This window comes from Molossus molossus, unplaced genomic scaffold (genome assembly GCF_014108415.1).
Source record: "Molossus molossus isolate mMolMol1 unplaced genomic scaffold, mMolMol1.p scaffold_m16_p_13, whole genome shotgun sequence".
Lineage (NCBI taxonomy): Eukaryota > Metazoa > Chordata > Mammalia > Chiroptera > Molossidae > Molossus > Molossus molossus.
This window is the reverse complement of record NW_023425348.1, coordinates 88,073,075-88,196,273: the sequence shown is the minus strand read 5'-3', so window position 1 is coordinate 88,196,273 and position 123,199 is coordinate 88,073,075. Positions and strand designations below refer to the sequence as shown.

At 52.3% G+C, this 123,199-nt stretch overlaps 5 protein-coding genes and 1 pseudogene across 9 annotated transcripts; 4 read left to right on the top strand and 2 right to left on the bottom strand.

Moving 5' to 3' along the window:
* The first annotated feature begins 2,532 nt into the window (after window positions 1-2,532).
* LOC118628736 lies at window positions 2,533-3,078 on the top strand (annotated as a pseudogene).
* Window positions 3,079-14,783: 11,705 nt separating this feature from the next.
* LOC118628735 (40S ribosomal protein S27-like) lies at window positions 14,784-38,156 on the top strand. The gene is made up of 3 exons (XM_036259667.1): window positions 14,784-14,789; window positions 37,650-37,811; window positions 38,052-38,156. The coding sequence occupies exons 1-3, from the start codon at window positions 14,784-14,786 to the stop codon at window positions 38,154-38,156; spliced, it is 273 nt and encodes a 90-aa protein (XP_036115560.1).
* FADS1 (fatty acid desaturase 1) lies at window positions 30,257-73,456 on the top strand. 4 transcript variants are annotated; one of them, XM_036257758.1, is made up of 13 exons: window positions 31,175-31,407; window positions 44,678-44,766; window positions 62,031-62,141; window positions 62,689-62,886; window positions 63,574-63,675; window positions 63,762-63,890; window positions 67,490-67,550; window positions 68,912-68,988; window positions 69,918-70,015; window positions 70,213-70,309; window positions 70,568-70,647; window positions 70,752-70,877; window positions 71,224-73,456. In XM_036257758.1, exons 3-13 carry the CDS (start codon window positions 62,079-62,081, stop codon window positions 71,273-71,275), a joined length of 1,083 nt encoding a protein of 360 aa, XP_036113651.1. In that variant the 5' UTR covers window positions 31,175-31,407; window positions 44,678-44,766; window positions 62,031-62,078; the 3' UTR covers window positions 71,276-73,456. The 4 variants fall into 4 exon arrangements, with proteins under 4 accessions (XP_036113652.1, XP_036113651.1, XP_036113653.1 ...); XM_036257759.1 differs by lacking the exons at window positions 31,175-31,407; window positions 44,678-44,766 and adding an exon at window positions 30,257-30,275; XM_036257760.1 differs by lacking the exon at window positions 44,678-44,766 and having other exon boundaries at window positions 31,222-31,407.
* Window positions 73,457-75,055: 1,599 nt separating this feature from the next.
* On the bottom strand, window positions 75,056-79,930 carry FEN1 (flap structure-specific endonuclease 1). Its single transcript, XM_036258582.1, has 2 exons — window positions 79,876-79,930; window positions 75,056-77,272 (listed from the first exon to the last, which is right to left on the bottom strand). Exon 2 carries the CDS (start codon window positions 77,249-77,251, stop codon window positions 76,109-76,111), a length of 1,143 nt encoding a protein of 380 aa, XP_036114475.1. The 5' UTR covers window positions 77,252-77,272; window positions 79,876-79,930; the 3' UTR covers window positions 75,056-76,108.
* Window positions 79,931-80,241: 311 nt separating this feature from the next.
* Window positions 80,242-83,649, top strand: TMEM258 (transmembrane protein 258). The gene is made up of 4 exons (XM_036259169.1): window positions 80,242-80,328; window positions 82,138-82,247; window positions 82,797-82,933; window positions 83,545-83,649. The coding sequence occupies exons 1-3, from the start codon at window positions 80,326-80,328 to the stop codon at window positions 82,921-82,923; spliced, it is 240 nt and encodes a 79-aa protein (XP_036115062.1). The 5' UTR covers window positions 80,242-80,325; the 3' UTR covers window positions 82,924-82,933; window positions 83,545-83,649.
* Window positions 83,650-85,970: 2,321 nt separating this feature from the next.
* MYRF (myelin regulatory factor) lies at window positions 85,971-115,114 on the bottom strand. 2 transcript variants are annotated; one of them, XM_036260090.1, is made up of 27 exons: window positions 115,064-115,114; window positions 105,316-105,403; window positions 104,862-105,125; window positions 102,656-102,717; window positions 101,449-101,728; window positions 100,248-100,498; window positions 100,031-100,154; window positions 98,190-98,385; window positions 96,749-96,825; window positions 96,459-96,569; window positions 95,932-96,022; window positions 95,356-95,556; window positions 95,065-95,176; window positions 94,422-94,531; window positions 93,577-93,737; window positions 93,431-93,503; window positions 93,061-93,149; window positions 92,747-92,815; window positions 92,251-92,331; window positions 91,993-92,078; window positions 91,701-91,886; window positions 91,212-91,463; window positions 89,122-89,209; window positions 88,815-88,889; window positions 88,376-88,478; window positions 86,896-86,970; window positions 85,971-86,691 (listed from the first exon to the last, which is right to left on the bottom strand). In XM_036260090.1, the coding sequence occupies exons 1-27, from the start codon at window positions 115,080-115,082 to the stop codon at window positions 86,611-86,613; spliced, it is 3,405 nt and encodes a 1,134-aa protein (XP_036115983.1). In that variant the 5' UTR covers window positions 115,083-115,114; the 3' UTR covers window positions 85,971-86,610. The 2 variants fall into 2 exon arrangements, with proteins under 2 accessions (XP_036115983.1, XP_036115982.1); XM_036260089.1 differs by lacking the exon at window positions 92,251-92,331 and having other exon boundaries at window positions 91,993-92,081.
* Between the last annotated feature and the right edge of the window lie 8,085 nt (window positions 115,115-123,199).

Below are 123,199 nucleotides of genomic sequence, written 5' to 3'. Positions count from 1 at the left end.
CCCCAAAGTGGCCATGACATCTCCACCCTCCTGGCTTTTGTTGTCGTTGTTAATCCTCACCTAAGGATGCTTTCCCATCGATTTTTAGAGAGAGTGGAAAGGAGGGAGAGTGAGAAAGGGAGAGAAACATCTATGTGAGAGAGACACATCCACTGGTCGCCTCCCACATGGCCCCAACAGGGCCAGGGATTGAATCTGCAACCCAGGTAGGTGCCCTTGACCGGAAATCGAATCCAGGACCCTTTGGTCTACGGGCCAACGCTCTAACCAGCCAGGGCCCTGCTAGCTTTTAACTTTTTTTATTTTTATTTTGAGAGTATGTTTATTAAGCTGGGAACAGGGAGATAAAGAAGGGCTTAGGGCAGAAGAAGCAACAGCAGAGAGCCGAGGCGGGCTGCCTTGGTTAACTGAGAAATACAGTCACAGGAGCGAAGTGAGCCGAGGCGGGGCGGCCGCCGGCTCAGTGAAGAGTCAGAGGAAAGGGGTTTTGGGGACAGGTTCAGGGGGTTAGTCCAGGACAAACTGCTGCTGCCCACTGCTCCCCTGGTTGCAAGTCTCTTGGGGATCTTTAGAGTTTAGGAGACACACCCCTGCAGGGGAAGGAGAGGGGAAGGGAAAGGCATGGTGGGTTCCCTGGCTTTGATCCAAGCTCTTCTCCTGGCCAGAGAGTTCTTCCCACCTTGTCTACTCCTACTCGACCTCAGGATTCAGTTTGCGAGTTGCTTCCACCGTGGCAAAGTCAGACGTTGCCTGCTCTGCGCTCCCAAAGCACTTCATGCATATAGCACCCGAATCATTTACCCATCTGCCTCCATCATCAGACCCGTAGGCTTCTGTGGGAAGAGCCTGACCCAGAGTGAAGTCACTGGTGTGGGGCCCAGGCTGTGTGCTCGTTAAATATTTGTGAAAACCGCCCTGGCCAGTTTGGCTCAGCGGTTAGAGCGTCGGCCTGCGGTCCGGAGAGACCCGGGTTCGGTTCCCGCTAAGGGCACGTACTTCGGTTGCAGTTTGTCCCCGGCCCTGGTTGGTCGTGCGGGTGGCAGCCACTCGATGTGTCCCTTCACGTCGATGTTTCTCTCTCTCTCTCCCTCCCACTCTATCTGTACAAAAAATGGAAAAATATCCTCGGGTGAGGATAAAAAAAAAATTTAAAAAAAAAAAAATATTTGTGAAAACCCCAGGGAAAGCTCTGAGGAAGAGATGATCTGAGCGGGGGACTCACACCAGACCAACGGGGTGTCCTGCCTGTGGCCCTATTGCTCAACTGACCAGCCAGGTCCTCTCCAGAAGTAAGTGTGGGGCAGTAGGAAGCCACACTCCAGGGCTGGGAGACCTCCCAGGAGCCAGGCTTCAGTGGCCTTGTGGCTGTGTTAACCTGGGCTACAAGAGAGACCTTTGAGCTCCATCCACGTCCACCTGTTAGCTCGGCCAAACAGCCACATGTTATTTTTCTTCCTTTAATCCTGAGGTCAAAGACCTTCCATGTTGTGTGTGTGTAGGGTGGGGAGCATACAGCCTCCACACTGTGCTTCTCAAACTGTCGGTGAGAAAGGACCAGCTTTAAGAAAAAAAAAATCCAACCAATTGTAGATCAATACTTTTCTAAAATACAATGAAAATTAATCAGAAAAATGAAGCCCCCTCTCAAAAAAACACACAGTATCCGAGGCCAGAGTTTTTAGTACTGTATTAGAGTTAGTAGGCATAACATTTCTCCATCAAATTGCTATAAACACTCTCGCCCAGCCAGTATGGCTCAGAGGTTGAGCATTGACCTATGCACCAGGAGGTCCCTGGTTTGATTCCCAGTCAGGGCACATGCCCAGGTTGTAGGCCCAATCCCCAGTGGGGGGTATGCAGGAGGCGGCCAATCAATGTTCTGTTATCGATGTTTCTCTCTCTCTCCCTTCCTTTCTCTCTAAAATCAATAAAGAAAAAATATTAAAATTTAAAAAATCGTTGAGATGGTAAATTTTGGTATATGTATTTCACCACAATAAAAAAAACAAAACTGAAGCCCTGGCTGGTTTAGCTCAGCGGTTAGAGCATCGGCCTGCGGACCAGAGAGTCCCAGGTTTGGTTCCTGCTAAGGGCACATACCTTGGTTGCAGTTTGTCCCTGGTCCCAGTTGGGGTTGAGTGGGTGGCAGCCACTCAATGTGTCTTTCTCACATCAATGTTTCTCTCTCTCTCTTTCTCACTCTCTCTCTCTCTCTCTCGTTCTATCTGAAGATAAATGCAAAAAAAAAAAAAAACTGAAAAAGAAAAAAAAAAACTATGACAGATCAGGGGTTGGCAAACTTTTTCTGTAAAGGGCCAGATGGTACGTATTTCTAGCTTATCTGACCATACAGTCTCTGGTCGCAGCTATACAACTACTCAACTCCGCCAAGGTAGCACAAGAGCATTAATAGACAACAAATACACAAATGAGTATGGTGGGTTCCAATAAAACTTTACTTACAAGGCAAGTGGCCTTGTTCTCCGCCTCCCCTTGAGTCCGCTGGTACTACCAGCTCTCGTCACTCTCTGATCCACTCTCTCCTGGAGACCGAGCACCATGCCTTCAATTAAGTTGCAGAGTTCTGATGGAGAGATATTTGAAGTTGATGTTGAAATTGCCAAACAATCTGTGACTATAAAGACCATGTTAGAAGATTTGGGAATGGACGATGAAGGCGATGATGACCCAATTCCTCTACCAAATGTTAATGCAGCAATATTAAGAAAGGTCATTCAGTGGTGCACCCACAAGGATGACCCTCCTCCTCCTGAGGATGATGAGAACAAAGAAAAGTGAACATATGATATCCCTGTAAGGGACCAAGAATTCCTCAAAGTTGACCAAGGAACACTTTTTGAACTTATTCTGGCTGCAAACTATTTAGACATCAAAGGTTTGCTTGATGTTACATGCAAGACCGTTGCCAAAATGATCAAGGGGAAAACTCCTGAAGAGATTCGCAAGACCTTCAATATCAAAAATGACTTTACTGAAGAAGAGGAAGCCAAGGTTCGCAAAGAGAACCAGTGGTGTGAAGAGAAGCGAAAAGTTGTGCCTGACACTGGAACGCTGTAAGGATTGTTCCAAATACTAGTTGCACGTCTCTGTTTATAATTGTTAACATTAGACCAACAGTAGACAAATGCAGCAGCAAATCAAGTGTATTAGCAGAATCTGGTCTTCGTTGCATGTGTAGTTCGGGTACAGGTTCCAAACCTATGGCTGAGTTGCTTCCAGCATGATCAAAAGTTTCTTTTTTCTTTGCTCTGGATAAAACTGAATTGTGGGTTCTCTATAGAAAGCGGCATTTGGGGCTTTCCCTCTTTTTTGTAAAGCGATTTCTTCCTAGTTTATTGTTCAGTGAACTTTAGTGACCTTTTAAAAGTTGGCATTGTAAATAAAACAACCTGAAAAGTTTTCTGAAATAGAATTAACAGCATAGTATCTTTATTCATGAGTTGGAAACTGGAGAAAAGCTACTTGAGGTCAATGTTCCGAGTACAGCTTCCTGGAGTCAAGGTCAAGGAGCACCACTGGTGTTGATTAGCCCATACGTAGCAGGGCTTTCTTCATTGCATCTGAGGACTTGTTTTTGCATTTTTAATCTTTTCTATGTTGGGTAGAGACTCAGTTACTACTCAGTTTGTGGTTTGGGGGGAAATATAACTAGACAGTTAGCTTTTCCTTTAAAAAATGACAACTCTTGTGATATGTCATCCTTTTATAACCAGTGATCCCATATGAGTAAGACTATTTACGCTACTTGCATGTAAAACAGTTTTAACCTTTACCATTAAAACGTGTGGCAAGACCCAGAAAGCATCCATCATGAATGCAAGATACTTTCAATAAAAAGTAAGTTACATAGTAGGTAGTAAAAAACAATAATTAATTAATTAAATAAACTTTATTTACAAAAGCAAATGGAGGCCACAGTCGGTGTGGCTCAGCTGTTGAGCATCGACCCATGCACCAAGAGGTCGCCGGTTCGATTCCCCGTCAGGGCACATGCCCAGGTTGTGGGCCTGATCCCCAGTGGGGGGCGTGCAGGAGGCGGCCAATTGATGTTCTCTCTCATCAATGCTTCTATCTCTCTCTCCCTCCCCCTTCCTCTCTCTTTAAAATCAATAAAGAAAAACAAAAACAAAAACAAGTGGAGGATGGAATTTGACCCATGGGCTGTAGTTTAATTACTGTTGATCTAGGGGTCTGCAGCTGTATTTGACTTTCTGTTGAGTATTGATTGAGGCTCTGGGTCTGTGAAGTTGCATGTTAACTTATAGATTTTTGTCAGGCAGAGTGCAGATGATTTCTCTCAGGTAGAAAAGATAACTCCAAAGGTTAAGGTTTTGCCCTGGAGGGCAACACAGTTTTGTATCTGACTCAGTCTTATTCTAACAATTCCTATCAACACCCTGTTCTTCAAATTCTCCTGGGATCCACGTTGCCATCCTGTGGGTTCCCTCAAGGCATGTTCTTTCTTGGAAAACAAAATGAAACAAAAGCTATGAGAGATCAAAAAGGAGGCTGATTCATCCTGGCTGGTTTGGCTTAGTGGTTAGAGCACCCACAGACCAAAGTGTCACGGGACTGATTCCGGTCAGGAGCATGTACCTTGGTTGTGGTTCGGTCCCTGGCTCTGCTCAGGATCGTGCGGGAGGCAGCCAGTCGATGTGTCTCTTTTGCATCGGTGTTCTCAGATGAGGATTTTTTTTTTTTAAAGGAGAGTGATTCAAATTGTTGGGGAGATCAGGAAGGCTTCTTGGAGGTGGTAGCCCTTGAGAAGGGTCTGGAAGGTTGAGAATATTGGCCGGCATGGAGGACAGTGCAAGTCAGGAGGCGGCCAATTGATGCCTCTCTCTCTCTCTCCCTGTCCCTTCCTCTCTCTCTAAAATCAATAAAGAAAAAAAAAAGGTGGAGGATCGAATTTGACCCATGGTCAGGGGGAGGCTGATGGACAGGCTTGGGGTTGGAACAGGGAGTCGGTCTCTGACTGAGAGTCTCCTCCATGGACAATGGCTCAAGGATGTCCAACCCCATTTCCAAGGCCTCACCTGGTCTCCCGCCCGAGTCAGCCTCCACTGAATTCCAAACCACTGAATTCAGGGTTGATGCTGCTGTGGGAAGAGGGAGAACTCAGGGGGCACAGAACAGGAGTGGGGTTCCAGCACCGCTGATGGCTGCGTGATCCGGAATACACTTCCTAACCTCCGAATGTCTGCTTTTCCAACTACAGATACGAATACAGGTAGCAGTGACCGGGGACCTGGTGACTCGTTGACTCAGTGGCCCTGCGGGGCCTAGGCTGTGCTGCAGCCATCTGCCCTCTGTCTGGGCAGCGGGGTGGCAGTGAGGACCACGGGAAGGGCTTGTCCTGGCTAGACAGCCCTCAGCCGGGGGTGGGGGAGTAGAAGGGAAAGGTGGAACCTGGGACATGGGAAGGCTTCATGAAAGGGTGAAAATCTGAGCTGGGCCACATGGAAAAGCTCTGGGAGGAGGTTTGCTACTCTGGTCACTGCGGTCAACTCCACAGAGAGAACAGCATTCATATCTTACCCCGTGTATCTGCAACGGAGGACCTTTATCTTTTTTATTTAGTTAGTTAGTTTTTATCCTCACTCAAGGACACTGTTTGCATGCGTCTTCAGATAGAGCGGGAGGGAGAGAGAGAGAGAAACATCGATGTGAGAGAGACACATCGACTGGTTGCCACCCACGCCACCCTAACAGGGACCGGGGATGAACTGCAACGGAGGTACGTGCCCTTAGTGGGAACCAAACCCGGGGCTCTCTGGTCTGCGGGCTGACACTCTAACTGCTGAGCCAAACCGGCCAGGGCTGGATGACGTTTTTAAATGAACATGAATTACCTCCATATTTAGAAATGATAATAAGAGCACCTATTCACAAAACTCCTAGAGCCCACCCTTCTCGGTTGAGTGGGAGTAAAGGTGGGGGCGGAGGCGGGGGTGCTGTGGTGACCACATGACCGCCCAGCGCAGGCCAGAGCTGCCCACCCGGCCCTCTGGCGCCCGCGTCTTACTCTTGGGAGTTGGCTTTGTACTGGACCTGGCCTGGCGTTGCTGTTGCAAGCTCTTGGTTGCTGATGATTTTATTTGTTTTTCCTACTGAGATCTTCTCGGGGAAGGGCCAGCGCCTCTCAGGGTACAGGATTTGGTTAACGCAGGCTGCCAGAACGAAATACCACGGACTGGGGACTTCAACGGCAGAGATTTGTTTTCTCTCAGTGTGGACGCAGGGAGCCCAAGGTCAGGGTGCCGGCACGGTGGGCCGTCTTCCCGGCTTGCTCACAGGGCATCTTCTCACTGTGTGCCCACCTGCTGTCTCGTGGGTGCATGTGCTCAGACAGGGAGAGCGGGCGCTCCGGTGCCTCTTCTTACACGGGCACTTGTTCCGTCAGACCAGAGCCCATCCTCACGCCGTAATCACCACCGAAGGCCCTGTCCCAAATACCACAACATGGGGGTTAGTGTTTCAACATAAGAATTGAGGGGGAGGAGGACACAAACATTCACTTTATAATACATAATAATTCCCCCTGGGAATTATTCTGACATGATTTTGAATCCCCTTTTCAACTTGAACTCCCCCCCCCAACTTGATTTAATTTAATCAACAAATATTTATTGAGCACTTATTGTGTCCTGAGCTCCCGGGATACATCAGTGAACAAAAAAGACAAAGATCCCTGCCCTCCTGGGTTCTTTTTTTTTTTTAATCCTCACCCAAGGGCTTTTTTTTTTTTGCGTTTATCTTCAGATAGAGTAGGAGAGAGAGAGAGAAACATCAATGTGAGAGAGACACATCAACTGGTCGCCACCCACATGACCCCAACGGGGGCCGGGGAAAAACTGCAACCGAGGTACATGCCCTTAGCAGGAACCAAACCCTGGACTCTCTGGTCCGTGGGCTGATGCTCTCTCTATCCGCTGAGCCAAACTGGCCAGGGCCCTCGTGGGTTCTCTTAATGTTGGGGGGCTGCAGGGCTCAGCCCTTGGTTTTCTCCCTCTCTTGTGTTAATCTACTTTCATTCTCTTGATGACCTCATCCAGTCTCATGGTTCAGGGGGTGTTTTTATGACAGTTTTGCACCTCCAGCCCTAGGTATCTCTCCTTACTCCAGACTCATTTAAGTCGTTGTTAATCCTCACCCAAGGATATTTTTTCATTGATTTTTAGACAGAGTAGAAGGGAGAGAGAGAGAAACATCCATGTGAGAGAAGACACATCAATTGGCTGCCTCCTGCACAACCCCAATGGGTACTTGCAACCCAAGTACGTGCCCTTGACTGGGAATTGAACCTGGGACCCTTGGGTCCTTGGGCCGACACTCTATAACAGCTGAGCCAAACCCGCCAGGGCTGACTCCAGACTCACTGAATCGCCTGCCTGCTCAACATCTCCACTTGGTTGACGAATGTCTGCAGGGGGTGCTGTGGAGTGTAGCCTAGATTTCCCCTTCTCGTGTGAGGCTCTCATTCCTCCGGCTTGGCAGCTCACAGTAGACCTTCCCCAGGAGCTGCCCTCGGCCGAAGGGGGCTGCCTCGCCCACGGTTAGCCCTCCTGGGCGGCAGCCCGAATCCAGAGAGTGGTTGAGGAAGCAAGACTTGAATTGAAGGATGCTTCGATTCAGGCCAACGCTGAGGAGTCATCACAGCTGTACCTGGTATGCAGCCATTGGTATGGTGGGTGAGTTCTGTTCAAGCCCTACCTGGAAGGACCAGACGCCATTCACATTCACAAGCACGGACAACAGCGTACGTTCAGGTCTTGCCCCAAGGTATGTTAACTCTGTTTCCTCTGTCGTAAACGGAAAAGCTCTGGACCACCTGGACCTTCTGCAGAATGTCTCATGGACCCACTATAGCCATGAACAAAAGTAGAAAGTATATTGGAGGCCTTGACAAGACATATTTGTTTCAAAGGATGGGAGATACATCCTATGAAGAATCAAAGGCCCAGTGGAAAATGCATCTCCACATAACAACCTGCACAGGGATATTTGTAGCAGCTTTAGTCACAATTGTCAAAACTTGAAAGCATCCAGGATGTCCTTCAGTAGGTGAATGAAGAAACATCTAGACAATGGAATATTATTTAGCGATACAACAAAGAGCCATCAAGACGCAAAAAGGCATGGAGGAAGCTTAGATACATTTTACCAAGGGAAATACGCCAATCTGGAGAGGCTCCTACATGTGATTCCAGCTTTGTTACATTCTGGAAAGGGCAGACCTACAGAGACAGTATAAAAGTCAGTGGTTGCTAGAGCTTGGGGGGCGGGGGGAGAAGAGACGAATGGGCAGAGTATAGAGCATTTTTAGGGCAGTGAAAATACCTGTTTGCTGCTATGACAGTAGATGCGTGTCATTTACCTGTGTCCAAAGCCATAGAGTGCACGGGGCCAGGCGTGGACCTAATATAACCTAGGGATTTGGGGTGATGATGATGTGTCAATATAAGTGCATCAGTGGTAACACATTGTACCACTCTGGTGGGGGATGTTGATAATGGGGGAGGCTATGCGTGAGTGGGGGGCAGTAGTATGTGAAAAATCTCTGTACCTTTAGCTCAGTTTTGCTCTAAACCTAAATCTTCTCTAAAAAATAAAGTCTGTTAAAAAAAAAAGAGTCAAGCCCTGGCTGCTTTGGCTCAGCGGTTAGAGCATCGGTCAATGGACCAAGGAGTTGTGGGTTTGATTCTGGTCAAGGGCACGTTAACTTCGTTGCGGTTTGGCCCTGGTTGGGGTCGTGCGGGAGGCAGCCAGTTCGGGGAATTGAACCCGAGACTCTTCGGTCCACGGGCTGGTGTTCTAACTGCTGAGCCAAACCAGCCAGGGCTGAAACACCCTTTTCAAACTAAAGGACAAACTGCACCTCTCACGAGGAGAGAAGCCCAGTGCCTGGTAGGACTCAGGTCCCCGAAGCAGGGCCTGAGCTTGGGAATGCTACTCTGACCACCTCCTGTGTGACAGAAGGGTGGCGAGAAGCCCCGCTGCCCAGATCGGGCAGGGGAACTGGCAGGGCCCTCCGCTGCCACAATATTACAGGTGTCCAGGCTCTGAAGATGGTGAGTGTATGTCCAGTCCCTCAGCGGGAATTGCACCACGGAGCCTCAGAGCACTGAAACAAGGCTCTGCCATCTGCAGCCAAGAATCTGAAAGTCAGCTCCTGGCATGCTTGGGTTCCTGGTAGGGATGGAGGGACTGACCAGGGGACATCAAATGCCCATGTGGCTAGAACAGCCCATCACGGGCTGGCTGCTGTCAGAGCCATTGGGTCAGAAGGTCACATGGGCCCAAGAGCAATGGTTTGTAGGACAGGACACGAGGGCACAAGTAAGCGGCGTGATCCAATTATCCAGACTCTCATGTAACCCGGGACTGTCGCACAGGTATCTCTCATTAGTGTGCGTGTACAGCTCCGCGCTGGGTCCTTAGGAGCCGCTGATGGCCTCTTGGATGCTTTTAACACTGTTGTTCACCTTCTTTTTTTTAAGAAATTTTTTTTCTTTATTGATTTTAGAAAGGGAGAGGGAGAAAGACAGAAACATCGATGAGAGAGATCACTGACTGCCCTCCTCCTGCTTGCCCCCCACTGGGGATCAGGCCCACAACCTGGGCATGTGCCCTGACCGGGAATCGAACCGGCGACCTCTTGGTGCAACCACTGAGCCACACCGGCTGGGTTCACCTTCTCCTTTTAAAACACACTCTGTCCTGGCTGCCATGACCTTGTACTCACCTGGCTGTCCTCCTTCCGCCTGACTGCCTGCTCTCAGTCTCCTTGGCTCAGTGCCTTCCTGGGCCCAGCACCTCAGTGTGGCCCTTCCTCAGGGCTTTGCCCCAGGATTTCCCCTGGCTCCCAGCGTCTCCTCGGCTCCCTTCCCCCCCCAGGAGCCAGGCACCCGACCTAGGTCTCTAACCACAGTTCTCTCTCCAACTGCTGGCCGACCTTGCCTGGGTATCACACATTTCTCAGACCAGAATATCCAAACCTAACTCATCCTGTCCCTTCCCCCCTGCACCCCTCCCCCTTCGCTCTGCCAGTAGCAGCGCCGCTTGCCCAACACAAAATGTCACCACGGGCTTCTCTCCGCCTTCCTGGGTTCAATCAACACTGAGGCCCGACTATGCATGGCCTTCTACTCCCGGCCGGTACCCCCGCCTGCCCACCGCCATTCCCACACCGCAGCCAGAGCGGCCCTCACGGCAAATCCAGCCATGCCCCTTTGCTACTTAAAGCTCTTCCAGATTGCCCATTTCCCTTAGGAAAAAGTCTGGATCTCTGACCGGGTTTTCCTGACCAGGGCCTCTGGCATGACTCGCTTCTAGTTATCACTCCCCGTCTCGTCTGCGGCCCACTCCACTGTCCGGCAGACTGGGCAGGCTGCCCTTCTCCCACCCACATGCTGTCTTGCTTCCCAGAAGATGGATCTGATTATACAAACTTGCGGGGAAACTGCCAGAACAAAGGATTAGGCCAGCCCACCTCCGATGAACAAAAAAACCTCCTGCCCTGGCCGGTGTGGCTCAGCGGTTAGAGTGTCAGCCTGCGGTCCGGAGAGACCCGGGTTCGGTTCCCGCTGAGGGCGCGTACCTCGGTTGCAGTTTGTCCCTGGTCCTGTTGGTCGTGCGGGTGGTGATCACTCGATGTGTCCCTTTCGCATCGATGTTTCTCTCTCTCTCCCCCTCCCACTCTATCTGAACAAAATATCGAAAAATGTCCTCGGGTGAGGATTAAAAAAAAAAAAAAAGCCCCATGTTTTTCCAAAGAGAGAGACCTTCTCCCTGCAGAAGGTTTAGGGCCATTGCTTCACACAGGGGGGCACACCGAGGCCCGCGGTCATCGGGGCTCCTGGCTCCCCTCTCCTTCTGGAGCTGGTCTCCGGATTCGGGCCCAGGGCATGGGAAGGGGCTTCGGTGGCTGACTGCCTCCCGCTTGGCATTCGATCTGCAACGCAAAGAGCCCTGCCTTTTAGGAAGGCAACAAGCCATCCCCAGGCCTGGCTGACCTGTCAGAAATAGTAAGGTATTGAATTTTGACAAGATTTGGGGGAACTCTAACCCTGACCCTGGATCTGGCCAAGCCTGCCACTCTCCCTCCTCCTCCACCCGAGGACACCCACGCCTGTTCCCCTGAATTCCTCAGGTCCAGCAAACCCTGTCTTCTGCCGGGTTGCAGAACCGCTGCCCCCGGGGCTTCCCCTGAAGGCTTCTCCTGGCCCCAGAATCACATTCTTAGGACTCCACCGAGGTTACAAAAACACACTGCAGCTCGTCCCAGTTCCTGGAACCTCCCTTCCTGTCAGGACTTGCTGAAGCAGGTTGGGTTACGTCTGACCATGGGGGCTGGAAACAATGATGTTGATGGACAAAGGCCCACCTGAGCCTCTTACACTGGGAGGCCAGTACCTTTGAGGGCACACCAGGCCACAGGATCAACGTGGCCCATGCCCAGGGTTCCCACTTTCTCCCCTGCCATTGTGATATCCAGGGAGAGAGTCTAAGAGGCAGAGGACTCCAAAGCGGTCATGTTGCCTGCTAACCCTTAAGGGGCATTTCCACCTGCCCTTTTTGGGGCCCATGGATCCCACAGAACTGCCATTATGATCCAGAATCAAATAACAACCAGACTCAACTCCCAACGTGTCTCCATAAAGGCCTGAATGAGGTGATGATGACCCCCTGTACACATTCGTTCCTGAGTGCCGAGGGGCCAAGCACGGGGTTGGGTATTGGAAGTAGAGGCTGAGGTCCGAAAATATTTTTTCTTTTTTTTAAATTTATCTTTATGGTTGAGTGTATTACAGATGTTCCTCATTTTTCCCCCACTGAACCCCTCCTCCCCTCTCCCGCCCCCTCCTGCCTTCCCCACACTGTTGTCTGTGTCCATTGGTTATGCATATATGCATATACGTTCTTTGGTTTATTTCTTCCCACCCTCCAAGCCCCCTTCCCTTGGAGGTTTGTCAGTCTAGCAACCAATTTGGACTTCTTAATCCCTTCACCTTTTTCAACTGTTCCCCCAACCCTCCTCCCATCTGGCAACCAACAAAATGGTCTCTGTATCTCTGAGAATGTTTCTGTTCTGCTTGTTCATTTTGTTTGTAGATTCAATTGTCAATAGATATGTATTCATTGCCATTTTGTTTGTTTATAGTTTTTATCTTTATCTTCAAGAAGACCCTTCAACATTTCATATAATAATGGTTTGGTGGTGATGAACTCCTTTAGCTTTTCCTTGTCTGGGAAACTCTTTATATGGCCATCGATTCTAAATGCTTTGCAGGATTGAGTAATCTTGGTTGTAGGTTATTGTTGTTGTTTTTTATCCTCACCTGAGGACATTTTTTGATATGTTGTTCAGATAGAGTGGGAGGGAGAGAGAGAAAGAGAAGCATAGACGTGAAAGAGACACATCGAGTGGTCGCCACCCACACAACCCAACCAGGGCCGGGGACACACTGCAACCGAGGTACATGCCCTTAGCGGGAACCGAACCCGGGTCTCTCCAGACCGCAGGCCGATGCTCTAACCGCTGAGCCAAGCCGGCCAGGGCGGTTCTTGCTTTATATCACTCTGAATGTATCCTGCTACTCCCTTCTGGCCTGCAAAGTGTTGTTTGAGGGGCAGAGGTGAGACTTCATCACTTGTGCTCATCTCCCTCTCAAACTGTTCTGCTGTACAAACAATTCCCTGGCTTGATTTCTGCTCCCCAGCATGGAATGACTCTTCCTACTCAGTCCACGGTTGCCTGTTCAATATCTACTGGCAAATACCCTTCTTTTCCAGGAGCGCCCTTGGAGGGGGCCAGAGATACCATCTGTATTAGTCAGGGCTCTCCAGAGAAGCAGAACAGGAAGTGTGAGTGTGTGTGTACAGAAAGAGAAAGATTATTTTCAGGAACTGTCTCACATGATGATGGAGGCTGGCAACTCCGAGAATCTGCAGGGTGGGCAGGCTGGAGATCCACGGAAGAGCCAACACTGCGGTTCGAGGCTGCAGGCCGTGGGCTGGCAGAAGCCCCTCTTGCTCCGGGGAAGTCAGTCTTTGTCCTAGTAAGACCTCCAGCCGAAAGGAGGAAGCCCACTCACCTTATGGAGCGCAATCTGTTTTACTCCAAGTCCACTAATTTCACCGTTAATCTCATCCAAAAAACACCCTCACAAAACCATCCAGAATACTGCTGGACCAAGTATCTGGGCACACGGCACAGCCCCAGTGACACATAAATGAACCATCGCGTCATCTAAGAACCCCTCAGACACACCCTCTCTGTGAAGTCCTCCGTCATCCCTATGAGTACGAGAGACAGGTTGATCCCACACGGTTCTGTGCCCCTCCCCGAGGGCTGATGTACGGGCTTAATAAAGGTTTCCACTCTCTCTTTTTTTAAATATGTTTTTTATTGATTTCGGAAAGGAAGGAAGAAGGAGAAAGAGAGAGTGTGAGAGAAACATTGATTGGTTGCCTCCCACACGCACTCGGACCAGGGACCGAACCCACAGTCTGGGCATGTGCCCCAACCAGGAACTGAACCGGTGACTTTCCAGTGCATGGGATGATGCTCAACCAACTGAGCCATACCGGCCCGGGCTCCTCTCTTTCTTTTGCTTCTTCTCTCCCTGTTGTCTGTCTTCCCCTGCAAGAAGCCGTCCCAGGCCTGAGTGAATGACTGACTTGGGCTCTCTGTGCGAGAACGGTTTGTCCTTCTCTTCTCTGTGGTTGGTTTTCATCCTAGCTTGACATTTGACATTTTCTGAATGAAGGCAAGGCCATTTCCTCTTCCCACAAAACCTCTCTCCGAGTGCCTGGGTCAGGCTGGTTGGTTTGCACGTGTTGCTTTAGGGTAAATGGACGAGGAACTGGTCTCTGGGTTGTGGGAAACTTTAAATGGCAGAATGGAGAGGGCGCGCCTTTGGGGAGCCGACACACGCTTCAGCTGCGGTTCATTCTGTTTCTTTGGAGAATATCATTCCGTTTCTTTGGAGAATACGCTTTCTGGATTGTTGGCTAGGGCTACATGGCTGGCTCTCTCCCGGTACAGGCATGGGGATGAAGGGGTGTGAGCAGCTGTTCAACAGACAGACTTGCATTCGTCCCTGACGCAGCCTTCCCATCTGGCTCCCCTCCGTCCGGAGGCATCCTAGTCTCTGGGCTTCTGCTCGGCAGGTTGGCTGCTTATTCTTGGCTGTGGCCTCCTCCATTCCACTTCAACCGTCAAGACATTTTTATCTGCCTTCTATCTTCTGGAAATCCACTGACACCTCTCATCTCCTGATGGCACCCTGTTGTCCTCAGTATTTTCTATTTCTTTCATTTAAATGGAGTATCCGGGGGCGGGGAAGACACACACAAGAGAAGTCCAGAGTAACCTTCAGAGAAGCGCCCTCTCCTCGTTTTACGAGGTTTTGATCCACGAGAGGGGTGCTGCTTGTGTTATGGACACTTAGGCCCTGGCCTGAGTGAAGGTCGTGAGCGCATCTGATGGACAGAGCAATGGAGGTGTCTGTCTGGTGTCTTACATCCCATGAGGTGTCACTTCCATAGCTCATTGTCTCTGCGTGGAAATCTAAGGAAGGAGGTATTAAAAACCTCCATCCTAAAGATGAGGTTATTGGGGCTTAGAAAGGTAACTAGTGTGTGGAAATAGCCACTATTTTCACTTAGTCAATAAATACTTAGTAGGGGCCTTCTATGTTCTCAGTGCTGGGGGCACAGGCATAAACAAGACCAAGACCCTGTCCTCCTAGAGCTAGATGTCGGTAGGTGATAAACAAGCAACCAGAAAAATAGGTAGTGTGCCAGGTGCACCTGTGCTTACCGAAAAGAATAAAGCTGGAAGGGGAGGGGAAAGCCAGGAATTGATGTGGGGCACTCTTTAAAACCGGCTGGGAAGACTTTCCAGAAAATGTGACCTTTGGACCCTAAGGAGGACAATACAAGCTTCCTCTTGGATAAGGGATAATAATAAAAAAAATGACTCTTGCCCTGGCCGGTTTGGCTCAGCAGTTAGAGTGTCACCTGCAGACCAGAGAGTCCCGGGTTTGGTTCCCGCTAAGGGCACATACCTCGGTTGCAGTTTGTTCCAGGTCCTGGTTGGGGTTGTGGGGGTGGCAAGCAGTCAATGTGTCTGTCTCATGTCAATGTTTCTCTTTCTTCCTCCCTCTCTCCCTCCTGCTCTATCTGAAGATAAATGCAAAAATGTCCTCGGGTGAGGATAAAAAAAAAAAAAGAGTCTTCTTTCAAGAAGGGAATGAGTTCTAATTAAATGGAGACTATGAAGGAAATCCTTCGGCCAAAAAGTACTTTGATTATTCGGAGACTGTGTGGGTACTTCGATGAGCAGTGATGTGTCTGACCTTAGAAGCTATACCAAGATCCCCGATAGCTGATAGTTCACCTCGGGCAAAAGTACCAAGTAAAACTAAAGCCAGTTCTGTTCTCTGCTGTATATTACAGATCCCTCCACTTGATCTTCCTTCCCTCTGACATAAAGAGACCACACGCCCTGGCTGGTCTGGCTCAGCGGTTAGAGCGTTGGCCCACGGACTGAAGGGTTTGATCCTGGCCAAGAGCACCCACCTCGGTTGCAGTTAGGTCCCTGGCCCTGGTCGGGGTCGTGTGGGAGGCAACCAATCGATGTGTCTCTCTCACGTCGATGTTTCCCTCTCTTCTAAAAATCAATAAAATTCTGTTAAAAAAGAGATAACTCTTTTGCCAAACTGACTGCAATCTGTCTTAAGATCTAAAACATAAACGTTTACGTTTTGATGGACATCAAGGTTGGGAAAACAGGTGATAAATATGTACAAACACCATAGAAATCATACCACCATTTATGTAAGAGAGAGCGGACAGTACCCCTCCCCCCCACGTACAGCCATGTTCACAAACGTGCGCTGTGACTGTGAAAACCAGGGCCAGCCCCTCCCACCCCCGCGCCCGTGCCCCTGGCAACGGGGCTTCACAGCTCTTCCCGTCAGGACGTGCCGCGTTTCTCCAGACCCCTCGAATCTTGGCTGGGCCATTTGCGTTGATTTCATCTGCTTTGGCCAAAGGTTCACCAGCAACTGTGATGAAGGCAGAAGCTTGGGAGGTGTCTGGGCATTGGAGTGCAGCCTCCACTCCTGGGAAGTGTTGTTCTCACCTGATCGAGGTGTGTGGCTGTCACAACACCTGACACAGAGCCAACTTCCAGATCGTTGATGACTCCCGAGGTCAAAGAGCCTGTCAACAGCCCGTCTGGTGACTAAGGCCATTCTAGATCATTCAGCCCACTGAACAAGCTCCGACAAAAACTGCCCAGCTGGCCCCGAGAATCTTGAACAAACACAAACCCCAGTTGTCTTAACCACGGATTTTCGGAGTGATCTGTCGAGCAGTAAAGGCCAATATAAACATGCAGAGAGCCCTGACAGGTTTGGCTCAGCGGTTAGAGCATTAGCCTGAGGTCCAGAGAGACCCGGGTTTGGTTCCCGCTAAGGGCGTGTGCCTCGATTGCAGTTTGTCCCCGGCCCTGGTTGGTTGTGTGGGTGGCGGCCACTCAATGTGTCCCTTTCACCTCAATGTTTCTCTCTCTCTCTCTCTCTCTCTCTCCCCCCCCCCACCCACTCTTTCTGAACAAAAAATGGAAAAATGTCCTCGGGTGAGGATTTAAAATAATAATAATAATAAACATGCAGAGAGTATGGCTGGACACACTTCTTTTTTTTATCCTCACCCAAGGACATTTTTCCATTTTTTGTTCAGATAGAGTGTGAGGGAGAGAGAGGAAGAGAGAGAGAGAAACATTGATGTGAAAGGGACATATCGAGTGGCCGCCACCCACACAACCAACCAGGGCCAGAGACAAACTGCAGCCGAAGTACGTGCAACCGAGGTTCCCTTAGCGGGGACCGAACCCAGGTCTCTCTGGACCGCAGGCCGACGCACTAACCGCTGAGCCAAACCGGTCAGGGCTGGACACAGTTCTTTGCTGGTTACGCTGCTTACCTGTGGGGTAGGGATGACCGGGTCAGTGGCATGGATGAAAGGAAGAATTTGCACTGTATTTCTTTTTGGACCTTTTGCAGTTTGAACCATGTGAATGCCCACCATAGGTTCTAAAACAGGAAATGCAATTGGAAAATGTTAAAATCAAGAGCATGACTGGCAGAGCAGAGCGCTTCAGTTCGTAAATGACACTTTTTCTTATTACTTCAAAAGCGGCTGAACCCAAAATAAACATAGCGGGTTGGGTGGTTGCTTTCCTTTCTCGAGTAGATCTGAGCTCTGTGTCCTCCAGCACAAGAGCAGCCCAGACGTACTGTCTGGTGCTTGAGACAGTAGCTCGGTCTCTTGTGCCCTCTGTGGTGGCTTTAATAGCAGTGCTTCTGCCAGTCTGAAGCTCTGACACCATGAAGAATTGCTCTGTCCACATGCGGGCAGGATCTTATCTGCAGTCCACTTTCTCTCCACTAGAACACAGGGCTGGCTCCTTCCTGGCGAAAAGAATGCCCGAGCTGGGATCTCAGCTATTCTGGTTAAATGCGGTAGAAACTTGCATTGGCCCAGGAAAAAGGAGGGATCCCAGGCCTCACTAAATTCCAGGAAAAGTGGAACAACCTAACCACGCGAAGGTGGGGACGAGGGGCCTCGAGAATGGATCTCAGGGGCTTGGCTGCCAGGCTCCTCCCTCCTCGCTTCTCTCTCTCTGCAGACCAGTTTGGGTGGACAGACTGCTGGAAATGACTGAGTCATATCTTAATCCTTGTGGCAGTGGCCCATAATGCCTCCTAATCTCTGGAGCTGTCAACTCAAACACAGGGGGAAGAACTCTGAAAGCACTCCCTCCTGGGATGAAGCTCCTAGGCCGCAGTGAATCAGCCATGACCTGGACATGATCTCAAATAATCCCCATGCTGGGGTCAGGAGAGGAGCCGTTTTTAGAAGAGGAGAATGTTAATTCCAGAAGAAAACAGAGTGGTGGGCGGAAAACAAGAATCTGACAGGCTGTGGTGTCACCACAACCTGGGCCCACGTCCTGGTATTGCCTACACACCTACTACAGTATGACTCTGGGCAGGTGGCTTACTCTTCCCAAGCTCAGTTTTGTCCTCTGTAATACCTATCCAAAGGGGCTGTTTTTAGTATTAGTAAAAATATGCCTAGTATATATGGTACAGGCTTCAGCGCGGTTATTCTTCACTGTTTTGCATAGGAACAGCACTAAGGAGATCTACCATGGGACTTTCTGCAACACAAAAACTACTTGAGCCTCAGGCAGTTCAGTGGGCTAGAGCCTTGTCCCAGTAGGCCAAAGCTGCAGGTTCGATCCCCGCTCAGGGCACATACAAGAATCAACCAATGAATGCATGGATAAGTGCAACAAAAATCAATGTTTTTCTCTCCCTACCTCTCTCTCTATAAAATCAATTTAAAAAAACTACTTGTGCCCAGGTGGTGTGGCTCAGTGGCAAGTAGAGCGCAGCAGCCGTACAGACTAAGGGTTTTTAAACTTAGGGCTGGGGTGGGTGGTTGCCCCGCCCAGGAGTCCCGGTCGTCCTTGATTGGTCGGGGCTGGGGTCTTTCCGAGTTGTTCTTCTGGTGGAGCGGCTGTTTAGGTTTGGGTGGGGGATTCAGGACACTGTTCTGCCTGGTTGGAGCGATAAGCTTTGGTTTCCCGGAATAAGGAACTTGGGGCAAGGTTAAACAATAAGAGGCTGGGGGTAGTAATAGGGAAGTTAAAGTTAACAGTTACTATTATTTTTTATTATTAGAAAAACAGATATTTATTTTGAAACTCAGAAAATACACAGAAGTGTTTTAAAACATTAAAAATATGCTATCCTGTCCATCCAGAAACAACCGACTTTCCTTGCACTGTGTACATTCTTGAAGATGTGCGTAAGTGTGCGTAAACACATACATAACCAAGCGGAACAGCCCCTGGCCTCATGGAGTGCCCCGCATAGAGAGGATACAACCACTACAGAACACTCACAAGACAGTGCGAAGGAGTTAAGGAGCTAAGGGCTACGTGTTAAGGAGAGCTACTGGTTCTAAAATGACCTGAGAGCTGGGAAGGTTGGGTGGAGAGGAGATGGCAATTTTGAGGGTCTGAAAGATGTTCAGTAGGTCCAGAGCACAAATACAGTCCCGGCGGGGCGGACTGGAAGGGGAAAATCTAGGCAAGAAGAGGGAGACACAGGTAGGGCTGGAGGGGCAGGCAAGCATAGCTCACAAAGGGCCTTGCAGGCCTGTCAAGGAGTGAGACTACTGCAAGGTCAGCGAGAAGCCGGGAGACCGAGTGCCTACAGGTGAAAGGGAGTTAGAGTGTGGCAATATTGGAGGCAGACAGTAACCCATTCGTTTCATTCATTCAACAAATATTGCTCTGGCGGGTTTGGCTCAGCGGTTAGAGCATCGGCCTGTGGGCCAGAGAGTCCTGGATTTGGCTCCCGCTAAGGGCACGTACCTCGGTTGCAATTTGTCCCTGGCCCCGGATGGGGTCGTGTGGGTGGCAACCACTCGATGTGTCTCTCTCACGTCAATGTTTCTCTCTCTCTCTCTTCCCCCCCCTCTCCCTCCCTCCCTATCTACAGATAAATACAAAAATGTCCTCAGGTGCCCTGGCCAGTTTGGCTCAGCGGTTAGAGCGTCGGCCTGCGGTCCGGAGAGACCCGGGTTCGGTTCCCGCTAAGGGCACGTACTTCGGTTGCAGTTTGTCCCCGGCCCTGGTTGGTCGTGCGGGTGGCAGCCACTCGATGTGTCCCTTCACGTCGATGTTTCTCTCTCTCTCCCTTCCTCTCTCTCCCTCCCACTCTATCTGTACAAAAAATGGAAAAATATCCTCGGGTGAGGATAAAAATAAATAAATAAATAAATAAATAAATAAACAAATAAATAAATAAATAAATACTTGTAAAAAAAAAAAAATGTCCTCAGGTGATGATAAAAAAAAAAAAAAAGTTACTGATCGACTACTCTATGCCAAGCACTGTTCTACGTATTGGTAGTACAGCTGTGTACAAGAAAGAAAAGGTACTGCTCTCATGGTTCCCCTATTTTAGTGGGGAACACAGGTAAACACATACCTTCAGAGAGTGACAAGTGCTATGAAGAAACAAAAATAGAGCACCAGAGTCGCAGGCAGAGGGCAGACAGGAACGGTACCACCGGGAGATAGGTTGTGTGGAAGATCTGAGAGCGGAGCACAAGTCTGGGGCTCGTCTCCCCTGGATGCGGATTCAGTCTGCTGGAGCTGCACATGGTTAACTGGCAGGGCCCAGGGAGTAGGCAGCTGTCCTCACAGGGAGGCACACGATTGTTAGTGTTGCCTTCCCACTTGGAGACGTAACCTGAGTTTAGAAAAGCAGTGATGTGGCAAGACCATGGTTTCCTCAGTTCTGGCAGCGCCCTTCTTGTGCAGAGGGATCAGGGAGCAAGGGAAAAGTTGAAACAGAGCCCAGCCGTGTGGCTCAGTGGTTGAGCGTCGACCCACGCACCAAGAGGTCACAGGTTCGATTCCCGGTCAGGGCACATGCCCAGGTTGTGGGCCCGATCCCCAGTGGGGGGCATGTAGGAGGTGGCCAATCGATATTCTCTCTTATCCAGGTTTCCATCGCTCCTTCTCCCTTCCTCTCTCTCGGAAATCAATAAAGAAAAAAGAAAAAAAAAATAGTTGAGACAGATACGCAGCTCTGCGGAGCAGCTATACCCTTCCTGCAAATCCTGTCACTGGTGGCATAAGTTAGGGACTGATAGGGGCAGTGCATCTGTGTGTGTGTGTGTGTGTGTGTGTGTGTGTGTGTGTTATTGTTTTGCCCATCACTAATCTAATCTGAACATTGCGGGAAGGCAAGAAAGGCCTCTTTGAGACAAGCACATGTATCTCAGCTGAGAACTGACCAGGGAGCCAGACGTATACAAATTGAGGGGGAAGTTTCCAAGCAGAGAGAACAACAAGAGGGCGGTGAATTTGGCATGTTTGGGGCACAAGAACAAAGTGTGGCTGGGGCACAGCGTGGCTAAGAGGGGACCAGCAGAAAATGGGGTCTGAGACGGAAGCAGCAGCCAGATCACTCAAGATTGCAAAGGTCTTGGAGTTTATATTTTAGGTATATTGCGAAACCACTGGAGGGTTTTAAGCAGGGGAGAGGAATAATCCTTTTTTTTTTTTTTTTTTAAAGATTACTTTGGTTTACATACAAAGATGGGTTATCAAAGGGCAAGAACAGAAACAGGGAGCCCAGCAAGGAGACTACTGTAGTAGTCCAGGCAAAAGAAGGGGTGTCACTAAGGGCAGAAGAGATGGAATGCAGAGAAGTAGCTAAATTCAGAAATCTTTTGGAGGTAGAATCAAGACCTACTAATGAACTGGATGTGCCATGGCCAAGTTGGTGTGGGGACAAAGAAATAAGATAAATCAAAGAAGACTCCCAGCCTTTGGCTTGAGCAACTGGGTAGGTAATGATACCATTACTAAGAGGGGGGAGTGGAATGAATGTAGGGATGAAAAATGTAAAAATTCCACTTTTAACATTAGGTTTGAAATCCCTATTACACAGTCACATGGAACTGTCAGTAGAGAGACTTTGTATATCTTTTCTTAAAATGTATCCCTACATAGTTCATATATTTGGTGCTGCTGTAAATGGTTGTTTTAAGAATTAGCCCTAGCTGGTTTGGCTCAGCAGTTAGAGCGTCGGCCTGCGGTCCAGAGAGACTTGGGTTCGGTTCCTGCTAAGGGCACGTACCTCGGTTGCAGTGTGTCCCCGACCCTGGTTGGTTGTGCGGGTGGCAGCCACTGGATGTGTCCCTTTCACATCGATGTTTCTCTCTCTCTCTCTTCCTCTCCCTCCCTCCCACTCTATCTGAATAAAAAAATGGAAAAATGTCCTCGGGTGAGGATTAAAAGAAAAATTAATTTTCCATCTTTTCATTGTTAGTACATAGAATGACAATGGACTTTAATGTATCAACCTTGTATCCTGTGACCTTGCTAATTTCACTTATTAGTTCCAGTTTGTTTGTTTTGTTTTGTTTTGTAGATTCCATCCAGTTTTCTACATCCATATCACATTGCCTGTGGATAATGTTTCACTTCTTTGTTTTCAATCTGTCTGTCTTTTATTCTTTTTCTGGCCTGTGGAATTGAAGTCCAGGACAATGTTGAATGGTAGTGAGAGCAGTCATTTTTGCCTTTTTCTCTGTCTTCAGGAGGAAAGGAGTCTTTCCCTATTAAATATGACATTAGCTGTAGGTTTCCCAAAGATGCTTTTATCAGATTAAAAAAGTCCCCTTTGTGTAAGATTGCTATATTACTTCTTCCTTCAAACTTCGATAGGATTAACAAGTGAACAATCTGGGCTTCCAGTTTTGTGGGAAGATTGTGACTTAGATTTAATAGATATGAAGATATTTATATTTTTTATTTCTTCCTATGTCCATTTTATGTAGCTGTGTTTTTGAAGAAATTTGTCCCTTTTATCTAAGTCACTGCTTTTACTGACAAAGTTAACAATAGTATTCCCTTATTATTTTTACTATCTTTTTTTAATCCTCACTGGAGGATATTTTTCCATGTATCATTAAATAGAGTGGGAGGAAGAGAGAGGGAGAGAAAGGGAGAGAGAAACATAGACGTGAGTGGGACACATCAACTGGTTGCACAACCCCAACCAGGGCCAGGGACGAATCACAACCAAGGTATATACCCTTGGCCAGAATTGAACCCGTCTATGGGCTGATGCTCTACTGCTGAGCCAAACCGGCCAGGGACCCTTATTATCTTTTAACTTTTTTTTTATCCTCACCCAAGGACATTTTTGCATTTATCTTCAGATAGAGCAGGAGGGAGAGAGGGAGGAAGAGAGAGAAACATCAATGTGGAAGAGACACATTGAGTGGTTACCACTCACATGACCCCAACAGGGGCCAGGGAAAAACTGCAATCGAGGTACGTGCCCTTAGCGGGAACCGAACCCGGGTCTTTTATTTTATTTTTTTATCCTCAACCGAGGACATTTTTCGATATTTTGTTCAGATAGAGTGAAAGGGACACATAGAGTGGTTGCCGCCCGCACTACCCAACCAGGGCGGGGGACAAACTGCAACCAAGGTATGTACCCTTAGCGGGAACCGAACCCGGGTCTCTCTGGTCCACAGGCCGATGCTCTAACCGCTGAACCAAACTGGCCAGGGCTATATTTCATTTATTTTAATACATTCTTTTCTAATATAAACAGTTAAAGCTATACATTTCTCTTTAAGCATGGCTTTAGCTGTATCTTACAAATGTTAGTATGTTGTGTTTTCATTTGTTTCTTCACTGATTTTAGAACGAGAGGAAGGGAGAGGGACAGATAGAAACATCAATGAGAAAGAACATCGACTGGCCACCTCCTGAATGCCCCACACTGGGGATCTGGCCCACAACCTGGGCATGTGCCCTGATCGGGACTCAAACTGGTGACCTCTTGGTGCATGGGTCGATACTCAATCACTGAGCCACACTGGCTGGGTCGTTGTGTTTTCATTATCATTTAGTTCAAAATATTTTCTAATATTTTGTGATTTCTTTGATCTGTGGATTATCCAGTAATATGTTAATTTCCAAATATTTAGGGATTTTTCTGGAGATTTTATTGGAATTGACTTTTATTTGAACACTGTTGTGGTCAGAGAATACACTCTGTGTGATTTCAATCCTTTATGTTTAGTGATATTTATTTATTTTTATGGCCCAGCATATAGTCTGTCTTGAAGAATGTTCAATGTACTCTTAAAAAGAATTTGTATTCAGTAGTTGTTGGATATAGTGTTCAATAAATGTTAATAGGTCCAGCTGGTTGATGGGATTGTTCAAATATTTGATATTTGATATATTAATTTTTTCTGTTCTATAAATTACTAACAGGAGGTTTAAAAACCTCCAACTATGATTATGGATTTGTCTATTTCCTTTTCTAATTCTGTCAAATTTTGCTTCACATATTTTAAAGCTCTGTTATTAGGAGCATATACATTGGATTTTTTGTCTTCTTGATAAGAAGCCCTCTGATAACACTCTTTATCTCAAAGTCTGTTTTACCTGATATTAATTAATACAGCTGCTCCAGCTTTCTTATTAGCACTTACATTGTATATATATTTTCCATTTTTTTACTTATCTGTGTCAATATATTGAAAGTGCAACTCTTGTAAATGACTGAGCCATGCTCTTTTATTCAGCTTGACAATGTGATATATATAGTACATTTACATTTAGTGTAATTATTGATACGGTTGATTGCAGTCTGTCGTTTTGCTATTTGTTCACTCTGTCTCTTGTATATTTTGTTCCTTTACCTCTCCTTTCTTGCTTTTTATTTTGAGCTTTAAAAAAAATTTTTATCTCCTTTTTTTTAAAAACAATTTTTTTTTCTTTATTGATTTTAGAGAGAGAGGAAGGGAGAGGAAGAGAGAGATGGAAACATCAATGAGAGAAAACATTGATTGGCACCTCCTGCATGCCCCCCACTGGGCATGTGCCCTGACTGGGAATCGAACTAGAAACCTCTTGGTGCCTGGGTTGACGCTCAGCCGCTGAGCCATACTGGCTGGGCTCCTCATCCAGTGTTTTAGATATACCTCTTTATTTCAATAGTTGCTCTAGGGAAAATAATATGTATCTACAATTCAAAACAGTCTACCATGACTTAATATTATACCACTTCACATATAACCTAAGAACCTTACATTATGTTGTAAGCTTCACAATATAGTGTTGTTATTTCTTCTTTAAACAGTTAATTATCTTTTAAAGAAATTTAATAAATGAGAAAATATATTTTTTATTTACATATGCGCCATTTCTGATGCTTTTTGTTCCTTTCTATAAATCCAAGTTTCCATCTTACATCATTTTCCTTTGATCCAAAGAACTTGCTTTAACATTTCTTTTCTTTTTTTTATCTTTATTGTTGAATGTATTACAGATGTTTCTCTTTTTTCCGCTATTGACCCCCTCCTTCCTGCTCCCGCCCCTCTCCTGCCTTTCTGCACACTGTTGTCTGTGTCCATTGGTTATGCATATAAGTTCTTTGGTTTATTTCTTCCCACCTCCCACCCCTTCTTCCCTTTGAGATTTGTCAGTCTAACAACCAATTTGGACTTCTTAATCCCTTCACCTTTTTCACCCATTCCCACAACCCCCCTCCTATCTGGCAACCAACAAAATGTCCTCTGTATCTGTGAGACGTTTCTGTTCTGCCTGTTCATTTGTGTGTAGATTCAGTTGTCGATAGATATGTCTTCATTGCCGGTAAATCTAGTCCTGCACTTCCTGGGGCGGCTCTTGCCAAATCATGATGGATGGCTTTTCAGAGATTGGGGTCCCCAGTTTGTTGTCAGGGTCTGGGGAGACCCCCAATACATGGTTTTTTGTTCATTCTGAAAATGACTCAGAGTTCCTACTGGAGCATGAGGTGCAGAATTACTGCTTCCTAATGGATGGCCATCTTTATGGTATTTAGATCTACATTCATTGGCCCAGTGAAATCCCTTCTAGCATTTTGGACATAGAGATGAAGGTTTTGGCTGTGGAGGCTGACCTACATTTGGCGTATTATTATTAACTTTATTTGGACATTCTTTACCTAAATGCCCTGGTTTTCCACAATTATAACACCCATTACCTGTTTTTCGTCTATTATTTGGATTGTGTATCTCTTTTAGAAATTGAGTGTAAGATTTTCCTTTTAAAGCTGCAGCTATCGCTACTCCTTGTATATAAGCTGGAGATGCTTCCACGCAAGTTCTAATAAAATCACTAATATTACCTGTCTTCCGTACAGGTCTTAACGTGCTGGGCAGGTAGGGTTAGCATTCTCAAAAGCCAATTGTTTCCAAATAATTCTGTCACCTCAGGGTTATTTATGGCTTTAGAAACATTTTCTTATAGTCTGGCTGGCCCTGCTTAATGTGACTTAAGAAAGTTGTTTTTGGCCCTGGCCAGTTTGGCTCAGCGGTTAGAGCGTCAGCCCACGGTCTGGAGAGACCTGGGTTCGGTTCCCGCTAAGGGCAAGTACCTTGGTTGTAGTTTGTCCCCGGCCCTGGTTGGTCCTGCGGGTGGCAGCCACTCGATGTGTCCCTTCACGTCGATGTTTCTCTCTCTCTCTCCCTTCCTCTCTCTCCCTCTCACTCTATCTGTACAAAAAAATGGAAAAATATCCTCGGGTGAGGATAAAAAAATAAATAAATAAAAATAAAAATAAAAAAATAAAAGCCACCCAGTTCGTGGTTTTTAAAAAAAAAAAAAAAAAAAAAGAAGCCCTGGCCGGTTTGGCTCAGCAGTTAGAGCATCGGCCTGCGGTCCTGAGAGACCCGGGTTCGGTTCCCGCTAAGGGCATGTACCTCGGTTGCAGTTGGTCCCCGGCCCTGGTCGGTCGTGTGGGTGGCAGCCACTTGATGTGTTCCTTTCACATCGATGTTTCTCTCGCTCTCTCTGTTCCTCTCTCTCCCTCCCACTCTACCTGAACCAAAAAATGGGAAAATGCCCTCGGGTGAGGATAAAAAAAGAAAGTTGTTTTTGTTTCAGATGAAGGTAGCTGCAGCCAGGCAGTAACTGTAAATTTTGATACTTCCTCTAGCACAATTCTCGGTAACTCAAATTTAGCCTGTGGTGTAAAAGATGCTTCACTTCCTACAAGCATAGAGAATGTAATTTTATCTCTAGGCCTCTTTAAAATTCCTCTCTGAGCTACTGCTTTAGCTCGTTCTTCATAATCTGCTTTCCATAGTAAATATTGTCCTGCAGGCAAACAAGACCTAGCAGTTTGCTGCCCATCAAAAGGCATCTTCCATTCACTAGCAATAGAATCAACCAGCTGTAAGGTATAAGGTGATGATGAACCAAAATCTTTCACCGCCATTTTTAATTCTTTTAAACGCTTAAAGGGGAGAGGTTCCCATGGCGGTGGTCCCTCATCTCTGGTGGACAATACTGGAAAACTCCCAAAGTCGTTCTCACCCATATTTCTAGCTTGCTGAACAGCTCCCAAAAAACCCACCTTTGTTGGAACTATTCTTGGTCTTCAGGGGCAGTAGGAGCAGAAGCCCCCACCGATGCGTTAAAGGGCTCAAGATCATCATTGTGGTGACACTGAGCCGCAGCATCGTCCAATTCCTGCTGATAATCTGGGGGTAAGGTTTCATCCCGGGGTCTAAATGTGTTCCTGATTTTATTGGAGAATTTTGCTCATTAATACTAGTATAATTTTTAACCTTTTTTATTTCTCAAAATAAAGGTATTGACTCTTCAGTAACCTGTTTTGCTAAGCAAACGGCCTCATGTGTGGGATCAAAGCTATCTTTTAAAGCATTCCATAAAGAAAAGGCATCAATAGGCACCTTTTCCGGTCCGTGAACAGAATAATCATTTTTTATTTCTTTTCCTAACCTTAACCAGGTATCTAAATTCAAAGTACCTTCCTCCAGAAACCACGGAGCACATTCTTGTACAAAATGAAAAAAATTCTCTAAGCTGTTTACTTGAAACATGAATACCTCTTTTATTTAACATATGTTTAGTTATATCAATAAATAATCCTCTTCCCTTAGATTCCGTATGTCCCATGATTACTCGCCCCTTTTCTACTTAGCCTTTTGCTAAGGGGTCTGCAGCACCCAAACGGCGAGAGCCTTATCCTTACTGAAAACATAGACACTTACCTTCAGGTCCCTGTTCGGGCGCCACTTGCTGCTGTCCGGCTGCAGCAGGGTCCGGGGGGCCCGAAGGTGGTCAGGCGTCGGCGCTGGGAGACAGATGACCACACGACCCAGAGGCAGTGTGACACTGTTCCGATTTACTGCAAGTTTCTATGTGCTTTTATATTTTCTTTTTTGGCATGAGTTTAACTTTGGAGGTTAAAGAAGCAGGGAGTTTCATTCCATAGTACCAGGATGTTAGTTTCATTTTTTATCAGAATTAATTTATACCTTTTTGTGTTTATAGATACAAAGAAGGGTGTAGAGTAACCTGTAAGGTGAGACAGAGTTTTCTGTAGGCCCTTTGTCTGAGATTAATAGTTGACCTTTATTTAAAATCTAGTTCTGGGTTTTTAGATCAGCTAGTTTTTGATTTACCTCCCTAACTCAGGACAGCATTTCCTATAAAACCTTGTGCATAAGCACCGAGGGGGCCTTGGCGTGCTCATCGCTCCGTGACGGCAAGCTCGGTAAGGAACACGGAGTCCGTCTTTGTTAACTATTCTCACTCCATCTCACCATGTGCTCCTGTAAAGGGCAAGGGAGGGTCAGGAAGCCTTTGCGTACTGCTAGCCCCTCGTGGTGGGTACCATAGTTTTCCTTTTATCCTATAAGCTATATAAGAAAACCCTTGAGCAGTGGGTAGGGGTCGATAAAATTTTCTCTTATTCTCTTAAAATACTCCTTCTATCTGGGGAGGAGGCACAGGGTATAAGGTGTCTCCATTAGTTCTACCTGTCACAATTCATCCATGAATTGTTTATTAGGGACTTTCAGGGGGAAATTTTTACCTAATTGAATTAGTAAATTATTAAGACAGTCTGGACATGCAGTGGTGACTGTTTCCGGGGAAGCTGGAGTTTCTTCAGAATTTAATTGAAGAGGCATGATTTCAGATACCTTGTTTGTTATTCCCAGGTTAGTCATATAGAATGACAATTCCCAATATTATAATTCCCATAATACCGATCAATCCCACCCCCATGCCACGTCCTCTTCCTAGAAGATGCATCCTTGAAGCTTCCTCCGCACATCCGGACTTTGTCAGACAATGTGGTTGGAAGAGGACGCGGCACTTCCCAGCCGAGGTGTCCTCCTGAATTTTATCCACCACGCGTGGGTGTGGGACCAGCTGGTCCGCCTCCGCCCTCCTACCGGTCTCATGTGGCTGCTGCTGTAATTCCGTAGTTGCAGGACTTCCATTCAGCTCGGTGTCAGGCGGTTCTGAATGATGGATGTTCTGTAGTTTGTCTGTAACTTTGATGTGGTTGTGGGAGGCCGCGATACCGCGTTTACCTACCCGCCATCCTGACCGGAAGTCTCTCTTTTTCTTAAGGATGATTTTATTTATTTATTTTAAAATTTAATCCTCACCTGAGGATATTTTTTCCATTTATCTCTAGATAGAGTGGAAAGGAGGAGGGGAGAGAAAGAGAGAGAGAAAGATCGATGTGAGAGAGACACATCGACTGGTTGCCTCCCTCATGACCCGACCAGGGCCGGGGACGAACTGCAACCAAGGTACGTGCCCTTGACCGGAATCAAACCCACAACTCTTTGGTCTGCGGGCCGATGCTCTAACCACTGAGCAACCAGCCAGTGTGCTTTAACATTTCTTGAAGTGCAGATCTACTGATAACATTCTCAGCCTTTTTGTCTAAAAACAGTTTAATTTTACTTTATTTTTAAAAATGGACTTTTTAAAAACAGTTTTAGGTTCACAGCAAAATTGAGTGAAAAGTACAGACAGTTCCAATGTACCCCTGGCATCCTTCCTCCCCTGCCCATAGGCCTTCATTTATCAAGAATATTTTCACTGGATATAGATTCCTAGGTTGCCAGTATTTTCCCCCCATTGTCTGCTAAAGCTTATTTTCAAGCTCTATTGGAAAAGTCTAGAGTAGCACATAGTCTAGGGCTGGAATAGCCCTTTTAACGCAGGGTCTTCCTGTGGTCTCAACGGAATGCTCAGAGTCTCTAGTGAGGTCTTTGGACTCTGGCCAATAGGAACCCTTGTGTGTCCCAGGGCTGTGTCTCCGGTAGCTGTTCTCTGCTGTGCTCTGCTTGGATTCCACCTCACTACATCAGAAGTGCCATTGGGCAGAAGGCCTGGGAGACAGTGGGGTTCACTTTGTGTTCTCCTTTCACTTGGGGATCACAGTCTTGCACCACCTATCGAACAATGTCCCAAACAGTAGCTCCATTCGTTGTATAGTTGTTTATAGTGGGAGGGCCATGCACTATACATTTTCAAATACCATATTTATGAAACTCATTCCCTACTTTAATAGATATTTTGGTTGTTCTAAATTATGTTAGAGCATAATGATTAACGGGCAGCTCTGGGTTATTAAATTCCTAGCTTTGCTACTTACAGACTGTGGATCCTTGGGGAAGTTATCAGCTAATTTCCTCCAGTTGTAAATGGGGATAAAACAATAACCACCACTTCATAGGGTTGCTCTGTGAAATATATGAGACACTATAAGTGAAATGCTCAGAACAGTTCCTGGAACACAGTGAGTATGCAAAATTTTTGCTATTATTATTCCATGGTCTTACTGTTTCAAACAGTGTTACTGTGACCATTCTGGAACATATTTATTTGATTCTTATGCGAGTCCATCTCTGGAGTTCCTGGGTCAATGGATATAAGCCTTTCATAAGTTTATTAGACATTGCCAAATGCTTTCTAAAAATATTGCACTAAATTACCATCTCACAACTTGTTTTTCCAACTTCTAGCCAAGTCTGAGAGATGAGGCCAAACCGCTACATTTTGTAATCTTAAATATGAACAGTACAACCTTTTAAATTATGGGACAGAATTTGAGCACTCTCTTATGTTCATTGGCTCTTTATACATTTTTTTTTTTTTCACATAACTGCCTGTTGGTATCATTCATTTTGGTTTCTTTTCTTTTTTTTTTTATCCTCACCCGAGGACATTTTTCCATTTTTTGTTCAGATAGAGCGGGAGGAAGAGAGAGGAAGAGAGAGAGAGAGAAACATCGATGTGAAAGGGACACATCGAGTGGCTGCCACTCGCACGACCAACCAGGGCCAGGAGCAAACTGCAACCGAGGTACCTGCCCTTAGCGGGAACCGAACCCGGGTCTCTCTGGACCGCAGGCCGACGCTCCAACCACTGAGCCAAACCGGCCAGGGCGGTTTATTTTCTTCTTAATGATTTTATTCATTCATCCAACTAGCTGCACTGAGTATATATCAGGAAGACAACAGTGAACAAGCCTCTTTCATGAAGTTTCTAATCCAGTCAGAGAGACAGAAGATCAGCAAAGAAAGAACAAAAGAATTACAAGTCCTGCGAGAAGAAAACAGGATGTCACAATCATGAGGAAGCAGCAGTAAGGATGACGGGGGTGGGGGAGTACCTTCCTTAGAAAGAGCAGGAGTCATGGAAGAAGCGTTTGACGAAATGAAATGTGACTTGGGAACCGATGGTTGAGAAGGAGAATCGTGAGGGGAGCAGGGGATCGCGTTTCAGGCAGAAGGAACAGCCGTGAGCGAAAGCTCCAATTCCGGGAGGAGCTCAGCTTGTTTCCAGGGCAGAAAGGCCGCGTGGCTGTAGAGGGCCTGGCGAAGGGTGAGTCACCGGCCCGACTGGAGAGGTGGCCAGGTGCTACGGGGGTATGTATTTTGTTTCCAGGGCTAAGGGAAACCAAGGGCAGGTTTTAAGCAGAACACTGACATGATCTTACATTCTCAAAGATCACTCGAGTCACTCTGGGAGTGGACAGGAGGGAAATCAAATGTGGGTAAAGGCAGGAAGGCTAGTTAAGAGACTACTGCAGAAATCTGAGCAAGTGACAATTGCTTGGGTAGAGTGGAGACTTGGAGACTGAGGGAAGGGAGGAAATTGGTGGTATTTCTGAAGGTATGACTCAATCAACTGTGGAGGCTCACGGAGGATGAAGTTCCGGCGTGTCCCACCGAGGGAACATTGATCACGATGGGGGGACAATAGGAGAGCATGTTTGGGAAGTGAAATGGGAGATGGGGACTTCAGGCTTGGACATGTTCATTTGGAGAGGACAGTAGGACACCTCACCGGAAGTGACAGGGAGGCGCTGGATATTTGAGTTAGAAGCTCTGGATTAAACATAAACTTAATGGGAAAGACTGTGTTTCCACCAAGAAACCTGAGAGTAATTAAATTTAACCCTGGGGACATTTAGAGTTTTGCAATCTAAAATGATTGAGCTGTTCATTAGAATTACTGTGGAGATTGTGTGGCAATGGGACAATCACTAAGTCATGTTGTACACCTGAAAGTAACATAACGTTGTGGTGCGAGAGAACCGAGAGACCACCAGAGCCAAATTAAAGCCAAATAAAGAGCAAAGCCAGCCAGCAACTGATCCCCAGTTCTCGGAGATCAGCCCCGACTTTCAGCTGATTTTTTATTTTATAGGGGGTTTGTTATAAACGTCTGCAGCTGGCATTTCTTGTTGGCCTCGGGGAAGACCAAGCAAGCAATTGCAGAAGTGGAGGCGGTTAGCAATAAGCAGGAGGGAACGGAGGTGGGAGCTGAGGCGAAAGGCAACTGGGTGAACTGGGTCAGCACACATCTATCCTGCTATTCATTCTATTATCTAACTTCTTAAACCTAACAAATTCGCTCAGAGGACACATTCATTTAGAGGAGTACCAGGCCAGCTGGTACTTCCTCAGGTTGCCTCTGAAAGCTTCACAGTTGGCCTTTTGCTCATTTAATCAGGACAAAGTGATAGGAGCAGGCCAGTACAATAGTGCCACATGTCTATCGTGCCTCCATTTTAATAGTTTTCCTTTATTGATTTTAGAGAGAGAGGAAGGGAGAGCAAGAGACAGATAGAAACATTGATGAGAGAGAACATCAACTGGCCGCCTCCTGCATGCCCCCCACTGGGGATTGGGCCCACAACCTGGACATGTGCCCTGACCGGGAATAGAACTGGCGACCTCCTGGTGTGTGGGTCGACACCCAATCACTGAGCCACACTGGCCAGGCTCATGCCTCCATTTTAAAACAGAGCAGTGAATTCAAAAATTTTAAAGCATGATTTAGCAATTAAAAGAGCGTGCACTTATATCGAGCCTTTCTATCAAAAAAATTCAATGCAGCCCTGGCTGGTTTGGCTCAGCGGTTAGAGAGTCAGCCTGTGGACCAAAGAGTTCCGGGTTCAGTTCCTGCTAAGGGCACGTACCTTGGTCGCAATTCATCCCCAACCCTGGTTGGGGTCATGCAGGTGGTAACCAGTTGATGTGTCTCTTTCACATCAATGTTTCTCTCTCTCTCTTCCTTCCTCTCTCCCTCCTGCTCTATCTGAAAATAAATGCAAAAATGTCCTCGGGTGAAGATAAAACAACAACAATAACAACAAAACAAAAAATTCAATGCACATTATGGAGTCAGACCGGCTGATAAGAATGAGGATGCAGTTAGCAGGGAGGAGGCAGGGGAAGGGGTAGCTCTTTCACTGTAGAAGAAGGGGATGTTACAGTTGGGGGCCCTCCCTCCACAGTTATCTGTCCTTCTCTGCCAGGGCAGAATCACGTGGTCACATTTTTACTATCTCTTTTAAGATGTGAGGAGATTACAGTACCGGGGGAAGGGGTTTCTCTTTTCCAGGGTTCCACATTTAGCCTTTCTTAACTGGGGCTTTTGTTTCAGGAGAGTAAACAAGTGAAGCGTTCAGCACACTGCCTGGCACATAATAAGTGCTCAGCTCTTCCCTGCAATTGTTAACTTTAGAAGAAAGGACCCTGGCCTGAAAGCCAGAGGTCCTGGGTTCATTTCTTGGTGGCAAATGACAAAAAAGAAAGTCTAACCAGCTTGAGGAATAAAAGGAATGTGTTGACTCACCTGAACGACTAGGCAGAGAGGTCATCAAACTAAACAGCTGTACAAACCAGGGTCTCTGGGAGCAGCCATTCTACACTTTCTATTTGTCTCTGCTTTTCCCTCCCCATGGCCTGATTCTCTCTTGCTAAAGAAAGCTCTTCTCCACGAGACAGAAAACATGACTGTGCCTGCTAAGCAGTCCGGCAGGAAGAATGCCCTGCTCCCATGAATTCATCCAGGGACTGGTTCTAATGGGCTTGAGGCCACACAGCTAACCCTTGGGCCAATTACTGTTGTCAGAGGAGTGAGACACTCACTGGGCCTCAGTCACCAGTCCAGCCGTGGGCCTTCTCTTGGAAAGTCACAAATCAAAAGCAACCACAGACCACGTTAGAATTCCAAATCCACTATTTACCTGCACGATGTGAGGTCTCACAGCCTCTTGGACCCTCTGCTTTCTCATGATATAATGAAAATTTCGGACCTATCTCATCTAGTGTTTTGTTTTGTATTTTTTTAAATAAGGAGGAATAAACAACATAAAGAATAATGCCAGAGACATATGGGAAGAACTGAATTATTCAGCATTGGGGCGAGAGCTGGAGGGGCAGCTTTCTTCTGGACACACTTGATGTCAGAGGCCCTGGTCCCTTTGGTGAGCCCTTCCCTGGGGCAGCAGACTCCCCATTATCTGGGACTCCAGCAACCTGGCTCACACTGTTTGCCCCACTGTAGTGATTCCCCGAGGCCATGCCCCACCCAAGTTTTACCATAGGATTAGCCTGTCTTGCATCATGCTTCAGATTTTCCTGAAATCTCTCAAACAAGCAGCATCTGGTCTCAGTGAGCCCCATACCTCTTGTCAAGTGGCTCCAGGCCTGCCACTAGAAGCAGCCAGCCTTGATTCATGGCTTGGTTTTTCCTGGGCATCCAAGCCCAGCACAAGAAGCACCATCTGCAGATCACTTCACAGCTTATGCCCCGTGGCCCCAGGTAGAACACAAGCAGAGGCTGACCTTGTCCCAGAGCCAGCACACCCAGTGTACAGCTTCAGACCACATCAAAACACCACCACCCCACCACCTCCACAAGCGACACACACTCAATGAGTGGACTCAGTGGGTACTAGAGTCCTGCTGAAGTAAGTCTTGCTCTGTGTGTTGGGCCCCTACACAGCTGATCCTCCAAGGGAATCAGAGGCCAGTGGTCAGTGGGCACTGCCCTTGCAGCTAATCAGCCTGAGTAAAGCCCTCCCAACAGCAATCAAGACTCAATTACAGCCCTGGCTAGTTTGGTTCAGTACTTGGTGCGTCGGCCTGCAGACCAGAGAGTCCCGGATTTGGTTCCCACTTGGGGCACGTACCAAAAAATAAAATAAATAAAAATAAAAGACTCAATTACAACAGAATGGTGTAGAGTCCACATTAGGGGTGCACCTTGAGGGCCCAACTGGGCTATAAGGAAGGCTGTGCCACTGGACCCTACTGGACACCTACAACAATAAGCCACCCTTTGAAGTCTAGGAGGCATAGCAACTCTATCTAACACATAGAAACAAACACAGGAAAGCAGCCAAAATGAGGAGACAAAGAAACATGTCCCAAGTGAAAGAACAGAACAAAATTCCAGAAAAAGAACTAAACAAAGTGGAGATAAGCAATCCATCAGATGTAGAGTTCAAAACACTGGTTATAAGGATGCTCAAGGAACTTAGTGAAACCTTCAGGAACTTAAGGAGAACTCCAAGGAACATAGTGAGAACATCAACAACATAAAAAAGGACCAGTCAGGATGCTCTAACTGAAATAAAGAATATTTTACAGGGAATCAATAGTAGAGTAGTGAAGCCAAGAAGTAAATGAAGCCAAGAAGCAAACCATAAAATTAGAATATAAGGAAGCAAAAACTCCTAATCAGAACAGCAAAAAGGAAAAAGAATGCAAAAAATGAGGATAGTGTAAGGAGCTTCTGGGACAACTTCAAGCATACCAACATTCACATCATGGGAGTACTAGAAGGAGAAGAGCAAGAGCAAGAAATTGAAAACCTATTTGAAAAAATAATGACAGAAAACTTCCCTAACTTGGTGAAGGAAACAAACATACAAGTCTAGAAAGCACAGAGAGTCCCAAAGAACATGAACCCAAAGAGGTCCACAACAAGACACATCATCATCAAAATGCCAAAGGTAAAACACAAAGAGAGAATCTTAAAAGCAGCAACAGAAAAGCAGTTAGTTACCTACAACGGAGCTCTCATAAGGCTGTCAGCCAATTTCTCAAAAGAAACTTTGCAGGCCAGGATGGAGTGGCAAGAGATATTCAAAGCAATGAAAAGCAACGACCTACAAACACGATTGCTCTATCCTACAAAGCTATCATTTAGAATCAATGGACATATAAAGAGTTTCCCAGACGAGAAAAAGCTAAAGGAGTTCATCACCACCAACCCAATATTATATGAAATGTTGAAAGGTCTTCTTGAAGGAGAAGAACAAAAATATGAACAATAAAATGGCAATAAATACATATCTATCAACAATTGAATCTACAAACAAAACGAGCAAACAGAACAGAAACTTTTTGTTGCTTGCCAAATGGGAGTGGGCTGGGGGATGGGTGAAGAAGATGAAGGAATTAAGAAGTACAAATTGGTTGTTAGACTGATGAACCTGAAAGGGAAGGGGGGAGAGAGGGTAGAAAGAAATAAACCAAAGAACTTCTATGCATATATGCATAACCAATGGACACAAACAATAGTGTGGGGAAGGCAGGAGGGGGGTGGGAGTGGGAATGAGGGGGTCAGTGGGGAAAAAGGGGGGACAACTGTAATACATTCGACAATAAAGATAAGTTAAAAATAAAAAAAGAATAATGCCATACATGTATTAGCTGACAATTTTTGTCAGGCCACACTACTTTAACAAAGCTCATTCTATGGCAACTTATTAATTTACAGTGAATGTCATAACTATTTAAATAACATTCAACATTTTTCAACAATAAAAATGACATACACTGAACAAGGGTGTCAAACGTAGTTGCCTTAAAAAGGCAGGTTGGGGAACCAATCTAAGGGTTATACTCAGAAGCCTTATCTCTAGGTAAACAATGAATGATCAGAGGTCTGGCATCTTCATCAAAAAAGGCATAGATAGCTACTGCTGGAAGGAATCTGAAGCCAGAGAGGTTATGGCCTCTGACATTGCACCACAGTCGGTGGAGCAGCAGGGCTAGGTCCCCGATCTCTCAAATACCAACCATTCTTTCTATTCTACCTCTCTTTCTTGCTCATCCTTTTGGAATTTGACGGATCCTTTTCTAACTGTAAAACGCATTAGAATAGAATTTGATTGCAGTTTGATAATGCAGTTATTTGGATGGAACTTGGAGGTCCTGGGAGAATCCCGGGAGAGATCCAGAGTGGTCTCACTGCATGTTTAGAGCTCATAGTATTGGTGGGGAGGCAGCTGGCCAGGGAGCAGCAGAAAGACTTTCCTTTCATGTGCTGGTCACAGCAGCTGCAGTGAAACTAAAGAACACACAGGAAATGTTCAATAAGTAAACGCTGCTGACAAGCAATTTGGCAACAAATAACAAGACCCTAAAATGTCTAATCATTTGATCCGCTAGCTATGCATATAGAACTAATCCTAGCAAGTGTTCAAATATAAATCAATATCGGTGTTGTTGGTTTTATGTTTTTGTTTTTTGTTTTTTTTAATCCTCATCTGAGGACATTTTTGCATTTATCTTCAGATAGAGCGGGAGGGAGAGAGGGAGGAAGAGAGAGAGAGAAACATCAACATGAAAAAGACACATCGAGTGGTTGCCACCCACATGACCCCAGCTGGGGCCGGGGACAAACTGCAACCGAGGTACGTGCCCTTAGGGGGAACTGGGGTCTCTCTGGTTCATGGCTGACGCTCTAACTGCTGAGTCAAACCGGCTGTGTTGTTTTTTAATGTATAAGTGCATCCCTGCAGATCACGTGCTGCTCACCACGGGTGTTGCCTCTGAGATCTTGAAGGGCTGGGCTTGAGAAGAGATCAACATGTCTTTGTAGAGATTTACTAAATCCCACCTTGGAAGAGGAAAAGAAAAAACATCAAAAGCAATGGCTAGTTCAAAGTTCAAATTCTTATTTTATAGATATCAAATGTTCAGGTTGTTATGATATCACCACGGTTTTCAGTCATGCCCAGAAAGTGGCTTAAAAAAAATTTTTTTTGTTTTTCTTTATTGACTTTCAGAGAGAAAGGAAGGGAGAGGAACAGAGAGATAGAAACATTGATGAGAGAAAACATCAACTGGCTTCCTCCTGCATGACCCCCACTGGGGATCGGGCCCACAACCTGGGCATGTGTCCTGACCGGGAATCAAACCGGTGACCTCTTTCTTGGTGCATAGGTCAATGCTCAACCACTGAGCCACATGGGCCAGACCAGACAGTGGCTTTTTGTGTAGGTTGTTCAATGGTGTTGTGCAAGCCAACAGGAAGAAAGGCTAGACTCACAGAAGGATGTTCATTTAGAAGAAAGCAACACCAATGATCCACACAACTTCTTGAATTTGTATTGTATCACAGAAAGCCTCATCAGATCAGTGATTCTAATTAACCAAGATAATGTAATTACATTTAATTTTGTAAGTAAACAGTAGTGATCACCTATTTTGGTGTCAGTTTTTCAATCAAGTTTTGATTACGGGCAAAAAAATAAAATGTTCATCGCTGCAACACTATATAAGCAAAAAATTCTAAACGAATGTCCGACAATAGGAAAAGAAATATTAGGGTGTATGTATATGATGACTTGCTACAGTGAAGTAAACAATCTTCTCTTTATTTATTTATTTTTTAAAATGTTTTTATTGATGTTAGGGAGAAGAAGAGAGAGGAAGGGAGAGGAAGAGAGAGGAAGGAAGAGGGAGAGAGAGGAAGGGGGAGGGAGAGAGAAGAACATCCATCAGCTGCCTCCTGCATGTCTGCTGCTGGGGACTGAGCCTACAATACAGGCATGTGCCCTAACCAGGAATCGAACCAGTGAACTCTTGGTACATGGGACGATGCTCAACCAACTAAGCCATACCGGCCAGGGCTCTTCTCCTTATTATAAGCATTCTAAGCTGAGCCTTTTTGTTTTGTTTTCAATAGAGATCCTTTAGCTTGGCTGGTGTGGCTCGGTGGTTGAGCATGGACCCATGCAACCAAAGGTCACTAGTTCAATTCCCGGTCAGGGCACATGCCCAGATTGTGGGCCCGATCCCCAGCGGGGGGGGCATGTAGGAGGCAGCCAATTGATATTCTCCCTCATTGATGTTTCTATTCTTTTACCCTTCCTCTCTCTAAAAATAAAAAATAAATAAATAAAAGATCAGTGAAAAGTGGCTGTGGGTACATACGGCTCTGCAGACCATTTCCAGGGGTACTCTGAAGATTGAGGCCCATTGTTCAGGGCTGCTTCTCTCATTTTTTTTTCAATGTATTTTTATTTTTAAATCTTTATTGTTGAATGTATTACAGATATTCCTCATTTTTCCCCCATTGATCCCCTCCTCCCCACTCCTGCCCCCCTCCCGTCTTTTCCCACACTATTGTCTGTGTCTATTGGTTATGCATATAAATTCTTCAGTTTATTTCTTCTCACCCCCCAACCCCTTTCCCTTTGAGGTTTGTCAGTCTAGCAATGAATTTGTACTTCTTAATCCCTTCACCTTTTTCACCCATTCCTCCAACCCCCCTCCCATCTGGCAACCAACAAAATGTTCTCTGTAACTATGAGAATGTTTCTGTTCTGCCTGTTCATTTTGTTTGTAGATTCCATTGCCGATAGATATGTATTCATTGCCATTTTGTTTGTTCATATATTTTATCTTCTTCTTCAAAAAGACCCTTCATCATTTCATATAATAACAGTTTGGTGGTGATGAACTTCTTTAACTTTTTCTTGTCTGGGAAACTCTTTATATGGCCATTAATTCTAAATGACAGCTTTGCAGGATAGAGTAATCTTGGTTGTAGGTTCTTGCTTTTCATCACTAAATATTTCTTGCCACTCCCTTCTGGCCTGCAAAGTTTCTTTTGAGAAATCAGCTGACAACCTTATGGGAACTCCCTTGTAGGTAACTAGCTGCCTTTCTCTTGCTGCTTTTAAGATTCTCTCTTTGTCTTGAACCTTTTGCATTTTGATGATGATGTGTCTTGGTGTGGGACTCTCTGTGCTTCCTGGACTTGTATGTCTATTTCTTTCACCAAGTTAGGAAAGTTTTCTGCCATTATTGTTTCAAACAGGTTTTCGATTTCTTGTTCTCTCTCTTCTCCTTCTGGCACCCCCAAGATGTGAATGTTGGCTCGCTTGAAGTTGTCCCGGAGGCTCCTTACACTATCTCATTTTTTTGGATTCTTTTTTCTTTTTGCTGTTCTGATTGGGCATTTTTTGCTTCCTTATATTCCAAATCAATGGTTTGCTTCTTGGATTTACGTACTCTACTATTGAATCTGTGTAAATTATTCTTTATTTCAATTAATGCCTCCTTCATTTCTGACTGTGCATCCATCATTTCTGACTGGTCCTTTTTTATGCTCTTGAGGCCCTCTCTTGGTTCACTGAGCATCCTTATAAGCAGTATTTTGAACTCAGCATCTGTTAGGTTGCTTATCTCCATTTCGCTTAGTTCTTTTCTTGGGGTTTTGTTCTGTTCTTTCATTTGGGACCTGTTTCTTTGTCTCCTCATTTTGGCTGCCTCTCTGTTTGTTTCTGTGTATTACTTAATGAGAGGTATGGGGCTATCTGAGACCAGATGTGGCTTGTTTGAAAACATTTAGAAAAACCTGAAGCAGAATCCAAGACAGGCCAATCCTATGGTTAAGCAACTGGCAACAGCTTGGGTGGGCCTGAAAGTTGGGTGGGGCAGGGCCTCAGGGAACCACCAGGGCGGAGCTACCAGTGTGAGCCAGGTTGCTGGAGTCCCAGATATGGCAACTGTCTGCCGCCCCAGGGAAGGGCTCAGCAAAGGAACAAAGGACTCTGACAGCACGTTTGTCTTAGAGAAAGCCCCCTCTCCAGCCCTCGCTCCAGTGCCAAACAGCTCAGTTCTTCCCTGTATGACTCTGGTGCCCCTCGAGCTGCCTCCCCTCCGAGCTTAGAGGGAGAGAGTCCGATAAGTCTGTGCGCGGGCCCTTTAGGGAGCTGCCTGGGGCTCCAGCCGCCTGAGCGTCCCTGAGACTCAGTTCCCGCTGGTTTTTCCAGCCAGAAGTGATGGGGATTCTCTTCCTGGCACTGGAACCCTGAGAGGGGCGCCTGGGGTGGGACAGGGACCCCTCAGTCCTCAGGGAGGACCTTCACAGCCGCGGGAGCCTCCTGATTTTTATCTGCCACACGTGGGTGTGGGCCCAGCCCGTCCCCTCCACCCTCCTACCAGTCTCGATGTGGCTGCTGCTTTAATTCCGTAGTTGTAGGACTTTCATTCAGCTTGATTTCAGGGGGTTTTGAATGCTGGTTGTTCTGTAGTTTAGTTGTAACTTTGATGTGGTTGTGGGAGGACGCGATACTGTGTTTACCTACCCGCCATCCTGACCGGAAGTCCTTAGTTATCTGCTTCTCTCATTTTTTGAGGCCAGGGTAAGGGCCTGGGAGGAAGAAGGTGCTCCAGAGAAGCGACAACAGGGAAATGACCCTGCCACATCTCCAAGCCAGGATGACCTAACACCAAACACATGTATTGAACCCACTGTTTAGAAACTCCTGCAGGGAGGAGCTAAAGGTATAAATGAGTCCTGGGGTAAAGTCCAGCCCCAGACCTCCTATGTTTTTTTTTAATGTTTTTATTTATTTATTTAATTTTTTCTTTTATTAATTTTAGAGAGAGAGGAAGTAAAAGGAAGTGAGAGATAGAAACATCGATGAGAGAGAACATTGATTGGCCTCCTCCTGCATGCCCCCAACTGGGGATCGGGCCCACAACCTGGGCACGTGTCCTGACTGAGAATCGAACCGGTGACCTCTTGGTGCATGGGTCGACGCTCAACCACTGAGCCACACTGGCCAGACCAGACCTCCTATGTGGCTCCAGGTCTTTGGATTTCAGTCACCTTATCTGTAAAATGGTGGGTTCCACATACCTGTCTATAAGGTGTGTAACAGTGTACACAAGAACAAGAAGACTGCAAAGGAAATCCCATGAGTTCATCCTCCATGAGTTCATCCTCCATGAGTGCCTCCCTCCCCACCTCCTGTGTTATTAGAATGGGGTAAAGTGAAAAAAACCTCTTTTTAGTTCTCCCTAATACAAGTGTGATCTTGAGAGCCTTTCTCTCTTTTATTTAAGCAGTTTTCCTCAAAAGTTATTTTGTAAAAATATATTACTTGACATTAACCTAGAGAATGATGATAATTTTTTTAAAATAATTTTTTATTGAGTTTTAGAGAAAGAGTAAGGGAGAGGGAGAGAAACACCCATCAGCTGCCTCCTGCACGCCCTCTACTGGGGATCGAGCCTACAACCCAGGTATGTGTCCTGACCAGAAATCAAACCCGAAATATTTTGGTGCCCAGGGCAACACCCAACCAACTGAGCCATACAGGCCAGAACTATAGATTTTCTTTGTTTTATAATCCTCACATGAGGATATTTTTCTATTTATCTTCAGATAGAGTAAGGGGGGAGGGAGAGAGAGAGAAACATTGATATGAGAGAGACACATCAACTAGATGCCTCTTGCACAAACCCAAACAAGGCCGGGGACAAACCACAAGCAAGGTATGTGCCCTTGGCTGGAATCAAACCCAAGACTCATTGGTCCACAGACCAACGCTCTACCACTGAGCCAAACTAGCCAGGGTTAGATTATTTTTCTTTCCCCCCCTTTTTTTATCCTCATTTGAGGACATTTTTGCCTTTGTCCTCAGACAGAGTGGGAGGGAGAGAGGGAGGAAGAGAGAGAGAAACACTGATGTGAGAGGGACACATCGAGTGGTTGCCACCCTCACGACCCCAACCGGGGCCAGGGACAAACTGCTACCAAGGTACGTTCCCTTAGCGGGAACCTGGGACTCTCTGGTCCGCAGGCTGACATTCTAACCACTGAGCCAAATTCCCAGGGCTAGATGATGTTTTTTAAAACAAAGACTGTTTCAGCTAACTTTATTAGTGCCTACTATATGCCAAGCATTGTGCTCACTTCCAGAAATTACCTAATTTCACAGAAACACAGGCAAGGAAATGGCTTTGACTTCTAGTGGCCTGAGAGGCTGCCAATCCAGGGAAGCCTGCGGTAGGTGCTGAGCACAACTGCTATTCCTCCTACATCTGTTAACATTGTAAAGGATCCAGTGCTTTGACTGTTATGTCCCTTGTCAAAACAGATCAAAATGTAAACTCACATCTCAGGTTATTCCAAAGGCCTTTGGCAATTATGTTACTTAAATATGGTCTGATTGGAATTGGCATTAGGGTCTTAAGCTGATTTCTATGTTCCCTTAGTAAACTCAGCCACAACAATTAGGGGTATTCACAAGCCCCAACCTGGAATTAAGTATGTGATTCATTTCTTGGATAAGGCAATTTAGGATCAACCAAGCCCTAGAGGCGAAGGAATCGTCCAGTTGCACCACCCCCTCAGGCCAGAAAGTGGTGTTTGCAGTCTGTATGACCATTGTGTAGGAGGACAGGCACATTCGCCTAGGGGCCTCTGTGCTTGCTAACCTGTATGTTTTTCAGGTTGAAAGCATCAATTAGTTCAACAAATTTATTGATTCTGCACAGAACCCCAAACTAGGGTACTTTGACTATGTATCAAGTAGAACTAAACAGAATCCATAGTCCCTGACCCTGATTACAATCAATTTAGGTTGGCAGCCAAAGTACATGCCACAGGCATAAGAACAGTTGTAAAGCAAAGAAACATGAATACAAATTCATGTCACACAAACTGCTTAAATGTTGCATAATGGAAAGAGTAGTAATTTGCCTCTGTCTGACCTATAATCAGTGACTTGTTTGTCGGTCTTCCTCAGTGGACTTAAGCTAAGCATGATCCATGTGGTATTGGATTTTGTATTTGCAGCTCCTCTCAAAATCGGACAAAGAGCAGACACTCCACAAACATTGAATGAAACATGTAGGTGGGGTTAATCAAATAATCATTCTCCAAGTGGCATGTTTTCCTAAAAATGCATTGTTGTCTGATTATAAAAGTAGTACATACTCATTTTATAAAGTTCAGAAACTATTAAAGAAAGTATAAATCACTTTGCTCTATTCATCCAGAAATAATCACTATTAGTATTTCCTTCCAGTCTTTCTCTATAGAGTGATTGTCTCCTCTTCAGCCATTAAAATGTTATCACATTATTTTTAATGTCTGCACAATATTCCATTGATGCGCAGATTGTTGCCATCTTTTTTGTTATAAATACTGCTTCAATGAATATTTTGTTTTAAAATATTTTTTCCAAAAGGATCTCCTCAGATTATATCCCTAAACATAAATTATTGGGAACATTTTTAAGCTTCTAAATAATGTGACCAAACAATTTTTCCAGTGTGCTGACGTGTTTATAGTTCCATAATTGATGATTGTGTGCCTTCTAGCTGAACCTATTTTGTAAGGGATTTAATTAACAGGATAGAGATTAAAATAATCTTAATAAGTTGGAATACCCCCTGCCCAAGAAATGTCCAAGAAATGTCAGGTTCCCAAACACTGGACCAAGAAATGTCAGGTCCCCAGGCACTGGACCAAGAAATGTCAGGTCCTAACTGCATATTTTTGCTTCTGTACGTGCTTGCTTGCTATCCCCCAGTGCGTACCGGAATGTGGTTTTAAGCTTTAAAAGTTGTGTATGTAAGGAGGTCGGGGCTGATCTCCGAAGACTGTCACAGTGGTGTTCGGAATCAGACACCGGCTGGCTAAAAAATGGCTCTTATTTCTACTTCAATTCTCTAGTGGTCTTTCTTCGACTCTGTTGCCCCACAACATTTGGAGGCCCCAGGGAGATTCTCCCTTTCTTGGGAATCTCTAGACCACTAGACCGGCCGAGGAGGCTTGGGGCTGAGTATTTCTCTGCCCCAGGTGCTTGAACGGGCTCCTTGACTTCCCGGACGGTCTTCACAAATTTGTCTACAAACGGAGTTAGGAGCCATCTGGATTGAATCTTACTGGTGAGTACAAACCTTCAGTTTGTTCTGTTTGGCGCCGTTCGGTGTTTGGAGGAAGGCTGGATGCAGCATTACTTCGCCAGCCTGGTCCTAGGATGAGACGTCACCCTAGATCTGGGTTTGACTCAGTCAGGCCTGAGTTCTGTTCATACCGGTATCTGTATCTGTTTTATTGTTTGTGTCTTAGTCCTTGTTGGTTTCTGCTGGTGTCTGTCCATTGTTCTGCTTGTTATGGGTCAGTCTTCACCAATGCCTGTAACTCCTTTACAATGCATACTCAATAACTTCCAAGATTTTAAGAAACGAGCTGCTGGGTACGGGGCCACAGCAAAACCCTTTGACTTACAGAAATTCTGTCAACTCAACTGGCCCACCTTTGGGGTTGATTGGCCACCCAAAGGAAGCTTCAATTTGCAATTGGCTTTTAAGGTTCAACGGAAAATATATGGCAATCCTGGCCACCCAGATCAGGCCTCCTATATAGATGTCTGGATTGATATTGCCAATGATAAACCTATAAGAACGAGATGGTGCTGAGTAACCAGGAAGTGCAGGTTTATTGAGGGAAATACCAGCCGGGCTGCCTCCAAGTAGAGCGCAGCAGCCGGTCCGTACAGACTAAGGGTTTTTGAACTTAGGGCTGGGGTGGGTGGTTGCCCCGCCCAGGAGTCGCGGTCGTCCTTGATTGGTCGGGGCTGGGGTCTTTCCGAGTTGTTCTTCTAGTCGAGTGGCTGTTTAGGTTTGGGTGGGGGATTCAGGATACTGTTCCGCCTGGCCGGAGCGATAAGCTTTGGTTTCCTGGAATAAGGGGCTTGGGGCGAGGTTAAACAATAAGAGGCTGGGGGTAGTAATATGGAAGTTAAAGTTACCATTTCCTGACTCTTAGTTAATGTAAGTTGGAAGGTTAAAAAAAGTTTGGGTTGATCGAAATTTTGGGTTGACCCCTAGGAATGGCCTCTCAGGCAAGAGTGTTCTTCTGTAGCTACTTCCTGCTGTTCTCCCTATGGGTTCTCCTCCTGGGGGGTCACCCTGGGGTAGAGGGGTATTAGTTTGGAGTAGTAGTTGGTGGTGGGCTACCCTGGCGAGTTCGGTAACCCGTGTTTGCGAAAATTTTAGGAAACAGGGAAGCAGCAAGAGGAGGAGGCAGATAATTATCAATGGGCTGATGAGCGGGGCAATTATGTTAAAAAATGGATTAGACCACCATTGGCTTAGAGGTGAGGGTTCCTCGTGTCTGCGTTACGGAGCCTCTCCTGTAATTTTCGGAGGGTTAATATTTTCCTGTACTATACCTGATCCGTTGATACAGTAGCAGCATTTTTCTTGGAGGAAAAGTCAGGTACCTCCTTTCTCAGCGGTGAGAAGGTCCAGGGCCCATCAGTTTTGGAGGGCGACCTCTGCTTGGGAAGTAAGTTGTCACTGTAGGGAGGCTAGGGAGGCAGCCGAGTTTTCGAAATCTCTTTCTAGATCCGCCTGAATTTGTTCAGTTATCTTAAGGCTGTAGCCGAGTCCAGCTCCCCCAATTCCTAGGGTGGCTATTGAGGAGAAAGAGAGGCCTACAAGAAAAGGGAGAAAAATGGCCCGCTTCTGGCGGGGGGTTTGGAGGTTTTCGGCTCCCTCATCCTCAGTGTAATAGAGAAGCTGCGGGGCGAGGATTCCCGGGATACACGGGCCGGGAGAGGTGGCGTCGATGTGGTTGGTTAGAGTGTGGTTACACTAAAAGAAAGTTCCCCGAGGACTTGTAAAGTCAGAGGTAATTTGATGAGTTTGATTGCATGTCAGGTGGGAGATGTCCTTAGAGTAGCATAGATTGTAGGTGTTATTTGGGGTGTATAAGGGCACGTGTCTAGGGAGAATGAGGAGGCAGGCGGGTTTTAGAAGTGTTTCAGGGATATGAGAGTGGGACTGCGGCCATCGGTGGTTGGTCTAGGAAGGCACAGAGGAAGCACTGTGAGGGCTCGACTTCTTGGGTTAGGTTCAGAATTAGGACTCCTTTTCTTATTAAATCTAGCCATGCAACGGGGGTCTGTTTGCTGGAAAGGTGTTTAGTTAAGGAAGTTTCTTAGGCTAACATTTTGTGGGTGAGATCTTCCAGTTTTTGGACCGTTGTCCTTTGCTGCACCCACTTCCGGCTGATGGACATATAGTATTTAGAGAATCCTCTTGTAAGTGTTCCATTTAGGCCTTTTTGCCATTTAGCATCCCAGGGATCTCCGATGCTGAGGACCCAGGGGGCGGTGGAGGTAGCGTATTCACGGTGAGTTATTTCGGTATCTGTTTCAGTAAATATAATTGTGTCTCCCCAGTAAAAAGATGACGTTGTGCAAGGGGCAGAGGTGGTGAGGTGTGGCAAGAAAGTCCTTGAGATTGTTGTAGGAGCACGGAGCCTCATCCCTGTATAGCTTTGAAGGTGGGATTGGTTTGCGATGAGTTTACGAGCCATCGGACAACCTGTCAAGGGGCAGTCTGTGGAAGCAATTATTCGGGAGGGAGGCCAGGTGGAGGAGACACTGAGAAAGAATCTCCAAACGTGTGGCTCAGGTCCAGAGCTGGAGGAAGAAAGCGGTGTGAGTAGGGTAAGAGAGAGAAGAAGGAAAGACATCCTCTAGGTGAGAAGAAAAAGAAGAAAAAAAGAATAAAAGTCCGTTTCAAAGGGCTCGAATTCCTGAAAGGCTCCTTGCCAGGTGAGCTCCTGGATCCAGGTGAGGAGTTCTTCTGCTTCCGGACTGCGGGGTCTGGACCAGGCGATGTCTTCCAAAATCCGAGCGAGGAAATAAAAAATCTTGTGAGGCAGAGGCTGTGCATTGCTAGTTGAGTGTTGGTTATAGTGTGAGCTGTGAGTATGTTGTCTTGAGCGAGTCTCATAAGATAGTCTGGTTGTGTTCTTCTGCAATCGGTGGACATGAGGAAATTTTGAGGGACGGGACCTGTGGGTGTGGAGAAATAATTTTTAGGACTCTGTGGAGTGCATGGTTGGATGTGTGAGAGATGTGTCCAGTGAGAGTCCCTTCAGTTCTGACCGCCGTGGGAGTGGAGAGGACTGTGTGGGGGCCGGTCCAGATCGGCTGCAGAGGGTTTTTCCCGGGTTTGTTTATACACCTGATCTCCTGGCAGGAGGGTGGGGTGAACCTTGGTGGTAGGAAAAGGTTGAGGAAGGAGTTTATTTACCTGAGTGTAAATTGGACCTCATATAAGCCAATGCTGGGTAGTCTCCGATGGCAGGGTCGGGGTTAGTTAGAGGACTGGAGTCTAGGACAAAGGGCCTTCCGTACATTATTTCAGAGGGCTTAGGTTGAGGGGCCTCCTTGGCATGGCACGAATTCTCATCAGAGCTGGGCGGGGGGGAGCTGAGGCCAGGGAAGGTGGGGCTCAAGAATGGGTTTGGTGAGGTGGTGTTTGAGAATTTGATTAGCCCGCTCTGCTTTGCCCGAGGACTGGGGACGCTAAGGTATGTGTAGCTGCCACTGAAGTCCTAGATGAGTTGAGTGATGGGTGATGTGAGGGATGATGTGCCCGGAGAGGACCGTGGCAACCTGGCTCGCGTCCTCACGTTTAGTGGGAAATGCCTCAATCCAGCCGGAGAAGGTGTCGACCAGAGTGAGAATGTATCTGAATTCCTCGTATTTGGGCCGGTGGGTAAAGTCTATTTGCCAATTTTGTGCTGGCAGTTGTCCCCGGGTTTGGTGGGCAGGAATGACTTGGAATGAATTCCTCCTTGAGGGGTGCAAGGGGTACAGGTCTGGCAGGAGGAGGGTATTTTCTTGAGGATTGTTGGGAGGTTGTTTCCCGTCAGGAAGGTGGAGATGTAAAGGAGTAGGGGTTGGTATCCGGTGTGGAGAGAATTAGGTATGGGTTGTAGGAGATCCTCTGCCTGAGACTGTGGGAGTCGGAGTTTGTTTTCCTGTATATACCAACCATCCTTCCGAGGCAAGGAAGAGTAGGCGGCCTTTTCGGTGGTGGAGTGTGATGGCGAATGAGAGGTCAGGAAATAAATGTGGGATCCTGGGGACTGAGTGGCTATTTTCTTCACCACTTTGTCTATGTTGTTTCCCGTGGATATGGGGGAGGTGTTTTTTCTGGTGTCCTTGACAATGGATGATGGCTATTCAGTTCGGCAATAGAGCTGCCTGAAGTAGGTTTTGTATGTGAGAATGGTTTTGGAGGGGGCCTCCTTTGGTTTTGAGAAAGCCCCGCCAAATAGCCACAGCCGAATGTAGGATGTGGTAGCAGTATTTTGAGTCGGTGTATATGTTGGCTGTTTTGCCTGAAGACAGAGTTAGTGCCCTTGTGAGGGCAATTAACTCGGCCTGCTGGGAGGTCGTCCCCGCGGTAATGATTGAGCCTCAAGAATAGAGTGTTGCCCAGTGATGATGGCATAACCTGCTCGGGTAGATCCTTGTGATGTCTTAAGGGAACTTCCATCTATAAATAGGGTGAGGTCCAGAGCAGGGAGGGGGGTAGAGGTGAGGTGGGGAAAGGGGTTGGAAAAATGAGTGAGCGTTTCGATGCAGCAATAGTGGGGGGTGAGGAGAAAGTCGGTAGGAGCATGGCAGGATTTAGGCTGGAGCATGGCTGAAAGGTAAATTCAGGGTTTTCAATGAAAATGATGGGGATTTGTTGTAAACGGGAGGGTGATAAGTGGCTTAGGGCCTTGTGAGATAGTAGGTCTTGAAGGTTATGTGGGGCTCTAATGAGGACCCTCTGACCAAAGGTACGTTTTTTGCTCTCAAGGGCCAGGAGGGCCATGGCCACTAAGGCCCTGAGGCAGGGTGCCCACCCCTTGCATGTTGGATCCAGTTGCTTTGAGAGGTAGGCTACCGGCGCAAAGGATGGTCCCTTTTGTTGTCCAAAAACCCCAAGGGCGAGTCCTTGCTGTTCAGTAACATAAAGTAAGAAATCTGAGTTTAAGTCTGGGAGATGTAGGGCCGGTGCCCGAAGGAGGGCCTGTTTAAGTTCAGTAAAATGTGTTTGTACAGGGAGTCTGGGGTCTAGTGGTTCCGAGAGCTCTCGTCTGGTTGCTTCATGTAGGGGCTGTGCTAGGAGGCTGTAGTTAGGGATCCATGACCAGAGGAAGCCCGCGATTCCCAGGAAAGAAAGGAGCTCCTCTTCGGTTGAGGGAGTCGGTATAGAGGCAAAGACATGTTTTCTATCGGTGGTGATAGCTCTCTTTCCTGGGGTCAGTTGTACTCCTAGGTAAGTGACTTGGGGTAGAGAGAGCTGTACTTTGAAAGGAGATACCGGGTAGCCTAACCAGCCAAGGAGGTGGAGAAGCTGGATGTCATCTGACTGAGAGGCCTCCAAAGATGGACTGCAAAGGAGGAATCATCGACATGTTGAATGATGGTGCTGTGGGGGAGGTTGAGCTTGTTAAGATCTGCCTCACTGAAAAAGTGGGGGCTGTCCCGGAACCCCTGAGGCAGGACTGTCCGTGTTAGTTGCTGGGAGTGCAGGGTGTCCAGGTTGGTCCAAGTGAAAGCGAGAAGATTCTGGCAATCTGGATGTAGGGGGATGGTAAAAAAAAAGGCATCTTTGAGATCCAGGACAGTGAAGTGGGAGGTGTTAGCGGGAATGGTAGAGAGGATAGTATATGGGTTGGGTACTACCGGGGAAGACGGCCGAGTTAGTAGAGCGTAAGTTCTGTGTGAGTCAGTAGGTGCCGTTTAGTTTGACGACGGGGAGAGGGTTGTAGGAAGAGTTAGTAGGGATTAGGAGTCCTGAGGTTAAAAATTTGGAGATGAGGGGTTTTAGGTCCTGGAGATGTTTACAAGAAATGGAGTACTGGGGTACATTAGGAAAGAGAGAGATGTTTTTGAGATTGAGATGGGGGTATGGTGTGTCGCTATAGAAGGCTAACTAGTGTCCCAAACTTGGGGGTTAACAATAGAGGGGGGTATGGGAAAGGAAGTAGAGGAATCAGAAGATTTGGGGGTGTGGCTGTCGTCCAGCAAGCAGAACATTTTAACACTTTGAGATAGGGTTGTAGGTATCTTTGGAGGGAAGAGTTGGAGGGTAGTATGGGATTTGTTTAAGATGCCCCATCCCAAAAGGGGGGTCAGAAATTGAGGCATGACTAGAAATTGGTGTGTAAATGAGGTTCTGTCTAAGATACAAGTTATAGGAGGGGCAGGAGCGCTGACCCGAGACTCCCACTAGGAAGGTTTGAGAAGAGCTGAGAGGGCCATTAGATTCCGGGAGGGTGGAGAAGGTGGTCCCGGGTGTCTATGAGGAAGGAGGTTTCCTTACCTGCTCTGCGAAGGTTTGCCCTGGGCTCACTGTTGGTGATGTGTACTGGGGCCATCGTCCCGGGGCCTCCTCAGTCTTCTGCCGTCAGGCTCAGAAAGGCTGTTACTGACCTGGGTGGGGCGTAGTTGGGAAAGGTCGACCCAAATGCCCTTTGGCACTCGGGGCAATCAATTCCCTGGTGGCCTTCGTGGTGACTGTGCAGCAAGGCCCCGGTGGGGGCGGGGGTTTGAGCACTGTCTCGCCCAGTGGCCCATTTGTTTGCACTGGAAGCAGGGACCAGGAGGACTTGACTGGGGAGGTTGTCTCCTAGAGCCTCGGCCCTTCGGACCAGTGTTCCCTTGAAGGGCTCTTGCCAGCATAAGGTAGCTCTCCTGTTGTCTTTCCTGTTGCTCTTCCCTCTCCGTTTCCTCCCGGTTGTTAAAGACCTTAAAGGCAATGTGTAAGAGCTCTCTCTGAGGTGTCTCGGGTCCGTCCTCAAGTTTTTTGAGTTTGCGTCTAATGTCAGGGGCCGATTGGGAGATGAAATGGGAGTGGAGGAGGGTGGTCCCAGCTGGGGTGGTGGGGTCCAAACGAGTGTATCTAAGAAAGGAGAGTCGTTCTAGGAATTATCCCGGATTTTCTTGAAGCCTCTGAATGATTTCTTTGATTTTGTCATAATTGACGGCCTCATTGGCAAGTTTTTCTAAGGCCTGAAGAAGGCAGTCTATAAGACGGTCGTGTTCCCTATGATTAGCATGGCCAATCTGATAGTTCCAATTCGGGTTATTGGGGGGAACTGCTTCCCCCTCCCCCCAGAGGGAGGTTATTGTCCTGGGCATGTGCCTCATCTGCTACTTGTTGGGTGGTCACCCACAGAGAGGGAGAAAGTAAGGATGACAGAAAGATCCTGCTAGGTAAGATCATACGATTGAGTGAGGTATCGGAACTCCTTGATGTAGGTGTCGGGATCAGAGAAGGAGCCAAGGCGGCGTTCAATGTGGGATGTCAGAGCGGGAGAAGGGGATGGCTATGCACACTATCCCCTCAGCTCCCGCAGCCTCACAGAGTGGATACAGGCCGGGACGGGGAGGCTTACGTGGACAGAGAAAGGGGAAGGATGTGGGGGAAGGCTCATCTGGTGGAAGAGAAGAGGTATTCGGATAAGGCCGAGGCAGAGCAGTTGGTGCGGCAGAGAAGGGGGTGTTTCTGGAGCAGGAGGAGGAGGAGGAGGAGGAGGAGAAGGAGGAGTGGGGGCCTAGTGGTCTTGAGGGTCAAAAGAATCGGTCGAAAGCAGAGGGCTTGGGATCGGGCTAGAAGGACTTGGTATGTGGAGCAGGTGGAGCAAAGGAAAGGGTGTGAGCGGAGAGAGAAGAAAGCCTGCACGTAGGGAATGTCTGAGGCCTTGCCTGTCCGGTGGCAGAAATTATCCAAGTCTCTTAGAATACTGAAGTCAAAAGTGCCATTTTCTGGCCATTGAGAGTTATTGTCGAGTATATTGGGGCCAGGCCGTACTGCAGAAAGGGTCTCAAATCACAGAGGCCAGGGTTGTTTAGATTTTTCAGTAGACAGCCAACGGGGCTTGAGCGAGGCGGTTTAGATTGAGACGACCCCATTTTGTAGAGAGACAATGACAGGAGAGGGCGTCCCCGTCTCCAATCAAGGCCTCGGGAGGACGAGCCTGTAGGAAGGACAGATCAAGAAGGAGCGGTCACCCTGACCTGAATGTCCGAGTAGTGAGACCCAACTAGGTACCTAGATTTCGAGGCGAGAGCGAGACAAATGGGCCACTCGGTAGAAAGGGGTAAGTCAAAATCAAAACTGTGCGTAGGTGAAAAAATAAGGGAGAATAGAGAAGGAGAGAAAGAGTATGAGAGAGTGTGGGGGCCTAAAATTTGGAAGGTCCACTGGAGAGGGGAGGAAGAAATTCCCTACCTCCTGGTTCAGCAGGTAGGAGGGAGTCCAGGGTGGGTTGGAGCTGGCCAATCAACCCAAACCACAGTCCACCCAGAATCTGGGAGTTAGCCCGGGCAAGCTGCCGCAGCCCACTGCTTCCCAGGTAGTACCGGTGGTCTGTGCTGGGGATCTTCCAGGCTACCAAATTCCCATCCTGGGTTTTGGCACCATTATATAAGAACGGGACGGCCCTGGCTGGTTTGGCTCAGCGGTTAGAGCATTGGCCTGCAGTCTGGAGAGACCCGGGTTCGGTTCCCGCTAAGGGCACGTATCTCGGTTGCAGTTTGTCCCCGTGCGGGTGGCAACCACTCAATGTGTCCCTTTCACGTCGATGTTTCTCTTTCACTCTCTCTCTCTCTCTCCCCCTCCCTCCCACTCTATCTGATCAAAATATAGAAAAATGTCCATGGGTGAGGATAGAAAAAAAAAAAAAGAACGGGATGGTGCAGAGTAACCAGGAAGTGCAGGTTTATTGAGGGAAACACCTGCCGGGCTGCCTCCAAGTAGAGCGCAGCAGCCCGTTCGTACAGACGAAGGGTTTTTATTTTATTTTTATTTTTTTATCCTCACCTGAGGACATTTTTTGTTCAGATAGAGTGGGAGGGAGAGAGAGGAAGAGAGAGAGAGAGAAACATTGACATGAAAGGGACACATCAAGTGGTTGCCACCACACAACCCAACCAGGGCTGGGGACAAACTGCAACCAAGGTACATGCCCTTAGCATGTACCGAACCCAGGTCTCTCTGGACCGTAGGCTGATGCTCTAACCACTGAGCAAAACCGGCCAGGGCCAGACTATGGGTTTTTAAACTTAGGGCTGGGGTGGGTGGTTGCCCGGCCGAGGAGTCAAAGTCGTCTTTGATCGGTAGTTGTTCTTCTGGTGGAGCGGCTGTTTAGGTTTGGGTGGGGGATTCAGGACACTGTTCCACCTGGCCGGAGCAATAAGCTTTGGTTTCCTGGAATAAGGGGCATGGGGCGAGGTTAAACAATAAGAGGCTGGGGGTGGTAATATGGAAGTTAAACTTAACAAAACCTAAATATCTTAAGGATTGCCAGTGTTCTATGAAATCCAAAAGTACTGTTCTCTTGACAAGACTCAGCCTTGCCTGAAGGATGATAATTCCTCTACACCTAGGAGGAGTCTCTATCCTGTCCTTCGGGCTCCAGCTGAGGACCCTCTACTTACTGAGCCTCTCCCCTATACATCCTCCTTGAGGAACCTGTCTCTTCCCAGCCTAACCCTCTACTGCAGGAACTTCAAGCAGCCATACCTGCTGTTTGGGCTGAAACAAACCCCCCAGGGTTGGCCAGCCATCAGCCTCCAATAATAGTATAGCTAACCCCAGTGAGAATTCGCCAGTACCTGATTAATCTGAAGGCTCGAAATGGGATTGCAAAGCACATCAAGCATCTCCATGAAGCAGGAATCCTTGTCCCTTGCCACTCTGCTTGGAACACTTCTCTACTGCTGGTACAAAAGCCAGGGACGGATGACTTCTGACCAGTCCAGGACCTCCGGGAGGTAAATAAGCAGGTCGAGACCATACACCCAACTGTGCCAAACCCCTATACCCTCCTCAGCCTCCTGCCACCAACCCACACAGTCTACACTCTCCTTGACCTGAAGGATGCCTTCTTCTCCTTACCACTAGCCAAGGTAAGCCAACCTCTTTTTGCTTTTGAATGGACAGACCCCAAAGGGGATTCTCAGGGCAATTGACTTGGACCTGGCTTCCCCAGGGGTTTAAGAACCCCCCATGTTGTTTGATGAGGCCCTGAGTCAGGACAAGAGCACCCTGAGGTTGTTCTCCTTCAATATGTAGACGACCTCTTACTGGCTGCAAGAACGGTCTCAGACTGTTACGAAGTCACCAAGGACCTATTGAAAGAACTAGGTACTCTTGGATATAGAGTATCTACTAAAAAGGCCCAACTATGCACTGACAATGCTACCTACCTAGGATATGAACTAAGAGGGGGGAAACGATCCCTCTCTACAAGCTGGATAGAAGCTATTTTAAAGACTCCCCAGCCCTATAGCAAAAAGCAGGTCCACGAATTTTTTGAGGCTCTAGGATATTGCCGGTTTTGGATCCCTACGTTTGCTAAGGATTGCTAAGCCCCTCTATCCCTCTATACCAGCACGGGGTGGGGGGAAGACGGCCTAAATTGGACAGATATAGAGCAGAGGGCTTTTAAAAACCTGAAACAAGTCCTCACCAGTGCACCCGCGCTCACTCTGCCTGATGTCACTCAGCCCTTCCAACTATATGTCTCTGAGGGCCGAAGCATTGCCAAGGGAGTTCTTACCCAGGCCTTGGGCCCTTGGAAACACTCTGTTGCCTACCTCTCTAAACTAGGCCTCATGGAGGCAGCATGGCCAAATTGCTTGAGAGTGGTGGCAGCTACTGCTATCCTAACTAAAGAAGCATCAAAGCTAACCTTGGGGCAGGACTTGCAAATTGTAGTCCCTCCTGCAGTAGAGGCTCTCCTTTGGAGCCCACCAGAGTGTTGGCTGTCCCATGCCAGGATTGCCCAATACCAGCTACTGCTCTTGGACCCGCCGAGGATTCAGTTCCTGAAAACTTCTGCCCTTAAATCCTGCCACGCTACTCCCTGACAATGACCCAGGGGAACTCATCCATGACTGCCTGGAGGTCCTCAGCTCTTTGACCAATCTCAGAGCTGATCTAAGGGACACACCACGGCCTGATCCAGATGCCACACTATACACTGACGGGAGCAGCTTCATGGCAGCTGGAACACGGTATGCTGGAGTTGCAGTGGTCACCCACGATGAGGTACTTGGGGCCCAAGCCTTAGGCCATGGCACTTCTGCCCAGAGGGCTGAACTAATAGTCCTCACCCAAGCTTTACGGTGGGGAAAGAACAAAGCTATCAACATCTACACCCATAGCAGGTACGCCTTCGCCACTGCCCATGTCCACGGGGCACTATACCAGGAGAGAGGCCTTTTGACATCAGGGGGAAAGGACATTAAAAACAAACCTGAGATCTTAGCCCTGTTAGAGGCTATCTGGCTACCCCAGAGGGTAGCTATTATACATTGTAAGGGGCATCAGACTACCGATGATCACATAGCCCGGGGTAACGCATTTGCAGACCAAACTGCTAGAGAAGTGGTCCTAAAACCAGTGGGGCCTCTTCAAATTTTACCTGTATTACCCTCGAGGCTTCTCCCAAACGCCCTCAACTACTCTGAAGGTGAAATAAAATTAAATAATGTTTTAGGCGAGACACTGGACACCACCGAATGGTATATACTTCCCGACCACAGAATATTGCTGCCAGCGGTTCTGGGACGGGACCTCGTCCACAAGACACACCACAGTACCCACCCAGGGGGAACTAAACTAACTGAACTTCTCCGGAGGGACTGTTATATCCTAAGCTCCACAGCTATCCCAAACAGATTGCAGCCTGATGCCCTACCTGTGCACCAGTGAACCAAGCCCAGAAGGAAAAACTGACACCCGGGACACGGACCAGAGGACAAGGGCCTGAGGAACAATGGAAGTCTACTTCACAGAGGTGATCCTGGGAAAATTCAGATTCAAGTACCTTTTAGTTTTCATTGACACCTTTTCAGGATGGACTGAAGTCCTCCCCACCAAATCAGAGACAGCTCAGGCAGTTGCTAGAAAATTAGTTCCGGAAATAGTTTTCCGATTCGGCCTTCCCTTAGCAATGGGGTCCGACAATGGCCTGGTGTTTACTGCTCAAATTACCAAAACAGTAGCTAAAATCTTAAACATAACTTGGAAACTCCACTGTATATACAGACCTCAGGATAGGTAGGAAGGATGAACCAAACACTAAAAGAAACCTTCACTAAATTAAAACTAGAGCCAGGCGAAGAATGGGTGAGTCTCCTTCCCTTTGTCTTATTGAGGACTAGATGTTCTCCTTATATTCAGGATCCGTCTCCCTATGAAATAATGTATGGGAGACCTCCACTTCTCCTCCCCGAGATAGGGCAGGAAACATTAGCTGAGTTGAATAATCATTCTCTTAAGTCCTTACAGGCTCTGCAATGCATCCAACAGAGAAATCATCAGATAATAAAGGATTCTCTTTCTAAGCCTTCGCTTCCAGATAATTCAGACCCCCACGACATCCAACCAGGAGATTGGGTCTGGGTCAAGAAAATTCAACCTGCTTCTCTTGAACCCAGATGGACTGGACCATTGCCAGTGATCCTCGCCACCCCAACAGAAATGACAAGGAAACAATGGTTTGATTTCTTCTAAAAACCAGTGGAGAATGTGTTGACATGTTTATAGCTCCATAATTGATGATTGGTAAAATCACTGTGTGCCCTCTAGCTGAACCTGTTTTGTAAGGAATTTACTTAACAGGATAAAGATCCAAATAACCTTAGTAAATTGGAACATCCCCTGCCCAAGAAATGTCAGGTTCCCAGACACTGGACCAAGAAATGTCAGGTCCCCAGGCACTGGACCAAGAAATGTCAGGTTCCCAGATTAGCCAGGTTAGCCAACTGCCTAACTGCATATTTTCGTTACTGTACGTGCTTGCTTGCTCTGCCCAGTACAGACTGGAATGTGGTTTTAAGCTTTAAAAGATGTGTGTGTGTGTGTGTAAGGTCGGGGCTGATCTCCGAAGACTCTGTCACAGGGATGTTCGGAATCAGACACTGGCCGGCTAATAAACAGTTCTTATTTGGATTTCGGTTCTCTAGTGGTCTTTCTTTGAATCTGTCGCGCCACAACACAAGAAAGATCGATCAATTTACATTCCCACTGAGCTTCTATCCTACAATTCCTCCATTACAGGACTAAGGGTTTAAGCAAGGTCTTTTATTTTTAAAAAGATTAAGAAACTTTACAGAAAAATAAACTTAAGAAAGTTAAACTATGAAATGTTCTCATCATGGCAGACTCTTCTATTATTTAGTACTCATAGGTTTCTTACATAATTGTAATCCACTGCGTCCATGGTACTTTGGGTTCTTCTTTTTTTCACTGCAAAATATTTCCTACCTAACAATATAGTTCACATCCTGGTTATCTTCAATCCCTCTGTAATTCTTCAGTGTGCAAATATCTCCCAGTGAGCTTGATGATTTTGTTATTGCCAATACTTGGTCATCTCCAGTTTTTGCTATTAAGTTTGTTATGAACATCTTTGCAGTCTCCTGCCTCCACTTTCCCAAGATCAAAAAGTACAAATAATTTTATAGCTCATTACACATTGTTGGGTTGCCGGGCAAGGTACTTTGTGTTTTGTTGTCTTTTTAAGAAAAGTTGGTTGTACAGAGGGAGCAGCTGTATGGACCATCTTTCCTGAGCAAGGTACAGTGGCCTGGCGTCTTAACTGGAAGCCAGATCACCTGAGCTTCCCCATGGGAATTTGGAAAGTCCCTTCCCCATTCCGAACCTCAATTTTCTTATCTATAAAATGAGAGATATGGATCGAATGGATTAAGATCCTTTTCTTCCAGAAATCTAGCCATATTTCCCCCAGTATGTTCTACATCACCCTGACTCCTAGGGGCTCAGACTTTGTTCAGAGCATAGGATAAATCTCTGCTTCCTTTCCCTTGTCTGCAGAGTCCCATCACAGTGTAATCGGAGGAGAGACACAGCAGAGCCTCGGGGTTCAGAGCACAGGCTGGTTTTAATCAGCCTGCCACGTACCAGCTGTGTGACAAAATAACCTCTCTGTGGCTCATTTTCTCCACCTGTAAGTGAGGTTAACAACAGTTCCTACCTCATAGGGTTGCAATGCGAATTAAATGAGTTAATGTTTGCAAGACACTAAGAACGGTTGCCTGGCACTAGTAAGTACTTTACAAAATGTTTGTTGAATAAATAAAATGTAGCCTGTAAACTCGGGATCTCCTCATACGGAAACAGCTCCTTGGCTGGTGCCCCTTGCCTCTGGGTGCTCTTTACTGCTTCCTAAAGCCCAGAAGGCTGAGCCCCAAATCTCTAGGATTAAAGTCCTCCTACAGCCCAGCTGCCTCCAAGATGGAGTAGAGGCCTCACCTTGAAGACTCAGGCTCTTCACACAGGGCTTTCTAGAAGTCTCCGCCACTTCCTTTTATTTCAAGATCCCAGTGACTTTGAAACAGAACAAAAATAAAAAGCAACAAGTCTAGCAGGGTTACAAAAATTGAGGGGCATTTTTGATGTTATACCGAGCAAAGTAAAGCATTAACATTCGCCGCCGCCACCACCCAATAAACAATGATTATGCTGTTCACAAGATAATTGCCAAGGGTTCTCAGAGTGATACTTCAGGTCACACAACACAACAGGTGGAACAGCGTGCAGAGACAGGGGTTTATCAGATGCCACCGCGGGAGGGTCAGGGTCTGGACACTGGAGAGAGCGTTCACAGACTAAAGACGATGCCGGTGGGACAGCCTCAGCCTCGGGACAACCCTCCCCACCCACCTTACCACGCTCCCTAAACCGACCAGACAGACAACTTCCTCGCTGCCCCGACCCCGGCCTGCGGCGGAGCCCATTCCTGCCTAGAGCCCCAGGCCGCCCACTCACTTGGACCCCGCACCGAGGAGCCTCCACCCGAACCGTTATCCTGGCCGCGGCGCCTCCTAGGAGCGAAAACCGCGAGTCGGGAAGTGGGATCCAGCAGCGACCCCGGTACGGCGCCCGCGAAGGGATGCGCATCCGCACTGGCCCCAGGACAGCAACTCCCCGCCCTCACTGCGAGGCGGCCCTGCGCCGCGCGGCTCGACCAATGGGAGCGCACGCAGCGGGTCGGGCAGTCGGGGCTGCGGGAGCTGAAAACCCGGCGCGCGCTACCCGCGAGCCCCGAGCGCGTGCCTGATCGCTCCTGCCCAGGCTGCGCGCGAAATCGCCAGGCCCGATGGCCCCCGAGACCCCAGCCCAGGGGCCGGCACCGCGCTACTTCACCTGGGACGAGGTGGCACAGCGCTCTGGGCGCGACAAGGAGCGGTGGCTGGTGATCGAGCGGAAGGTGTACAACATCAGCGAGTTCACCCGCCGGCACCCCGGAGGCTCCCGGGTTATCAGCCATTACGCGGGGCAGGATGCTACGGTGAGCGCCGCCAGTTGTGGATACGGGAGGAGGCGGAGCCCGGCTGCAGCGGCTGGAGGCTCAGTGCGCGAGACAGGAAGTCTGGCGCCCAGGACCGTTCGCCAACTGATCGGGAGAAAGCCGGAGGCGCCCGAGCATGCCCGTTGTCCAGTGATTGGTGTGCTGTGGACACGGGATGCAAGCCCAGGAGAGGCTGTGAAAACGAGTCTGGGAGAGGGGATGGAGGCCGAGAACGTACACACACAAAGGGCCGCGCGGCCCTGCCTGCGTTCCACTTCTGTGGCCGCGAGCCTAAGATCTAAAGGCGTGGGCGGACCCCCAGCCGGGCTAGGAGGGAGGAGAGCGAGGATGCCGGGCGCCGGGTCCACGGCGCTGCTGCGGCCGAGGGACGGAGGGATCAGTGGCAAAGGGTGTCTGTCGTTGGTGCTTGGGGGGGAGGGGGAGCGCGGTCGCGTCTGGACTTGGCGTGCTGGGCTACACTCGCGAGCGGGAGCAGGAGAGGGAACCACTCTCAGATAAAGGGCTGAGGCAGGAAGCCACCTGGCGCCCGCTGTGTTGGGAACCCCAGCACAAGGTGAAGGCAGGAGGGGCCGCACCGGCCGGAGAGGGCTAGCAGCTGTTCCTGCATAGTGGGGAATGGGAGTGGCGTGCTGAAGGTGGGGGGCCTGCACGAACATATTCTGGGCCAGGACCTCCGAGTAGCCCTGTGAGGTGGTCACTCAGCGGCAGGCAAGGGAGGTCTCCAGCTATTTGCCGCGGCTGACAGCTTTTTGTATTCCAGCTGTAGTCCTGGTGCTGGGTCGAAACCTTCCTCCCTTGGGCCCCCCATCGGGGTTGGCACACCCCCATGCCTGGTCCTTCCACCTCCCTTTCTAGACCACCCAGTTCTCAGAGCTGAGGCACCTGATGCCTTCCTGCTGGGTTGGAGAGCTGGGGATCACTCCTTGGGACCCAGAGGTTGGAGCGTTAGCTTCGCCTAGTCCCCTTCCCCTACATCCTTCTCCCATTCTGCGGCCAGCGGCTTGGCCTCTTCCGCTGTCCCCACCCTCTGTCCTTGCCATCCCAGAGCTCCATGAAGGCCATCAGGGTTCCCATTACGTCGCAGAGGAGCACAGGCGCTTCAAGGTGAGGGCCTGCCCCTCCTTCACGGCCGGCCTGGGGGACAAGGCCAGAGCCTGCGCTTGTCACCGGAATAACGACTGAAGAGCCCAGACCTTGGCCGCAGTCCAAGGCTGGACCGGTGCATGCGCAGAAGGAGCAGGCATTGACGCCAGGCCCTCCTGCAGTGTGATTTGGAGCTCTGGCCGGCCTTGGCTGGGACAGCGATTGGTCCGGCTGTGTGGCGCCACCAGCTGCAGGCTCCGCCCTGGTACCCGCCTTTCCTGCGGATTCCCCCAGGCCTAGGGCCTCCGGACCTAAGGAATTGATCGTGGATCTTATCACCAAAGACTCCACCTTGAATAACCAAAATTAGCAGGGCAGGGTATGGTCAAATTGCTAGAGAAACATGGAAGCCCACCGGGAACAGAATGCAGAGGGAAGGAGGAGAAAAGCAAAAGTTCTCCACTTCTGATGTGGGGAGCCTCATCACATTTTATTGAGAATGCTGGAACAGACTGGGGCTTAAGTTCCATAGGAAAAGACAGGTGTCTCATAGCACCACGCATGCCTTTGTTTCTCACCAATACTTTACACAATTCATGTGTGAAAGCTGGTCCTAGAAATGCCCAGAGGAAAGGCCAGCCCACAGAGGTCTTTCTGTGGTCTCCCCCACTCATGCTTCCTATTGGTTGGTGTGGTCTTACTAGACCGCAGATGCTGGGTGATCCTGAGCCGTGGACACCTACGAAAGGCCTGAGCCATCCTCAAAGGGCAGCTGGCTGGAGGGAGGTGGTGTCTCTTTGAACTTTGGTACGGCCTCCTTGCTGGACTGGGAAGATGACCTTTGGTGGGACCCCTCCAAGAGTCCAGGGGTCCTGGCTGGCTTCCTCACCATTTTGCTTTCTCCCTATCCTTGCAGGATCCCTTTGTGGCATTCCACATCAACAAGGGCCTTGTGAGGAAGTACATGAACTCTCTCCTAATTGGAGAACTATCTCCGGAGCAGCCCAGCTTTGAGCCCACTAAGAATGTGAGACCGTTTCCTGTTTGGAGACCCTGTGGTTGTTGAGGGGCAAGGGGTAGAAGGAAGGCTAGACAGGATCACAGGTAACTACAGTCAGTGGTTCTTGGAGTCTTGAGGTCCCTGATTCTTCTGCATAGTCATTGGGTCACAGGCCCAAGGGAGCGGGGCTTTGGAATCCATGGTTCTCACAAGGCCTCCACCATTACCATACTCATCAACAAGAGACCTATCTTGAGCACTTATTCTGTGCCAAGCATAACCTTATGTAATCCTCAAACATTTAGAGGTGAGAATACTGAGGCTCAGAGAAGTTAAGCGGTGTGGCCAAGGGTCATACTGTTAGTAAATGGCAAAGCAGGGAATGATCACGTGCTCTTAGGCATGATCCCATAGTACCTCCTGTTGTCATCCTTCTTCAGTCTTGCGGTAGGACTGTGGACTTCCCACTGCTACCTTGGTGGGATGTCCCTAAACCTAAAAGGGCCCTGGTCACCAGCAATGTCAGATTGTAGCTAGGAAGAATAACAGCTTCTCCTTCTTTGCTCTTTCTCAGAAAGAGCTGACGGAAGAGTTCCGGGAGCTACGGGCCACAGTGGAACAGATGGGTCTCATGAAGGCCAACCATGTCTTCTTTCTGCTGTACCTGCTACACATCCTGCTGCTGGATGTTGCTGCCTGGCTCACTCTGTTGGTCTTTGGGACATCCTTTATGCCCTTCCTCCTCTGTGCAGTGCTGCTCAGTGCAGTTCAGGTGAGAGCCCTTGTCTTGTCAAGAGCACAGCCATGCTCAGTATCCCTAGGGAAAGCTCTTTGTCCCCCTCAGGAAGCCAAGTTGTCCTTTCCTCTGCTGCACAGAGCTGAGGACATGTGGGAAAGTCAGTGCAAAAAGAGAACACACATTCCATTGTCTGGCTTTCGTCTGCTCATTAGCTGCTTGTGCACCTTCATTTCTCACTGCCTTTGCTGGCTTCTCCCAGGGTTCCCTTCTTCCTGTGGAATTTCTCCACTGAAACTTCACATTCAGGTTCTGTCATAGCCCAGCTGTGTCAAGAACCAAGATTCTGGTTTATCAGCAAAGCTTGGCTTCCTCCCCACAAGACTGTTCAACATGCTAATAATGAGTGGCCTCTGATACTTGGCTGTCCATTTGCCAAGCCTCTGAGTTTGTCACTTTGTCCTTTTCTGTGAATGGATGTTCAGTCCATTGTAAGTCACAGATCTCCAGAGCTAGGGAAACTGACAGACAGGACAGGGAAAGTACTTTGAGCCAACTTTCATGTGAGTTAGTGCCAGAACCAGAGTTAGGGCCAGACTTCCCAACTCCTTTCCCGATGTGCTCAGTTAGGGTACTGTAGCCATCACAGGCCTACGTGGAGGAGGTCAGGGAGAGGGACGCTGGGCTGGTGGGCTGCTCTCAGCACTAACTTTTCTTGCCTAGGCCCAGGCTGGCTGGCTGCAGCATGACTTTGGGCACCTGTCTGTCTTTAGCACCTCTACATGGAACCACCTGCTGCATCATTTTGTGATTGGCCACCTGAAGGTCAGTGGGCTGGGGATGGGCTTTCTGAAACTTTGGTTATTGAAGGGGGACACTAGGCTTTCATACTCATGTCCTTGCTTTTCTAGGGGGCCCCTGCCAGTTGGTGGAACCACATGCACTTCCAGCACCATGCCAAGCCCAACTGCTTCCGCAAAGACCCAGACATCAACATGCACCCCTTCTTCTTTGCCTTGGGGAAGATCCTCTCTGTGGAGGTGAGCAGAGGTATCAATGGAACCTGCCAGCACAGAGGGCTTTGTGGAAAAAGCTCCCAATGCTGTCAGTGTGGGGAAGACACCGGGGTGCTGGCTGCCCAGCTGTTTGGAAGTTGTGGGAAGCAACAGGCAATAAACGGGCTGCCTGGGGCAGAATCACCTGTCCTCCCTAGTGAGTTCAAATCAGCAAAATAGTTGTTGTATACAGGTACACAAGCTGCTAAGGATCCAGAGGATAACCAGATTACTGTGCAAACCCCTGTTCATCGATGGCCTTTGTCGGGTGCTTTTTTGACACTCCTACCCCAGGCAGTCATCCCCATGCTCCACACTCCATTCCTCTCTCTTACACTTCGATACCCTGCTGTGTCACAGTCTTCCCCATCAAGAGCTTGGCTGTCTTACTCGTCTTTGACATCCAGTGTCTGGAACATACATTCACCAAATAATTCTTTCCACCCACCTTATCCCAGTCTCACTTCCAGGGTGGTCATTGTAGGGTCTGAGTTACCATCTGAGGTTGTGAGCAAAAATCGTAGTGCAGGTGCTAAAGGAAGAGAGCCCAAGGGTGGAGATCTGGTAGCCTTTACATGAGCATAGTACAATAGAAAGCTTTGGATGGCCAGCACAGTGCTTTGAAAAGTTAATGTAGCCATGGCCTGGTGGCTCAGTTGGTTGGAGCCTCGTCTTGTACACCAGGAGGTTCTGGGTTCAGTTCCAGATTGGGGTGCATATGGGAGGTAAATGAGGAATGTTTTTCTCTCACATCAACATTTCCCTCAATGAAAAAAACATCCTCATGTGAGGATTTTTTAAAAAGTTAATGTAAAACCCTTTGTCCCAAGGCTCTAGGCTGCAGTCAGAGTTCTGCCAGGTCCCCTTCCACCACTTGGTGACATTTCAGCCTGCCAAGAATTAAACTGTTGTTAAACATGTGTCAGTTCCAGACGTGAGTTCGAGGTGGCCTGGCTCTCCTTTCCTCTCCGGCCATGAGAAGAGCTCTGTGGAAAGACTGACGGCACTGGCTGTCCTGGCACCAGGACCCCCTAGCTTGAAGCTTGTGCCTCACCTGTCTGTAATGCCCTCATTTTCCCGCCTCCTAAACAGGTGTCTAATTGGTTTGCTACATGCCCAACACTGTGTTACAGTCAACAGTGTGCGATGAAGAACCAGCCTGGCCCCTCCTGGCTCAGGCGGCTTCTGAGGGCCATGTGGGTTATTCATCGGGCAGAGTGTGCAACTCTGGTAGCACTTCTGTTGTCACTGTGGAGGGCTGAAAAAAAGGCGAGTGTCTAAGTGGAAGGGGACCTCACACCACTGCCTATATTGCTTCTCGGCACTAGTGTTTGGGGAAATTCCTGTTGGCAGACACTAAAAACAGAATGATTTGAAACCAAAATAGTCCCCCTCCTTTAAAAAAAAAAGTTTTTTTCCTTTGTTGATTTTAGAGAGAGAGAAAGGGAGAGGGAGAGAGAGATAGAAACATCGATGAGAGAGAACATCGATTGGCTACTTCCTGCATGCCTCCCGCTGGGGATTGGGTTCACAACCTGGGCATGTGCCCTGACCAGGAATTGAACCAGCGACCTCTTGGTACATGGGTTGACGCTCAACCACTGAGCCATACTGGCGGAGCTCGCCCCCTAATTTTTTGCCTAGTTATGAGATTTAAGATAGGCTGCCTGTTAGCATATTAGTCAATGCCCGGGCTCCAGGTTGCTTGGGGCTTGGTTCACCCTCTCTGGGTATAGCTTAACTGGGCTGATCCACCAGTGCCTCCTAACTCTCCTGGAGGACAAGAGGTACAGGGGACACTTTGCCCTAAAAAATAACCCCTCTAGCTTCAGAGAGTCAAAGTACAATGGGGCAGTTATTGGAATCATAATGGCATGTGATTGCCATTTAAGGAGGCAACAGTGGATAGGGCTCCCTTCCATAACTGTTCCAAATTAGGAGGCAGAGTTCTGCTCCACCTACCCAGCACATAAGACAGATGCTCCTCTTCCAGTTTTCCCCTCTCAGTTAATGTTGCTTGGGGTGGGATGAACTTCCCCACATCAACAAACCTTGTTAATAGTGCTTCCAAAACATACCTAAATCCATGACTTCTGCATCTCCAGCTTCCCCTCTCCAGGTCTGGTTCATCTAGGGTCTAGATGATTGCTCCAGCCTCCTCACTGGTGTCCCTGCGACTACACCTGCCCCCTACAGTTCCTTCTCCCCACTGCCACTCAGAGAGCCTTTTAAAGCACAAAGCAGATCATGCCACACCCCTTGAAGGCCCCCAGTGGCTTCCTATCACCATTGGAATAAAATCCAAATTCCTCACCATGGGCTTACCAGGGCTTTAGAAGATCCAACATGATCTGGTCATCCCCAGTTTTCTGGCTTTCTCTACCATTCTCCCCTGCTGCTTACTGTTCCTAGTCACACTGACCTTTCTGTCCCTTGACTCTCCCCAGCCTTTGTACTGGCTGTTCCCTCTGCTATAAATGCTCTTCCCCTGAATCTTCACATTGCTGGCTCCTTATCACCACTCAGTTCTCAGTTGTCAGCACCTTGGGGAGGCCATTTCTGATCACCATAGCCAAAACACAACCTCCCTCACTTTGTAACATTTTCTTGTTTTTAATCCGTAACTACCTTGAGCCCTGTTTACAGATTTGTCACCAGTTTAGCAGATTACAAATTCTGTGAGGGTAGGAATTTTGTACTGTTCACCTCTGCATCCTTAGCACCTGGCATGTAGTAGGTGCTCAATAAATACTTGTTTAATAGAGAAAGAATGCTTCACTTAGCAGAAATGCCTTGCACAGTGAGTAGACATATGAAAGAAGAATGAGCAGACATTTTGCTCTGGACAGAGTTCTTCCTCCGCCCTGTGGTTGCCTGGTTGCCAGAACTAAGTGAGGCAAGAAGAGCAGGAGGAGCCACGAAGTGAGACAGCAGAGCTTTGCTGTCATGGTTCTGCTTTCTCACACTAGGGGTTCCACACTGGTGGGTTGACCTGGCGGCCCCAGCCTATCTCTTCAAAATAACCTAAGCTTACAAAATAACCACCATCCACTGGGGAAAGTTGTTCTTGGTACCCTGTCCATGAATATATTGCCAGATTCTGCTTAGCTTTCAAGGGGTTTTATAAAGCTCATCTTGAAATCAAGAGACCAGAAGATTTTGATGAGAAATATCAGGGGCTGGATGTTGAAGGATATTGGCCTGTGTAGGGGTAAAAATGGTTGTTCGTGTAGACTGGTGTGAAAAAAAAGTACAAGATGGGCGAAAGGAAGGGGGAAGTGTGGAGGGGCCTGGAAAACTTGTGACGGTGTCTTTGGATAAATGTGAGGAGTCCTGGGGACTTGAAGACACTGTGTGTATGTGCCTCATGTGGGCATGGGCCTTTGAGCTGCATGTCATGGTGTTGCACACATGGCTTCATGTACCAGGTGCTGGAGGTAAGACTGGGCTTGCTGGAGCCTTCAATAACAACAAGCCAACAACCTCTGGTGTAGGCCTAGGGGCAAACAACAGCCAAGGTCAAAGGGGGAGGGGAATGGGCGAATAGTCTGAGGGTGTTGATTTATGTTTGCTTTTCTTCACAGCTTGGGAAACAGAAGAAAAAGTATATGCCATACAACCACCAGCACAAATACTTCTTCTTGAGTGAGTGTCCCCATCCAACACAGGGAGACTCCCTTGAGAGGGGGTGCTGAAGGGACCTGAGGAGGAGATGACTCTCCAGGGGCTTATGTGTTTTAGGTAAAGGCTGGAGGAAGTACTCTACCCCCAACAGGTTTCTCCCTGCTTGGGAGCAGTCTAGCATCTCACCTAAGGAAAGTCAGCAGTTAGGCTAATGTTTGGTCAAAGGTCATTTGTGCTGGGAGCTAGTTTGTGCTAGTTCCTCCAGTTCCACCCTGGCTTCCACAAGAGAACTGAGTGGTCGGATGGGGCCATCCTGATTAAAACCTCACCTTCAACCTTGTCAAACAGAGACCGGGGTCACTGACCCAGTCAGGGTGCAGTCCAACCCCCAGGGACATGTAGACGTAGCTATGGAGGTTTGGACCCACAGAGGGATTGGAGGAGCAGTTGGAGAAAGGAGAAAATATTTCTGTAGTTGTCTTAAGCTCTTGCTGAAGACTGCTGTTATGTTCCCTGCTTTAAAAACCTGCTCCATGCTTAAAATTTGAGTTTTTCAAGGAAGGGAGAGGATGATTCCATTGATCCCATTTTAGTTCAAAGGAATTGATCCTAACTGCCTATTACCAACCATTCCTACTGGAGAAAGAAGGATGAGGCAGAGGGTGGAGCAGAAATGTCCAGAAGAAAGAATGTTAGAATGCATGACACCTCAGGAGAGAGGAACCACGGGTAGGCATTGTAATGTGGAGGTTATGCAGAGGAGGGATACATACATAAAAGGAAGTGGGTCAGCACACTGGGGATCCACTTCTTCAACTCCCAATGTTAGAGAAGCCCCTCCCCCTCTTTCCACAGCTGACCTCTGGGGCTTTGGGTTGGGTGGCCCAAGCTTATTTCCCAAGCCCAAGGAAGTGAGCTTTCAGGCCATGAGGGATCAGCAGGCCCCACATCCCCTAGTACGCACACACTTTTGCTCCTGTCCCTTTAGCTGCATAGTGGAACACAGGGCAGATGATTGCAAGGACAGGCACAGGAAGGCCCTGGCAAGGACAGGACTGTGGCCAGGACAACTTGGGGAGTATTTGTCATGCCCTTTTAAAGGCATGGGAGCAGAGAAGTTCCATGTGTGAACTTGAATTTTCCTAGCTGCCCTTTTCCACTGGAAAAGATTGCCACTCCCACCCTTTACCCTCCTGGCATCCTCTTGGCATTAATGCCTACCTTCAGTGCCTGCTGGTTCCAATAGATTGAGAAGTGCCAAGGCAGCTGGAAGGGCAAGAGGAGGAGATGGCAGAGATGCTAGAGGCCATCCCTCCAGCACCAACCAGCCCTTTAATGACCCTCATGCTGCTCACACCTCCCTGTCTCCATTTCCTCCCCAGTTGGGCCCCCAGCCTTGCTGCCTCTCTACTTCCAGTGGTATATTTTCTATTTTGTTATCCAGCGGAAGAAGTGGGTGGTGAGTATCCATGGCCCAAGAGTCCCACATCCTTTGTCTCCAGTACCCTGAGGGAGGGGAAAGGGGTTCTCCAGGGGAAATCCCACTGAGGTTTATTCCAGGCCTAAGTTAGAGCAAAATACTGTAATAGAGCCAGGTATAGATAGATAGTCCTTATCTCTTGGTGGGATGATTTGGGCTCAGCAGGCAACCTGACTCCCAATGCCCTATTTCATTCAGCAATATCTCCTGAGGTTCTTGTGCTGGACATAAAGTCAGGGGTGGGCTGGGGAGTGGAGAAAATGAGTAAGAGACAGCACCTACTCCCAGGAAACTTCTGATGAAGCAGGATATGGTTGACACCAAAGAACGGTTCAGGTAGAAGTTTCCGAGATTCCAAAAGGGGCCTGATAACATCTGGCTGGATGAGAAGCATCAGAACAGGCTTTGTAAAGTCATGTTTCCAAATGGCTTTGGAGGACAGAGGTGGGGTGGAGGGAGGATGGACTCTGAGCAGAAAAGCTGGGAATTGAGGGGGGTTTCCACGGGACATTTGGTGGAGGACTCAAGTGTCTGATGCAGAAAAGTGACTGGAGATTTGATCAGGGTACTATATGGACCTAACCACGGTGCTGGAAGATTCATTTGGCAGCATGATGAAGGGATAAAGGACTTAGATGGGTTGGGAGGAGCTGGAGGTAGGGAGACCCTGTAGGCTATGGCACCTGTGAAGGCAACAGGCAAAGAGGGCTGGGGGTGCCACTAGGAACAGAAGGAGGGAGCAATGGCACTAGATGCTACTGGACTGGGCACCTGGGAGGGACACTGACAATGACTGAGTGCTCTAGTCTGCCCAGGAGAGTGGCCACACCACGCAAACAAATAGACGAAGTGAGAGGAAAAGGAAAAAGTGCTTTGTGATGATCGTAACGCTCTGCCTCTCCCTGCAGGACTTGGCCTGGATGATTACTTTCTACGTCCGCATCTCCCTCACCTATGTGCCGCTGTTGGGAGTGAAGGGCTTCCTGGGCCTTTTTTTCGTGGTCAGGTAGTACTAGATGGGGGAGTAGGGACTGGCAAAGAAAAGGAGATGTTTGGAAGTAACCAGTTTGGTCTGGAGGTTGTGCTGGGGCTTTGGGTAGCAGCGGGTATTTTAGGTGTTGGCTTGGGAAAGTGGTACCTGAGGGAGAGTGAGAACTCTGGGCTCTGCTTGTATGGTTTTTATTTGTGTGGTATACCTACCAGGTTCCTGGAAAGCAACTGGTTTGTGTGGGTGACACAGATGAACCATATCCCCATGCACATTGATCATGACCGGAACAGGGACTGGGTCTCCACCCAGGTAAGGGACGGTCACTTGGAAGACCTAGGCATGACAACTAAGAAAAAGGGTGGGTGGGCAGAGACTCAGGGCAGGCGGTGGGGGTGGGGGCAGTAACAACAACAAAAGTTCCCAGCAGCATTGCCTCTCCAGCTACCATGTGGAGAAGGGAATGGCCAGGGACAGTCCCAGTCCTCCTCAGACTGCTTTGCTTGAGAGGGCTGGACTGGCCTTGGCATCTGTACCGAGCCATGCTCTCCCCATCACCTTTTCCTCCAGCTCCAGGCAACATGCAACGTCCACAAATCTGCCTTCAATGACTGGTTCAGTGGACATCTCAATTTCCAGATCGAGCACCAGTATGTAGGGAGACCTGGGAAGCAGGATCTTGGGCAGGGTCCATGCGTGGGGGGTGAGTGGGAGCAGAGGAATCAGAGCCACTGACTGTCTGTTCTCCCTGAAGTCTTTTCCCCACAATGCCTCGACACAATTACCACAAAGTGGCTCCCCTGGTGCAGTCCCTGTGTGCCAAGCATGGCATAGAGTACCAGTCCAAGCCCCTGCTCTCAGCCTTCGCAGACATTGTTCAGTGAGTATCTGAGCCTGGGAAGATGGCTGGTGGGGAAGGAAGAGGGCAGGGCAGTGGGGCTGGAGCAACAGCAAGATTTCCTCAATGCAATGGAGGTCACCAAGGCAAAAGCAGGGTGTTCTACAAGTCTTGTGGCCAGGTAAGTCCTTTGCTCTCAGCGCCATGGCTCAAGCTCTTTCTGACAAAGGGGAGGAGAGCGTTTACATGGAAGAGTGCCTTAAGTCATGGAGATAGGCGTCCAAACATCTGTAAGAGCTTCCCCACTACATTTCTGATGGGTGGTTTGGTTTTGGGGCTTGGCTCTGCCCCTTCCACCTCACTGCCTGCTCCTATCTTATCCCTACAGCTCACTGAAGGAGTCGGGGCAACTCTGGCTAGATGCCTATCTTCACCAATAACAGCCCCCCACCTGGAAGAGGAGCCTCTGGAGCCTGAGTAGAGGAAGCTTTAGGGAGCAATGCCACTACACATCTAATATTCAAAGGGGTTGGTTTGAGGAGATAAAGGTTCTGGCTCAAACCCTTCCCCTTTATCTTCTAGGCAGATTTATGACCCAAAGGGGGGGGGCATGTAAGCCCCATGGAAGGGATGAAGCTGTTGGGGCAGGGCAGGGATGTGAGTTTTGTTTCTGTTTTCTAGTATGTCAGATGCAGATGGTTGGTGAGCAAAGAGGGAGTCAGAAGTTGTTAGAAGAATAGGGAGCACTGAGCCCAGAAATCAAAGGAGATTTAGCAATGAAATTCTACCCAGGATGGGTGAGGTCACCTTACTAGCCCACTTCTCAGTGGGAGCTCAGCTCACTTTAGGGCTGTGACCTTCATTGCCTCAGGCTCCTGGAGAAGCAGTTTCTCCACTTTCAGAAGCTGGCAGAGCAAAGGCCAAGTATTGAAGACATCTGGCCCCTAAGGATCCTGCCACTATTGATTTTGGTCCCATGTTCCATCCAGAGTACCAAGGGAGCATTAAGTCCTAGGTCTTGCCAAAAGTGGCTAGCAGAGAGTTGCTAGCCATAAAACTCCCTTCAGCATTTGCTTCACCTCTTCTAACCAGCACCTAAGGAGCGAAACACTCCTAGGACAGGGAGTCTACTTTGTGCTCCATGAACAAGTGAGCCAAAGGGGCAATTTAATTTTCTCCTCCTTAGAAACAAGTCGGGGCTCCTAATGGTTTCTCTTCGCTTCCCTACCTATAATTCCACGTTTAATACGATAGCAGTCAGTGGGCACAAGTGACCCAGCTGAGAGATTCTGAATTACCAGCCATGAGGAAAACACAAGTTTGATCATAAAGAATATAAGGGCTGTAAGAAATTTTCTTAAATTATTTACAGTATTACTGTTGAGCAGGAGCAGTGGGGTTAAATGTAATCACTTCATAGTTCTAAACCAGAAATAGGAAGATAAAAACAGAAGTTCCTGACCATCTGTTGCTGTCTTTAGGCACCTTACTCAGTCAACTCTGTTCAAGTATCTTTCTCTGCTGGAGAGCAGGTAGGAATTTAGGATGAGCTCTTATCAGTCATACTGATGTGCAACTTTTTTAATCTCCTGGTTTTTAACCTGTTAACCGGGGAATTTCCTTTTCACTGTATGCAACGTTTGATGTATTTATACGTCCTGCTCGGTTAACAGGTTAAAAGATAAACAGTTTAACCCATCCCTAGAGAGCAAACCTAGGAATGTGCTCCAGGAGTCTCACCTTAACTCCAGGGCTTGTCATCAGCATACCTTATTCCCTCCCCACATCCATGGCCATTCAGTCCAGGTGAGAGGAGTGTTCACCTTTTCAAAAGCAGCTACTGTAAGCACATTGAGCATTTGGGACACCAGGAGGAATGACCACAAAGTAGGGCAAAGCAGAGCCCTGGGAGAATTTGCGTTTAGATTTGGGAGATGAAGGTCCTAAGGCATGTTGGGAGGGGACTAAAGGTACCACCTGTGGAAAGGGTATCATGGTTACTTAACAGTTTGTCAAAACAAAGGAAAAGTAAACAAATGGGGGAGAAGAGGCTGCAGAAGAGTTCAGATCTTTTTCATTTGGGCAGAACCTGGCTTAAATTAGAAGCAGAATTAGAGTTCTGTTTCCATTGGCTTCCTCACTCCAGAATAGGTACTATCCTTCCCCATCCCTCTGTTCCCTGTGACCAGCCTTCAAGCTATTTGGCTTTGGGCCCAGGCCGAGCAAACCCAGCAAAGCTTATTGAGCCAAGTCCAAATCCTCAAAGCACCTCAAACATGTGGCCTTCTCTCCTTAGCCTAGACCAGTGTGGTCTCACATGGCCAAAACAGGACACCGGTGACAAAAGGCTCAGACTATTACAATGGTAACATGAATGGTCTCAAATCCAATGACAGCTGAGAAAAACAGGCTTTGACAGGACAAGTCACCTCCCATTACAGACTGGCAGAACTAACATTCCAACTCTTGAAAAATTCCCAACTTCTGTTTGTCTTTGTTACTTTCATCTTCCTTCCACTTTGCCGGGGGCATTTTCTTTAAGCCCAACATCAGTATCCTTTTTGTATGTCCCAATTTTGTTACCACGTCCCAATGGAGTAAAGTTGAAAAATAAAGTTAATTTTGACCAAATGACGGCTATTCATTTGTATCCCACAATGCTCCTCTGCATGTGTCAAAAGGACTCCCTGTGCTTACTGTCTACTTCTGTGGTTCCAGCTTCTTTCTGAACACGAGTCCCCACACAACCTTCCCTTTGCATAGGCCCCTTGGGCAGAAGGAACATTAGGACCTCCAGAAAACACCAGAGCACAGGTGGACTATGGCAAGGAAAAGAAAAGCCAACTCCTTCCCATGACACCCGTATGTTCAAACACTACATACAATAGCTAGGTTTTACTTGCATCCCTCCTCTCATGAGACAGTGCCCTTGCCCTTGAACTCATTTCTAATCTCAGTATGGGTGGGTAGTCCCCATTGAGTCTCCTTTTTGTCTAAACCCTTCAGTGCGGTCATAATGCCTCAGTGCTGGACTACAAAGCAATTCCTTCTAACCTCCCTTCTATTAGAACAGCAATCTTTGAGCAAGCATATCAGAAACATGCTAAATAAAAATTTGTAGCAGAATCGGTTTTCCCTGCAGAGTGCAGCAGTTAATAAACATCTAGAAAAGACTAGGCAACTCAACTTCAAAGAGGGAAACAAACCATTCTACCTGCTTGTCTACCACAGGTTACTCGCCCTTAACTACAGCTATTGCACTGGGGCAGTAACTCCTAAATTGTGGTGGAGGAACAAACATCCCTCTACCCTCAAGGTTCTGGTTGGTATAATCAAATAGACGAGATTAGCAAGAGAAAAAAAACAATTTAACCTATTTGTATGGGAACCCCACACACGAGGAGACTCCATATGCACTAGAGGTTCAGAGATAAAGGGAACATGGGTATATAAAACATTCTGAGCGAGGGGTTAGGTAAAGTGCCTTGAGGCTTCAAAGGGTAATTGCAGGATAAGAGCAGACTTCACCTTTTTCCTAAAAAAATAAATATTCAAATGCAAAAAAAAAGTCCTGACTTACAGAGAGTTCAAGAGATGTTATCTCTGATAATCTCTTAACAGGCAAGGCCCCTAATTCAAGTTCTGGGGAATTTAGGTAGGGGGAGAGCATTCTCTTGAGCCTGTGGCAGAATAATCTGCATTTCACATATGTACATTTTAGGGTGACTCATTCTGACCTCCCATAAAATCCTACCACCTCTGGGACCCATCACCATTACCACAGGCTTATGATCAAATTACCTGAATTAGAAAATGGAGCTCAAATAAGGGTGTGGCTTGGCTTGATGGGGAAAAATGGTTTTATCAATTGGAGTCAGAGCAGTGAAAATAAAGACCCCTGTCCTCAGGATAGAACTTTTGTCTACTCCAATGGTTTTCTGAGTCCCCTAGTTACAACTATCTTTTTCGTACTTCAACCAGAGGAGCTCTTATAGCCTGAGATTCATTCCACATAAGATTTTCATTTTCTATCTGCTTTATCTGTCAAGACATCAGGTTAAATTTCAGACCACTTAAGTGTCTTTGTTAACTTCAAATGGTAGTGACAAAAATGCTAAAAAATTAGTAAATCAAACAGGACAGCTCCCCACCAAGTTTTATCAAGATTATAAAAACTTGCAAAGTATAAAAACATCCCATCTCTGTGAGAAACAGCAACCTGAATCTGATGTCACAAAAGGAACAATTGATTTTTGAATGGCAGTTTTCACAACTTATAAACTGGTAAATGATTGAATGCTACAGAGTAATTGATCTAAATTGTGAGGCTTTCTCAAAGGAGTTCATCTCACATAGTAGGTAGAAAACTGCAAAGTGTTCCTAGCAAGATAAACTGGCATCCTCCAAACGTCTGAAGTACTACCCAAACTGCTTTGGTCATTCAGTGGGGCATAGCGCCATCTTGTGGCCACACTCAAGCCACCTGTTAATAGGGTACAATTCCAGCATGTTAGAGTAAAAAGAACACTACATTCTGCCAATTTATAGTTTTATTGACTCTTTTTTCATGTTTAAAACAAAAACAGCACAGGACAACAGCATCTTATTCCAAAGTCTCAACTCAGTTGATTGCCTCAGAGAGGCCATGAGAACTAAGTCACCTTATGCCTCTGAATAACTACTTTAAAGGTTCAAGTTACATATCAAGTTCAAGTTTCTGCCCACCCCAGGACACACAGCCAGTAATCAAACCCATGTTTCCAGCTCCAGGGACTCCAGCTCTCCACCTGTCTTATTTCTCAGTAGCTCTTCCTATCTGTTAAGACTGAATCTTCCTGCTGGCTATCTGTCCTTCAGGGTGGGTCAAGGATGAACCAGAGAGAGAAGTGCAGTCTGGTTCCACCTTCACTGGCTAACAGTTGGCCAGCCAGGAAATCATTTCCATAGCCTTTTGTCTCCACCATTTATCTTCCTCTCCCTTCTTTAAACTTGTTGCTATCACTTTTATGTAACAGTGGATTCAGTGTTCATTAAATGGACTGAAAGGTGGTTTGAGCCTGACATACTTTCCTGAGCTAAAAAATAAAACAAAGTACCTCTGTGGCCTTTCTGCCAAAAGATCAAGTAAAAAAGGGAAAAGCACTAATGAGAAGGGTAGTCCCGGAGAAGCAGTGCAATCCCCTCCTTGCCCCCATGGAGGTTTCTCTAGCACTAGTTCTTGAGGGTAGAGGTCATACTGTGGGGTCAAGGAGGTATAATGAAGGGAAACTCATTTATTTCCCCCTTTTAAACTTCCTCACTGCCCCAGTCTTTGCCTTCTTCTTAGCAGATCCCTTGGGTTCTGGCTCCTTGCGCTTAGCTGATGACAGAGAGCCAGTCACTTTGAAGAAATCTTCCAGGCGGCCCTGGGTGCTGCCTTGGCGACTTTTGTTCAGCCGCTTGACCCCACTGCGGATTCGCTCCTCAGAGAACTGCTTTTCACCACACATAAATTTGACGAGCTCTTCCTCATTTGGCTCACTCCACTTCAGCTCCACAGATTCTGGGTCCAGCACCTCAGGGTCTAAGAAGAGTTGCTGGGCCTCCTTGTGGAGCCAATTTTCCGGCACGGGGTACTTGTTGGGATCAAGTCGACGTACAATCTCCTCGATGCTCTTATGCTTCTGGATGAGGTCAACAGCTCTCTTGGGCCCAATGCCCCGAATGCTTTCACAGTAGTCACTGCCCAGCAAGATGCACAAGTCCACAAACTGCTCCTGGTTCAGGCCCAGCTCCTGTAGAATCCGGCTCAGGTGAAATTCCTGGATGGGCAGCTTCTTGGCCTCGCTGGCAGTCAAGTGTCGCATGAGCACAGGGCTGCCGAAGGTCAGACAATCCATGTCCTCTGTGGCCGCAGCGTAAACTTTGCCAGCCTTCACCAGGGCTGCACAGCTGGCCTCTGCCTCACTGGGTGCATCGAGGTATGGGATGCCCATGAGGCTCAGTAGATGCTTGCACTCATCATTGTGTTGCTTGGTGACCTTCACCAGTCGCTTAGTAAACTTCTCCACATCCTCCTCAGCCCCAGCATCTTGCGCCTGCTGCAGCTGCTTCTCCGCCTCAGCCCGCCGCTCGCTGCGTTTGGCCAGCTCACCTGACTTGAGCTGTGGTGGCTTGCCATCAAAAACATACACGGGCTTGATGCCATTCTCTATCATGCGGATGGTGCGGTAGAACATGCCCATCAGGTGGCTGGTGGTCTCACCCTCCTCATTCTGTAGCACATCGCCCCCCTGGCGAACAGCAATGAGGAACTGATAAATGCTCATGGAGGCATCAATAGCCACCTTGCGGCCGAAGTAGCTCTTGATATCATTCTCCCGGATGGCACTGGGGGCCACATCAGCAATCAGTTTGGCCAGGCCTTGAATACCCATCTCAATACAGAGGAGGAACAGCTGAAAAAGAAAGGCGAGTAAGGCAAGGAGGAACTTAAAGAATACAAAATAAAAAGGTATCATTGGTACTATCTCATCAACTTCATGCCTTCAGCTAAACAAATTTAGCACAACAAAATGGACACTAAGTCAGCACTGCAGAAGATGAAAAGATGAACACAAGGTTTCCACTGTTAAGAAACTTACAGTCCAGCAAGGAACTCCACTCAATCAATACTAAGGCTTCCTAACTGAAATGGGTGCTAAGAGGAATAAGATGCTGTTCATGCCCTTAGGGACTTTAAGGCAGCAACAGGACTAGCATGCAATAAGGGCTACAACAGATGTCTGCATTAAGGATCATGCAAATCCAGAGTGTGTCTGGCCCAAGTTGAGGAATCCAGGGATCATAAAGGCAGAACTGAGCCCTGAAGGACAGGCAAATATTGGTTAGACAAAGGTGAGATGAGAAGGATACCAAAGCAACCATAATGCCCGACTGAATGTGTAAAGTGGTACAACAAACATACAAGTATATATCTTGCCAATATGTGAAAACTACATTCATTCCTCCCCAACTCACTCCTCCGCCTCCCTCCCCTTAGCAGCTGTGATGGTTAGTTTTCTGTGTCAACTTGGCTAGACTACAATATCCAATTATTTAACCAAATGCTAGTCCAGCTGTTGCTCTGATGGTATTTTACAGATGTGGCTAACATCTATAATCAGTTGACTTTAAGTAAGAGATTGCTCTCCATAATGGGGGTGGGCCTCATCCAAGTCATCTGAACAACCTCAACAGCAAAAACAGGATTCACAAAGAAGAAATTCTGCCTCAAGACTGCAGCATCAGCCCTGGCCAGTTTGGCTCAGCGGTTAGAGTGTCGGCCTGCGGTCCAGAGAGACCTGGGTTCGGTTCCTGCTAAGGGTGCGTACCTTGGTTGCAGTCTGTCCCTGGCCCTGGATGGTCGTGCAGGTGGCAGCCACTTGATGTGTCCCTTCATATCGATGTTTCTCTATCTCTTCCTCTCTCTCCCTCCCACTCTATCTGAACAAAAAAATGGGAAAATGTCCACAGGTGAGGATAAAAAAAAAAGACTGCAGCATCAACTCCTGCCTGAGTTTCCTGCCTGCCAACCTGACCTACAATTTAAAAACTTGCCAACCCCTACAATCACCTGAGCCAATTCCTTAAAATACATCTCTTTATTTAAAAAAAAGTGTTTTTTTTTCTTTTTTGATGTTTAGAGAGAAAGGGAGAGGGAGACAGAAACATCAATGAGAGAGCACTGACTGGTCGCCTCCTGCATGCCCCCCACTGGGGATCGGGCCCACAACCTGAGCATGTGCCCAGACTAGGAATCGAACTGGTGACCTCTGGTGCATGGGTCGACGCTCAATCTCTGAGCCACACCAGCCCGGCAACCTATGCACCAAGAGGTCACTGGTTCGATTCCCAACCAGGGCACATGCCCAGGTTGTGGGCCTGCAGGAGGCGGCCAGTCCATGTTCTCTCTCATTGATGTTTCTATCTCTCTCTCCCTTCCTCTCTGAAAATCAATAAAGAATAAAAACAGACATTAAAAAAAATTTAAGAAGGGATTTTTCTGTGTGTCATTCACTTATTTCTTTTTCTCAACTGCATTTTTGGTTTTTTTTGTTGCTGTTAATCCTCACCGGAGGATATTTTTTCTATCGATCTTATTTTTTAGGAAGTGAAAAGGAGTGGGAAGGGGGAGAGAGGGACCTTGATGTGAGAGACACATTGATTGGTTGCCTCCTGCACACCCCAACCAGGCCAGGGATTGCCACCCAGGTACGTGCCCTTGGCTGGGAATGGTCACCCCCGTGCTCCCGTGCACGGGCCAACGCTCTAGCACTGAGCTTGCTGGCCAGGGCTGTGCGTCCCCCACTCGAAGTCATCATGCACCCACGGGCGGTCGGGGTCTCGCAGGGCAGGAAACACTGCACTAGGCCCCTGACTGTTCTCATTATTCCCTCACAGCGTCCTTCCTAAATAAAGCAGTTACCCTGCCCCGGTCCTCCTAGGTCCAAACGCTCGGCGCGGCCTCAAGGTGCTCCGGGCTCGGGCGCCCTCCCACCTGCAGCGGGTCGCCGCGGCCCCCAAGGCCCGCCTTCTCCACTTCGGCCGCGCTGGGCCCGCCCCTCCCGCCCCTCCCGCAGGTCCATCTCGTTTCCGTTCCCACGGAGGCCGTTCGAGTGCGGTCCTTCTCCGCGGCAGGACGGCAGGACGGCCGGACGCCACGCCTGTCTGCGAGGGTCCCGCCCGGGCTCTGCGAGCGGCGGGGAAAGATGCCGCGGCGCGCGGGCGCTCCGTGGACGCTCGCTCCAGCCCCACGCGCGGCTCCGGCGCCGGCCACGGCGCGGCCTAAACTGCTCCTCACCCAGGGTCCTGGTCACAGTACACAGCGACCCGTGGCGCGGAGCGCCGTCTCCTTCCCACGGACGAATCAAGAGCTCGCGGTGACGCGCCCCGCCCTGCTCCCACGTCCCACGGCGGGAAAGAGCGGGACCGCACTCGCGCCCCGCCGCGCGCGGCAGCCGCCCGGCAGCACCCAGCGCAAAGCAGGCCCCGCCGCCCGGAGCCCTTCCCCAGGCCTCACCTGGTCTTCGGGGCGCGAGGGCTGGCAGCTGGCGCTCGGTGCGGCGCCGCCTGGGGCAGTGCTCCGTCCCGCTCCCGCCTCAGCTCGCCGCGGGTCGTCTGCGCTCAGCGCCTTCCAAAGCCCGCGCTCCCGTCACGTGACCCGCTGCCGCGCACAGCCTCCTGGGAAGTGCAGTGCAGGCCGGCCCGCTCGGCCCGCTCCTCTCGCAGCAGACGGCCCCCGCCGGGCGAACGGACTCCTTCAGGGCCCTCCCCTCCCCCGCCGCGTGCGCTCACTGTCCGCAAGCTCCTCGCAGGCCCCCAGCTCCCGCTACACTCGAAACAACGGGACTACAAGTCCCAGAATGCCACTTGCGCCGCTGCCACTTCCTCTTCCGGCTGAGCGGCGCGCCGGCTCCTGCCGACGTGTTTTTCCGGTGGCGGAGCGGCAGATCCTCCTGTGCCCGGCAGAATGGTGAGGGGGCTGAGGGGCGTTTGGAACAGACCTGTGAGGACCCCTCGGGGCCCGTCCCACACCCCTTCCTCTCGCGGAGGCCTTGGACGCCCGTGATCCAGAGAGCGGGAGGCTCCCGTATCCTCGGGCTTGGGTTGAGGGGCGGGGAAGCGAAGCCCTTCCGTGGACTCCTCAGGCTGAAGTTTTGATCTCGCCAGGGTTAAGGGTGGGGGGACGTGAGGTGCATTTGTAATATCTTGGCGCTTCTGTCGCTCTCGTGACCATGCTGCACTATCTCGACATCTGTTCCCCTGCCGAACTCGTACTCAGACCTCACGGCCCTAGGCAAATGTCACCTTCCTGGTGGGGCGTTTCCAACTCTTTCAGGCAGCTGGCCTGCCCTGGGAGCTGCCACCACCTCCGTGCAGACCTCTTGCCACGTGTCCTGGGCTTCACTGTTGTCTGCCACGCCTCCTGTGACCGCTGTCTGACGGGCCTCCAGCCCTGAAGCGGTGTCTATTCATCTTTGTATCCCCAGTGCCACACAGAGGGCCTGCAGTCGGAGGCGCAGTAAATGCAGCGATTGTCTTTATCATGGGGGGGGGGGGCATACATGTTTACCGAATTGAATTCCAGTGTCTCTTAGAACAATGGGGTCAGTGCAACTTCTCTGGGGTTGTTATGTTCAAGATTTTAGAAGCTTTGGCTGGTGGGTGACAATGGAAGTTAACATTAGTGCAGAACTGTATGTTTACAGTCCTGTTTCACAGGCATTACCTCATAACCTTCCCTAAACTTCGGGAAGGAAACAAATACCTATTGAGCAACCACTGTATGCCCGGCAGTAGCCAGGAGCTTTGACATTCGTCATCTTTCTTAAGTCATACGTCAACCCTGGGAGATGTTATGATTCCTTGACCGAGACTCATGTTATTCAGTAGAGCCAGAATTTTAACCGATATCTTTTGCCTGTAGAGCCTGAGATTCTGTAATAGTGTAGTGAGAAAAATACAGAATTAGACGTTGAGATCTGGGTACCAGTCTGGTGTCCACAGGCATGGGTCCATAAAACTCCTAAAATTATAGGCAGACTTTTTTAAATTACGGATTTTAGAGAGAGAGAGAGGGAAATATCAGTTGTTGTTCCACTTATTTATCCATTCATTGGTTGATTCTTGTGTGTGCCCTGACCAGAGATTGAACCCGCAACCTTGGCATATCAGGACGATACTCTAACCCAGGGGCGGGGAATGTCCGGCCTGCGGGCCATATCAGGCCTTCGAAATCAGTACCAGCTACCTCACATGCCTCACCAAATTAGCCCGACCAAATACAGCAGGCTAATTTTTAACTTGATAATTTTGTATAGCCCACGAATGATGTTATAAATATCCGAATGGCCCTTGGCAGGAAAGGTTCCTCACCCCTGCCTTACCAGTTGAGCAGCCCGGTCAAGGCCAGACTTTTTATGGGTGGTTTTTCTCAGGCAGAGAGTCCATACCTTTCATCAATTTTTTTCATAGGAGCCAGCAGCCTCAGGAAATGTTTGATTTATAGCTGATTAGTCGCCTTCTGTGTCCTAGCCTCTAACCCTCAGCTGCCCTTCTTGTTTCATGTTGAAAAGATGAAGAGCCCCTCTAGTTTCAGATGTAATTGTTGTCATTCCCAAACTGAATCACTTGGTGTTGGTTCTGAAGGATTTCCGTATTTCCCAGGCGGAAGAAGGCCTTAAACAGTCAGAGCAGCACGAGGCTCCTTGATGACCCCGTCATCCCTCCGGGTTGCAGTCGTGGTATTCTTTCATGGCTCTGATCTCATGCCTTTCCCCAGGAGCTCGAGGCCATGAGCAGATACACCAGCCCAGTGAACCCAGCCGTCTTCCCCCATCTGACCGTGGTGCTGTTGGCCATTGGCATGTTCTTCACCGCCTGGTTCTTCGTGTATCCTTCCACTGAGCAGTGATTGGGAAGCTGTGGGAGTCAGTGATGTGGGAAATTGAGGCAGAAACCATGCTGGGTGCATGCACCCTGCCAATTTTGTCCTGGTTGGGGGTGGAAGAAGGTAAGGAGGTTGAGGGAAGGCTGTTGATGCTCAAGGTCAAGTTGTGGCCTTATCTTTCTAATTTATGTGAGCTCAGTTTGCTCTTCAGATTTCTAGGACAGTAAATAGAGGGCCTGGCCGGACTGGAGGCTGAGGCTAGATCTGAAGTTGGAAAAGTGGTATAAGGAGGGGTGTCGTCTGTTGTCAGGAGATCTTAGGACTAGTCTAGCTCCACTTCTGACTAGCTGTGTGACCTGGGCTAAGTGATCTAACCCCTCTGGGCCTCATTTTTTCCTGGGTAGTAGAGGGTTAGTATGGAGCAGTAGAGTCTAAGTCATCTCCTGGGCCTCTGCCTGGCTGCACCAAGCCAGACAAACCTCCCAGAAGTTGCAGTGGGCACGCTTCCTGCTCTGTGCAGTCCCTTTGCTTCTCCTTAACCATCTTGCCAGTTATGAGGTCACCTCCACCAAGTACACTCGGGACATCTACAAAGAGCTCCTCATCTCCTTGGTGGCCTCACTCTTCATGGGCTTTGGCGTCCTCTTCCTGCTGCTCTGGGTTGGCATCTACGTATGAGCTCCCAAGGGTAAGAGTTGTTACAGGGTGGGACACTGGAGAAACTTCCCACACCCACATCAGTGGGGTCCTCAGACCTGCACGACCCCTTGATTGATAGAGATAGACTCAGCAGAATGGATAGGGACACCAGACACATGTGCCTCTTTCCCTGTTCCTAACGGGGATTTGAGCCAAGTGTGACCTCCTTTGTCAGTTCTAAAGTGTGTACACTGCCCAGGGCCTCAATCTGGCTTTGAGATGTACTACACAGGGCTGTGGGCACAGGCTTCTTGTGTTTCGCATTTGCATTCTTACATATCCTACACCAGTAACTTGGAGAGGCTGCTGGGGAGTGGGCCAGATGGGGGTCAGGGTCTGAGACTTAAAACTTGCTGCAAGGAGTATTGTTTTGATTAGTCTGAATGTTTGGGCCATTGAAACAAAACTTGACTAAGTGATAAAAGTAAAACAAACAACCTTGCTACAGATAATCCACCAAATAGGTCATGAGAATTGGCTCTGATGGCTCAGCTTCAGGGTGAGCCCTCAGCCCTGGCCACTGGAGCATAGGGGCTCAGGAAGAAAAGTTGGTGGAAAGGAGGGTCTTTGGTCTGATTTGATATCCCTCTCCTCTTTCAGGTTCCAACCAGGCAGCCTCACCGAATCCCTGCTTTTGTAAATTAATTTTTTTACTATTGCTGGAATGGTCCTGCTGCTGCTCACAATAAAGGCAGATGTGTGACCATCTTGTCTGGTGCTCATTCTGCGGCGTGGGAGTGGGTGCTGGTGCTGAGACCTACCTGACTTCCCCAGTCCCAACCCTTCCCATTTCTCTCCTGCCTTTCAGACGGTTCCTGCTGCTGGGATGCCTGCTCTCTATCTACGAGGGGCCAAGGGGCTGTGGGAGGCGTGTCTCGTCCTTGTCATTGAAGGCTTACCTGTGGACAGGAAGGGGCAGGCCTACCCTCTTCTGTTTCTAGAGCAAACTTCGCTAGAATCCACACCAATCAAGTCTGCCTGGAGCCAGTCCTCTGCTCCAAATGTAGCCACTCTTCTCTGAGCTGGGAACCCTGAAAAGGCTCAGCTTGTCCCCTAAAAAGGCTTTTCCCTGGGATGGCTGCTTTTAACCCAGATAGGGCAGTGGTAGGCCCCTGGGGTGTGGCTAGGGATGGGGGCTGCTGAGTCCTGTTCCCAAGCCTAGCATGAAACAGAAGGATAGTGGGCTGTAAAGTTTCCATCTGGCCGAGGGACCCCAGATATTCCTGTAGGTCCTAGCCCCACAGATGACTCCATCTCCCACCAGAACAATCTCAAGAAGAGACAGGGAGTAAACTCAGATACAAAGCCGTATTTATACATTTATTTATATGTGTGTATTTACTTCAGAATAAAAGAACAGTTCAGGGGACAGGAAGCAGACAGGCCCACGGCTGCATCCCTCTGCCCACTCCAGAGTCAGAGTTGGTACACGATAAATATGAGTCAGAGCTGGGGGACGGGAACTGGGAGTTAGCGGGAGAGGGCGCTCTATGCACACGCAGGCTTTTACAGGAGGTACAACAGGGGCGGGGATCATGTGCATGGAGAGGCCCTATGTACAGCTTGAAGCTTGGGGGAGATTAGCCCAGTGGCTACAGGAACAAATGCCAAAGGGGAGAGAGAAAGGGAGAGACAGCTGCTGGACCCCAGGTAGGGCATGGCCGAGGCACCCACTTGCCAGCACCAGCCGGGCAGCTGCCAGCTTCCAGCAGGTGGTCCATTCACTCTCCCTGAGGCCCGTTCACCTACTGGGCTTAAGGCAACTTTGGTCCAAGGTTGACCCTGCTCTAGCAGCTTGGAGCCCCTGCTTGGCCCCAACCCCTGCACTGGGGATCCCCCACCCCAGGCATGGAAACAGCCAGCTGCTAACCAGATTGGGGCTATTTTGTGTCCAGATGGGCTCCAGGGGGCAGTGGAGGGTCAACTTTCCAGTTAAGAACTGAGGGGTTACAGTCCAAGAACATACACCCCACTACAGAAGCCCCAGAACCTACTACAGGGAGCAGGGCTCAGCAGTTTTAGGGAGGTTCCCCCCATGGGAGGAGAGAACAGAGTAGTCCTAAGTAAGGCCAGGCCCCCTGCATGGTTGAGAGCCATGTACTTCCTATGTCAAAATAAGGGAGTAGAGTCACACTAGGAAGGGGGCTGAGTGGCCAGGTATCCCTGCTAGCCCCGCCCCCCTAGTGTCTCCCCATCCTGAGGATAAGTGCTTTGAGATCCACAGAAGGGGGCCCAGAGTTCCTATGCTTTTTCAAGATTCAGCCCCCTACAGAAAGGCCTCCCATTCAGAGCTGAGAATGAGAGGTAAGAGAGGGACAGACCATCTCAGAGCAAGGACGTATGAGAAGTCCTGTCCCCATGTCTGAACCCATGTTGGACATGGCTAAACTCCTATGAGCAGGATGTGGCACTAAGACAGGTTAATGTTGGCACTTGAGATAGGACTTCTGCCCTAACCTAAGCCCACCTCTCCACTCCTGGGAGGAGTGGGCAGAGATGGGGCCTTCTGCCAGGCATGGGTCCCTCCAGCTTGGCTGCCCGAGCTCAGCACGCGAGCCCTTGGTTTGGGGAGGAAGACCACCAGCAGACAAGAATGGAGGGAGAGGCCAGAGTCTTGGTGGTCAGGAGTGGGATGGGTGTCAAGGCTCCGTAGAACAGATCAGAACAAGTGCCATCCCAGGGCTCTGGCCCACTCTGGGCATTCTGTCGCCATCCTTCCACTCCTGTCCTGGTTTAAGTGCATTTTAGTAATTCATTAATAACAGCAAAAGCTATCTGCGACCAGCTATCAGCCAAGATGGCCTGCTGCCTTGCAAGGATTCCTGCCCCTCTGCTCAGAGAAGGATGGGTCACGATACCACTGTGGCTCTGGCAGCTCCAGGAGCCCAGACCGTGGGGCTGCACCACCTGGAGGGTCACGGGGAACTTCCCTTCCAGGATACTCCAGGTTGAAGGCTCTGAGGCTTACCTGGCCCACTGGCCCACTGGTTCAGCCAGGCATTAAGTGTACATGAGGCACGCAGGCAGGCTCCAACCCATCCAGGCTGGCTTCTGCTGCCCTGGGAGCTCTTGGAGCCAAGCTCTCAGGGAGAAGAGACCTCCGAGCCCCACTAAGGCTTCGAAGTGCAAGTCCAGTGTAACAGTCAAACCCCAAAAGTCTACCACCTCACCACCCCTTGGGGAGCCACTTCGAGGGTGAGGGTTGTCTGCCCTCCACTGATGCATGGTTCCAACCAAGTCTCGGGGCTCCATCCAAGCCCCCGTTGATCTCAAAGGCAGGCAGGTCCTCACTGAGGGCCAAAGGGTAGCTCCCAGTCTGTGGGGAGGCAGGAAGGCGGGCTCTGGACAGAGTCCCAGGCTTCCTCTGGCCTCCAGGGCACCTGAAGCCAGCCCTCCAACCACCGTATCTGGACCGATGTGAACTGTCCTGGCCCAGGAGGTCTCGGCTTCCCTCCAGGTGTGGGAGGAGCGGCCAGCAGGAACAGCAGCTCCTGTGTGAGGACTTCCAGTTCCACCAGGCGGGCAGGGCCAGGCCCAGCTCAGTCTGAGAGAGTGCCGGTGAATGGTGTGAGCTGGCGGGCGCAGGCTCCAGTGTAACTGCATCCAGTGTGGAAGGGGCGCCCGGAGACCCCGGGCCCTGGTGTGGGGCTGCTCAGGGAGGGCAGCTCAGTCACACAGGCGGTAGAAGCGAAAGTAGTAGTCCGCGGCTGGCCGGACCAGGGCCTCCGCGCTGCAGTTGGCCTGACCCTGGGTGGAAGGGCAGAGGGACAGGGAGGTGGCTTGGGGGTTGCAAGGCAGAAGGTACCCTTGCTGCTGACACTGCCCCGAGTCCGGCCCGAGTTCTGCGCACATGCACAAGCACACACTCACATACGCACACACGTCCCTTCCCCAGAACAATACAGATGCAGATGCCAGGACCTCCGGGGACAGATGGGGGCCTGTGCTCACCGGCAATGCCACCTGGAAGTGGTAAGTGAATTCACGGAAGGACAGGATGGATACTGGCCACTGGTGGGAAGTGCCCTGGAGAAAGAGTGGAGAGGGGTCAGGACAGCCCCCTACCCTTAGCCTAACCAGCAGCCTCTCGCACGGCATCACAGCCCTGGGCACTGCGGCAAGTTTCAGGAAGGGGGAAAGCATCTGTGAAGAGAGATGAGGGGGAGCAGGTTCTGCTGCGGGCGCAGTGGGAGCCACCCTCAATGCAGCTGTGCCACCTACCTGCAAGTCCACAGCTGCCTCTCCTGGCCCCGGCCTCTCCCCCCGTGTTTCCCTTCCCTCCTACCCACGGCTCAGGGCACATCGAAGTATTTCATGAACCCACCTTCACTACAACCCAGTGCGGTGGTGCTGCGTATAGGTGGGAAACTGAGTGACTTGCTTAAAACCGCACGGGGACATGTGGCAGAGCTGGACTTCAAAGCCAGGGCTGCCATGCTCTCCCTGGCAGGGCGGGGTGAAGCCTGGCACTGGTGGCTTGCCCATCTCCTACCCGAAGCCGAGCTCACGGCTACCGAGCGCCTGGCCAGCTCTCCTCCACTTCCTGTGCTCCCCCTCCCCTGCCTGCTCTGTGGGGCCCAAGGCCTGGGCCTCTTGGGGCTCTCACCCACCCTATCCTCTACTCGGGGTACTTTCTGCAGTCTTTTCTCCCTGGCCAGTGCACACTGTCCTGTCTCCCCACAACTGGGCCCAGCGCAGGGCCCGCGACAAAGGTGGTCCCGGTGAGTATTTGTTGACTAAACATGAAGGGTAAGAAGAAATGCCCTTAACTTGTGCTGAGAGTCACAACTTCAGGTCACAGCCACTGAGGACTAGACAGTGACAGAATCCCAGCCCCCTGGTTCCCAGAGCAGGAGGCAGCCCGAGGAGTCTTCCGAAAATTCAGAAGGAGCTGGGCCACTTCCCAGCCTGAGCCTGAGGTCCAGGTTCCCGTCCGCTGGCCTCCCCACTCGGCCCCCACTGCGCTTCCAGCTCCCCCAACACGCCACGCTCTCCCTGCCTCCAGATCTCTGCTCGTGCTGCGCCCTCTCTGGGACACTGTCCCCACTGTCCTTCAGGCCTCATCTTAATTAAACATGACTTTTTCAGTGGTTGTCCTGCCCCTGACACCAGACAAGGTTAGCTCTCCCTACCTCAGGCCAAAGGACTCCCTCCCTGTCCCCACCATTGCACTCAAGTTAGTGCTCGTGGGACCGTTTTCTTCCCTGGGCTTCTGTCAGGGCAGGGACAGGACAGGGCCAGGGCCAGGAAATACTCAGCAGTGAGTGGTGCACACATGCCCCCTCCCTCCCCGGAGCGCAGAGGCCCAGGCCCCAAAGTATCCCTTGTGGCGATGCCTTTACTCTGACCCCAGCTCCCTCTCCTCAACCCGTTCGGGGACCCAGCTGTGCTCTGGGACCTGGCTGGCCCCCAGCTTCTCAACTGCCCCTACCTGGGTGTCCTGGTGGGTGTAGAGGCTCTGTGGAAAGCCCCCCTCCTCGCAAGGCTCCTCTGACACCAGGCTGCATAGCACCACGGACACGGGGAACGAGGAGCTGGGAAGGTACAGGGAAGTGGGTTCCGAGTGCCTCTGCCCGGCCTCCTCCCAGCCCCTGCTCCACCTCCCCTGCCTGCTGACACAGCCACTGGATCCTCACGCAGCCCGATGCCTAACAGTGGGAGTCCTGGGTGGCTACACACCCTTCCCCATCCCCATTCCCACGGTCCTCAAGGCCCCTGTGAGGCAGACGCCCAGATGCCCCTTCTACAGAGGAACCGAAGCCCAGAGACGGCCAGGGTCACACTGCCAGTTAAGCACAGAGCAGGCAAAGTTAGCATCCCTCCTCCCCAGTTCCCGTGACCACTGTCTCCCCTCCCCCCGCCACACTCACTTCATCTGCAGGGTCAGGCTGAGGTGCAGTGGGGTGCTGCTGCTGATGGGGATGTGGTAGGTGAAGTTCCCAGGCCTGAAAGCGCAAAGCTGGCTTCTCACCCCAAGGCCACCCCACAGGCCCCCACCCCAATGGACTCCTCAGCCCCAGTCTACACTGGAGCCCTTCAGGGGCCTGGAGAGGGACTGTGCCACCTTGTGGGGGAAGTTCCTCCCCGAGGGGGCCAAGATCTGGACATCTGTACTGCGTGGGCTCCTGTTACCAGAGGGAACCGGTCCCCGGGGTGAAGGGAGGGAGTCAAGCCCACCTGCAGGCATCCCCTGGAGCGCAGTACTGGGAGGTGATGGGCATCGAATTCTCCAGCACCTGGATGGAGGTCAGGGCAGGCGCTGGGTCTGCAAGGAGACAAGGCAGGGCACAAGTGAGAAGCAGCCAAGCCTTTCCTGGCTGGATTTGGATCAGCCACTCACACCTTAGTATGAGTAAGTCGCAAGTTACTCTTTCCAGATGCCCACACGGCTGGGGGCACACCACCCTCTTCCCCAGCAGCCCTAGGACTAGCCGGTTCCCATGAGCCTGAGGCCTGTCTCCTCACAGAACCAGGAGCAGGGATGGTCCGTATCCCTTGCCAGGGGTGTCCAGAGGCTCTGCGGGCCTCTGCTCCTGACTGCACACATCTCTAGCTCACTTGGGTTGTCTTGTGGGAGGCTTGAAATCAGCCACGGTGTGAGTCCTCACACACACAGACTCACCCCACCCCACCCCGAAAGCCAGTTGTCAGACATGTACCAGCACGCCACTGCGGTGGTCTTCTCTGAACAAACCCACCGCACACAGCCTGGCTGGCTGGGCGTGGGACTGAAGTGGGGCGGGGGTGGGGGAGACAAGGCTTTCTCGTTCCTCCCAGCTCCTCTCGGGCTTGCTGCCGTCCACCCAGGAAGGGGACGCTGGGGCCACTAGCCACTGAGCATGTGCTATGCCTGTGCATCTCAGCGCTAAGCAGACCCCAGGGGCCAAACAGGACCCAGAACGCCCTGTGGGCCATGGACAGGTATCAGATAAGGACATTACGGAGCCCTGGCTGGTTCAGTTCAGAGGTTAGAGCGTCGACCGTGGACCGTGGACCAGAGAGTCCCAGGTTCGGTTCCCGCTGAGGGCGCATACCTTGGTTGCAGTCTGTCCCCGGCCTCAGCTGGGGTCATGTGGGTGGCAACCAGTAGATGTGTCTCTCTCACATGGATGCTTCTCTCTCTCTTCTTCCCTCTCTCCCTCCTGCTCTATCTGAAGATAAATGCAAAAATGTCCTCGGGTGAGGATAAAAAAAAATTTCAAAAGGACATTATGGATAACGCCCTTCCAAGTCTTTTCTGGACAAACTCCTACTGTCCTTCAGAAACTCAATTCCAGTGTCACCTGATCCTTCCCTGGCCACCTCCCCACCTTGGCCCGGACTGAGCATGCTCCCCAGGAGAAGCCACTGGGCCCTTTCAGAGCCTCCTCGCGCTGCTGCCAGCAGAGCAGGGCCCAGGAAAGGCTGTCCGTCCGGGGAGCATCTCATCTGCCCTTGGGGGTTCCCCGTCACTTTGAACTTCAATCTCAGCAAGCCACAGCTTCTCAGCTTTTTATTTTTTTTTCAGCCACAAAACCCATCAATGAAAGTTGATGAGGAGGCTCAATAGCTGGAGCAGACCCTCCTGGCTGAAGCCCCGAAGGCTCTCGGCCTCCCCCTTGACCTCCGAGGCAGCCCCCAGGGCACTGTAGAGGAACTTGGGTTTTGTTTTTTTCTGCCCTCACCCGAGGACATTTTTGTTCCTTTATCTTCAGATAGAGTGGGAGAGAGAGAGGGAGGAAGAGAGAGAGAGACATCCATGTGAGAGAGACACATTGAGTGGTTGCCACCCACAAGACCCCAACCGGGGCGGGGACAAACCGCAACCGAGGTACGTGCCCTTAGCGGGAGCTGAACCTGGGACTCTCCAGTCTGCGGGCCGACGCTCTAACCGCTGGGCCAAACCGGCCAGGGAGGAACTCGGTTTGAGAACCTCTGCAAGAAAGGGTTCGTCAGCTTTGTTAAACTAAGGGTTTGAGGTTTGGAAAAACAGAAGAGCCAGGCCCTGGAGCCGGGCAGACTTGGCGTCAACTCCAGCTCTGAGGCTGATGGATCCTATGACCCTTGACAAGTCATTTCACTTGTCTATGTCTCTGTCTCCTCAGCTGAAAAATGGGGACAATTCCTTCTTGAGATCAGACGAGGCGGCCGGTGCAGGGCTCCCGGCGTGATGCCTAGTTTCTTGGTGATGCCCAGCTAATGTCTGCTGAATGTGACTGGCAGAAATGCGCCCTGGCCAGCGAGCCTTGCTGGGCCGAGCTGAGAGGCGCAGGGAGCAGGGCAAGTACCTGGTTGGCCCCGGGTCTGAGTGGGCTGGGCAGGGCTCAGGCCAGGCTGAGGGGCCCCTCGGCGGGCCCGGCCATGGATTCGGAGGCTGGGGCTGTTCTTGGTTTTGCCCTGCCACCCAGGGAAGGGGACTGAAGGACTGGCCACAGGCTCCAAGCCCTTCGAATGCTTGAAGTGGCCAATGCCATTGGCTGACAGGCCCCAGGACTTGGCTCTGATGTTGGTGACTGGCAGCAGGGCCGTCTGGCTGGGGTCTGTGGATAGAACCAGGGACAGGCTGAGAAGAGGGAACTGGATGCCTCCTGTCCAGCTGTCTCTAGGGCCCCACGGGACTCTGGTGACCCCTATCTGTCTCTTGGTCCCCCCAAGGAGGGCCCCCTAATCTTTTCCATTCTGGGCTCCAGGAGACCCTCCCACCAATGAGTCTTTGGGATCTTCCTCTGGATTCGGTAAAAAACCCAACCCCAGCCCTGGCCCCCAGATAGCCATACCTGAGTGGTTAGTGGAGGGATTGGGGCTGAGACCACGGCTGGGGGTAAAGCTGGGGCCAGGACGAGGGTCAGTGGACGGGCTTGGAGCGGGTAGGGAGCAGCAGACGACGGGGCAGGGGTGGCTGGAGCACAGGTCCAAGGTGCGGATCGCTTGTCCTGGGGCCGAGCTGGTCAGGCTGGTGGTCACTGAGGAAGCCAGGGCTGCATGAGCCGGAGGGAGCAGCAGAGCCCCCCGCCCAGAACGCAGCCGCCTCTTCCCATCCCGTCCCTCCAGGCCCACCCAGGCACGCACCTAGCAGCAGAGAGGGCTGTGTGCCTGGCAGCCCAGTGGTCCCAGGGGACTGTCGGAGCTGAGTGGTCCCAAAGCTCTGGCTGGACCTGCTGGGGAGGGTGGGCTGAGCTCAGAAGGGCTGGGCGAGCCTGAGCGGGAGCCTGCGAGTCCCAGAGAAGCAGCAAGGGCGGGAGGAGGGGGGCAGGAAGGTGGAGAGGAGGCAGGAGGAGGGCAGCAGGAGCCAGAGGCAGGAGGGAGGGCCTTGATCCAGACACATACCATGGGCACAGGGCCTCACTCCCCCCAGGGTGCTGGGGCCGGAGCAGGGCCAGAAGACAGGAAGTGGACACGGCAAAAGAGCTAAGGGGCAGCAGAGAGGAAAAGGGGGAGACAGGCACAGGGGAGGAGAGAGAGAAGACACAGTCAGAGACGGCCCCAGAGTCTGAGGGTGACGTGGGCAGACAGAGCCCAAGGTCCCACCCTGGCCCTTCTGCTCTCCACCCACAGTCCAACCTGGACTCCTCAGAGGCCTTGACCCTCAGAGGCCCAGCTACCTGGAGGAGCTCTGAGTAGGCCAGAGAGAGACATGGGCTTCTGCAGGGACAGGAGAACAGCTGCAACCCTCTGGGGAGACCCTCCCACCCAGCAGGCTGAGAGCCTAAGGTGGAACCCTCTTTTGAGGGGACAGCCTCCATGGCTCCTCGGACCCTGGCCTACCCACCGAAACCCCACGTGACCCAGCAGCTCAGTAGGCAGCAGGCCTCCAGAGACATACCCATCCGTCTCTACCAGGTCCTCCTCGGTGCGCAGGCTCAGCACGTACAGGGTGGACATGGACACCACGCTGGAGCCACAGAAAGGGGCCGTGGTTAGAGCTGGAACCATGGTCCAGTGCCCTCTCTGGGGCAGGGCTGGGCTCCCAGGCGATGCTGTAACGGGCTCCCAGCTCCAGGGCAGTGAGGCAGGAGACAGCCCAACTCCTCTGCCAAGACCTTAGGGGCTCTCTTCTGGCACCTCTACCTCGCCCCCAGGTCCACAGGCAGCTCAACTGCCCTAGCCAGCCACCCCAGGGCCTGCGGGACAAGTCACCTGAAGGCCATGACCACCACCAGGGCAATGATGGTTCCCTGCAGGAAGCGCTGGCTGACGCAGGCCTGGTCGGGGACCACGGACGATGGCTGAGGACCAAGAGGAAAAGGGAAGAAGCAGAAAAGGCCCAGACTTAGGGAGCCCATAGTCCGGCCCACCGTGGGTTTTGCTGGGGGTGGGGATGCCAAGGGCGGCTCATTCCCATGGGGGCAGAAAGAGAGGAAGGAAAAACAGGGCTGGGAGGGCTGGAGGGTCAGGACGGGAAGGGAAGCACTGGGGTCAGTGAGCCTGGAGAGGGGCAAGCGGAAAGGGGAGCCGTGGGGGATGGGGAGGCCCCGTGCACCCACCTCCCATCCCTGCCCACTCTCACCTTGCTGGCCACCTTGGGGGGCCTCTTCTTGTGGGGGACGCTGCCTGCCCGGCTGAACTGGCTCCCTGTGTGGCTGCAGCAAGAGGGCCAGGGTCAGAGGTGCCTCTGGGAAGGGGGTCTTGCCCTCCCCCGCCCTGCGCCCCCACCTGAAGGCGCCGGAGCTGCCGGTGGACTTGAAGCTGTCCAGCCGCCGCAGTTTGGCCAGCTTGTGGCTCCAGCGCTCCAGCTCGTCGATGCGCGTCTCCAGGTTGTCAGTCAGCTTGCACAGCTCCTTCACGGCACCCACGTTCTCCATGAAGATGCGCTCCTGCCGCGGGCAGCACACCGACGCTGAGGCCCCGTCCGCCCCTGGGAGCCCCAGGCTACTCGCCCTCGGGGAGCAGGGAGCCCCGTGACGCCTCCTCACCAAGCCAGCCTCTCCTCCAGTCCAGTGTAGCTCCCATGGCCCCCTGTGCCTGCCTCCAAACAGCCCGCACCCCCAAACCCCCGCACCTGTGCTCAGCCCTTCCCACCCCGACAGAAGGCCCTGTCCCCCAGGGGCTCATGCTCTCCGATCTCCCCTTCTCATGGGGGGTCTCACACTTCGGGACTTTACTGTTCAACTGAGGCCAAAACATATGACGTGCTCCTTGGAACCCAGCCTCACGCCAGGTAAGTTACAAACACCCTCCTTGCAATAAACCCCGTGTTTAAGCTTTGCAGTGGCCACATAAGAATGTCTTCGTGGCTACTGTTGTCGCCCCCCTTTTGCAGGGGAAGAAAATGACCCTCAGCATGGCTCCTCTAGACCCTATCACACAGCCATAGACTGGCCAAGCCCCGCCTCCCCTTAATGCTCACCGCCTTCCCTGCGGGCTGGGAGGACACTCTGGAGGGCTCCAGAGAAGGCTGGGCTGCTCCTTCCCAGCCCCCGCTCCCTCTGGAGGGGTGACTGCCCTCCAGCTGCCCCCTCTCCCCCTTGAGCTCCCTCTGGTTCTCCCTTGGCACAGACCTTGTTCACCACCAGAAAGTTCTCTATGGTTTTCCCGTTGGCAAAGACCACGTCTCCCGTGTCCTTCACGGCCTCAGGCAGGATCTCCTTCACCTCCTGGGCGATGACACCTGGGGAGGGACAAGCCAAGAGTGTGTGGAGGGAGGGGTGCCCAACCTTAGCACCTAGTGTGAGAAGGGGGCAGGGGCTGGAGAGGCCAAAGTTCCGGGGGCTAGCGATTTGGGTTCCAAGGAGCCTTGAAGCAGGGGGCCCCACGGACAAGCGCTCACAGGGTCAGTTCCAGGGCTCAGGGTGGGGGAGTCACTGGCTGGGGGAAGGGGACTCCAGGGAGTAAGAATCCCAAGGGAAGGGGCAGGGATCCAGGAGGATGAAGGCAGGGGCAGAGGGGCGAGGATCCCTGGGCACAATTCCCAGACTTCCAGTGTCAAGGAGTGAGGTACCCAGGACCCGGTTGGTGTGATTTCCCAGGAGCTGAAGGGTGGGACTTCAAGACAGCAAGGTTCCCAGGGGTGCGGTTCCAGGAGCCAAGGGGAGGGGTTCCCGGGAGGAGGGTTTCTGGAGGACAGGGACAGCACTGCCAGAGGACGGGGCAGAGATACCGGGTTCCCGGACTCCAGCCCCAGCGGCACAGGCCAGTCCTCACCCGTCTCCGGTGCCGAGGCCTCGATGCCAGCAGAGGCAGCAAACTCGGGCTTGTATCTGTAGTGCACCAGCCGCATGCGAGAGATCCTCTTCAGCTGCTCCGTGGTGTCCACCTGTGTGGGAGCCGTGCCCGACACTGAGCCCCTCCCCTCCTGGCGGTCCCAGAGGGCGGCAGCCCAGAGGCTGCAAGGTGGAGGCTACCAGGGTCCGAGATCCAGGCTCCCCCTCCCCCTCCCCCTCCCCCTCCCCTGGTAGCTCAGCGGTCCCCAGCCACAGCCCCATCCATCCCCACCTCCTGCACGTGCTCCTTGGCCCGGAGGTCTGATGGGTGCATGAGTGAGCCCATGACCTTGACGTTGCCATGCACGACCAGCGCCTCGTCAGGACGGTCCGTGTTGATGCCCACGCGGCCGTGGTGGAAGACTGTGTCGGGCACCTGTGCCCGCTGCCACAGCACGTCGCTGTCACTCTCGAACTGGCCTGGGTTGGATGCCTGGTGGAAGGTGGGGTTGGATCGATCAGTCCTGGGGGATGGGAGACCTGCAGTGCCCCGGGAAAGAGGGACACCCAGCAGCCGCGCCTCCAGCTCCAACAGGGGCTCCTCACCCCACCATGCTGCCCCTCAAACTGCCCCTCCCGCTGTGGCAACATTCAGGCACTTGTGGGATTTCAGAAAGCTCCCTGTCCACCTCGACACTTTCGGAGACGCGAGGCCCAGAGAGGGTGAAGCCTTGCCCAAGGCCACACCGCCAGTGCCCGGCAGCCTCAGCACTCCAGCCTCTGACTCCCCAGTACCCTGACATTTCTCCTGGGTGCTTTCTCCCAGCTCGGGAGGCCTCTCAAGCCCCCGGGGGGAGGTGGCCCTCACCCGCACGATGATGCGTTCCGAGATCTGGGCAGCCAGCGTGTAGTTCTGGTTCTGAGCATGGGCCTGGAGGGCCACCACCAGCATGAAGTACCTGAGTCACACGGGGTTCTTAGAGGTACCCAGGGTCCTGCCCCACCTGCCTCTACCCACCTCCACCCCCTGCCACCCACCCAGGTCAGATACACAGGCACAAAACTGCTCCCTCAGTCATCTCCCCCAGGCTCCCAGCACCCCAGGAAGGTGGGCATGAACATCCCGTCCCTGCAGAGGAGGAACCGGAGTCTCCACTAGGGGGCAGAATCTCCCCAGGGCCCACAGCTAGGCAGCCAGCAGTTAGTTGCTCCTCAGTCCAGAGCCAGGTTTCTGCTCTCCCGTCCCTAAGTCAGTTAAGGGCTCTGAGTTTCAGGTCCCTCGTCTGTAACATGGGTCAGTCTGTGGGACCCTGCCTGGCGTGCTACACAGGGTGGCATCTTCCTGGCTGTCCTCAGAAACGGTGGGATTCTGGGACAGGGCTCCAGCCTGCTCACCTCTGGTCGGGGTTGGGCTTGCCCTTCTTGCGCATGTTGTTGGCGGTGGTCTCGCTGAAGTGCAGTCGCCCCACCGTCACCTTGGTGACCTGCTCAGGGGGCAGGCTGACCCTGCAGAGGACGGGCAGGACACTCAGGGGGCAGGCATGGGGGCTGTGGAGAGCCAGGTCACAGCGGGCACCCAGGTGTGGGGGTGGACATTCTGGGTGCATGCCTAGCCCCCCTCAGCTACCAGGCCAGGTCCAGGGTCAGACCTCTCATCTGCCATCCCCAAGGGGTCAGACACTCACGTGACAGGGTTGAAAGGCCGCTTGCTTCGATCGGACTGAGATTGCTCTATGTTAATGGACTGGTTCAGGGCCTCTAGCTGGGGGAGGAGCAGACCCAATGGTACCTCAGGGCCTGGCTCCCCACCGGGTCCTGGCCCCCTTCAGCCTCTCCGCACAGGCCTGGCCCAGCGGGAGCTCATGAGGAAAGGGAGGCACCCCCACCCCTCAGTTTCACATCCCCACAAACTCAGGTGCCTTCTCCTACGCAGCTGCACACCTCACAGGCTACCCCACCCCCTGCCCACCTTTGTGTGCATGCTCAAGTGTACACACACTCCACCATCACCCTCACAGCCCCCAATCCCCACCACACTCCCCCAGCCTGCGTACACACCCCAAACCAGGCTCCACAAGCACCCGCTCACACCCGAACCCACTCACTCCCAGCCCCCTCCCATGTCCTCTCAACGCCTCCACACAACCCTGAAGGAGACACACTCCGCCACACCCCTAGGGAGCTCAGGGCTCAAAATCCACAGCCACTCAGGTTGCACTGGGTGGGGGTCCTAGGGGTGGGTGTCTAGGCCTCAGGGCAAGCGTCCCAAGGACTGCGGCAGAGTGGACGGTGGTCAAGGAGCAGTCAGCGGACAGGAGGGCCGGCATGGGCAGGGAGGGCGTGCCAGGGAAAGGAAGCTGCTGACAGAGGCGGGGGCTGGGACTGGGACCGCGGTCTGGGCACAGCACACGGCAGGCCAGACCCCGAAGGCCTTTGTGGGCTAAGCTCAGAAGTCGGGGCTTTGCCAGGACACTGGGGGCCCTGGAGGAATGGGGAGTGTCATGCCCGCAGGGTCTCAGGTGCAGCGTGAGTTGGGAGCCGGAGTGGAAGCTGCTGTGGACATTCAGACAGGGAGAGGGGACAGCGGGGCCTGGTACACGGGCACGTGGGCCCGGACTGATGGCCTGAGTGACCAGGGCCCGAGGGCCCGTTCCTGAGAAGGGAGCCCAGGGGAGGGCAAGTTCGCAGGGGTTCGTTTTGGGATATGAAGCTGAGGCGCTGATGGAGCTGTCAGGAGGGGGTCCTGGCTGGGGACACAGACTCAGTGTCAGGGTGGAGAAGGAAACCAGAAGCCCGGTGGTTAAGGGGCATCACAGACAGGAGACAGGAGGGTGGGTGGCAGGGGTGGACTGAACCCTGAGGAGCTCCCCTCGAGCCTTCACCCCCTGCCTCCCTCGGGGCCGAACCTGCCTTCACCCCCTGCCGCCCTCCTGGGCCCGAACCTGCCTTCACCCCTGCCGCCCTCCTGGGCCCGAACCTGCCTTCACCCCCTGCTGCCCCCCTCGGGGCCCGAACCTGCCTTCACCCCCTGCCGCCCTCCTGGGCCCGAACCTGCCTTCACCCCCTGCCGCCCTCCTGGGCCCGAACCTGCCTTCACCCCTGCCGCCCTCCTGGGCCCGAACCTGCCTTCACTCCGTGCAGCTTCAGGTAGAAGCAGTCGAGGGGCTTGAGGCCTTCGGGGGTCTTGACGTACTTGGGCTCGCCCAGCATGCCGATGTACACGGTCACCTGGAAGTGGTTCTTCTTCTGACACACGAAGGCGTCGTCTCCGACCGAGAAGTTGAAGCCCTTGTCTGCGTCCACGCGGTAGGTGAGCATGGGCCTGGGGGCAGAGAGGGGCTCACCAGGTGCCCCAAGCCGGCCCAGAACCTCATCCCCCCACAGGCTATGTGCCCATTTCCTAGCCGAACCCCAACCACAGGGCTGCCCCACTCCTCGGGAACGGAAACTGAGTCCCCGGAGGATCTGGCTCAGGTGTGCCCTCGGTGCCTCGACTTTCCTCTCCAGGCCTGGGCCCAACCACCCTGCCCTGGGGTTGGGGGAAACGGGGCAAGAGACCTGAGGCCCACCAGAGGGGAGGGCACGCCTGAGGAGGGGGCTTGATGGCCCCTCCCCACACTTGACTCCTTCCCAGAACACTGCCTGAAGCCCCCCTTTGTGGGAGCCAGGGTTAGAGGGGATGGTCTGCGGAGCCTCACTGCGTCTGACAGCTGATTGCCATGGAAACGGTGGAACCTGGCGCCGGCTCCGAGCTGGGCCAGACCCTGCCCACAGGCTCCCGCAAGCCCCCAAACACCCTCATTGTGACTCCTCTGTGTGCCCGGGTGGGGACAGGGGCACTCTGGCCAGCTGGGCTCGGCCTCAGTTTGCCCATCTGTTGCTGGGAAAAGTGTTCCAAGTCTGTACCCTTTGGGGGACCTCCAGGTGGCAGGAAAGGGAGCAATGACCGCTTGGCCTGCCCTCACCCAGGCCCCCAGGCACAAGCAGAGCTCCCCGTGCCCGGTCCTGCCTGGACGGAGCTGGGCAGGGAGCGTGTTCCCAGGCTGGCGGAAAGGACCTGGGCCTGGCTGACGCCTGCAGGAAGGCCCAGGGCCCCACTTCTCCCCCGGCTCCACCCAGCTGCCTGCCGGGCAGCACCCGGAAGTGCCTGGGCCACACTGGAGGTCTCGGATGCAGCCCCCTGGCCTTGGGGCCTGGGGTGGCAAGGCTGGCCCAAGAAGTGGCAGTGGAGAGGTCCTCCCCAGGCCACAGGGACTGCACCCCCAAAGACCTCCCCTCAACCCTGGCAGGGTTTCAAGCGACCCTTCAGCCACTGGAGCAGCTGGACACACCCTCGCACTGAGGGCTTCTGGTTAAGAGTCCCACAGACCCGGGGTGCCCAGCTCCAGGAAGCTGGTCTCAGTGTGAGAGGGCCCAGTCCAGTCACCCTGCCAGGCCTGGCACTGTCCAAGGTGAGGGAGCTACACGCGTAGCCCTCACTGGCCTTCCCTTGAGGGGAGTGGGCCCATAGCGCTTCTGGCCGGGCGGGGGAGCTGAATCCCGGTGGGGGGTGTTGAGGAAGGGCTAGGAATGCCAGGCAGCCTCCGACCCAGTCCTCCCCACCCCCTCAGCCCTCTCCTCCAGGGAGGGGGCTGCTAACACTCAGCTTCCTGCTACCTTCCTGGAATGCAGGAGGAGGTGGAGGAGCAGGGGGAAGGAGGAGCCAGGAAACACCTACCCACACACTTCTCCCTGACTCGGCCCTGCTGGCCCCTCCCTGGCAGACCCCACCTTCTTAAGGAGCCTGGGGCTGGCCAGGAGGCAGGAACCTGGGCACCAGTTCTAGCTCTGCCCGGAGCCTGTCTGCTCTTCTGTAAAATGGGCCACCTGGTACCCAGTGTGCTCCCGGACCCTGGTCTAGGACCACGATGCCAGGGCTGCGGGCGGATGGGGTGGCCGGAGGGTGGGGCGCGGCAGAGATCACTCACAGCTCCTTGTAGTTGGCATCATACAGCGTTGCCCACTTGTTCTGCTGATGTGGTTGCCACTTGATGGACTGGTAGTTGGGGTCCAGGTAGGAGCCATTGAGGCTGTCATTGTCCTGCAGGAGACCTGGAGGGAGGGAATGCCTTTGTGGGCCCTGGGCCCCACTCCCCAGCTCGAAGGGTCGGCCCCCTGCAGGGCCCAGCAGGCCAGCGTGTGTACCTGGTGAGGGTGCCCCTGGCGGGTGCCAAGGCGGAGTCTGGACTCGGGCGATGCTGAGGGGCAGGGAGCCGGGGCCCGGTGACAGTGGGCCCTGGGGAGGCCAGGGCGGGGACGGGGCTCGAGGGGGGTGCGGAGGCAGGGCTGTCACGGTCCCAGGCTCCTGTTTGATCATTCCGTTCAGCATCTGGGCGTTGAGGGTGTTGGGAGGCGATTCAGAGTGCTTCCTCTTCTTGGAGGGGTGTGTGGGGAGCCTAGAGGGACAGAGGTGTGTGCCTTGGGGGCTGGCTCCCCCTGAGCCTCCCCCCTTGGGCAGCACCCACCCTCCTCCCCACCCTGTTTCTGCAAAACATGCCCAGCCCGGAGGACACCTCCTGCGGGAAGCCCATGGGCTTTGCCTCCTCAGAGCTCCCCCATCACCCTGTTGTCTTTGTTCCTGTCACTCCACCCTACCCCCCAAACTGTGGCATCCAGGAGGGCAGGAGCCCAGCACTGGGCCCGGCACACGGTGCTCAGTCGCTGGTGGAGCGGAGGCCGCCCTTCCCTGCCCCCTCCCTGTCACCCTCGTAGGGAAGGCTCCGCCGAGCAGCCTCCAAGGTCAGAAACAAGCCAGAGGCAGGAAGGAGTTTCTTGGGATGGGGGTGCTGAAGATTTGGGGGGCTGCACAGCACCCCTTCTCCTTCTGGTCAACAAAAAGTTTGGCAGTGGAACCTTCCCTTGACCTAAATCTAAGATCTCCATGCGTAAAACATAACAAGACAATTCTGGGGGCTGGAGTCAGACCGGGGAGCTTGGGTCTATGCCTGGAACCTCCGCAGACACCCAAGGACTCCGTGGGACGCTGGACAGTCCCTGATGTCGGGTGGGGGCAGGGGCTCCAGGCGCAGGGCCCTCCCATGTGGCACAAGGTTCAAATCTTGACTTTGTCCTTTCCAGTTCCGTGACCTGGGGAAGCATTTCCTCCTCCTGGAGTCCAGGTTACCCACGTGGACAACAGGGGTGGCCATGCCCACCAAACGCCCGGCCATGGCTGGAAATACCTGCCGCCTTGCTGGGCACACGCGAATACATACGCTGACCCCGTGTCCCGGGGTCAGAGCTCCTGCCCTTCCTGGGTCCATCCCTGTCCTCACCTCCACCTCGGTCTTGCCTGTCACTCCCTGACCCCTCACCTGACTCCCACCCGGGCACTGCCCAGTCTTACTCCGCTCCATGTTGCTGCAGCAGCTGGTGCAGCATCTGGGGCTGCTGGGTGTGGTGCAGGTCGGTGGGCACCAGCCCCTGCCCCATGGCAGCGTAGGGGGGCATGGGGGGCTCCGCCTTCATGTACAGGTCCCGCTGTAGGATGGGGTAGTGAGGTGGGGGTGGCGGGGGCGGTGGGGGGCCTGGCAGGTGGGCTGGGGGCGGGGGCAGGTGCTCCAGGCGGGAGGGCCCTCCCACGTGGCATAGAGTCTCAGGGGTTATGGTGCGCAGGAGGTGGGGGTCTGCGGGAGAGAAGGGAGCAGGCATCAGAGACCTGCCCCGGGCACCCGCTCTCCCGTGGCCTACCTCCGCAGGTCTCCTGACTCCCCCCATGCCTGGGCCAAGCCGGAGGCTGCCCTTCCCAAAAGCCCATGGGGGAGGAGGGTTGGGTGGCTAAAGGCTGGCCGGGAGAGGCCTGGGCAGGGAGGCAAGCCTCTGTCCTGGGGGTGAGCGGCCTTTCACCCCGTTTTAGCCAGCTCCTTCCGTAGGGCTGGGCTGGGCACCTGCTTCCTGGGGGAGGTCCCACACCCCAGATTCTCCAGAGCTCCTCTCAGGCCTGATCCTCCATGGGCCGCAGGAAGGAGCCTCTGGAGACCCCCAGTGCAGTCCGGTGGCAGCCCCCTCCCTCCGGCAGCCCCTCTGCCAGGCTCTCAGGGGCCAGCCCCCCAGCCTAGGGGGAGGCCCCAGCTCCCTTTGTTCCCCAGGAGGCATTCCAGAGATGTTTTTGGTAAGATAAACAGAACTCTTGACCCCTCTCTGGGCTGTGGGGAGACTGCTGCCCGGGATCTTTCTGCTCTTGGCCACCTGGGGGCCCTAGCACCCCAGAGCACCCCCCAAGTGAGGTGGGCCTGGCAGCTGGTGAGGCCTGTGCTCAGGCTGCAGCCTGGGCCTCCCCAGCCGCCCACTTACCGCCGAAGGGCGCATCCATGATGGCGCTGGCGGGCAGGCGGGTGGCATCGCCGGCAGGGACACTTGCTCTGGGCAGGGCCTGGCTCCCCACCCGCCAGGGGGAACAATAGCCAGCGCCACCGGGAGTATTTGACCAGCGATATCTGGGCCTGTTGGGCAGCCGCTGGCCCCCTCCCTCCCGCGCTCCCTCCCTTCCGATAAGGCCGCCCCAACCACTTGCCCAAACCCCGGAGGGGGAGGGCGGTGCCTGCTGGACTCACCATTCACCTGCTGGGGGGAATAAGCCTCGGAGCCGGAGTCTGGGGGAGAGTCGGGCAGTGTGCTGTGGGAGAGGAGGAAGGGGCTGTTGGGGGGAAACTGAGACCCTGATTCAAGCTGGGCAGCTCCTCTGTGGGCAGGGCCCCAGAGGCCCCCGAGGCTGGGGCATGGGGGTCTCCTCACTCCTACCCTTGGGGTATTTTTCTGTGCCAGTCACCTTGGGGTGCCTGGAAGTTACTGGGGGGAGCCCAACATCCCCTCAGACCTACTGGGCACTTGGGGGCCAGTAACCAGTATCCCTGATGATGGCACAGGCATCCAAGGGCTCTCCAGTCTGAGGGCCCAAGCCTGCTCCTCCCTTCCTGTGCTCATTGAAGCTCCCACTTCCTGCAAATGAGGGGTCCGAGGGGGCTGGGCAGGTCACTGGGGGGCTGTCCCACCAGGGGCAGGTGTGGATTGGGCAGGGAGCCAGCCCGGCTGGGCCTGGGTTTATTTTTTTCTTGCAGGTTTTGTTTTATCAGTGATTCGAGCAAAAGAGCAAACTCAACCCAGAGAGGTCAACAAGTCCTGCATAAGCCCCGCACACGTCCACTGAGGGGAGGGTGTGGCCACCGGGGCTCCAGCTCTCCGGCCATCCGGCCCCTACATCTGGAGAGACTGCCCACCACTGTGCCCAGCCATCACGGACCCAGCCTGGGGCTGACCCGAGTGCCCATGCTCCCAACCCCACCAGCTACGTGAGGATGACAGGGAGAGTGTCAGGTGATGGGCAGGACCCCCCTGCAGCCCTCGCTGATGAGCAGGCCTCTCCAGCTCCGCGTGCTCCCCACGCTCCCCACAGTGGCCTTGGGGCTCTCTAGCGTGTCAAGGTCTTTCACACTCAAATGCCCCAAGTCCATAGGACCTCATGCTCTTCCTTCCCAACTCTCCAAGGTGCTCATTCGTCCTCCACGTGGCGACTTATTGGTGGATACTCTCTCCCCAGCTAGACTGCAAGACCCACGCAGGAGGGACCTGCCCATCTTGTTTACCATCTAGAACAGGGCCTGGCAGGTGGGGCAGGGAGCGGTGCAGCCACAGAGCCCCGATGTGGCTCTGGACAAGACCTTTCCCTCACTGGGAAATGACCTCGGTGCCATCAAATCCTGCAGTGAGGACCACGGGGCTTTCCGCAAAGGCCAGCAGTCACTGGGGCTGGTTGATGGACTCACACAATCAGAGGCATGGGGCACAGTGGGCACCCAGTGGGCACTTATTACATGTTAGCTCTCTTCCGTCCTCCCTTCGCTTCGGGGTCTGTGGCTTAGAGACAGCCTCTCGGGGCTGTCTGCCTTCCGCAGCTCACGCGACACCCCAGCTTGCATCCACTGCCTAACCCCTCAAGCCAGGAAACAGATAGTCCCCCAAGCACGTCCTGCCTTTATTTCCACAATACCTGGAGGGGAAGCACTTTCGGCTGGTTTTATAGAGACACCGAGGCCCTGACGATGTGGTGGCTACTACGCCAGAGCCCTGCAGGGGTTGAGCTGGAGACAGAACCAGACTGTCTGAACGGTGTCATGCTCCCGGCCCTTGATTATTCTTTCTCACAGAGACAGGGTCCCTGTCCCCGGCTAGGGAACCCAGAACTTTCTCCAAGCCCCTCTGCAGAGCCCAGGTTCCCCGACTTTCCCAGGAACACATGTCCGTGGGCTGCCCTGGAGTCTGACTGGCTGGGCCGGTGGTCACCTGGAACCCATGGTCACAACCAGACCCAGGATGAGCCACTGGCATGGACACCTCTGATAAGGGGTGGGGGAGGATGGGGGGGCTGGGGAGGCTGGCTGGGGGGTACCACATCTGAGCCATGAGCCACCTCCTTGTGGCCACAGTGAATAGTGGCTAAACGCACGACTAAGTGGACGGGGCTGGCCAGCACAGGGAGTGTGCAAGCCTGTGTATGTGCACACATATGTAGGTGCACACAGCTCTCGGAGATTTTTCTAGCACTTCCGCCAGTCCTCCTCACTCCCCTGCCCAGAGCCCGCCATGCTGCCGCTGCCTCAACAATGCCGGCCCTCCTCAGCCTGGCTCTAGGCCTGCTCCGCCGTACCTGCCCTCCGGACAGCCCGACCAGCTCCCCCCAGGCCCATGGTCACTGGCCCCATGCCCTGCCTGTCCCTGTGCCCTGAATCTAACCCGCCCACCACACTCCCTGCCCTCACTCACCCTGGGGCATAGGGAGCCTTGGGCTCTGCCTTGATGGGGGGCCCAGAGGCCCCCAGGAAGGGCTTGGGAATGGCGCCCATGCCATTGTTGTTGTTGCAGTTGAGGGGGGCGCTGTAGTTCGGGGGTGGGAGGGGGCCATGGCGCCCTGGGGAGGGTCCACCCCCAGGGGGGCTCAGGTGGTGGACCCCGCTGGAGCTGGGGATCGCTGGCTGCCCGGGCGTGTAGGAGGCAGTACTGGCTGGACCAGGGATGTCAGGGAAGCAGCTGCGGAGAAGGGGGGAAGCTCAGCGCCAGCCGGACCCCAGCCCCACCCTGGGCCCCCACCCGAAGAGCAGACTGCGGAAGGGTCAGTGCTGGGAAAGGACCAGGAGCCCTCCCACGCTGGGGCCTTGTCACCGCCCAGGTGAAAGGTGGAGGCCAGAGGGCGGGGGCGGGGCCGAGGCTGTCCACTCACAGGTCGGAGGCATCCTCCTTGCTGATGTACTCCTCCAGGATGCTGGTGTCTATGTTGGAGGGCTCCAGGGCGCCGTTGATGTCGTGGCCTGCAGGGGACGGGCAGATGTGAGATGGGAGGGTGCAGCCCCCCAAGGCTCCTAGGCCTCTGGGCCCACCCCACCCCCAGGCAGAGCCATCCCCATCTGCGTACCCATGCCTGTGGGGGCAGAGTCCTTCAGGTCCACCACCTGACACCCCTCCCAGGAGGCAGGGGCCTCCCCTAGCCCACAAGGCCACCCACAAGGAGGGGAGGGGACCCGAGCGCAGATCTGGGACAGACAAGCACTTCCTGCCCTCCATACCCCTTTCTAGGTTCCTCACATAAGCAAGTCCTTCCTCTCATCTCTCAAATGGGGTCATTGTCCCCCTGCCTGACGGGGTGCTGTGAGGAACAGTGATGACGGCCACCCTCCGTGACTGTCCTGCCCTATACAGTAGTCAGTTCCACATGGCCCAGCTGGTGGGCACCTGGGCACAAGGTCTGGTTGGGGGCTAGACCACATATCCTGGGGAGCCTCCTGCACCCCACACCCCAGATGGAGAGGGGTGGGGAGCGAAACAGGAGCGCCCAGCCCCGCTACTCCCATGGCATATGCCCATCACCTCGCGGCAGGGCTGGCATGCTTAGCCCAGGTTCTGCAGAGGTGAGAGGCCCAGAGAGGTGAGGGCTCGCCCGGGGGTCTTAGCGGGGAAATGATGGCGGACGGGGCTCTGCTCCAGCGCCCTCTCCTGGGCCCTCCTCCTTGGCCCGGCCCGTGGAAGGGAGGGACTCGGAAAAGGCCGCGGCAGAGTGCTCTTGGGCATCAATGGGGAGGAGAGGAGGAGGTGCTGGCCTTTCCCCTCCCAGGGTCACCTTGTGTGGGGGAGCCAGAGGGTGGGGTGATAAGGGGGCTGACGTGGGAGATGCGTCAGCCTCGATAATGGAGGATGGCCCCACCCACACTGCGGCCCTGGGCTGGCCAGCCCCACTGAGGCAGAAGGCTCCCTCCCACAGGCCCCCCGAGCCTGTGCCTGGGCTCTGCACCTCATTGCCCCTCCCCTGGGGAGCCCTGGGAGCAGAGCTCAGACAGGTCTCGGAACAAATCCTGGCTCACCCACTCCCACTGTGTGACAGCCGGCAGGTCACACACCCTCTCTGTGCCTGTCTCCTCATTAGTAAAAGAGGAACATGAACAGCTAACACTTTACAGGCTTTTGAGCATGAAACAAGGCAAGATAGGTAAGGTGCCTAGCACAGAGTGGGTGTTCGGCAAACGGAGTCGCTGACCTCACTTCCCAGTCCCCAGAGCCCTGGGGTCCCCGGGAGCCCCCCGCCCAGGCTCCTCCCTGGCCCTGGCCGGCATTTCAAGAATGCTGAGCCCCGCTTAGGTGATTAATGAGGGCTAAGCCCTCCTAGGAGTCACGCGCTGCCTGGGACAGGCCCTCCTGCTGCCCCCACCCCTGGCTCACCCAGCCAGGAACAAGGGACACCCACCAAGCATGGCCAATGGCCGTCCAGGGCCCCATGTGGCCGGGGCAAGAGGAGCTTCTCAAGCTGGGAATGACCAATGTGCATGCTGAGCTTCTAGAACTCCCATCTACACTCTGGCCCCCACCTCATCCTTCCCTATTAACGGGAGGTCCCATTTATTGAGTGCCTATTGTGTGCTGGGCACTTGGGAGCCAAGTGCAGAATCACAGCTCATTATATGCAAGGGGTCCCGCAGCCGCCTATGCAGTGTGATCTTCCCAGCCTGCACTGGTGCCCGACAGGGCCCCTGATGGTGCGCTGACGGCTCACTCTGCCTGCCTGCCAGGCCCCCATTATTCTAACTGCTTTATGGGTTTACCTCCCAATCACCCCTGCAGACTTGGCATTATTAGCATCAGTCCCTTTGTTCAGAGAGGTCAAGTCTCTTGCCCAAGGCAGCACAGTGAGGAGGAGTCAAACCAGGCGCAGGGCCCGACTACAAGGCAGAAGGTGGGGTTGGGGTTACTGAGACCTCCAGGCCATCCTTGGCTGCCCCACCTGGTGGCCCGGGGTTCCTGAGGGAGGATCACACACAAGAGATGGAGAGGGAGGGGCGGGAGGGGCACCGGAGGGGCACACCCACGCTGGCCTGCAGAAGCTGCAGGTTTTAGAGGCTGAACTTGGAATCTGCAGTGAATGATGGGGTGATGGAATCATGGTGTTGCTATTTATAACAGGCCGGGCCTCCCCTTCCCTCCTCCTTCTCCCCTGGCCAGGAGTGTTCCTAATCACCCCTAATCCTCCTGCCCACCTCCCCCAGGCGAGGGGGGGCCTCCGGCAGAGGCATCCTGGGAGACCCTAACGAGAACCAGATGTGGCTGGGGGAGGAGAGACCCTCCGGTGCCAGGGGCCGGGTGGACGGAGGAGGGAGGAGGGAGCCACTGGGACAGGGTGGGGGGGGGGCAACTGGTGGGAGAGAAGTTTGAGGTTTGGGGGCTGGTGGGCCTCCTGAGGAACACTGACCCCACATCTTCTCTTTCTCTGGGAGCCCTCGCGGCCTGCCTGGTTTTCTCCCCACAGCCCGCCCAGCCTAAGGGGCCCAGCCACCAGGCGGATGCCCCAGCCTGCCCCATGAACCACCCTGCAGATTTCTAACCGAACACTCCAGGAGGTCAGAGGGGGTCAGGGCTTGGGGGAGCCCAGGGATTCCTGAGGCTGGGGCAGAGCCCCCAGGAACGCAGGAGGAAGGAAGATTGGGGGTCCCCCACCCCCACAGTTTCCAAAAGAGCCCTGGAACGTCACTGAGCCAACAACAGATACCTGTCAGCAGGAAGCTGTCTCCCTGGGCGCTGGAGGGGCTGCCCTTGGTCCCGAGACCAGAACATGGTACCACCAGCTCACAAACCAGCATCCCTGCCCTCCCCCTTCTCAAACCCCCAGCACCTTCTCATTGCTCGGGATGACCAGAGCCCTCCGTGGTCCAAGGCCCGGCAAGGCTGGCCCCCTGCCTGACCCCACAGCCTCCTCTCTGGCCCTGGTTTTCCTTCCTGCAACTTTCCATGGTCCAGCCTCTTCCTCGTTCCGTCCTGGGGCAAACATCCCCACCCAGCCCCACCCGCCCGAACCTCGGGGCCTTGACAGTGTGGAGAAAGCCTATTCCTACGCCATCTTTAGGTCCTGGCTTAACTGAAGTTCCTCCGTGAGGCCGCCTGACTCTCCCATCCCCTTGAGTGGTGGCCTCCTTTCCACTCGCTCATCAGCTCTTTGCCCTCCTGCCTGGCGCAGGCATCGCGGGCAGGTGGAGGGTCCGTCCACGGCCACAGCTCACACTCGCCCAGTGGTCACTGTGCCCAACGCCGAAACACACACTTTGTGTGACTCATACTTAACTCTCATAACAACCTTATGGGGTAGGTGGTTTCCTTGTTCTCCCTTTTATAGATGAGGAAACTGAGTCTCAGAAAGGATGCATGTGTTGCTATCACTTGCAGGTTGGGAGCTGAGCCGAGCCCCACCCTGTCCCGTCTCTGAGATCTAAGCATCGAAGCCTTCGGCAGGCACACTCAATAAATGTCCATGGAATGAGTGAGCAAAGTGGCAGGCGGGTCACCAGAACAGGCCTGTCTGGGTCTGGGAACCTCCGCCAGGCCGTGCTGCGGCCAGGAGGAGCCAGAGCTAGACAGGGCCATCCAGGTACCGTCCCTGCCCTGCTGAGCTACGCACCCCAGATGCTTCTCGTTAATTCGGTCCTTTATTACCTGCTTTTAACAGGATGCAGACACTGCCCCTTCCTTCCCAGGCAGGCTGGGACGAGGGCTGTGGGAAGGAAGCCTCTCGCAGCCTCTCCTTGAAGGGAGCTGAAGGGACAGGAGCAGGTGCGGATGAGGGCGGGTGGGGGCCCAGGTGGTTCTCCACCCTGGACTCCTCCCTTCTCCCTCTCCTCGAGCTCATGCCCACCCCTCCCCACCAGCTGTGGCCACTGGCTGAGTCTCGGCCATTGTCCTGGGGGACGGGGGAGGGTGGGGACCCGGCACAGTGGGTGGCTTGTGCCCTGCCCACTCCCTCCCCCCTGCCCGTCAATGGGGCACTTGTCAATTCATGCCCCAAACATGGCGGAAATCCCGTCAGCCACGTGGCTGTGGGCAGGCAGGCCAGGGCCTAAGGATGCTAGCCAGGCCTAGCTCATCTGAACCTGGGGCCGACAGGGCACAAAGCCCAAGCCTGGCCCCCTGCTGTGCTGTGTCCATCCCAGGTGTTGGAATCCGAGGGACACTCTGGCTCCAAGCAATGGCAGAGGGCCAGGGTAGTGGTGGTCAGGGGACTGCCACCTCGGCGCCCCTGTGATGCCCTAGAGGCCTGGCTGCTAATGTAGCACCCTCCCTTCATAGCTGCGTCTTACTGTGTGACCCTCAGCAAGTGACCTGTCCCCCCTGGGCCTGGCTTCCTCTTTATCAGTGGAGAAGGAATCCCAGCATCTTCAGTGAGATGGTGGGACAGCACCTTCCCCCAGGAGGCCATTCCTCAACCAGTGTGAACTGCTGTTTCCAGCTGTCTGGAGACTGTCCCACTGTCCCACTGTCCCCATGCCTCGCCCCCTCACTGCATATCGGCCCCAGGGAGCCTCTGAGGGAAACTTCTCGAGCCCCTCTGACATGACCAGTGCCATGCTGTTATTCTGGCATACACATGACACAGTGCAGCCTCCAGGCCTTGGCTCTAGCCATCCCCCCATGGGTCAGCCTTCTGTGACTGCCTGCTTGCCCCAGCAACCCTCCTTAATCACCCCAGTCACAGAGGGCCCCCAGTGCTGTGGCTCATCTCCCAATATTCACTGAGCTAATCAACACGCCCCAAACTAGTTCACACTGGGACAGGGCACAGTGGTCTCTCACCTCCTTTGGTTTGGGCTTTCTATCTTTATTAATGTGACCTATGATTAATATGATAACTGCTAGCTGTCCCTACTTCAGGCTTCAACATGTGACCAGAGTCTTCTCATTTAAAATGCCTTCAGGTCAGATCCTTGATTTTGTAAGCTTCCTTTTGCATCTCTGCAATAAATCCCGTTAACCTCAGGCTGAATGACAAGGATGTGGCCCTTGAGTCACTGCCATCAGGTCCTTACATCTGAGCCACCTTCGTCTTTGTTCCCTCTCAGCTTCTTGCTAAAAATGCAGAAGACTCCCGCATTCTGCCTGCATAGGACCACCTCCTGCAGGGGACTTGGACTCTTTGGCTAACCTTGGGTTATAGCTATGCCCTCCTCCAGTCCCCACACAGCTGCCACCCTGTCCTCCGGTTGACACAAGGCTGAACTCACAGCCCCAAGATGTTCCCAAGCCAGGTCCAACAGAACTGAGCCCAGCAGCTGCAACCTGTTCTTAGGGATCCCACTTTAGTCCCCAGAGACCTCTGCTTGGCTCTGGGGATCCCCAGCCCTGACTCCACAGGGCTCAGTAGACTTCCACCTGATGCCCTCAGCCCTCCCCCACAGGGACCAGGGTAGGCACGCCAGGCGAGGGCCACTCCTCACAAAGGTGGGATAGAGACCCGCAGCATGGCGTAGGGGCAAGTCTCCTCTAGGGCTACCTATGCCCACCTGTGTTCACACACCAGCATGTTCTACATGATGTGTGTACACAAGGGTGTACTCCCAGGCATGTATCCATGGGCTTGTGTGCATATGAACACACACATATACATGGTGGCACATTCCTCCCACACTGACACGCATATGTACCCACACCAGCATGCTCCATATCTGTCATTCATTTAAATAATGATTTGTTGAGCACCTACTATATGTCAGGGACCACGTTAGGCTCTGGTGATACGGCAGTAAACAAAATAAACGAAACCTGCCCACGTGGAGCTGAGATTCGAGAGGCAGAGTCAGATGACAAGAGAGGTCAGTAAAACCCATAGCATTTTGGAAGATGACAGATCCTATGGAGAAAACAGGAGGGTAGTTGGAGTGCCAGGAGAGCGGGAAGAAACTGCAATTCTAAGTAGGAAGATCAGGGCAGGCCTCACTGTGCAAAGATATAAAGAAAGTGAGCCACAAAGATTTCTGGGAAAAGAATTTCAGGAGGTGGGAGCCAGTGCAAAGGCCCTGAGGCACAAGCATGCTTGTGCAGGTTCACCTCTCAGCACATGGCACAGGCTTGTACACTTGTGCACACAAATGCTCACCGACCCAAAGGCAGGCCCAGGCCAGTGCACTTCCCATTGGCTCTAGCTGGGGCCAGAGCTAACTGAGCAAACTCCGTGTCAAGACCCCCAAGTGCCCTGAAGGCAGCCCCCTCCAAGCTAGCAGGGGATGGGGATTGCCCTCCCCCACCCCAGGCCCCAGGCCCCAGGCCCCAGGCCCCAGGAGGGAGAACTGCGGAGGGAGAAGAGAGCACAGGGGATTGAGAGAGGAAGAGGGGAGTGAGGGAAGGCCCCTGAGGGAGGGAGGGTCCTCATCCTCCATAGAGATGAAGTCTGTGGCTATGCATTATGGGGGCTGGAGGGGTCTAGGTCAGATGGAGGGAGAACTTTCCCACCAATGCAACCTAGAGGCAGGGGGAAGACAGGATGCCCTGGAGACCCCGGTCCACAGTCCAGGCCAGTGGGGACTCCAGACCCAACTGCCCTGACCCTGGGTTTTGCCCTTCCTTCCCTTCCTACTCCAGGCCTTGGCTCTCTTGGGGTCTCACTGCTTATATCACACGACCCTGACCATCTGAGTGAGGGTTCTGAGGCCCAGAGGGTAAGGGGCTGGATGGAAGTCACCTAGCACAGCCATCAGCGGTGACCAGGACCCTCAGCAGGCAAGGAGAGGCCCCCTCCCTGCCTCACTTCAACTGTGAGTGGCTGCAGGTCAGGACACTCACGCTCCTGTCCCTGCTGGGCTGTGGCCACCCTGAGTGAACCTGACACCTTCCTCTCCTGCCTCCACACCCCTCTGGGAAATGAGGGGACACCATCTGCACCTCCATTGCGCTCCAGGATTCCCGAGAGACAAAATATGCTAAAACCTCAGCCTCAGTGTGGCAGGTAAAGACAAAGGATGGTCAATCAAGCTCCCGCCCCCTTGCCTGCCTGCTCGCCCCCAAGTTCCAAATCTCCGAGGTGGAGGAGGTGGAGGGTCGGCCGGGCCTCGCTGGAGGAACCAGGGGCAGGCAGCTGGCCCACGCAGGGCCAGACTTGTCATGGAGCATGCTCAGGAAGGCTGACAGTCGCCCTGGCCGCTTTGACTTAGCGCTAAAGCATCGACCTGTGGTCCAGAAAGACCTGGGTTTGGTTCCCTCTAAGGACATGTACCTCGGTTGCAGTTTGTCCCCGGCCCTGGTTGGTCGTGCAGGTGGCAGCCACTCGATGTGTCCCTTTCACGTCGATGTTTCTCTCTCTCTCTCTCTCTTCTTCTCTCTCCCTCCCACTCTATCTGAACAAACAGTAGAAAAAAATGTCCTCACCATCTTTGGGTGAGGATAAAAAAAAAAAAAAGAAGAAGGCTGACAGTCTGCCCTCATTAGAGAGGGTGAGGGTCTTCTCAAGGCACACAGAGCCAGTCAAAGGCCCCAGATCAAACCTGGGGCACCAACCTACCCTGTGGACCAATAAGTCCTCAAAGTGAGGAAGCATACCCTCCGTGACCCTGTCCTGCGGATCGTACTCACAGTCCAGTCTGACATTTGGGGGCATTACTGTGCCAGGCACTGTACCAAGCCCCCCACAGGCCCCCATTTCCATAATCCCCCAGAAGCCCTGAGAGGTAGGCACTGTGCCCACGATTGTGTTCCCATGTTCCAGAGGAGGAATGGAGGCACAGAGGTTCGGCAATTTGCCCGGAGGAGGTGGTCAGCAGACCCAGGAGCACACCCCGCACACTCAGACCGTGGCATCATCTGCTCCCCCCAAACCGAGGGCTACCGGCACCCAGTGGCAGCAGGGGCTGGAGACTTTGAGGTGTGAGAGGAGGCCCCTCTATACACACCCGGGCTGGGAGGGAAACTGAGGCCCCGAGGAAGTTGGCAGTGAAGAGGAAGGAGGTGGAAAGGAGGGGCAGGCAGCCGGGTGGGGCGGGGCCACCCCGTTAATGATTCAGTTAATGATTTCTGCTCCCTGTCCTTATCAGGAGGGCAAAGTCCAAGGGCAGCAGCCAATCAGGGGCCCTTCTGGGCTGTTACCCAGCAGCCTCTGCTGCCAGGGCCCCACTAGCCCTGTAATCCTTAGGAGTCAGGAGTGGGGGCCGGTGCCCAGGAGGAGGCCATTCTGCCCAGAGTGGCCTGTCTTTCTCCTCAGCAGCCTTGTGGCCCTGCCTAAAACCCCAAGGGGCCCTCTGCCCAGGCCCCCAGACTCAGAGAGGCCCAGAGGCCAGAGGTGGGACACCAGCTGCCCCCACCCCCGGCGGACACCAGGCCCTCCGGGAGAGCTGGCTTCCCGGGGTGCCCACTCCCCACCCCGTCTCTGTTCACATAGCCATTGTTGCCTCCACTGACCCTGAGGACATTTCCTGCCCCCCACCCCTGTGGCACTGGGTGTTGGGGACAAGGGGAGGAGTCCGAACCCCCCTGCCATTTATTTCCCTTCAGCTGGACTCAGGACTTGGGGAGGTGGGGCTGAGACAGGAGTCCTCCCAGGGGCTCTGGGTGGACCCAGGAGCCACCTCATCTCATCTCCTTAAGAGTCAGGGGTCTGGCCGTCTCCCCCCTCCACATGCTCCCTGGGTCAGACAGACAGGCTGACAAGGGGCACAGTACCGTCCGGCACACACCCCAGCTCAGCCCCAGCCTCCCATCCAGAATGGAGTCCTCTCCTGTCGTCATCAGGTGGTCTCCCCGAGGCCTCCTTCTGCGCTCAGGAGTCAGAGATGCTGGTCCTCATAAAAAGGCCACCCTCCCTCCCCCAAGGCCCTGGCGGCAGGGGAGAGAGCAGGCCGGGGTGTCAGCTCTGGGTGACACTGGCTAACTCCGTGCTCCTGGAGCCCCGGTCCTGGCCCCTGGGCAAGGGGGCAATGCTAGCCCCCATCCCAGGGCTGGGTGAAGGGTGACCTTCCAACCAGGATCCTGGTGCTCTGGGGGGCTGTGGGGGAAGGGGGCCCAGGCCCTTGTCCCCAGTGTATGTATCTTATCTCATCAAGAGGCCAAAGACAAAAGAGTTTGTCTTTGTTTGGTGACAAAAAGGAATCACATGGGAAGTCCCATCTCTGGTCCAACCCACCTGCCACCCCAGGAAGGGACATGAGGCCAGAGAAGAGAAATTACCAGCCCAAGCTACCCATCTGGAAAGAGTGAAAACCCAGCCTCCAACCTCCAGCCCTGGTGGAGCCCTAGAGGCTGCATGGAGGTCCCCCAGCCTCTCCGTGCCCTTGCCAATGCCTGCTGGCGCCCAGTTCCCCTCGGTCTCTAAGGCCTCTTTCACACCCGCCTGCTTTCTGGGGGCTCTGGCTGCTCGCTCAAGCCCCACCTGCCCCTGAAGCCCCCTCCCCCTCCCATGATCCTTCCTGGCCTGAGACGAGGCTCATCAGAGCTGAAGGTATCATCAAGACCTTCTATGCCACCCACTCCTGCCTTGTAGGTGAGGACGAGGGGCCCAGAGAGGGTGAGAGCGCTGCACAGGGTCACACAGCTCTGGGTGGCTTAGCCTTCACCAGAGCCTCTAAGGTCCTGCTGGGATCCTCTGGCGTTGCTTGCCCGTCCCTAACCAGGCTCTGGGAGTTCAAGGCCCCGGCCGGTCAAAGTGACAAGTAGTCCTGCCACTGTAACCCTGTTACCTGCTGGGAGCCAGTGCATCCTGCCCGGAAGGTCCCCTCTCTGCAGGCCCTGTGCCCGCCGAGCCGAGCTGGGCAACTGCAGCCTCCCTCCAGGGGATTAGCAGGGCGGTCACCGGGCCCAGCTGTACCAGCCTCGAGGGGGCTGCCCTATCCCAGCTTCCCACCCGAGGCCCAAAGCGCCTTAGTCCTCGGCCCACCACCTGGGGCGGGCACAGCTTGGCCCACCCACACAGGGCAGGACCAGGACGTAGGCCTGATGTGCTAGAGAGTGGGCCATGCCAGGCGCGGGGCCTTGAGGCTCCCCAGAGCAGAAAGCGTAGACACGGCCTCCTGTACCACTGTCCAAGGCCGAAATCGAGGCCAGAAGGGACCAGAGGAGAGCTCCGGTGTCTCCAGTCCCGAGCGCGAGAACACACATGTCCCACACACTCAGGAACACATCCACACGCACGAAAGCACAGCTTCCCACCCCTGGCACCTTCATACATACACTTATGAGCACAGTCAGGCCCCGCCACTCCAGGGAGTGCCCTAACACCCACGCTGGGGCCTACTCCCCTGCCCACCTGATTCCCTGCCAGGCTGTCCCCTCCCACGTGGCCCCAGAGACCCCTGCCCCCAGTGCCCACCCCACCTCCCCCCATCTCAGGCTCTGGGAACATGCCTCCAGCCCCTCACTCCCTCCGGGCCCTCCTCACAGGGCAGCCCTGCACCACCCCTGCTCCCCACAGACATTCTTGAGTCTCCTCTTATCTCTCTGGAGGGAGCAGCTCAGCCTCCCTACCAGGCCAGCCGCGTGGCTGAGCTGTGGCGTCAGCCCCCACCCCCCACCCAAAGCCAGGAGGGAACATTTGGCTCAGAAGACAGGGAGCCAGGGCCAGCCAGGCCCATCCCTCTGCCAGGGCCCAGGGTTCATGGGGAGGAGGCTTGGGCATATCTGCAGGAAGCAAGGGGGCCTGGCCCATGGGTCATCTGGGTACTGGCAGGCTCAGGGCACCCCCAAAAGAGTACCCTCCAAGCCAAGACTAGTCTCCTCTTCCTGCCTCCCCAGGAACCCCCAGCACCCAGAAAGCCCCTCGAAGGCTCCTAAAGGGTAACAGTGTCTGGGAAAAGGAGAACCCCTGGGACTGATGGGGGCTGCCTAGGACTCTCAAATGGCCCAACACCTCTATGTAATCTAGTTCAAACCTGATTTCTTGGGGTCTAGGTCTGTTGGAGCGCCCAGAGCCCTGGCATGGGGAGGCCTGCGGCTTGGAGATGCCCTTCCCTGGACTGCTCGGCAAGCCGGAGGGGACAGAGGCTCCTGCCCCCAAATCACAGAGGGAGAAACAGGCCAAAAAGGGCCTCTTTTCTCCCTCGTGGGACCTGGGCTCTGGGCACTGGGCTTAAAATTGGGGCCCTGATTCTGGGCCCCGAGGCCCAGTAGTCTCAGCACAGTGCCCCATGGGTCACCTCAGCCCCCCAGGGGCAGGTTCACATCAATGGAAGTCTCTGGATCACTGAGTTCTGGGTCCTGAATGCATTGAGGAGCAGGAGGTAGGCTTAGGGACTGGGGAGAGGGCAGAGCAGAGGCTGGGCTCCCCAAGTTGGTGGAGAAGGGCACAAAAGGAGCCAGAAAGGGTCTGGCTAGACGCTCCAGTGAGGGTCTGAGCAGCAGCGTAGGTTGGGACATGTCAGCCTGCACCTTGCCTCCCCTACCTACACTCTGTCCCAGACCCCTCGAATCTAGCATCAGGAGGAGGGGTAGAGCCCTGGAGGAAGGGCAGAGGCTACTTTGGAATCAGAAAGGGGAGCTGGTCAGATGCAGGAGACCTCCAAAACCATTGTGGGGGGCGGTAGAAAAAATATTGTAAGGTGTGTGTAGAACCCAGCCCTGGGGAGGGTCCTTACAGGGTCGAGGTGAGGGGGTGAGGTCACTCCTGGGTGGGGAGCACAGCCAGAGGAGGCAGGTGTGGGCACCAGAACCCTGCGGAGCCTCAGGGAGCTGGCGGGATACAGTTCACAGCTTTGGGACAATCTGTGTTTGGAGGTGGCTGGCAGTAGGGATACCAACTTCAAGGAGGCTCCAGCCCAGGGAAAGCATTCCGGGGCAGGGGGTGGGGGTGGAGGGGTCCAGCCCACTGAGGAAAGCTGCGGAAGGATTCCCAGCCCCACGTTGGGGAAGGGTAGCTGTTTCAAGGGGAATTACAACCTTGGGGGAGGGAGCATCCTTGCAGAGGTAGGTGACAGTCTTGAGGGGGGTTCCAGTCTCAAGGAAGCATGGTGGGAAGGTCCCAGCCCCTAGGTATCAGGCTGGGGGGAAGGTGCCAACCTGAAAGGCACACCGGGGGCCTGGGTCTCTAGGAGGTGGTCTCAGCCTCTGGGAGGAACGCTGGGAGCTGGGGTGCCAGGCTAAGAGACATGAAAGATTCCAGCAAGTGTGCTGGGGTCCGGGCCTGGGTGGGGTTCCAGAGAGGCACAGTAGAGGGTCCCAGACTCTGGAAGTGAGAAGTGCTTTGGGAGTAGGTGTCAGAATTGGGGGGTGCGGTGCAGGTCTTGGAAGGTATGAAGGAGGACCCAGCATGGAAGGGAACACAACTTCAGAAGCTGTGTGTTGGGGGACCGGGAGCCCAGAGCCCCACTTTAGTGGGGGTGGGTAGTGACCTCCGGGAGACTATCCGGGCCAGCGCAGCAGTCCGGTGCCAGCCTGAAGGAGGGCCCCAGCCTAGGGAAGGCGTCCCGGGGCTCCCAGCGTGGTGAACGCACAGTCGGGGGTCCCAGTCCCCCGGGAGATCAAAGGGGGGTTCCCAGCGCGAGAGGTTGGCCGCCCCTCCGGCCCGCGGCTCCTCACCTTCGAAGAAGCGCTGCAGCGCCTCGGTCTCGTCCACCACCTCCATGTCCGGCCTGCCCGGCGCGCACTCCGCCCGGCCCCGCTACAGCCCGGCCCGGGGGCGCGGCATCGCCGGCGCGGCCCGCGCGACAGTCCCGGCTCGGCTCCCGCTGCGGTCCCGCCAGCCCGCTGCGCGCTCGCCCCCCGCGCGGCCCTGGCCCGGCCCCGGCCCGGCCCCGGCCCGCCCCACGCGCCCCGCCCGCCGCGCTCTGCGCCCCCTGCCGGCCGGCCCGGCGCAGCCCCACGGCGGGCGGGACGCGCGGCTCCGCGGCGGCGCTGGCGACGGGTCCTTCCCGAGGTGGGGAGCGCGGGGCGACCTGGCCTCGTGCGGGATGGAGGGCGCGCAGGCTAGGCCGGGGTCACTGGGGCTGGGGTCCGCGGCCACTCTCTGTCCCCTTGGGCAGGGAAGATCGCAGGGTTCTGAATCTCAGGTGTTCAGAACCAAACCTCGGACAAATCTTCCATCGCCTCTCCTTACCCCCAGCCCGGCAATAATGATAACCACCAGCATTTAATGAGTGTTGTGTGCCGCCTGCACGGAGGTCTCTACAGGGGTCATCTCATTCAGTCCTCACGGGTGCCCTGCCACGGAGACACCATTATGTACGAGTTAGAGACGAGGACACAGACTCAGTGACAGCATGCACTCTGCCAGGAAGTGCTGTCGGGTACAATTTCCTGTGAAGGTGGAAATGGCCCCTGTGTGGTCCAGTGTGGTGACCACTAGCCACATGTGGCTACTGAGCGCTTGAAATGTGGCTATTTGACCAAGAAACTGACTTCTCAATTTTATTTATTATTATTTTTAAATGCTTTTATGGCTTTTATTTTTATTTATTTATTTTATCCTCACTCTAGGACATTTTTCCATTTTTTGTTCAGATAGAGTGGGAGGGAGAGAGAGAGAGAGAGAGACATCAACATGAAAGGGACACATCGAGTGGCTGCCACCCGCACCACCCAACCAGGGCCGGGGACAAACTGCAACCGAGGTACATGCCCTTAACGGGAACCGAACCCGGGTCTCTCTGGACCACAGGCTGATGCTCTAACCGCTGAGCCAAAACGGCCAGGGCAAATGTTTTTATGGATTTGAGAGAGAGAGAAACATTAATTGGTTGCCTCCCTAACGAGCCCTGACCAGGGATTGAACCCACAACCTGGGTATGTGCCTTGATGGGGAATCAAACCAGCAACCTTTCTGTGCATGGGACAACACTCAACCAACTAAGCCACACCAGCCAGGGCCCATTTTACTTAATTTTATTGGTTCAGATTTAAGTAGTCATGTGTGGCTGCAGGACTGAACAGCACAGGTCTAAGTGTTTCAGTGTAATGAGGGTTGAAGGCAGATCCCGACTAACCTGGGAAGTGGCTGTCAGTCACGGCTTCCCTGTGTGGCAGGATGAGACCGGCCGGTTTTACCTCCAGGTGAGTCCTGTGTACACCCATCTCTTATCCCTTTACCTGCACCCTTTGAGCACCTCCTCATCTCTGTCCTGCTCTACTGCACGGCCTCTCTCCTCACTGACCCCTACACTCTTTCCAAATCACTTTTTTAAAACCGTAAATCATATCATGTCATTTCTTTGCTAAAATCTGTGCTTTCCCTTTGCACTCAAAACAATATCTAAACCTCTTGCCCTGGTTCCCAAGACCTTGTATGATCTGCTCTTGTCTGGACCACTGACCTCAGCTCCTACCTTTCTCTCCATTGCTCACTAAGTCACAGCCACGGAGATCTCCTTGCCAACACTCATACATGCCTCAGGGGCTAGGCATATGCTCTTCCGTCTGTCTATGCTTGTCCCCACCTGGCTGGTTCCTTCTCACCCCTCTGACACTCTACCTAAAGCAGTTGTCCCTACCTGGCCTTTCTCACCGTAGATGTTTTATTTAGTGTTTGTTATTATCACTCTCGCTCTACAGTGGAAGCTTCATGAGGGTAAGAGATTTTTCTGGCTTGATCATTGCTGTAGCTTTGGCACCAAGCACATTACCGGGCACACAGTAGGTGCTCAATGAATGTATGTTGAATGAATGGACGACTGCATTTTCAAACGGTGAAATCCTAGACCTCTGAGACCTTGGAAGCAGAGATCCCAGAGCCCGCGAATCATCTCACCACAAATGGCTGGACTCGCAGCCACTCCGGACCCTGCAAGTCCCCGGCTCTTTGACACACAACAGGACTGAGACTGCGGCCCGGAGAGGAGGGCGGACCTGGGGACAGATCAAGATGCCAGCCTAACCAGCTTAGAGCTCTCAGCTCCGCCAGCCAGTGACCCCCCACAGGAGGAGAGTGGGGACAAGAGGGACTGCCCGTGGGGCTGGGGTGAGAGCCTGTGAGGCTGCTCCCACCCAGGCTGCCCTCCCCCTCCTCAGTGACCAGCCATGGGGGAGGGGCGGCGGGTGCCTGAGCCCAGATGTGGCCCAGTCAGCAGGCCCGGGTGGCCCAATGAGGAGGGTCAATGCCATGACAGTTCTGGGGCTGGGGGAGGGGGTGCCTGGGCTGGCGGGTGCCTCACAATGAGGTTTTGTCCCCGGAGACCTCAAGCTGTTGCTGGTAGATATATAGAATGGGATTTTGCTGGAGGCCCCAGCTGTGTGTGCTCCCCCCCAAGGGGCAGGGCTGAGAGGGGGGAGAGGGCCACACTGAGGCGCCTATTCTTTTCCAGCTGATACACCCCAGAGGTTTTTCTCCCTCTGCAGCCTCCCTTAAGACAATTGTTATTCTCTGCTCTGTCTCTCCCCCACCCGGGTCAGGCTTCCTGCGGACAAAGTAGACACCCACCTACACTGTGTGATTTTAAAAAATGAATTTTAGGAGTTGTTCAGGACCAACGGGAAAAACAGCTTCTTTTTTAAAAAATATGTTTCTTCTTTATTGATTTTAGAGAGAGAGGAACGGAGAGGGAGAGAGGGATAGAAACATCGATGAACGAGAGTATCAATTGGCCGCCTCCTGCATGCCCCCCACTGGGGATCGGGCCCACACCTGGGCATGTGCCCTGACCAGGAATCGATCTGGCGACCTCTTGGTGCAGGGTCCACACTCAACCACTGAGCCACACTGGCCAGGCGAAAACCACTTCTTTATAAGCCTCCCCCACCTTCAGGTCTTTCAGTCATATCCAAGGTGCCAAAATATCCATCATTCAAAGCCATCGCCATGAGCTAAGCCTTGCTCTGTCTTGGTCATCAAAGGGGGGTGGGATACGTGTATTTTATTCCCAACACCCCAACTCCTCAGGCTGGATTATTGTCTCTGGGTAGACTTGAAGTTGAATGGGGCAGGATGGAGCCCCCTGTTAATCCTCAGAGATGGCCTGGTTAGTGGTTCATGCCCTGCTGTCTCCCCTGACTCCATGAGACCACTGAGCCACTGTCCCCAGGGATTTTCATCTCTGGGCTGGGGAAAGGGGGTGGCTGAAATGTCCCAAACTGGAGGGCTCAGCTGCCATCTCCCAACTCATCCAGCTGCGGCAGGACCTGGGGTAGGGGCGGGCAGGGAGTGGCTGGGGCTGGCGAGGGAACCCTGGGGAGCCACCCATGGAGAGGAGTCCCCATCCGTACCCTCTACCCACCAAGTCACAGTGAGTGAGGGACCAAGAATTCTCCCAGACCCAGCAGATGTGGTGTCCCCTATGGCTGGCTCAGCCGTTCTCCAAGGCCTGCCCTCTGGTCCTTAGAAGCCTCATCTGTAAATCAGCCCATTATTCCCGCCTCACAGTGTAGGGAAGTGGTCAATAAGCAGTGTTTTCTACAACTCCAGGTCAGTTCCCAGCATCATGTCAGCCCTTGAGTGGCAGTAGGGCCAGGAGGAGGCAGCAGGACAGAAAGCAGACCCACGGAAAGGGAGGCAGGGACTTAAGGGTTAATGAATAACCAGCTGGAGGCCAGCCCAGGGGAGGGCGGGGCTCAGCTGACTGGCCTGGCCTCCCTACTGAAGGACTCCTAGCCTCCCAGGGCCCCTCCAGTTCTGGGATCCACCCATTTTATGGAGGAAGCCCAAAGGGTGATGAGTGGGAACCCAGACAGTCACTGAGGCCAGGGGCGCAGCTTCCCTTGGCTAGAATGAGAGGGCACCCCTGGGTCTGGGGGCCCTAAAGCTCTGTCCCACCTTCCTCCCAGCTGAGACGGAGGAGCATCCGAGCGTCCTGAGCGGGCACTGGGAGGCAGAGAGCCACTCCAGCCTTTCCCAGAATTGCCCCTCATGAGAGTCCCTCTCCACTCCACACGCTGGCTGTGTGACCTTGCGCAAGTCACAGAACCTCTCTGGTCCTCGCTTGCTTCTACTGCTGCTCCACTCATTGAATAGGATAATTTGCAAACCAAATGAGACTATAGGGCGGGAAGAACCTCTGAAAACCATTAGGTGAGGGTGAAGGCCTGAGTCCTAGGCTGAGAGGTCTGGCTTCTGGCTTTGGATCTGTCCCTACCACCTGAGTGACCTTGAGTAGGTCTTCGCCCCATATCCAGCCTCAGCCTCCTCTTCTGTTCAGAGAGGCCTTGAGTGGAGATGGGCACCGCTCTGTCACTCTCCCCAACCCCTCACCGAGGAGGGTCGCTCTGGACTCAGGTAGGGAAAAGGAGGAGGTCAAGGTTAGGTCAAGCTTAACAGGGTCCGTCGGGGCCAGACTGCCCCTCAGGGTGGGACTGGCTGGAGGAACAGCACCACCTGGTGTGGAGAAAGCAGGACTGGACACAGGGCCGGCAGGAGGCCAAGGTGTCTGTCCCTGCTGCCCAGGTCCTGCTGTTCTGGGGCCGGGCTGGGCTGGGCTCCCTGGGCCTGGCCAGGTACTTTGCACCCCCCTAGGGAAGCCATCGGAAAAGACTTCAGTGGCCCCTCATACCTGATGGGGGGAAGTGGAATTCCCCCCTTCCCCCCACCACCTTCACTCTCAGCACTGGGGGGTAGGCACTGTCAAATCCGCCTGGTCTCGAGTAGTTCCTTATCCCCCTTGAGCCCCAGAGCCCTCAGGGGGCTAACAAGCACCCCCCTTCCCAGGCCCTAATGCAGTCGGACAGACCCCCTGACACATCTCACACAGGCAGGGGGGCCCGCTGGTCTCTCAGCCACTCCAGATGTGGTCCTGGAGCAGGGCTCTGACAGCAGCGAGGGCGGGCTCAGATGCACCCCCTGCCACCCTGCCGCCGACCTCAGCCAGAGCCCCGCCCCCCTGCTGGGAAGAGAGGTCACTCAGGCAGCCAGTGTGCTTCTGCTCTGTTTATACACAGCTCTATACCATATACAGAAACCGTTA

Bases quoted from the DNA above. Each gene is read 5' to 3' on its own strand.
- FEN1 (XM_036258582.1), bottom strand. From the start codon at position 77,251: ATGGGTATTCAAGGCCTGGCCAAACTGATTGCTGATGTGGCCCCCAGT.
- LOC118628735 (XM_036259667.1), top strand. The intron at 37,812-38,051 runs GTGGCTTAAAAA...GGGCCAGACCAG, and splicing joins TTTTCAGTCATGCCCAGAAA to ACAGTGGCTTTTTGTGTAGG.
- TMEM258 (XM_036259169.1), top strand. The intron at 82,248-82,796 runs GTATCCTTCCAC...CCATCTTGCCAG, and splicing joins TTCACCGCCTGGTTCTTCGT to TTATGAGGTCACCTCCACCA.
- MYRF (XM_036260090.1), bottom strand. The intron at 96,023-96,458 runs GTGAGCAGGCTG...CGTGTGACTCAG, and splicing joins AAGCCCAACCCCGACCAGAG to GTACTTCATGCTGGTGGTGG. The intron at 95,557-95,931 runs GTGAGGGCCACC...ACCTTCCACCAG, and splicing joins CGGAACGCATCATCGTGCGG to GCATCCAACCCAGGCCAGTT.
- FADS1 (XM_036257757.1), top strand. From the start codon at position 59,819: ATGGCCCCCGAGACCCCAGCCCAGGGGCCGGCACCGCGCTACTTCACC. The intron at 70,310-70,567 runs GTAAGGGACGGT...CTTTTCCTCCAG, and splicing joins GGGACTGGGTCTCCACCCAG to CTCCAGGCAACATGCAACGT. The intron at 70,648-70,751 runs GTATGTAGGGAG...TTCTCCCTGAAG, and splicing joins AATTTCCAGATCGAGCACCA to TCTTTTCCCCACAATGCCTC.